We start from the raw sequence: 144179 nt of genomic DNA, 5'->3' as shown, positions 1-144179 counted from the left end.
TTCAAAGCTGAAAACACATCTTTAAGTTGGCTGTTTTTATCACCACAGAGGTACTGTACACTTGTCATGCTGCAGGCGAGATAAAGGTTAGCAGAGGACAAAGAAAGCCATCGTCACGGACACAGGCAAAGCTTTTCCTCAGAAACTTACAGCACAATGACACGGCCATCACTGGAGAACAACGGCGAAATCATGAGGTCCATCGATTCAGATGTGCATGACAATGGCATGGAATGATGTCACAGAACTGGAATGGAACAACTGTGGCATAAGATGAGTAGAAACCAAGTGACAAATGGGACCATGTTATAATTTCAAGACGTCAGATATAGATGAATAATAGCATTTCTGTCATTCTTTCACAATATACTGGAAACTGAAAATGAATTTACAGGTTTAAATTTTGCCACAGTAATTTAGCATAATAATTCAATATTCTTCTTTCTATATTTCAAACCAAAAAGAGCAACTCAGTTTATTGAATGACAGAGAGATGCCCTACAAAAACACAAAATAATAAATAAAAATCACACCTGTGTGAACCGAGTGGTGCAACTCCCCTCTCTCCCCCCCTCCTCTCTCTCTCTCTCTGCTCCGTCAGATTAGCTTTATTATGGATATCAATCCGCGTCGCTGAGAACTTTTTTTTCATTATTATTTTGGGTCGGCCTTTCCTTCTTTAGCATACCTAGACCGGATCGCTCATGCGAGCTGCCGTCCACGGGGGTCGGCCTTTCCTTCTTTATCGTACCTAGACCGGATCACGCATGCGAGCTGCCGTCCACCTCCCATTATACAGGCAGACTAAAAGCTTCAATAACTCCTAATCTACGGATCTCTCCATGGTTTGGTCAATTAGCGCGATGTTCGGAGGTCTTTGCTGATTATCCGGTGGTCTAGAATAAACATTGGTGCTTTCTAGAGCAAGGATGGCTATATTTTAGCTCGCTAGCATTGACGCTATTTATTTAGCACAAGATGTGAGGCACGCATTGTGCAGGCACGCGCATTGTACACACACGCGCGGATATTGCTGGGCATTGCTGGCTTCACGCATGCGCACACCACTCGTGCTCATGATACATGATACACACGGATATTGCTGGCTGGTTGTAGGAGTGGTTGCACCACTCAAAAACAAAAAACAAATGGGAATTTCGTTGAGAAAGTATGTCGATTTGAAGATGCATGGATCGGTCGTAACATTCGGCAGAACGACACAGAAAATTAACCAGCCAAAACAAAAAAGCGAATGGATTTTTTTTAAATAATGATGGTTTTGTGCATGTAAAATACATTAAAACCCATTCTCATTTCTTGGGTGTCATATTTTGGAACCTTAGTGTCCACATACTGACAGAGCATACCCTTTCACATACCATGTTGACAGACCTTTTCCCCTTTTCTCCCAAATTAATTATTATTCTCTTATTTAATTTTTCCCCTTTTCTCTCCATGTATACATTATGGCAATTTCCAAATGTGTACTCCCTCCCTGTCACTGGATTCAAACCGCTAGTCTCCATGGTGGTGGACAGAATCTTTATCCCTGTACAAACGGGATGTTCTCAGTCAATGCATTCTCCCTCCCAAGGGGGCTGGCGGGTGACAGCTTGGGTCAGATTTGACCATATGACACAAGTTGTCTAGGGGGAACATGAGGTACGATAAGTCCCTATCAGGACATTTCTCGAACGGCACTGTGTCGATTGAAGCGGACACAATGTTCGGCATGGTGACTCGCTCGCCGATGCCTCTTGTGGCTCATGTCCACTTTAGACAGCATGCCACTGTCGTTTTAACATTTAATTTCTTTTTTGCAGAGCTGTCACCCTTTTAAGTCTTAAAGGACAACTTTAGTTTTTTTCAACCAAGGTTCATGTTTTAGGTTGTTATTAGAGAAAGTAAAAGATGCGTGTTACATTTTTTTCATTTGCTCCTTTCTTTCGTTTTAGGGATTTTAGCTGTTTTTGACAGAGGGGGCGGGGGCATTCGAGCATGGGGCTAAATATATATTCTTTTACATAATTTTATAGCGATTTATTTTTTTATTATTTACTATAGTCCTACTAGATCCCAAGAAATTACATCTGGCCACAAAAGTTCACAGGATCTACTGAATATGAAGGTAGCCTATACTGGGGGGAAGCCACACTGTAATAGGCTCAATATGTCAGTTTGACACATTAAGTAGATCCCTTGATCTTTTGTGGCCAGATGTCATTTCTTGGGGTCTAGTAGGACTATAGTAAATAATAAAATAATAAATCGCTATAACATTTTGTAAAGAAATACATATTTAGCCCCATGCTCGAATGCCCCCGCCCCCCCTGTCAAAAACAGCAAAAATCCCTAAAACAAAAGAAAGCACTCATCCGTGGTTGAAAAAAACTAATGTTGTCCTTTAAGGTTAGGTTTGAGAAAGGCACTTCCCCAGTGCGGAAGTGATCGGGACGTCAAAATATGACACGTCACGTATGTTGACATTTGGTCACATTTGTTCCAAGAGGTTTTAGGAGTGAGAGTTTGCACCTCAATGTGCATTTCTTACATGGTGTAAGGTTATGGTTTGCGGCGGTGAAAAAAAGTGAAACTTTTCTCAACTTTGCTAGCTCCACCGTTCACACAGCAGCTCGGACCAATGCTCCGTCGGACCAAACACATGAACCCGAGTTGACATGGTCTACTTTTGTTGGTGTTACAACATGGTACACGAAAGGATAACCTCATGGACTGTAAAGGTAATTCACAAAGCATAAACATACAACACCTATAGGCAATGAGAATGGACTGGCAGTTACATGCAGTAATGATTTATAGGCCTGTATAAATCCTGTCATAATTAAGCCAAACTGTTGCACGATAGTGTTGCACGACAAAAATAGTATGAATGTGGCTTAATTTAGACTGGTGCAGCAGCACTGCGCAATGGATAGACATGGTGAGATATCAATGAAGCCTGTATAGCATCGATAGGGGGAAAAAAGCATTGTTATCTATAGCAACACTTTCATTTCATTGCAACAAATATAGCCGGCCCCAAAACCACCGCAGCAGCTAGGAACGGGACATGGAAGCGCAAAGAAACCAACAAAACATAAAGGGAAAAACGTCAAAAGAAGGTGGCTCTTTTCACCAACAAGCCTGTGTTGCCTTGCAGCCTCAGCAGAGCATAGAGAGGAGATTGTTTTGCCATTCCACCTGGATTATAACGCTGATGCTACAGTTACGTGCTTATGGCTTCCTATATGACTGCAGACGTCTGATGGTGGTCTTGCTAATTACTGTATACCAGTGGTGGAATGTAGCCAAGCACATTTTCTCAATTACTGTACTTGAGTAACTATGATTTTGAGATACTTTTAGTTAAAAGAAAGTATACTTTAAACATCACTACATCTCAGAGAATTGTACATTTTACTCCACTGACTACAATTGTCTATAAGAAATATGTTCACCACATAAGCCCTATTTTATACTTGCTATGCTATTTGAATATATATAAGCTGCAAGCTTGCAGCAATGTGATTGCACGATATTGCTGCTATAAAAATAATAATGAAAGGTTTTTAAATGTTTGGATAGAAATCAGTAAATTTATTTTGATACTGCAAGCATATTTTGATGCCAATACAATTTAACTCAAGTAGAAATGGTGGTATTGCTACTTTTATCCAACCACTGCTGTATACAGGTCAGTTACATGCAGGCAGGGAGAGCAGAGGGCCGGACGCACCTTGGTCAGGGCTTTCCCCACCCTCTGCCACCTCCTCCTCCTCTGTCTCCATAGGACTTCCTGTGGCAGCACTAGCCACCTGGGCCTCCAGGTGCTCCACCACCAGAGCCTGGGCCTCGCCTAGGGACTGTGCCTGCTCTAAGGGCTCGGCCGGGGGGCTGATGTCCAACAACTCAGGCTCGTCCTCCCCACTCCACTGGGGCTCGTCAAGAGCCGTCTCGGATTCGGTGGCCTCTGCACTCTCTTCCTCCTCCTCCTCCACCTCCATCACGTAGTCGGCTGTAAGAGCCTCGATGGTCTCTTCTTCTCATAAATAAGGAGGGGAGGGGAGGGGGGATGGTAGAGGCGGACACGTCAAGACTTACAGGCAACACAGACTTGGGTTACATGGGAACACACAGTTTTTTTTTACCGTGGGACAACTTTCAGCTCAGGGGAAGAAGGGTGGTGGCGTACATGGGCGTTTCGACAGACAAGGGTATACACCACAGATGTATAGTATGCCGTGTGCGCGTAGAACGTGGTGCTTCGTCTCATCTTTGTGCCTTTTTATGTTGCTGGTTTGCTCGCTGTGTTCGTCTTTGATGTGGCTTATGATAAATGCATGGATTTGTTTATATTACACCGGACCTTGCCACACATAGAGAATGTTTTGTATTTCACTGTCACTAAAACTAACTTGAATATGAATATTAATTGCCAATAGATTTGCGCAAACAAATCACATGTAGGTAAACACAACCTCCATCTTGCTTTCCCACTCATATGCACCGTGCCTGCACAAACTGTACTGTAATCCCATCAGCTGCAGCATTCAATAACTCTATAGGAAGATTCACTGAAATCCGTTTCAAGGAAAAACGTAAACGGCTGATACACTAACACTTTTGTTTGTAAATTATACGATACATATACTACTTGTAGATAAAACGGACTTAAGTGTCAAACACAGTGTTACCACTATTTTATGGCATGATGATCCATTCGGATGTGTAAATAAATCTGCTCTGTGCCCTGCCCGTGACTGTGATGAAATGCAAATCTTTAAATCCTGCTTAGGGGTACGGTAGTTCTGCTCAGAGCTTTTGCAGTTGCCTGTTGCACTACTGAAAGATTTTGGTATGAGTGTGCAACAATGTCTGTTATCTGTAAACTGTAAGGACGTCATGAAATGGCTTTATTGCTAATGTATTTGCTACATTTAGCTCAGAAACAGGGGTGTGATTTTATTGGACCAATCATAGTGCCAGTCCAGTTCCCTCTGGGCTATGGCATCTCTGGACTCTACAGACAGAACCGATCAGCTGACCCAAAATTACAATGCCAATTTCATTGGCATCCAATGATAAATATGTCCTCATTATGACCGTGGTTATGCTCTAAAAGTGTGGAAAAACGTATTTTTCATTTCACCCCATCTTTAACAGGAATAAAGTCACCATCAGATTATTTTTGTCAGTGGTCATTTAGGTCACTTTTTGAATGTTATACGTTAAGGATCTAACAATATCATTGACGTTATCGTGATATTAGAATAACAAAAATGTCTCGATATTATTATCGCAGGCCTCTCAATATTATTATTATTATTATTATTAACAGCAGCAGAGTAATGAGAGTGAAACAGCCTGCCTCTACTTTGTAGCGGCTCTAATAGTTTGTGGTTGTTAGCTAAACCTACAACATACTGTAGTTAGCCAAACGATCATGTCTTCACATTTGAACAGTCAAACTCGGTCTAAATAAGAGGAGACAACCTGGTATTTTCTCAATTTAACACATTCCCCACGGTTCACGATCGCGGCGGTGGAATATGCCTCGATTCAAACACAAACGATCAAACTATTTTCAGGCGGATTTTCATGAAATGAAAGGTAATCGCGAGGGGGTGATTCTTCAAAGGTAAGTGAAAAACTGCGGCAGGGAAGCGATGTTCATTATCGATTCCTGTGGGAGTCAATGAGTTAATATCCTAAGGGTGGCAAGAGGGCTTTAGATGTGCAATGTTAATGATACTGTACGAGGTGTCTGTGTACACAGTACGGTGTGTGTGTGTGTGTGTGTGTGTGTGTGGAGCTGAAACTCTTCCTGTACTGCAGTGTAACAGTGAGTGTGTAAGAGGCTAGTTTAGGATGGATAGTGATAGTGACGTTAATAAGGTATGACAGGGTGGGTGTGATATGGAATGGAGCCCTCCTCCATGGTGGTCTCTGGGTTATGATGGCTCCCAAACACAACACTGGGGAGATGATAAAAGGGCACAAAGGAACATGTGCATGGATGTAATCCATGCACATCAACAGTCTCTGTGTCTACAGTGAAAGCCATTGGGACCACCACCACACGTCCCTATACGAAGATCCATCCAATTTGGGATTCTAAAGAAGTTGTTCTAAAACAAAAATCAAATCAGTTCCCGGGGGTACTGAAGTATAAAACAGGTTTAGTATATATAGTTACCCTAAAAAATAGCCAATCTACTACGTTGTAGATCGACTATTTTTGAAGAATTGCAAAAACAATCTTCAGACAAGGGTATGCCACAAACATTTCAACAATATATAGTACATTTCTTACAGGGAGCCCTAACGCAACATATTTTCAGATGGCGGTACGGCTGCCAAACACGTATGAATTTGGGGGTCCTGTTTGAGAACCACTGTTCTAAAGCATGACAGAATGTCATGTGAACATGATACTGTAATTCTAAAGACCACATTGGTAAATATCGCATTAAGATAGATTATAGAGATACTGTATGTGCAAGACTTTTAAAGGGTGGAAACTGCAGGCACTAAATGGCTTTGGTTTACAATAAAGGAGAAAATAAACGTGACCATCCGACAAACATGAAATCTCTCAGAATTCTCAGCAAAACAACATTGCATGGACACACAAACACACACAAAAAAACGGACCGACTGACAACGGAGCAACAGAGAGACGGACGGACGGACGGACGGACGAACGGACGGACGGACGGATGGATGAACGGATGGATGACCGGATGGACGGGCTGACGGACGGAGGTAAGGAGCGGGTGAAATCACAGAAAAAAAGGAGAATCGGGGCAAAAACAGAAGGAGGCAGGGTCAAAGAATAGAGGACAGGGAGGAGAGATAGAGCGAGGAGGAGAAAGAACGGCGTAAAAGGAACCATGCGTGGTTCACCTTCGATCTGTCTAAAGCCCACAACTTGCCCCGCGGGGCGCGTGCCGCCTGAGTGTGCCCACTCTGGGCTGAACAAGGGGTGGTCATAGTACTCCTCGTCGGAGTGGTAGGGGTCGTCCTCGGGCACGGACACAGATATGGAGGGGGCGAGGAACTTGCACCTCTCGCGAGAGTTTTGGAAGTGGCGCAGAGGCCCCGCCTCATCCTCGGCCCCTACATCTACAAACAAGACACACACAAAGGAAGAAGAACTGCAGGGGATATCTGACCACGCGGACGGAGATAACAGTGAACAGAGAGAGAGAGAGGGATAGAGAGAGAGAGGGATAGAGAGAGAGAGGGAGAGAGAGAGGAGGGAGAGAGAGAGCGGAGGGAGAAAGAAGATGGAGAAACAGTAATAGGACGGTGAAACGGAAGATAAAAACAATCGAATCAGAAAGGAACAAAAAGAACTACAGAGGATATCTGGACACGCGGATTGAGAGAACAGTGAACAGAGAGAGAGAGGGATAGAGAGATAGAGAGATACAGAGAGAGAGAGGGGGGGGGGGGAATAAGTTGGAGAAACAGAAATAGGAGGGAGAAACTGAAGATAAAAGGAAGGAACAAAAACAACTGCAGGGGATATCTGGACACGCGGACTGAGAGTACAGTGAACAGAGAGAGAGAGAGAGAGAGGGGGGGGGGGGGGTAGAGAGAGAGAGAGAGAGAGAGAGAGGGGGGGGGGTAGAGAGAGAGAGCGAGAGAGAGAGATGACAAGGAAAGGGGACAAGATCGAGGAAGGAGACAGAAGGTGTTGGAGAAATATATACAGGCAACAAGACATTTACAAAGACACAGTGACAAGCAAATGACAGACAACCAAGGCCTGGGGGCCAGCCATGAATACGTAGCCTATATGGAATCCGGGAGAGCTATTCAAAGAAATGTACACATACTGACATATAAAGTCCAAAATTCCCTTTTTTTCATCTTAATTCTCAGTGTGAAGTAATTACGTATGTAGAAATATAATAATTTGGAACATGGCTGCCCTGCCACCCGTCAACCACCACCCCCACTAGGCCTGTCACATTGACATAATTGCCTTTAATTTCATTTCATTATTTGAGATTATCGCAAAAACATTGCGTAATTGTTTCCACATTCTCATACATTTAAAAAATGTCAGATCAGCTATATAGTATCTATCGGGTGGAAACCTCATACCTCTAAATTCCAAATCCATTACTTTTCAGGATTCAAATTCAAACGTTGCAGATCTACAAGTTCAACATGCCATCTTGTGGATCTGCTACTTTTGATGCTTTTGTGTGACACTGTAGTGTGATCCAAGTAGAGCATGAAAATAAAACACACAAAACGTTAGAATATGGAGATAGTTGGTTAGAATATGGAGATAGTTGGTTTCTTCCCGACTACAGCGATATTGGTATCAGTCATAGTTATTTATTTGTACAGCATATTTTAAGTATAAGATCATATCTAGCCAAGCCTCTACAATTTGTATTTACAAAGCCAAAAGGGCACAAAGATAAATTCTATTTAAATTAATATGTTCCAATGTGCAATGCCAAAAAAAACACAATGAATCTTTAGTCGCAATATTTGTATGACAAATTTGACAATTAATCGTTATGTCAAATTCTATGATCGTGACAGCCCCACTCTCCACCCCACCCATAGGCCTGAGACCATAGATTCTCTCTTCACCTCAGCCAATCACAGACAAGACGGAACAGACAGACAGACAGACAGACACCGGGGGCAGGGGAAATGCAAAAAAAATTGACGATTAAAAAACAAAAAACAGCGAGGAAGACAGAAATTTCAAGATGCAGGAAGGAAAAAAAGTGGTAAATTTATGTGACGTGGAGAAGAAGACAGGGTGGACTGACTTGGTGTCTTGTTCAGCTCATTTGTGTTGTGTGTGTGTGTGTGTGTGGGGGGGGATGGGGGGGGGGGGGGGGTTAGAAGCGGGTTTGTTGTTGAAACATACATCAAGCCATAGGCTATTTTTTTGCACCACAGTAGCTGTCTGTCAGTGTCAGCTCTTAGTTGAGTTCAGCAAATTTTTGTTCTCACCTTCTGACTGATCTCCCGACTTTATTCAACTGCCAGTCTGTAGTAAGCTGTAGTAGTCCGTTTGGTGGACATGATGACTTCACCGTTTTTCAACCTACCAGTATCTTCATATTAATAATATATGTATTCATTATAATATAGTACAATGTTGGTCTACTCGGTCTGTGTCTCAGAGGAGGGCTGTGGACAGTTCAGAAACCCACCTACGGCTACCAGTGATATCATTGATTGGGAATCCAAATAATAGAAACTGTATGTTTTCTATTCCTGGACACTTGGCCTGCTATAATAGCAGCCATTGTTCTCGCTATAATAAACATAAAAAGATTTATCTTGTTTGAAAAACAAAACAAAAAACAAAACCTGCCTACAATTGATCAGTCACTGGTAGTATTTTTGTTTAGTATTTATTTATTCAGCACAGTATAAAAACAATACAGTGAAGGGTAAAGTGCTAGGCTGAGGCAAAAAGCGGGGATTATACGAGGCCTCTACCTATGTAAAACATAATGAAACATTGTACAAGAAATATAGAATATCCAGAATACATGATTGCAGTATAAAAAACAAGAACACCACAAGAAACAAAACAAAAAAACGACAAAAACATGATTGTCGTAGGTGTGTAGGCGTGTTTCTGACATGTCCACAGTCCTCCTATATGAGACACAGACCGAGTAGGATAAAATAGCACCGTTTTATCGTGAGCATTAGTGACGACCAATTATATGAAGATATGTTGAAAATGGGCGAAGTCGTCCTTCAACGGTCAATTTGAGCGCCTGGCGGGGCCCCCGAACCAGACATTGTGTAACGGTGATATAGATAAGAGGGATGAAAGAGGAGGAGGGTGTGGTGTCGTTTGCTTGGTTGGTTGGTTATTCCGGGGTCGGGGGTCATGCGGGAAGTGTGTGTGTGGGGAAGGGGGGGGGGGGGGGGGGGGTTCTGCTTTGGCTACTAGAGAGTGAAGACTGACATCATCATGAGGATGAAGGTGACGTGCATATACATGTGTGTGTGTGTGTGTGTGTGTGTGTGTGTGTGTGTGTGTGTGGGTGTGCGCGTGGGTGCGTACTGTACGTGCGTGTGTGTTCGTGCATGGGTGGGTGTGATGATGACTGAGGAGGAGGAGGAGGTGAAAGGGAGAGGAGGAGAAAGCAGTGGATTCTCAACAGAAATAAGATGGTGATGTGTGATGAATGGAAGGGAGCCATGTTCCTGTTCTCGGTCGAAACCGCACAACGCTTCCTGTTCTCAGAGGCCTCGATCAACCTCAACATGTTTGGTTTGTGCTCCGCCAGAAGATGGACTTACTTCTGGAAGGGGTGGGTGGGTGGGACGGACGCCAACGCAACCACCCACACCCCAGATCCCCCAATCACTAGATTCACTACCAGCATCAAGCAGGTGTTAGCCAATGTACGACATTCCGGATACCAACATTTACAATACGACACACCTGGTTACACACTCACAAACACCTGCGCACACATGAACGTGCACACGCGCGCACACACACACACACACGAGTGCTCATGAGAGGGGTCCTACCTTGTTCCAGGGGTCCAATTAATTGTCCTGCAGCCGGCGAGGGTGGAGGGGACGGGGGCAAGTTGGCGGTGTCTTCAACTATACAGAGAGAGAGGAGGGAGGGACAGCTGTGAGCATTTCTGTCCCGGGCCCACCAGGGCTCCAAATGGACCCTTGCAATTATGTGTACGGGTCCATTTGGTTCCATTTGCACACATACCCGTCAACCTTTTCAGGCCGATCCCCGAAAATAATCATAATTTGAACCTCCCAAAATAATCATCATTGTGTGTTTGTGTGTACTCCACAGCGATGATTTGATTGGCTGAGCGCGGAATGTGAGGACGCCAAAAGTGATCGGCCGGAATGTGATGATGTATGATGATAAGATCGCCCCTCACTTCACACGAGTGTGATTTTGTGTATTCTTTGACATTTTGGCCAATGTTACCACATAATCTGATGGGTTGATGATTAGTATTACGTAGTCTTATGTATTTTTTTAAAGGTATTAAAAAGGTATCAACAGTCCTTAAATTGTATCTTTAATGTAATCTGGGGACCCCCCAAAATCATGTGGGGAGGAGACCCCCCCAAAATCATGCGTCCCAACCCACAGAGGTGGAGAACCACTGCGGTATGGCATGAGCGTTCTCCTTCTGCCATGGCCAGCTCCACCCGGTTCTAATCCGCTGAGCTGCTCTGACAGGCTGTGTGAAGTGGCGTGCTGTGAATACAATAATAAGGCTTTTTCTGCTGACTAACTGCACCAGCGAGGAGTTTGATTCTGAGGAGAATGGCCTAAACCCTAAATGAACCGTTAGTCTGCTAAAAAGCAAAGATTAAAATAAAAAAAAGATGCTGCTTCTGTTTTTTCTTACGTAATGCAGCGAATGCAGTGGTGGACAGTAACTAAATACATTTACCTAAGTACTGAATCTAAGAGTGAACTTGTTTTTATGCCCATATATGGAGTTCTGTGTCAGGCATGGCCAAATATGGAGTCTATATGCAGATGTCAGAATATCATTGTGATGTTCGAACAGGCCAGCTCCATATATGGGGATCTAGGGGTAATCAGGTGTGATCAATTAGAAAATTTGGGTCCTGTCTAGCGCCTGAGCAGGGCCCTGTAAAGTGCCTGGACAACCGTGGGTCCGTCCGACTCAAGGCCGGGCACTGCACTCCATGTGGCGGTGTGGAACGTGTGTGTCAAATTTGTACAGAAACGTACAGAGACATGGTGCATTTATAGTGCTGATGACTTGGTTTACCTATGATCCTAGATTACTGAGGCCCTACACTGTACACTGCATTTCATTTATTACCTTGTGTAACTTTGCTTACTGTAAGTCGCTCTCGATTCAGAGCGCCTGCATGACTACATTGGATTGGTACAAACAAACCAGGACATCCCAACGTGAAATATTCAAGTTAATTTAATTAAAACACTAATTCAAAGCGTTTGAATTAAATGGATGAATCACATGGATGTGCGCGCATGCGTGCGTGTGTGTGTGTGTGTCTACCTGAGGGCAGCCTTTTAGCCGTGTCAGCGTGAGTCTCTTGTTCTCCCTTCAGCACTGCCACCGCCTCTGCTGTCACTTCCTGAACGATCCGCGCTGACACTTGCTCTACACACACACACACACACACACACACACACACACACACACACACACACACACACACACACACACACACACACACACACACACACACAGAGTTGTTAATCCTTTGCGAACACAAACTACTACAGGGAGGGGGAAAAATAAGTCACACAGATGACACAGTTTGATCTTGTATTTCGTCAACCAGATCAAGATGAAAGCTGCACCGCAGCATGTATCGTTCCATCGCATGCAAGACATACCTGCCAACACTACCGCCTAGCGTCACCATAGAAACCGGTAGCTTCGCTGAAGGAAGCCGCTACAGGAAGTCAATTAAAAAGCCATCGGGAGCCAAGTAACTGGTGGCCTGAGTCAACAACAGGCCAGGACAGAGCTCATCAACCCAGGCTAAACACACACCTCACTGGGTCCAGTGTAGAGCTCACAACCCAGGCTAAACACATACCTCACTGGGTCCAAGGCAGAGCTCATCAACCCAGGCTAAACACACACCTCACTGGGTCCAGTGTAGAGGTCACAACCCAGACTAAACACATACCTCACTGGGTCCAGTGTAGAGCTCACAACCCAGGCTAAATAAACACACACCTCACTGGGTCCAGTGTAGAGCTCACAACCCAGGCTAAACACACACCTCACTGGGTCCAGTGTAGAGCTCACAACCCAGGCTAAACACACACCTCACTGGGTCCAGTGTAGAGCTCACAATCCAGACTAAACACACACCTCACTGGGTCCAAGGCAGAGCTCATCAACCCAGGCTATTCCCACACTGGCTCAGCAAGGGAGCCAGGGTCATGGCCAAAAAATAGGAATTCACAAATGATCGATAACATATATCAGTATCTGCATAATGTACATATCTGCCTTACAAATGCAGTGTTTGGATTGAACCGATAAACATAATATATCGGTTTAATTTGATATTTAATTTTACTGGGTAAACTGACCTAAAGACAGACCCATTTAGAAGCTCAAAGTGTTTGATTGATTGATTGATTGATGGAATAGTTTATTATACAAACAATAGTTTATTAAAAAAACAGCAACAGAGTGCAAGGGATAGCACCTTGCGTTCTTGTTTCCATTTAGGCTCTTACGTGTCGCTTTGGGCTGTGTTTGGAGCTTGTAGATCTGCACCTTTTGATGCTTTTTGTGACGCTGCACTATCATCAAGTAAATGCGTTAATTTACAAAAAAAACTATATGGAGGTAAGAGGTGTGCGTGTGCGCACACACACACACACACACACACACACACACACACACACACACACACACACACACACACACACACACACACACACACACAAGATGACACTCTTAGTTAACCTATGATACACCCTTCGAGTTCCAGTGAAGCCAAGAAAAAGAAAAACACATGGTCGCTAAAACTTGCCTCCCAGCCCCATGTTTGAGAATCTTCTAGAACGTCTCTCAATCGTTCCACTTGAGCACCAACCACCATTGCATTTTCAATGGGCTCTAACTATGGAACAGATGGATGTATTTACAAGCGTTTGTTGGTGTGATCGTGCAGCGAATGGCTCTCTCATTGCCAATGGTTGTCGATCGCAGTGAAGCTGAGTATTCTGTGACTATACTTAAAAAGTAAGTGAATATGAAAAAAGACCGGCACTGAGGTTTATCTTGGCATTGAATGCGTTAACTTATTTAGGACTGGCACCAAATTCTACAAATGTATTCAAAATCATGACAGTTGTCAGTGGTTTTCAAACTATTTCATGTCAATGACCCCAAAAATTAAATTGGCTGCAGACCCCCATCTGAAAATATGTTGTTCCAGGGACCCCCCCAGAAGCAAAGATTTGAGTTAAAAACGTTCGCTCTGAAAGAACATATATTCAAAGATTTGCACCACATTTTAAAGCTTGTTCAAAAATAGCAGATCTACAAGCTTAAAACACCCAAAAAGGGTTCCCGTCCTGAATGGGTTAATGCCACTCTTCATCCTCTTCATCTCAGAGCCATAACCCTGGTGGTGGTCGCCCCCTCTCATCCAGCTGTCCTTTCTGTCCCTGAGTCACTCCCACTCCCTCTTCCCCAACCCCCTCCTCTCAGTCCCTGAGCCGCAGCCACCATGCAGTTAAAATAATAAGCAACCACGTCTATGGAAACAAGCCCAAAAGAAGCAACTATATATAGGCCACATGAGCACTTCAAACCTATATGCATTGGATATTTGAAGCAGCAACACTTTAGAAAAATGCCAAAAAGAAGGACAAAGTCGCTTATAATAAGCAGGCCTGGCAACACATCATGTCACTCCCATCTCCATCGCTCCTTCCAGCCGTGTGCCTGACTGGAAAACGTGCCCTGAATCCTGATGAGTTGTCTGTCTCTCTCACTCACACACACACACACACACACACACACACACACACACACACACACACACACACACACACACACACACACACACACACACACACACACACACACACACACACACACACACACACACACACACACACACACACACACACACACACACACACACACACACACACACACACACACACACACACACACACAAGAAGCATGCACGGCACGCACATACTATCCACACACACACATACTGTAGTGCCCATGCACACACACAGACACTTGTGTCATGTGTGACATACATGCCGGCCAGCACATAGACACACTCTTATGAAGGCAGTCACATGCATGAGAACACACACCTAGAGGCACACACAGGCTGTCTCGCTGGCACACGCCACAGAGTAGCTTCTACAAGGGCAATGGGTTCAATGAGACAGCAATTTCTCTGTCTAACAGAAATGCGCACACACACACACACACACACACACACACACACACACACACACACACACACACACACACACACACACACACACACACACACACACACACACACACACACACACACACACACACACACACACACACACACACACACACACACACTCACACACACACACACACACACACACACACACACACGATCTTTTAAGTAAAAAAATATTTAGGTTTTGTCATATTTTAGTCATCTGAAATGTTTTAGATTTAGTCTCTCATATTTTTTAAAGATTTCAGTCAACCTTGATGGTGCCGTAATGGTTGATTTTATACTTGGTTGCATGCTGAAAATAGCACGATAGTTATGATAGTCATCATTTGACTTAGCTTTTATTTAGACTTTGTCAATGAAAACAATATAATCAATGAAAAAAAATTGTCATAGTTTTAGTCGATGAAATTAACACTGACACACCAACACCCACATCCACACCCCACACCCATACCCACACTCACACACCCACACCCCACACCAAACACACCCCACACCAAACACACCCACACCCCACACACCAACACCCACAATCAATTCACAACACATTCTCCAGGTAAACAATGGCATTCTGGCACAATAGGAAGGCAAACCCAAATGGCACAACAGAGGTAAAGAAAATGAAATAAAATAAAAAAGTCCCTCTGTCTGTCTCTGTCCTTGTGACAGCTAGTCACGTCACGTCTGGTCTGGTGGTCGCCTCAGCACTTCCTCTGACACCATCAAGACAAGTCTCCGACAGCCCCTCTGTCGTGACTGTTGACAAGGGAGTTAAGTCGCATAACATTAAATAGGCCATGCTGTACCGTATAGGAAAAAACTGCATTCACAGCCCTGTTTGAGCCCCATGCCAGCCTGATTCACATTATACTTACCTTTCAGGATTCAAATTCAGAAGCTTGCAGATCTGCTATTTTTTATGCTTTTGTGTGACGATGTAGCATGATCAAGTAGGGTGTTCATTTATGGAGAAAACCCCCCACAAAAAGTTTAAATATGGAGATAAGAGGATTCTGCCCGACAACAACGAGGCTATTTTCACTGCGCAACCGTGCATAAATCAGGCACACACACACACACACACACGCGCACGCGCACACACACGCACACGCACAGCACACACACACACACACACACACACACACACACACACACACACACACACACACACACACACACACACACACACACACACACACACACACACACACACACACACACACACAAGTATCATAATCTGAAACAGTAAAACCTTTGCATTACCTGTGAAGCTGAGAATGCTCCCTTGTCTGAGATGAGACTAGCACTGGAGCCCTGAGTCAAAAGCCCCAACACAGTCGCACACCGTCAGACAGGCACACACACGCACGCACGCACGCACACATGCACGCACGCATGCACAAAGCCAGTAGGGCTTCGTTTGAGGGCACAAAGCGATACAGATATAGTGGCAGAGAGCAAAGCAGGAGGGAGAGAGAGACAGAGAGAGAGAGAGCTAGAGAGAGAGAGAGCTAGAGAGAGAGAGCTATAGAGAGAGAGACAGAGAGAGAGAGAGAGAGAGAGAGAGAGAGAGAGAGAGAAGAGAGATACACCACTGCTTGGTTTGATACCAGCCGGTGCCAAAAATGTGTGGAGGGATGGGTTACTATAGCAACAAAGCGGTGGGCCCCGGTGGTGGGCTGGATGCGACTCTGGGCCGTATAATTGCAGATACCGACAAACTGGCTGTTCGATTCTACAGTATGTCTCTCTACCCCTCTCTCTCTCTGTTCCTTGATGTCTCTCTCTACCCCTCTCTCTCTGTTCCATGATGTCTCCTCTCTCTCTTCCATGATGTCTCTCTCTTCTCTCTCTCTGTTTCATCCCATGTCTCTCTTCCCTCTCTGTGTTTTCATCTTACGTCTCTCGACGTAAGGGATTCTTGCCTCATATAGCGTTTAACAATCAAGGCACTTTGTCGCGCCCGCCACCATAACTTAAAGACAGCATGCCGTTATGTCCAGGCCTCACCTGCAAACTTGGGAAGAAAGCACTTGACATTCACAGATAATGGCAGAGGGACACTTAGGCCTAATGGACCACTTACTGCACTCTTCCTGCTGTGCCACATTGTTCTAAAGTATCATGGAAGCATTGAATCAACACAGAACGCTACATGGCTGTAGGTTTATGAACATTAACACCTACCTACAACTGATAGCATAGAACAGGACGGCATAGCGTGCTGCTCACACACACACGGTACTTAAAAATGAGACCCGTCTGAGCTGAGTGGTGCTGTACTGTACCCGTGCTGTACGTAGGCCTACTGTACAAGCCCTCCTCCCTGCCCTCTGTGCGTGTGCGTGTGTGTGTGAGGGTGCGCAACAGTGACACTTGGTGGTCAACAAACGCTATTTCCGTACTTGTACGTTTCCGTACTCAGACACAGGGACACACATAGCGGTCTATAGCTTCATGCCTGAGTGTCCAAGTTGCTCCTTTACACCTGACAGGGGGTACACCTGACGCGTGGAAGCAAATCGTTATTCCAACCAGTTCCTTTCCCCTCCATCAGGCGCCCCGGCTGGCCAGGGGGAGGCAGTTTAGAGACCAGGATTACTGCATGTTTTTTGTGAGGGTACCTACCCTAGGGGACACGGGGAGAACATGCAAACTCCACACAGAAAGGCCCTTTTGCCAACCCCGCCTCGGGTATGGGCACCGATGACACGGAGGAGGAGACACGCCGCCATTGCCCACAGCGTCCCGAGCGGGAATCGAACCCAGGACCTTCTAGCCTTGAGGCGACAGCACTACCAACTGTGCCACCGTGCCCCCCCACTGTTCGCTTTTGATAACTTATGAGACATCATAGGTTTTCCAGGGGTTCTCTGTGACACGTCACACGTTTGGATCACGTGACCAGAAAAAAAACGAGTCTCCCCTTGCTGGTGGGAGCCGATGGAACATCCACACTAGGACATTTGTGCACACTGTGTTAAGGCATGGAATGGAACAACGTACAATATTGGGTGATTCTTCAAAGGTTAGTGAAAAACACCAGCAGTCAAAGTTGAATTAATTAAGCAGTTAAAGTGTTAAGGATCAAGTGTGATTGTGAGTAAAAGTTCATATTATAAAAATAAAAAAAAAGGAGATAAGAGATTTCTGCCCGACAGCATGCGACCATGAAAACGCCAACTCACTCATCGTGACCCTACCCACACAGACACGACCACCCACCCACCGGACCACTTACAGAACAGACAATGACAGCCAGTGCTCGGATGATGCGGATGATGAGAGGTTAATGTGGCTATTGTGGCACAATGCTAAACGGCCCCCGCAGTTCTTTTCATTAAAAGCCTGGTGCGTTGGTGGAAGAAGTACTCAGGTTAGTTTTACTTTACTAAGTAATCTCTCAAGACATATAATAGCAGAATCCGTCAGCACCACTGCCTTACACCGTTGTTAGTAGGAATAAACACAGAAGCCCCTGGGAGGAAGTGGACTAAGAAAGGGGAAGAGTCCTGCTACACAGAAAAGGAGGCATGAGTCCCCTGATTATGCTTTAAGTAAAATGTGTAATATAGCACAATATAAAAAATACTACAAGTAAAAGGCCTGTATTCAAAAATGTACTTGAGAATGACAAAGAACTGGCCTGGACGCCATATTCTAACACAGAACTCCATATATGGGCATAAAAGGAACACAGACAGACCGATACAGAGTCAAGCTCTCAGCGCGTATACCAGCTATTTTTATATAGCTGTAAAGTAATGTAAAGTTGTGTGATAATAATTGTAGCTAGCAACTAACGTTTCCAAATAATTGCAATGGAGTAAAGATTACAAGCATTTGCCTCTGAGATGTACCGTAGTGGATTATTTAAACATATTGAAAAATGAACTCAAGTAAAGTAAAAGTACGTTAAAATTGGACGAGTACAGTACTCGAGTGCTCATAGACATTCCACCACCCGTTAATGTGGCGATGACAGTGGCAGAATGCTAAACGGTCCCCCACCACGTTTCCTTTAGTTTCTTCCATGCAGCCCGGTGGGTGCAGGCAGCAGACAGTGCACTCCCTCTCTCTGTGTGTGTCGGCACAAAGCACACACCTAAAGAGATGGTGCCCTCCCAACAAAAGCCGGGTGAAATTGCAGGGGTAACCGTTTCCGTGGTAACAGTACGCTGTCACAGAGCATTGTTCCTGCTGTGTGCTCTAAGGAGGGGAAGGAAGGGCAGAGAGTGGGAGAACAGAGAGATTTTAGGCCTGTAATTAACGTGCACTAATAACTGTGTGATTGTAGCGAAGGCTTGTTGCGAGAGCTCTCTCCTCCAGCGCGAAAGAAAGAAAGAAAGGGACAACTTGGGAAAGACACGGGACAAGTTTAATGGCACACGTGGAGTGAATACTGCACCTCTTTGACTAACATGCAAGCACGTATACGTATATTTGCAAAAGCGTGAACGAACGCGCACCAAAGGGAATTTTTACATTCCATTGGTTATTGCTTCAAACATAGCTGTGAATGAACTTCTATTGTTCAGTAGGGCACAGTGGCAGTCGGTGGCGCTATCGCCTCACAGCTAGAAGGTCCCGTGTTCAATTCCCGCTGGGGACGCTGTGCGTGTGTTGTCTCCCCGAGTCATCAGCGCCCTATTTACCCTCACAAAAAACATGCAGTAACCCTGGTCTCTATACTGCCTCCCCTGGTCAGCCGGGGCACCTGATGGAGGGAAATGGACCTTCATGTATGACCTTCATGTAATCTCGCCATCCTCCACGTCTCTCAGGTCTAAAATATTTTCTTTTTGCCAAAAATATGTTTTTTTACTTTTATGGATACGATCAAGCCTTGAATCTAAACGCAGCTGTGCGACATGAGACAGAGAGAGAGAGGAGTGTGTGTGTGTGTACGTGTGTGCGTGTGTGCATCAATTTAACAAAGGTGCAGACGATCAGAAATCAGCAGAGAGTGATCGACGTTTGCGCTACTCTATGCCGAATTGAAGTGGTCTCAGACCCAGACTTTTTTTTTCTCTCCCTGCAAATAAAAACGTCTAGGTTTCCGAGGCTATGTTAGTAGTTACTTTGACCTGAAATGATCAATCTTAACCACAGAGCCACAGAGCTTGTGGATCTGCTGCTTCTGATTCTTTTGTGTAGTCTTGCGTAGCCAGACAACTATTCCACAATCTCCGATGTTGTATGACCGGAAGCAGGCACGGGACTGAAAATATTCAGCCTTTCTTCCCCTTCGTAAAATATCCCCTTCTTTCCTCTCAACTGCAGAACACAGCTGTGTGTGTGACTGCGTGTGTGTGTGTGTGTGTGTGTGTGTGTGTGGGGGGGGGGGGGTCCGTACGTAATATGATCTTAATATTAATTTATTTATTTATTTATTACCTGGCCTGCAAGCATTATGTGCAGTGTGTCAGACTGTCCATGTGTATTATTAGACTTCAAAGCATGATCAGCATACAGCACTTTCAGACTGGCTGAAAGATGTGAACACACAAAAACTTGTTGTGCCTTTACACATTCTATATTACAGTAGGAACAGACAGCTTGGTGTAATGTCTCATAAAGGAGGTGAAAAGCGTCAAATGGAGTCTGTACGGCCGAAGATAAATGACCACCAGGAGAGGATATCTCCTCCTCTCCCACGGTCCTCCTCTCCCACCGACGTCAGCTGTTCATTTATCTTCTTATTCATATTCTGTTGATACAAGCTTTGAGCTGAGAGAAGCTATACAGCGCTTTTAAATATGACAATCTGTGTATCAGCTGCACAGTTCAGGAAAGTGTCTGTGGCATATTTAACTTTAACAAAATAGTTTTGACAGCTTAAATCCACGCGGCAGGCATTACTCCAAGTCTCGACACGCAGCAACAACAGCACCTGCATCCTCTGCCCCTTCACAATAATAAGTGCCTTACCTTTGCCTCCCAATTCTGCACATTTTACCCACGTTATTAAAAGGAAATAGGTGTAAGTTGTAACTTAACAGCATGAGAGAGAGGGCGTGTCAACTGTCACCGTAGTGTAAATAAGATGGACAGAAGGACAAACCATCCATCCGTCTGTAGTTGGCGCCCCCCAGTGGTTGGCACCCTGGGCAATTGCCCACTCTGACCAGCGCATTCCGCCGGGCCTGACCGGAAGCATTGTGGGAGTCGACAGTCTGGCCACGTAGTGTGATCAAGTAGGGCGTTCATTTACGGAAAATAAATATGGAGATAAGAGGTCTCTGCCCGACAGCAAACGCTAATCAAGCAGCCTTACCTGCTGTAATGGCATGGTCCGCAGCCAAGTCCCCGTTGAAGCCGTTCTCCCTGGCTGTGGAGTAGGGTGGCGCGGCCCCTGCAGGCTGGCACGCCCTGTAGGTCGAGGCGGAGGAGGACGAGTAGCCGTTGGCCCCGTGGGGGCCTGAGGAGGGCTCCTGCGCCCCTGACGGGTCCCACCGAGGGGCGCCGTCCTCTGGCTGCCGGCCGTCTGCCATGCTGGGTGGAGCTAGCGGCAGGTGGTTGGAGGGACGGTGGTCGCAAGCTGCTGTCTCTCCTTCCTGGGAGAGGAGAGAAGGAGAGAGGTAGAGGTCAGTTCATGATTCTGTACTATTGTATTTGTTCGCAAACATTCTGAAGTGATGAACATTCAATGCACTCTTTTGAGCTGCCCAACAGACAAATAATAAATAAATAAAAAATATAGAACAAAGAAATATTCTTAGTTCGATGTCGACAACCGAAAATAGATCTTAGGTCAGTGGTTCTCAAAAGGACCTTGAGGGGGTTCCAGGGGTCCCTGGCAAAATGTGTTAGTACAGCATCATAATAATTTTAATACAATCTCACAGTACGCCACTTTGTGCCACACTGTGAGATTGTACATCTTCTAGCATTAAAAAAAAAAATCTTACAGGTGATATTTTCCTTTTTACAAAATCGTCTCTTCTGGGGGTCCCTGGCACAAAGCATTTTCAGATGGAGGTCTGCGGCCAAATATATACAATTTGGGGGACCTTGACATGAAAACATTTGAGAACCCCATTGATTTAGGTGACCGACACCAGTGTGCAACAGGGGTGTTAAAAATAATGAATATGTGCATGCGCGTGTGTGTGTGTGGCTGACACAATAGTCCTTTGGTGCACGCTGGCTAGACAAAGGTTGACAGCAGATGGGTGAATCCTATGATTTGTGCGTGAGGTGCTGCCACTGCCAGAGGCAAAATTACTTCAAAATGCAGAGAGAGAGAGAGAGAGAGAGAGAGAGAGACACACACACACACACACACACACACACACACACACACACACACACACACACACACACACACACACACACAGACAGATACAGAGAGAGAGGTTGGAGAGGAAATAAGACAGAGATGAAGAATGAAGTAGAAAAGGAACAGACAGTGGAAAATAGTAGTAGTAGTACCTGTGTTTACATACTGTAAATATACAGTAGAGTGTTGTAAATCTAATTAACTGTAACATTGATTTCTACAGTGAAATGTTTTTACTGTATATGTGAATATGCGAGCCACTGTTAGCCCAGTTATCAGCAACAACACAGCTACTGTACATAGCAAGTTATTAGTTTCTCCCTCTTCTAGCTCTGCAGGATTTGACAGCAGATTAAATGCAATGCGTATTTAGATTAATGTTATTGTATTCTAACACAGGTCCATTTTGGGTACAATCATCTAACTATCAGAGTTAAATAAACATTGTGTAGCAGTGGTTGTCAGCATGGGGTTCGCTGACCCCCAGAGGTCGTTGAGGGTGTTCCCAGCTAAATGGCCAAATCCACCCATTACAGGTAGATTTGCCAGCTCAGGCAAGTGAACGTCTAGGTAATAGTTAGCAACATCTCTAGTTAAAAGGTTAAACAAACGGGACACATCGGCTGCTGACATTGTCCTTCCCAATGTCATCAGAAAAGTCAATGTCTGGCTCTAAATCACATCCCACACAGCAAGGACGACGGAGGGAAGGAGCGAGCTGGAGACAAAGGACAAGAAAGCGCAATAGAAGTAAAATCATACTTGTTTGAAGTGAGGGGCGCCCACCGGCCACCTGACGTCATTTAGTGCCCTAAACAAACATTAGAGTCCATAGACTGGGAAACAATTTAAGTGCTCTAAACAAACATTGTAATATCCTCAAAGTTCATAGACTTGGCTGGAAAACGATTTACATATTAAGTGCTCTAAACAAACTTCCCATAGACTTGGCTGCCATATGACATAATATTCAAAAGCCATGCATTGTAGGGGCTAGCGCCCCCCAAAAAGACAGAAAGGGCACAGGGGAATTGATGGCTTTCAGGGGAGGGTTTGTGATTGTGCCGCAGTTGAGGCATTTGCCAGGAGAACCATGTGGACCGCCGCGCTGCATAATGGAATGTGTGCGGAGAGGCAATTTGTCACGGCAGGCCTCCTCTCTGGTCCGTGGAGACCATGAGGGTTCAGAGTAGTCTATTGGTGAAGCAGCAGTCAATAATGAGAGCCCGAGACTCTGACTCTGGCTGTGCTCCACAATGGTCAACACAACACAGCACAGATACATTCACAACCAATTCATCATTATTACTCATCTCTACTCATATCTCTCCTATCTAAGTAACCACGTACATTTACATAAGTAGGCTACTGTACTGTACGTTTTTCACAACCTAACGGCATTCTCAAAACTGCACACAAAACTTAAAACCTCACACACAAAATGCTAAACCCTGACAATACTTTTCCATGTTGACTCTTTGCCATCAAATCTCTTAACTGTTCCCAAAATGGAACTCGTGCTTGATTTGGTACACACAGCCATATTTTCAAATGACACACACACACATACCATTCATTGAGTACACACAACTAAGCATTTGCTGCACACTACCAAGCATTTACAGCACAATGAAGTGAAAAATGTAAAACACAATCATAGAAATGGAACACACATGATTGGCAATGACTCTGGAGAATGAGCCATTTCTCCTTCTGCAAAATGACCCTGTGTAGGCCTACTTTTTCATGGTCAGTTTTTTTTTTACTGTAAACCAGCCTGCTTTGACATTTTCTGTGAGAAGTGTGTGCAACAACTGAACATTGTGTGTAGTGTTTGGAACTTTGGACAGCAAGGTGTGTTGTAGGTAGATGCTTTGAGATTTTGTGAGAAGTGTGTGCAACAACATTGTGTGTCGTGTTTGGACAACAAGGTAATGTTCTTTTTTTACAGTTCCTGTAAAAAAAGAAAGAAAAAGGAATCCTGCTTGGGAAACAAGGCTTACCCTGACAGCAATGAAATGCAAGCGGAGCCATTACTCTGCAAAGGAGGAGGTCAAAATGATACCGCACGCACAGTGTCAAAAAATAAAAAAGCACAGGACAGGCAGTAATGCACTGAAGCAACGTACGGCCAGCTCCTTGTCACAAGACAACAGCTCTGCCCCTCCCAGCCGACTCTCACGATCCCACCTCTGTCTCCCACCACTCCAGCCTCCATCATCAGCCAGCACTTCTGATATTAAAGTCTGATTTATACAAGCTGTGAGCTTGTAGATCGGCTATTCCCAGCACACGACACTGGCAGTATAAATCGTGCATAACAGAGTCGTAAAACACAGACTCAGACTGCAAGACTCATCACCATTCCCATCCTCATTTCTCCCTCTCTCTCTCTCTCTGTGCCATCTCTGCTGTCTGTGAAGGTCACTTTGAGATGTGCTGTTATCCAGCCACGGTGGTAAGTTACAAGGCCAGCTGGTTGCCAGGCTAGGGGACATAAAGGGAGGCATGAGGAGGGAAGGAAGCATCCTCACCTCACCGAGGGAGCCATGTTCCTGGAACCACGCCAGAGGCTGCACGGTACGGTTATGACTGGGGGCTGGGGTGTTTCATGAAACAGTGTTTCCTAATCGTTTTTCGTTTCGTTTCGTTTTTTCAACCACTTATCCGTAGTCGGGTCGCGGGGGCAACAGCTCCACCAGAGTGTTCCAGACTTCCCTCTCCAGAGCAACATTAGGGACTTCCTCCTGGGGGAACCCGAGACGTTCCAAGGCCAGTGAGTCGATGCGTTTCCTCCAACTGCGCCTTGGTCTACCCCGGGGTCTCCTCCCAGTGGGACGTGCCTCGAGGACCTCCCTAGGGAGACGCCCGTGAGGCATCCTAACCAGATGCCCGAACCACCTAAGCTGGCTCCTTTCCAGGTGAAGGAGCAGCGGTTCTACTCCGAGACTGTTGGTATATTGCTCGCAAAACACTGCCCAACAGGTAAGATAGACACTGGAGAGCAAGTGAGACAGAGAGCCAGAAGACAACGACACGTTGAGTGATTGACAACACGTACTGTATGTTCCAACATACCTCCCTACCTGCTTGATCAGATAGAATACGCGTCAACTGTGTGGGAACACCTAATGAGAGCCACCTGTATAAAAGCCAGTGCTCTCTGACTGTCTCACAACTAGACGGCTCTCCAGCAGGCAGGAACGCGAGCAGTTGGGCGGTAAGACGATTAACCTTTACCACTTTTATTCACAAACTCATTCTATGTGTTATTATCTGTGAATTGAACTGATGGCTGGTATTCTCTCTCTCTTTACAAACTCAGGCAACCGGCGGGCACACAGCTAGCTGGCAACCTAGCGTGTGTAGCAAACACATGGAAATGGAAAGAGAAGGATGACCAAACAAATGAGACCATACACGTATGGAAAAGGAGTGAAATACCTCGCTTAGTACACAGCCCCCAGATGATGGGAATTGTGACCCTACCAGGGCTTTAGGTTAAGTAGAAATATTTGCTTTGTGATTCACTATACCTACTGAACCTCTTTTTGCCTAACATGAAACTTGGTTGAAAAAAATAATAATTGTCCTTTAAAGATGAGGTCACCTAAGTTGAATCCGTTTAAAGACCATTTAAGTTGCCCCCTTGTTCAAAGACTCTTCTAAGTTGAAGCTCTTTAACCCTGTGGAAGAAAGATATGATTTAACCCTTTACTTACCTCTTGGAACCCTCTGCAGTGACATACTCACCTAACTAAAAACCTACCTGGTAATCCAGCAACGATCCTCAGCGACGACAACGACCCCTTCCTGTGGAAAAAGAGAACTGTTTATGTTGACCTTACCTCATCTTTAATGTTCTGAACCTGCAAGAGGAAGATTTTTTTTTCCGTAATTTCACAATTGTGTGAATGAAACACCAATTGTTTTGGCATACTTTGACACTGACACCTGAGTTTGGTGTACAGTCCTCACAGTATGTATGCATGTATGTATGAGTACGGCATAAATGAGCTGTAAGTGATTAGAGCAGAAAGTTGCAACTAATTTAACACAAACAGGATGCAGGTCTCACACATGCACCAATTAAAGACAATAGGGGGGCACAAGGCAGTAAGAATACATAAGTCAAGGAGTCGCTAATAAGGCAAGAATAAATCAGATCTGCCATTGTCGGTTTGCGACACCTGCACACTACTAATTATAAATCACCCTTCATTGCATCACATCTGCTTATTGCAGCAGCACCCACACTCACAGCTCTGCCAGTCGGTCTACAGTCTCGTGCCTTTCAGCAGCATCTGGGACTATCAGCCATCGTGCACTGCTGCCACTGTACGTGGCACACTGCCACCGGCCCAGCGCCAAGAATCACCTCACCTAGCGTGTAGCAAGTCACCTGGGCTTTTAAGTCCCATCTTATCACCATAGCAGACACACTCCGTCCCCAGCAGACACAATGCTGTGTGGACAATGGATGGATGCTCTCATGTTCTCTGGTAACCTCTCTGCTCCCCCTACTTATCCTGATAACACTCCACTCCACTCCTGTGTTCTGCTGTCTGCACCGTTATTTTCCTTTCGTTTCATTGTCTCCACCAGGCCGAAGGCATGGGGAGAGAGTATGTTTTGCACTCCGTCCGTCCGTCCGTGTGTGTGTGTGTGTGTGTGTGTGTGTGTGTGTGTGTGTGTGTGTGTGTGTCCGTCCGTTACCAGCTAATCTCGGCCACCGTTAACCCGGTCGATGCCAAATTTTGCACACACACTCCCTGGATGCCAACGATGAACCTCTGCCCCAAACCTTCCAGAACGGCCTGTTATAGCGCCACCAGGAGGCCGCTTTGTGCAAAACAAGTTTTTGCACAGCACACCTACAGATTTTGTCCAAACATCACGCAAATTGGTACACAGTCTCTCTAGAGCCATTCAACCAAACAGGTCTTTCAGATTTCTCACACTCCATCCTGATTGGTTAAGATTGGCTTCCAAAGTTCACAGGAGTGCTCAGTTTCAAACAAAATGCTGCAAATCATGAACACATCGCGTGATTTCCGTGAAATTGTGCACCCACATTCCCACTAGGCCGAGGACAAAATGCCACATGAACAATTTCAACTCAACCTCAAGGTGGTGCTATAACTGGCCGAAAAGTGTTTTTACCTCTAACTGCACGGATCTGTGGATAACCTGGTGGAGACCTGTGCCCAGAAGGGCACTTTTTCTAGTTTCTTTTGCTCTCTTCTCTTTTACTCACTTTCATACTATTAATGTTAACACACACACAACACAAACAGACACATACAGATATACACACACATGAATACACATTAGCTTATCGTTGCTGTCGTTTGCCGTTTTTTTTTTCTTTCGTAAATGAATGCCCTACTTGACCGTACTACAGCCTCACGCAAAAGCATCAAAAGTAGCAGCAAGCTTTGAGATCTTACTTACTTTTGAATTGTGGAATCCTGAAAAGTAACAATTTTGGACATACTGTATGAGGTTTCCACAATATCGGCATGGTTTATCGCTGTGATTTCTTAAGTTTGACAATTATATAGTTGTGAATCAATTGGCAATTCATTCCTACAGTATATCAGTGCTTCCCCACTCTTAGCTAATTGTGTTTATAATCCAAAGGTAAATTGTAAAATGTACGCTTTGTAAAGAGTTCCAAGCATTGTTTACTACTGTATGTGTTCAATTTGTGCCTTGTTTACTGTTAACAAAGAACTTCACAGTTCCTATTTCCCTTTTATATTTTGTTAGATAAGTCATAGGTTTGGATATGGACGTCGGATGAAGTGGCGTGGCTGAAAATATCTGTGTGTGTGCGTGTGTGCAACTGTGCATGTGTGGTTACAATTTACAAGAACACAGAAATCTTTTCAACTCTTCTTTCCAAGAGCAGAGAAATATTTTCCCCACGGTGCATCAGCATTGACATGCAGACCGGCGGACAAAAACGACGAGAGTGGAAGAAACTACTCCTAACATGCAGCTGTTCTGTCTCATCTCCCTTGGTGTGTGTGCAGAGACAGTGAGACACTGGGGTGGTAAATGAGATGAAGGGTGCATTACTGAGGAACATACTGTGGCAAGTTGTGGCCAGTTCTCTTAATAGTCCTGCACACTGTTTGCTAGACAGTTCAGGCAGGCCTACAGTAGGCACAGAGTGCTGAAGGAGATCTGTCAAAGGAGGTCCCTTCTCCAAGGCCCACAGCAAACGTGCTTTTATAGCGAGAATCACACCGCATACCTCAAAAGCAAGCCTAATCCAAAACATTTTTTTATTTTTTTATTTGACCATTCCATTCTGGAGATATTGACCTTTATGTAACACCTGCTTTTGTAGGAAAGTGCTGTTTTTGAACAGAAAGCTGAGCTATGGACCGTTTTATGTCACAGACATTGACAGGCAGATATAAAAATGAACACGAAAAAAATCCTATACATACTATACACCGAATGAAAGCCTTGAATGTCTACTTTCACGAGGAAAAAAGTACACATTGATCCCATCTACCCTTCATCAGTAATTGGCTTTTTAATTCAGCTTTCGCCCACCAAACATGGTGAGAGAGAAGACATAATGTATGAGTTGTTCAGGTCCATAAAAATAAAAATAAAGATTGATGAAGATGATGGTGATGATATAGTACTACTTTATTGTCAGTTCACACTGAAATTTGTCTTGTGACTTAGCATGCAGAACACATCCGACATGTGTCCCGCATGTCGGACTAATGCTCCGTCGGAATTACATGCGGACCCCCACTGTGCTCTGTGCTGGTGTTGCTAGTAAAAACTACTGGTGTTACACTAAAAACTCAGCTTCCCATCATGTACCTGTGCACAGTGTGAAGCTTTGCCACCTGTTGGTACTCTAAACAAAGGGACATCCATTGCTGTGCATTGGAGTGGCTGCACTCAAGAGAAATCCAAGCAATGTTGAACCAATGAAAAGTATTAAAAAGCTCTTCTGACAAACCCAGCTAAATCCATTTGATCCTCACTGTCTGCTAAACCAGTTAACTCCGCCAGAGGGAGTGGAGTTAGGGTAGAGAGACAGATACGGAGATCTCCATATGGGCACAAAAGAGACACAGACACACGGGTACAACTGGTATCCGGACAAAGCCCTGACACTATGACTCAGACATGTTGGTATAAACAGCGGTGCGACGAATGGTTGAGGGTCGCATAGTGGCCCGAATCTCTAGTTGGATACAGTAAAACTGCTGAAAAATACATGTGTTTTGTGCAAATTTATACTGTGGATGAATTGTATAGGAGCCAACATGTAACATATTTTGACAGTGCAGATTAATGGTAAATGGTGCATTTATATAGCACCTTTATCCAAGGCGCTTTACATAGATTGTGCATTACATTCACCCATTCACACACACATTCATACACCGATGACAGAGGAAACCATGGAGGGCCCCAACCTGCACATCGGGAGCAGTGTCTTGCTCAGGGACACTTCGACACAAACTATGGGGGAGTCCGGGTTCGAACTGGCCACTCTACCCCTGAGCCACTGCTGCCCCTATGATAAAATGATGAATGCTGTTAAACTGCAAAGAAGCTAAGGTCCCGAATATTGTTTAAAACTAACTTTTAAATTAGCAGTGTAAATGTGAAATGAATGAGATTATTATTTTTTGTTTGTACTGTATGGTACAATATAGATCACTTCCAGACAAGCTGCCATGGCGCTTCAACACTCCACTTCCTCAAAACGACATAAGCAACGCCCCCAAGCTGACTGCAGCAGCAGGGAACTCGAGCATATAGGCAACAGAAACACAATGACTTGGCAACAAAGTCAGAGGTATTCCAGAAAATACTAGCAGGTGGCAAAAAAGTTGTTAGAATAAGTACTGTAGATAAGAGGTTTTTGGACTACAACAGCGATATCTGACGAACAGCGTAAGGTTTAAACACTACTTGTCACTGAGTGGGGAGTGTTGGCTGATGAATGAATATCAACATCCTAATACATCTTAATACTGGGGTGTCAAATTATGACAGGCAATTCCTGCTTTCAAAATATGACCCAACAGTCAAAAAATACTTTGTTTGAAATATGCTTTCCAAGGTGTGATTTGGGGTCCTAAGGATAATATAAAAATGAATATCAACATCTTAAAACCAAAATGTTGAATTGTGGGTTTGAGATCACATGCCTTTTTGGGGGGGTAACTACCTGTCAGTGGTTGGCTGGGAGGAGGAGTAGGACTAAGGCCCTATACGTCCTCTCTGGTTCAAATGTCTGTTATTGTATTTGTTTTTTTCATTATATGTATTGTGTTTTATATGCCGTGATCAGGGCGTCTTTGAAAAAGAGAGCTTGCTTGTCAATTTACAGTAATCCAATTTATTTTGCCATGTCTAACCCTAAAGCCAATTAAAGCTCAACGCAGTGTGAGCTTGAAGATCTGCTATATTCTGTATGAGACCAGAGCACAACTACGGGAATTATAAATCAGGCACAAACTCAACCCCCAACCACTAAACCTAACTTCTAAATATCCATACCTGACCACGCGCACACGCGCACGCACACACGCACACACACACACACACACACACACACACACACACACACACACACACACACACACACACACACACACACACACACACACACACAGTCTAGCCCACATTTCCAGACAGCAGGTAAAGGCTGTCTGCCAGAGAGCTGAATACAGTCCATTAGCAGAGGGTTGTGTGAGACATGTTACATAGTGATGTAACATGTGCCTGGGGAAATGGAAATCTGTGTGTTCTTTTAGTTTATTAGTCTAGTAGCCAGATCATATAGCCCCATTGTGAACCCGGACATGTTGAGTACACCAACGTTTTATGTTAGAAATGTTTAGTATGGGTCCCCAGCATGTAGAAACTGCCGGATAACTTCCATATGTTGAGCAATTTTCATAATTGGCATAATATGTGACCATTCCATTAACAACCTATAGAAGGCAAAATATTCAACATTTTATCAGGCTTTATGCAGCATGTGACGTGTCAAACTAGGGGGTTTTCATGATGCTGAATCCATTCCAAGCTCATTGGGCTAAAAACGGCCATGCCCACTTGCCCAATTGTGCTGACATCATCACATTTGTGATGACGGCAATGGCCGTTTTTAGCCCAATGAGAGATTTTTTGCAAAACTAATGCTTGAAATGGATTCAGCATCATGAAAACCCCCTAGTTTGACATGTCACATGCTACATAAAGCATGATGACATTTTGAATATTTTGCCTTCTATAGGTTGTTAATGGTATGGTTACATTATGCCAATTATGAAAATTGCCCAACATATGCAAGTTAGCATCCAGCAGTTTCTACATGCTGGGGACCAATACTAAACATTTTTTTTTTTTTTTTTAAGATTTATTTATTGATAATGCAGATATTAACAACGAGTTACAGAATCATGATTTATTTTCTTTTTTTTTAAACAAGACAAGACAAACTCAAAAAAGAAAAGACAAAAAACAGTAAAAACAACCCCCCCCCCCCACCCCAACCCCAGAAAGGAAAACTACACAGCTCTCATTACTCTGTATTGTACACAACACTTCTTGACAGCAACAACTTGGATAAATACATGAAAATAACAATATAAATAAATAAAACTCAAACTAAATCAACCCAGAGGAGATATTGAAGGTAGAACCTCAAAGAACCTGCCCCATATCTTTTCAAAAGTAGCAGGCCTTCTTCTTACATTGTACAGTATCTTTTCAGGGGTACAGTATGATGAAAGCTCATTCAGCCAGTGTCTCTGTGAAGGTGATTTTTCAGATTTCCAATTAACCAAGATGATTTTCTTCGCAGCTATACTGGCGAGTAACACAACGTATGCTTTGTTGAAATTTGTGTTGATCAATGTAACGTCACCCAGTAACCAAATTCTTGGATCATGTGGTATTTCAACCTCTATGATATCAGAGACCGTAGACAAGATGAACTTCCAATAATCAATTAAAAGTGGGCAGTTCCATAACATATGTAATAGGCAGCCTTCTGTTATCTTACATCTTTGGCACATAGGGGAAATGCTTCTATCAATCTTGTGTAACCTGAGCGGAGTAAAGTAAGTTCTGTGAAAAATGTTAAATTGCATCTGTCTATGTTTGGTGGAAACTAGAACCCTCTGATCTCCCAATCCACATCATCATAGGTGCATCCCAAGTCTGTCTCCCATTTATGTTTAATGTTCAATGTATTGTAAATTGGTAAATTATTGTTTAGAATACCATATATGGAGGAAGTTAATCCTTTAGTTGAGGTGATAAGGGTACAAAACATGTGATCCTCCAGGGGGGATTTTACCGGGATATTCGGGAAATCTATAGATTTTGCTTGAATCCAATGTCTAATTTGAAGATATTTAAAGAGGTCATGGTTACGTAAATTAAACTTGGCTGATAATTGTTGAAAGTTTGATACTACATTATTGCTGTATAAATCACCCACAGTCCTGATTCCATTATTAACCCATCTCTGCAATACACCATCAGCTATGGGGTAAGGAATATTAGGGTTTTCCCATAATGGGGTCTTTCTCATTAGAGATGTATCTATCCCCAATAATTTATGAGATTCCTGCCATGCTTCAAAAGCGCTCAAGATAATAGGATTTTTAGTAAGCAAAGAGAGGTTCTTCTTCGTACCCAAAAAAGGTACGATTTTCAGGGGAGTTAGGCCCAGGTCTAGTTGTTCTATACGTAGCCACCTAACCTCACCAATCTCAGGGTGCAACCATATCCATAAAGGACGGAATTGCGAGGCCAAATAGTAACATCTAAAATTACGGAGATTAAGGCCACCCTTATTGTAAGGGGCTTGGAGCGTACTTAATTAGACCCGCGGCGTTTTGCTCTGCCATAAAAAGGAGGAAATAATTGTGTTAAGATCTTTAAAAAACCTTTTAGTTATAGAGAATGGGATGCATTGAAATAGATAAATATATTTTGGTAACACTATCATCTTAACTGTATTCACTCTTCCAATTAGAGACAAAGGCAAACCAGACCACCTTAAAGTGTCGGACTTAGTCTTCTCCAAATACTAAACATTTCTAACATAAAACGTTGGTGTACTCAACATGTCCGGGTTCACATTCTGGCTACTAGACTATATTAGTTTAAGTAGTTTATTAATTACAAGGAGGACTCCCTTGTAAAAGAGATTGTAAATCTCAATGGGACAATTCAAGGTAAAATAAACAGGGAGAATGCAGTGCTCATACATCCTTTGAATTGTACCTAGCCTCCTTTCTGTATTCCCCATGTGTTTCCTACCACCCTGCTAGCAAACCCTGACTCGTCAGGTCAAAATTGGGACAGTATACATCACAAACTACTGCTTCAACAATTCCAGTATAAGCGCACCAGAAAACAGCTCAGAATGTGGCACTGCGGGAGGTTTATCCCAGGCCTCTCCCAGTAGAATTACTACTAGAATATGCACCTCCTATAGCCTTCAGACATTCCTATAGTATCTTCCCAGGGTCCGATTGGGTTAGGGTGGACCCTGGGAACATACTAGGACTCTGGAAACGACTGACTGATTGTCAGCAAGTCCTCCACGAAAATGCTAACGCATTCTGCGCGTTTTTTTATACTTTCCATGTAGACTTGCGAGACAGACTGTTGCCTCCCATAATTTTCTAATGCTTCCGGCATACTATACAGTCTGCAGCACGGAAGGTCTGAAAATGATCAGAGGATGAATGAATGAATGAAAATGAATGAATGAATGAATGAATGAATGAATGAATGAATGAATGCAAAATGTTATTCCGAACATGATAAAAGTGCAATATAGAACAAATAAAACAATATTCACAAAACAAAAACAAACAATCAAAAATAAGCCTCACTGCATGGCCGCAAGTATTATAATTCGTATTTTCTTTACATATTCGAAAAGGGAGAAGTAAAAAACTTATATAACCCCATTATTTATTTATTTTAAATTTTTATCCCACGATTTTGTAACCCAGTTTTCTTTTCACCCAGTGCCAATTATCTAATGTAATCCTGGGCGTTACACTTCCTCTGCCAACCTGGGACACGTTATTCCGACCAGTTCCTTTCCCCTCCATCAAGCGCACCGGCTGGCCAGGGGGAGGTAGTTTTAGAGACCAGGATTACGGCATGTTTTTGTGAGGGTATCTACTCTAGGGGACACGGGGAGAACATGCAAACTCCACACAGAAAGGCTCCATCGCCAACCCCCGCCTCGGGTATGGGCACTGATGACGCGGAGGAGGGAACACGCCGCCAGTGCCCACAGCGTCCCCAGCGGGAATCGAACCCAGGACCTTCTAGCTGTGAGGCGACAGCACTACCAACTGTGCCACCGTGCCCCTATATAACCCCATTATTACTAGTCTTTCAGCATTTGACGTCAGTACATACCAACATGGTTGGTAGAATTATAATGATAATTAAAGGTTAATTAAATGATGGATAAAATGGATGTGACGCCTCCTCCCTCTCCCCACTTCCGTTTCGTCTTTACAGTCACGCAAATTTGTCCTAATACAAATCAAAATAATCAAGGCGCCTATAGCTTGCTGCTTATCAGAAATGGAAATTCTAAAATAAAATGTAAAGGGGAACGGAAATTAGGAACGGGGGACAGCTTCCGTTCTCAGCTTTCGGGAGGTGTACAGCCTATAGCTGGCCTTCACATCACTTAATACCGCCTACGACAAAGCTCCTTTGGGGAAACTGAAATAAAAGTGTCACACTGAACACTGAAAAGTGTGTGTGACTGAAAAGTCACACACACACACACACACACACACACACACACACACACACACACACACACACACACACACACACACACACACACACACAAAGTATATTATTGCTGTCAGGCAGAAACCTATCTCTCCGTGTTTTAACTTTTCTATTTTATATATTTGTGTGTAAATGAACACTCTACTTGTTTACAGCGTCACACAACAGTATCAAAAGTACCAGATTTACAAGCTAGAAATGCATTCGCTTGTCGATCTACTACTTTGTGTGCTTTTGATTTGAACAGGGTTTTCCACCCGACAGAGGTATAAGTATTGGACAGCATCCACGTGTAGTATTATGGGACACAGCAAACAGCTGAGCTAAACACATTATCAAGCATCCATTGTATTATGTGCACACTGCACACAGATAATTGTCTCCACCAGGCCTAAGGCATGGGGAGAGAGTATGTTTTGCACTCCGTCCGTGTGTCTGTCCGTCTGTCCGTGTGTCTGTCCGTCCTTCCATGTGTGTGTGTGTGTACACGTGTGTGTGTGAGTCCGTCCTTCCGTCTGTTACCAGCTAATCTCCGGCACCGTTAACCCGGTCGATGCCAAATTTTGCACACACACTCCCTGGATGCCAACGATGAATCTCTTCCCCAAAGGTTCAGCCTGTTATAGCGCCACCAGGAGGCAGACTTTTGATATTACTCAACAGATTTTGTCCAAAAATCGTTACACACTATCTCTATAGTCATGTGTTCAAGACAGATCTGTCCGATATTTCAGATTCCATCCTAATTGGCTAACATTGGCTTTCAAAGTTTGCAGGATTGGCCTGTTTTGAACAATAACCCTCAAATCATGAACGCATAATGCAATTTACTTTTCTACTAGGCTGAGGAATATATCCCACCCTTCACATTGGCCTGTTATAGCGCCACCAACAGGTGGATTTTTGGAACAAAATGCCTCAAATCATCCAATTGCCATCCAAGGCGTAAGAAGAAATGGCACCCTTTTCACATTGGCCTATTATAGCGCCACCAGGAAGCCACAACCTGACCTGCCCTGATGGAGACCTGTGCCCCGAGGGGCACTTTATCTAGTTAGAACTTCCGGCTTCCCTTGTTTTCACCCACATTTGCTATAAAAATACCAATATCAGAACCTTCTTCTGAATGTACCTTGTGCTGTTTACATTTCTGTCTAATAAAGTATTCATTCATTCAATCAATCAATCCATCCTTCCATCCATCCATCCATCAGGATTCAAATAAAAAAACAAACAGCAAAAGAAGGAGATCTACAAGCGCAAAACGTACAAATGCTTTAGTAGGATCAAGTAGAGCTTTGATTTACCAAAAAAGTAAACATGTAGAATATGGAGATAAGGCAGCAAGGATATCCTGCTATTGAGCACACTTCCAAAGGGGTTTAGCTTCTAAAAATCATTGACAGGTGGATGGAAGTCAATGTGATTGTCAGTGGCTAACACTACTTGACAGATTCAGTATTCACGCAACAACAGCTTATGTATCGATTGTGTGACGGACAGCAGTACGGTGTATACGTTTTTTTTTTTTTTTGTTATTACAGGATGCAAGATGCATGTCTTCCCTTTGCAGACTCCAGCAGATTTGAGGGATAATTAATTATGGCCTCTGGCAGTAGAAATACGTTATCCTGACGTGTAAAAGATGGCAAAGATTAAAGACTGTTCTAAACCACAGCTAATTATGACACCACACATCACACGATGAGACAAGATAGGATGAATCAAGACAAGTGTGTTGATTCTGGAGGAGGGGTGGCGGTGGTGATCGTTGGAGTAACAGAAACAACAGAATGAAGGAATCAGCTGCAGGGAAAAACAAGCACGCAAATTCAGACTAAACTAAAATATAATTTAAACTAAAATACATAATAAAAGAGTTAATTGTCTTTTCAGTTGAAACAGATGAATTTATTGTTGAAAGGTGGTCTGATTAATCATGTCAGGCACAACAGAAGCATCACTGTCACGACTAAGCCAGGATTACCTAGTATAGCTCACTACCTAATCACTACCTCCAATCCACTAGTGTACAAATGTAACCAAATCCACGCTTCTCCGTATCCATTTGGCTACATTTGTACAGTACACTCTCAGCGTATTTCGAATCGTTAATCATTTTAACCATAATGTTATACTTTGGCGATTAAATCCCCCACGATGCAAATGTATTTGTGCCCATGGAGCACGCAACTTTGTGCTTGGGTTCAGGTGATGTATCCACTTCTCTTTGGCCTCATTGTTAGGCCAAAGAGAAGTTATTGAGAAGTGTGAAGGCCTCCAATCTTTAGTTGTCCAAGAAGTGCTGTTCACACCTGTGCTTTGTAGCCATGATACAGTACGTCACTTCCTTGACCTCTGCATTTTCAACCAAGCTCTGTAGTCCTGTGACGAACAGTCAAAAAGTGCTTTAGTTTTTGAGATACCCCTACCGGGCTTAGGACCAAACACAACATAGTTTTTCCTCATCTCTACTGCAAAAGTGGTGAAATTGATATTTAAAGTTATACACCCCAAACTAAAAATACAGCCTTTCCGTCTGGGGATTAAGGCATATAAACTCATGTAGAGTCACAATGGAAGCTCTGAGAGGTTTACAACTTGGCATAATTTTTTTTTTTTTTTTTTAGATATTTTTTTGCGGCTTACGCCTTTATTGATTTTTTAAGGGATAGAAAGTAGGCTGACAGGAAACGGGAGAGAGATGGGGGGATGACATGCGGTAAAGGCCGTGTCGGGTCCGGGAGTCGAACCCGCGGCACACCGCGACTGGATCACCAGTCCGGTGCCCAGACCGTTACGCTACGGCCTGGGCCCAACTTGGCATAATTGAAGCCAGGACATCCCTCTACATTCTAAAAGAATGTAATAAAATAATGTCAATATGTGAATGTAATGAGATATAGACATTTGAACACATACCTACAATAGGCGGAAATGTAAATCTATGTAGAGTGTCTTATAACAAATTCACTTGAGTAGAAGTCCCTAAAATATATGAAATGTCACAAATGAGAAATTGTGAAAGTATATATGCAGCTTAAACAATAGTAGGCTACAGAGATAAATGCAGCCCTACAATAGAACTACCTAACTATTATTTAGCACACCTGGATGAGGGAAACCAAGCTCCATGCTCAATGTTATCCTCATACCAGCAAGTCATTAATTCATGTAGAGTTGATATAATCATTTAACATGTTTTCTTAAGGTAAAGTTGTATTTAGCTCCACCGCATCTGCATTGTATTGCCTATGGCTTTCTTCATAAACCGACAGGTAAATCATTGCAAATATTTTGGTCTTGGAATATGAAAAGATTGGAATAATGGCAAATCAAGTAGCTATCTGACCTAGCTTTAAGTTCCATTTAGTGTAACATCCTAACAGAGCATGTCCAGTAGCCATTGACTACAGTAGAACCCTGGCACTGTAGACCTGAGGGCGAGAAAAGGGCGAGGTCATGTGCACGCATCGGCCTGGGTGACAGCAGACTGCTGGGCGAGCGCTGGCGCTTTGACATGAGGAGTCAGATCAACATGGAATGAATTCTGTACTGGCCATATATGGAGCGTTTCTTGAGTATACAGGGATTAATGAGGTCAGATCAACAAACAATATGGAATGTCGGCTCAACAGGTCAGCTCCATTTATGGAGATCTAAGGGTTTGAATGTCAGCTCAACAGGTCAGCTCCATATATGGAGATCTAAGGGTTTGAATGTCAGCTCAACAGGTCAGCTCCATTTATGGAGATCTAAGCGTTTGAGGTTTGAGGTCAGATGTAGAGTCACTGGCCAATATTGATGACATCAGGGATGTCATCAATCAGGGCATTCCTATATATGAGCTTAATATTGATGAGGGATCTCCATCCCTGATGATGTCACGTGATGTCACAAGGTGACTAACTGACTGAGAGGACATTTATGTTTTCATAGTAAATGTGATGTGCGGTCGCTATTACAACATGGTTAAAAAAACATCCAAATACAAATTTAAATATAGCTGCAAGCAGCGATAAGGCGGGACCAAGGAGAGGGAGAGAGAGAGAGAGGGGGGTGGAGAGAGAGAGGGGGGGGTTGAGAGAGAGAGAGAGAGAGAGAGAGAGAGGAGGGGGGTGGAGAGAGAGAGAGAGAGGGGGGTGGAGAGAGAGAGACAATATGCACAAATAAGAATCACAGGCTGAGTTGTCGCTACCCGGATTTGAGCCAGTGACCCTGTGGTCCAAAGGTGAGAGCTCTACCGACTGAGCTAAGCAGACACTGTCAGTTGACTCATTCTATACAGTAACATCATGCAGTATAGGTATTAGCTCTACCAACCGCATTTGGTAGACGTATTAGGTGCATGAGAGGTTTCACAAAACAGAATTATTTTCACTTAAAATAAATCTGTTACGATTATTTGTTCGTATAAGTCACGTGTAGATGTTTTTGTGCATTTTGATCAAAGATCCTGGGAGAAGATACATTTTAAATGGTTTTCATATATTTCAAAATGGTGGGTGATCTAAAGGTCAGGTCAAAAGTCAGAACACGAAAGTTGTTCGGCATGAGGAGACAAATATGTGTATCAAAGTGTCATTGCCAACGGTCAAACGGTTCATGAGATATGCACGTTCGCAGGACCACCAAGTTTGCATTTTCAACTTAATTGTCAATCTTCTCGCTATAGCGCCACCATTTGGCCAATGGTCATGGGCTTCACATAGTCACCGTTTGGCATGGCCCTCTACCAGATTACAGAGTTTCACGAAAAGCGACTGCACGGTTCAGTCAGAACAGCTATTTTTGGCGGAAGAAGGAGAAGAAGGAGAAGAAAAATAAACACAAAAACAAGAAGTGACCAAAGTCACTGCATGTCTTCTTGGTCCCTTAAAAGGAAAGTGACACGGTCCATAATGTCAAAACTTCTGCAGTAGAAGACCTTCAACACTAAATGTTGCTCAACAGAGAAATGATGATGTTCATAAAACCCTGGCTCCATATACCAACACTGCTCTCATAACTTGATCGTATGAAGATAAATATCATACAGTATATAACCTCTGACTGGGAGTTATAATGACATAATGAAGACTCTGAGCTCTGAGGAAGATGTGATGATGGTCTAAATACAGATCCTGGAAACTGAAGGAAAATCTCATACATTACAATTTGAATTGTAGATTGAGCTGACAGGTCTGATGTGGTATGCTCTGAAAGTGTGCCCACGGAATATGCACTGATAGAAGCTGCACGTCCAAGAAGAAACAGAGCTGTTGAGCTTCAGATATATTGATGAAGAAAATCATGGACCATGTGTCTTCAGTATGTCATCATAACGCTTAGTTTAGTGTCATCACTTTAATTTAATTCAATTAAAATAGGTGAACATTTGGTCTGCTGTTCTGATTCTTTGTTTTGTCTGGCAGCTGCTTTATTTCCTTGAGAGGTTTGAGGTAGCTTTTATGATGTTTATATAATACAAGAGGAGCCGACGATACAATTTCATCAACCTTCCTCATTGTCTCTGTTACTATTATCAACCTTATTCAGTCTTCTTGATGAGACAAGTGCAGGCATACTCTCACTCTCAACATTTGCAACTTGTTCTGAATGGTGTAGTTTGCTCAGCAACATGATTAAAGATCAAATTAAAGATATCTTATGTATCATTGATACATGATAAGATATCTTTAATTTGAAGGAAAGTATATTTTCTGTATTTGGAGCCAGGGTTTTCATCATCATCATCTCTCTGTTGAGCACCATTGCATCTGCTTTGGGGTTTGTGACATTATGGATCTTGTTTCTTTACTTTTTCTAAACGTTTACCACAGATGATACAAATATTTGGATCCAATGTTTGTACATCACACTCCATTCTGGTAAAAAGAAAAAATACTTCAGGTTCAGAATTCATCAATCAACAATGTTTTGACCCGACCGTACACTATTGTTAGGTACTATGCACAGTAACCATGCTGTTACAAGTGATTACTAACCATTCTGGTGAAACACAGTCTGGGCTTTGCTATTAGGCTACTGGACAGGATCTGTTACACTAAATGGATCTTAAAGCTAGGTCACTCCAGCTTGCTAAATAGCTACTAGACTTCACAAGGTTCTTTTCACATTCCAAAATATTTTCTGTGTCAGTTTATGAAGAAACCCATATAGGCAACACGATGCAGATAGAGCAGATGGACCCAAATACTGTAAAAACTTGACTGTAACCAAATTATTATGGAAAATGATATCAACTCCTACAGAAATGAATGGCTTTAATTGCATTGTTCCATAAGTCTTGTCTTATTAATACTGGTAGAACTTAAGAGAGACACAGGACATGGGAGAATATGAGAATTGATTGTGTTTGTTTTGTATAAGGGATGTGATACGTTACTGTACATTGCTTTCCTAAATAAAGTAAATAATAAAAAGAGAAAATTGTGGAGGGCAGAGATCCAGGAATCCCGAGTTGGATAACATTGATCATAGTAGTATCTCTGCAGTGTTGCCTGGTCTGATTATTATAAGCCACATTGGGCTTATTTTTCTGAAGTTGCTTGTAAATAATGGTAGAACGGTTGTGAGCTTGTAGATCGTCTATTTTCAAATAGCCAACATATATAAATATGCACATTGTTTAATGGACGATATATATAGCTTTGAAGTGCTCGTGTGGCCTTTTATAGTCGCTTCTTTTGGGCTTGTTTTCATAGACCTGGTTGCTTATTTCTCTCGCAAATTGGCAACACTGCCCTGACGCAGCAGCAGCCTCCACTGTGAGGATTTTACACAGAGTCAGAGAGGTGCGCGCTGCGCTCAACTCCAATCCATTCCGTTTGGTGTTATAATAATTTATAACTTGTTTGTAAAATTAATGAGGGGAAGGGGAGAATGTAATTCTCATGTAACCCCTGTTACAACACCCCCGTTACTGTAATCCAGATTACACATTTTAAAACGTTACAGTTACGTTTTTTTTTTTTACTCTGATTACAGTAACGGATTACATGTAATCCGTTACTTCCCAACCCTGAGTCTAACTCATGTTGATTAGGTGATGTAATGGTGATGTAAAACGGTGCCAACACATTAAATGCCATTAACAATAAAGAGACAATATGACGTAATGAGGGACAATATGCAAATGTTCCCTTCATTGGCAATGGCGTTTTCAAAACAAACATTGAACAAAAAAAACATTAAACCTCCCTCAAAAAGCACCTTGTTGGCAAAAAAATATCGGACAGAGAACAATAGTGTGTTGCCTAGACTCTAGAGCAACCACACTAACTAATACTGTCGATTTCATTAGGACTGTTTTATTCCCCCCATTTGGGACACAATTTACGTTTAGTGCCATAACTCCACGAGTATGCAAGCTACAGTTACACAATTGGTATTGCTGGATACAGTAGAACCACACCATTCCTACGAGCCCTCATATGTGTTGCTATGACAATCCATGTCAGAGTCACTGCAAAGTAAAGAAGACACTATACAGATTTACATTTTCGCCTATTGTAGGTATGTGTTCAAATGACTATCTATTCTATATTGGAGAAGTTGTCACGTGGCGCAAAAGTGTGTCACTAACCAATGAAAAGATGTGCCCATGTGGCCAATGAAAAGATGTGCCCATGTGGCCTGTGGCCACTAGCCAATGAAAACTAAACCAACTCAACCAAGCCACACCCGTCACTAGCTCTCAGCCCCCCCCCCCTCCCTCTTTGGCTGCTGTAATGTGATCTCCCTCTCTCTCCGCAGAGAAACCTTACCTATAGTCGCCTCACCATTTCGCTTATTCCTTCTAAATCTCTGCATTTAAAATATAGGTCGCTCAGTGAATGTCTTAGTTACATTAACATTGTTCTTAGAAAATACTTGGTTTGTCCCTAACTACTACGATTAGACAGATCGCGTTTGTTATTTCGCTACTGCCAGTACTTCTGATTGCACGCACACACACACACACACACACACACACACACACACACACACACACACACACACACAACACTACCCCATGTCCCACACACACACAACACTGCCGCGCGGATTTAAGCTGTCAAACCATACAGCATTGTCATATTTAAAAGGCGCTTTATAGCTTCTCTCAGCTCAAAGCGTGTATGAATAAGGAGATAAATGAACAGCTGACGTCGGTGGGAGGACGACAGCTGTGTGTGTGTGTGTGTGTGTGTGTGTGTGTGTGTGTGTGTGTGTGTGTGTGTGTGTGTGTGCGCGCGCGCGCGTGTGAGAGGGAGGTACCGTAAACAGTCAGCAACACGTTACATTTCTACTTCTACTAAAGAAAGTGGCAGCGATGGAGCCATAAGTCCATATCCATAAATTTGGGGACATAAATTGCGCAAAATACTGTTAAACATGACAGCATCAGCCTGCTGCATCCTCCTAGCTGTTGTGTGCTAAGCTAGATCACATCATACAGGACCACAACAGTCAACACGGCTCTGACCAGGGTTGCCACATTGACTGAGAGGGAAACAAGCAACCAGGTCTATGAAAATGTTAACAGGCCAGATCAAGTCAGAAACTGTCAAACATCATTGTCCAATGTTGTTTTAGAGCAGTGGTTCTCAAACATTTTCATGTCATGGACCACTAATATTCTATATATATATATATATATATATATATATATATATATATTAAGGCTGTCAAAAATAACACGTTAATGGCATTAATCAATTGCGTTAATTAATTGCGTTAAAATATTTAACGCAATTAACGCATGTTAGTGTTCCCCCTAACATGCGCCCGTGCGCGCGGCTCAGGAACGTCCAGAGCATAATAAATCTGTCACTGTGTAGCACACAGTCATGATTGAACAACACCAGAGAGATAGCTTGTGTATTGTAGTTTGGTTGCAAAGTGGTTTGATTCTGTAACTCTGTTGCGTTACTTTGTCTGCCTAGCAAAGCCCCATTAGGCTACACTGCGCGCGCACACACACACACACACACACACACACACACACACACACACACACACACACACACACACACACACACACACACACACACACACACACTACTAGTGTTAGCTATCAGCGCGCTGCAAGAATCACTCGGGTCCGTCGCAACTTGTGGACATTTTGAAAATGCCATTAATGTTTGTCCGGCTGGTTTCGTTTTGTCCTACGCGATTACGTGAATCAGCATGGCTGCGCCTGCAGTAGGCTATTACAAAAACAAACACATGGTACTTTTGTGTCGCACATGGAAAGCAACTGAAAACGACCATGGATATATTAAAGACAGTTCCCCTGTGCTGCTGTGCACAGCGGAGATAATGCACAACTCCAGGTACGAACCAAAACACTGACTGAAGCTGATTCACGACTAACTATCTCCAGACTAGTCCTGCAGTCCCGCAATGAAGGAGAGACAATCTCGCCTCTCACTACAGTCCACTACAATGCCATTCTAGCCTTAAAACCTACATTTATATGTTATTCAATAATTACTTTAGCGCAAAATATAGGCTTTTCTAAACCAAGCCCTGTTTCCAAATTGATAGAAAGTAGCCTAGGCCATTTTATTATGATTTTCATCTCTGGACTGGGACCCCAGTCTCCATTCATCCATACATCCATCTTCAACCGCTTATCCGTAGTCGGGTCGCGGGGGCAACAGCTCCACCAGAGTGTTCCAGACTTCCCTCTCCAGAGCAACATTAGTGACTTCCTCCTGGGGGACCGCAGTCTACATGGCCAAAAGCCAGTGTTGATTTAACTCAAAGTGTAGGCTAGGCCTACAAATGCTCACATCACATCATGGCTATACTAAATGCATTAGAAAACAAAAAACATTCAAAAACGAATGTATATCCGCTTTCTGTCATTTATATTTTCATTTCCACAACAATAAACAGGAAAACATGGCATATTTTGGACATTATTTGGACACAATTTCCTTCTTCCCATAGTGCGCGGCAAAGTAACTCTGGGATGAGCGGCCGCAAAGCGGCCGCGAAATTCTAGTATCTCATATTTACATTCACATATTGACATTATTCTTTTTTTAGAATGTAGAGGGATGTCCTGGCTTCAATTATGCCAAGTTGTAAACCTCTCAGAGCTTCCATTGTGACTCTACGTGAGTTTATATGCCTTAATCTCCAGACGGACAGGCTGTATTTTTAGTTTGAGGTGTATAACTTTAAATATCAATTTCACCACTTTTGCAGTAAAATATTTTTATACAAGAATCCATTCCATGTATGGGAGGTCTTAGAGATGAGGAAAAACTATGTTGTGTTTGGTCCTAAGCCCAGTAGGGGTATGCCAATTTCTGGGGGCCATTGTCACAGTACTACTGTGGCTGTTCGACTACAGACCAATCACAGCGGGGCTGTCCGAGAACTGCGGTGAGCACGGAACGCTCGCTCTCCCTGTAGTTTACCTACCTCTCTCTATCCTTGCTCGATTACAGAGCGACTACAATACCTGCCCAGCACGGACAAAACATGGTCAGTTGCCAAAGACACATCGCGAGCACCCACACAACCTGCCCAGCATCGCTGTCTGCTTCGTTCAAAATGTACGCTTTGTGTGTGTGTCTTAATCGGTCATATTCACAGAGAAACAACAACAACACAGATGTGTGGCCTTAGACGTGAGCATGCCACAGGCGCGCAAGCTTCTAGTAACAAGCTCATAGCGCAGCACAAAGTGAGCTTGTAGATCTGCTATATGGGGAAAACATCGTGCATTTTCACAGTGTACTTGTTATTTACTGGTGACCCTTTCCTTTCCATCATTACTTCAGTGCGTCCACCTCCCACCTGCTACTCCCTTTGGTAACTTTCCTCCTACTCACTCCTCTTCCTCCTACGCACTGATTGCAGCCCACATCCCACCTTCTCTCTTTTGCTCTCTCTCTCTCTCTCTCTCTCTCTCTCTTCTCCCTCTCCCTCTCCCTCTCCCTCTCCCTCTCTCTCTCTCTCTCTCTGTCTCTCTCTGTGTGCGTGTGCAGACACGCATGCATGTGTGTATGTCTCCCTCCCTGTGTGTGAGTCACAGTTAGATGCTGCATTGCAGGGCTCTCAGCTCAGGGGGGGGGCAGCTCAAAGCAGTAGGGGAAAGCGACTGAGGCTGAATATGAGTGTGTCTCTATGTGTGTGTGTGTGTGTGTGTGTGTGTGTGTGTGTGTGTGTGTACACAGTATGTTTGCGCATGCGTGCGACGGTGCGAGTCTCACTAAACACTCCATTCAGTTTTAAGAACAACTGTAAAATGCTATTAAGTAATAACTAATTGAAGAATTTAGTTGTTGTCAGGTATAGAAACCCATCATCTCCATATTTTAACATTTTGTATTTGAATCCTGAAAAGGACTTTTGGACTGATGAGGTTTCCACCTGACAGATGATTTGCAGCTTTTTTTTCTGTTCTAACTTTAATGCCTTGTTTTGTTTTTAATTCCACAGCACTGTATGTAAAGATCTTACTTGAGATCTAGTAACTTAGTTACTAGAGACCTACAAGCCCACCACAGACAAAGTTTTTTCCCCTCAGCTGCCAGGCTGCTCAATGATTCTGGCTTCCCTTCCACCCCTGCCCCCTAGTGACACCGGCATTTTAAACACCGGCAACATTGATGCACTATGAACTATTCAGTATTTTAGCCGTGATGTATCCAGAGATACTTCCGGGTCCTACTTTGTGTCGCTTTTGTGTCCCCATAGAGTTATACTGTGACGCTCTGTCGGACTAAATCTGAGTGTAAAAACAGTCATTACGATGGCATCAAGGCCATGATATATTTAGTCGACTAAAACTACAAACATTCCAGGTGACTAAATGAAAACTATGACAAACTAAAATCAAAATTTGCTGCCAAAAACAACACTGCCAGGTGCGACACTATATATCCACACAATTTCCCTCTTTCCCATCATTACCAACTTTTCAACCATGGGAAAAAATACTAAAACTTAACCCCAATCAGAACTCACTCATCTCTAATATTTACACTAGCATTACATCCCTCAACAGTAATACAAATACAATTAAGAACAGAGCCGCCTGGGAGAATGAAATTAACACAACCTTCTCGGACAATTGGTGGGGTAAGGCAATTGAAAGGGTTAATTCTTCCACTTCGTGTGCACGATTGAGTCTTATACAGTTTAAAGTCCTCCACAGGATCCATTACTCCAAAGCCCGACTAGCAGAGATATATCCTAATGTGAACAACAGATGTGACCGATGTAACCACGCCCCTGCTGATCTTAGTCATATGTTCTTTTTTTGCCCTAAACTATATATATTTTGGGTCTCTTTCTTTAAAACCCTATCAGATGTCCTGGCACTGGACATCCAACCATGCCCTCGCATAGCCATCTTTGGGGTCCCCAGTGACACACTAATCCTTCAATCCACCCATGCAGATGTAATCGCATTCACCTCCCTTTTGGCACGAAGGAGGATTCTGCTCATGTGGAAATCCCCTTCCCCCCCACCTATATCCACCTGGCTGGTAGACGTGATGTTTTTCATAAAGCTCGAAAAATTAAAATTCAAAACTAGAGGCTCAATCGGGAAATTCCATGCTAGATGGCGGCCCTTCATAACATACTTCAACGGCTTGGAAACACTCCCGAGCGATCAGTTGTAATTTTATCTAACTGCCCAGCATCAATTTCAACGTCCCAAGGAGATATGCAGTAGGCTATATTATAATGTTTGTATCTTATTTTCTGTTTGTCACGTTCCTTTATTATTTTTAGTTTTTTATTTATTTTCTATTTTGTTCATTCGTTGTTCTTTTTTGTTTATCTTGCTTACTTTACTATTTGTTTTCTCCTTATTGTGTTGTATTTACATTTATTTTGGTTCTTGTGTTCTGCCTCCCCTGTGACCCATGGGAGGGTGGGAGGGTGAACGGGAGGGTGGGCTGAGCAAGCGTGACCACTCTTGGTCACTCTGCCCAGCCCAAGGGGAAGGGTTGCAAAAAAAAAAAAAAAAAGGCGGGGAATGTCACCAACAACAATGACGATGTGAAACTAACTTTGTACACCTCCCTGAATAAATAAATATAAAAAAAAAAACAAAAAAAAAACAACAACACTGCCTTACAGCCCGTCTAATTCATTTCCATAGCCTACATCCCCTTACTTGGAAATGGAAATGTAAGCTGCAGTATATTACAGTATGCACATAAAAGTACTGTGTAGTAATGTGCATTCATTAGAGCCATCTCCACCCTTGATAATACACTTCTGCCCAGTGCCCACAGGCACAGATTTCGTCTTTTATTATTATTATTATTGACAAACAGTTGCTTTATGTTATGTAGCCCATACTAGCTCTGACCCTGCATGAGATGTCTCGAGTTGGTCCCCCCACGTCAGTATTTGTGTCGGTTTATTGTCAAATTATTACCATCTGAACATCGTATGAAAAATCTGAAGGCAGTCGCGGTAATCTACATGTGTCTGTTTTTCCGGACGGGCTGAAAAAACACTTTCTACATTGATCACAACTGCTGTCAGCTGGTAGGTAATGTGTCAAAATCAAATGATTGTTTGACCGCTGTCACACAGTTTGTTAGTACAGTTGGGAGCCACCGATATTGTCTCAAATCCTTTAGATGCCCTTTTTGTTTTGCGAATATTGGAAAAGTAGTTCCGAAATCAACCAGCAGGTGGAGCAGTTGAGTATGTTTTTATAATAGGCCTAAACCCTGCACTCTAATAAGCTGTGGTCCAGCCCTATGGAATATATGGAATGCATGTGCTAATAAAAAGTATTTATGCTCAAATTATTATTATTATTATTATTAAGTATAGAGCACCCTGCCCTGCATGCTCAAAATTCTCACGTGTGTATCATGTGGCAGCTCCGCCCACAGGTTGTAGTATTTAAAAATATATATAATGAGGGGGAGGTGCGTGTGTGTGCGTCCAATAGTTATACGTCACACTATCAGTGTTTATATCATTGGCCCGTTTGACTCACCTCATAAACACATGCAAAACTGGAAAAATACAGAAATTGTGGCACTCCATCTTTAAGAAGAGCACGTCACATGACAACAACATCTTCACTTACACCTCATTAACTAAGCCCCATGGTTCAATAGTAAGACATTGATGTGAAAGAAGCAATAAAACGTCTCAATTATTTGATTAACCTACATGAGGACTATTAAGTCAGTTATCGGTGTGGATATATTTTCTGATAATTGCCCAGCCCTAGTTTGTTTTATTTGGGTCACATAGAGATGGACATGTTGTCTTTCAGTAGAACAGCTCTCTTCTTCCCACTCTGTGTCCTATGAGCACCCAGCGCTCACATACATCCACCCACGCTGCCATTTAGTGCGCACAGACAAAAGGCAATTTTCTCTTTTTCCCCCCTCATTCTCTTTCTTTTACTCTGAGCTACACTGTAGTTGGGGTCGAGTGTTGATTTTATTAAGTGTCAAGAAGGATGGAACGTACTGTAATGGCACATACTGATGGAAAGAGACATACAGTATGACAGACAGACAGACAGACAGACAGACAGACAGACAGAGCTGTCACCAGTCACAATCTGTCACCAGTAATGATCATACAGACTAGGCTACTGACAGTGGATATGTTGTGAGGCTTAATAGTAGGCCTACAGTGTCCGACGGCTACAGCTCCAGATTGTCCAATTTAGCTACAAAAATATGTTTTTCACACTCCTCGAGCATTTCCATGGCCACAATCAGGCGCGCAGAGGAACATTTTTAACTGGAGAGTGGAGAGGTCCGAAATTGAGCCTCCAGCAACACCGCGACAAAAATCCCTAAAAGTCTAATATTAATGACTTCCTGTCAAACGAAAACTTAATGCATGATAACAAGTCACGAAAAAATATCACGAATCATGATATATGATATATCTGTAGCTCAACGTTCCTCGACACACAGCTGATGTTCATTATGCATCTAATTGCATTACAAGTGTTACTCATTTTAAGGACGACTTCACTCATTCTCAATCTATCTTCATAAAGTATGCTCATGATAAAATGGTATACCGGTAATTGTTTTTCTACTCAGTCTCGTCTCATAGGGGGGCTGTGGTCGGACACTTCAAAAACCAGTGACATCATTATCATTGTTCGGTTCTTTTGGGTTTTGGTTTAAAAATAAGTAATATTAAAGATGTTTACTTCATAATTGTCCTATTTAATAATTTCATAACCCTAATTTCATCGTTTACATTATGCTTAATACATTTGTTCTATTTAATGTGTCAGTATGATTGATATGCCTTTGATAGAAGTGGTTTGCGCATGCGCAACTGTGCGACCGCGACCGTATGAAGGGTTGGTTAGAGCGTCACTCATCGCATTCTACGATCTGTCGGCAGGAGCACACAGCCCGTTGGTGAGTTAGATTTTAAATGTAGTGTGTGAATGTATAATGTTTGCTATGAGCATTTGTGCAGTTGTATTATCACAGTACAATTATCGCGTTGTGTCTGCATTTTGATACCGCAAGTATTGAGCGAGCGGTGCATGGGCTGCAGTGATTGTTATTGTTATGTAGCAATGCCGGCGTTTAGCTGTGGCCAGCGCTGGCTGTTCAGACAAGTTGCTCTGTCGGGAAACTGAAGGCCTATTCATAGTCTGGATTTTCGGTGGTAAGGTGACCACCGCTCCGGTGGTGAGCTGACCACCGGAGCTGAAATAACTTTGAGCGGTGGTGAGTAAAAACAGAGAGAAGGGCTGGAGCGGTGGCGGTGGTTTGCTCTTCACCGCGGCTCGTGACGTCATGTTGTAGTTCGGTGGTCACCCCACCACCGTAAATCCAGACTATGTATGAGCCTTTAGCGGACTGTAGCGTGGTGGGTGGTGGAGAAGTCCTGTAGGCTGTGTTGTTGCGTGGTGGTGTTTTGAACGTCCATAAAAAAGTCACGTCAGTATAAACATACGGACTCTGAGCCATAGTAATGATTAGCATCGTGGTGGGTGGTGGAGAAGTCCTGTAGGCTGTGTTGTTGCGTGGTGGTGTTTTGAACGTCCATAAAAAAGTCACGTCAGTATAAACATACGGACTCTGAGCCATAGTAATGATTAGCATCGTGCCGGCCGGCATGGTGCGTGCGTGCGTGCGGTCTGCGCAAGGCACTTTGGTGAATTGCATTCTGGGTATTGTAGTTAATGCTAGATTTCAGCCCGTTGTAGTAACAGAGAAGTTGTGCATTGTTTACTTTATATATATTCCAATGTACATGATGTGTATATATATCTATGTGTATGTTTGATTATGTGTACTGCATAGTGTATATTCAGGGAATATATTTATGATGCCAGTTTTCTTTATAGTGCAGTGCAGTCTGTATCAGTAGTGAGAGGAGCTGTGAGAAGTTTGCATTTATATTTAGTAGTTCAGTGAGAGAGAATATATTGTGAAAGTCTTTAAAATAGTATTGTACTGTTTATTGTTAATTATTGCATTATATTCAAAAGAATATTATTGTAATGCCATTTTTTATTTCATTTTCTTCCAGGTTTATGACCTGTGGTCTTTAATAAATTGACTAACACGAGTTATGCCCGTGTGTGCTGCCTGTTATTAGCCTTTCGGAGGGCTTCATCCACAAAACTCCGAACAATCATTAGTCTTTTTTTTTATCAAGAAAAGCTGTAGGGTCATTACATTTTTGACATAATTATTGCTTATAGCAGCTTTAAGCAACATTACAGAACAGTAGTTCTAAAAAATATATATATATAATCTGGCGTAAAACATTTTCAAATCGGATCGGTGCTGCCACGTAGATGTGATGGTCGCATAGTTACGTTAGGCGCATAATAAAAACACAATTTACTTTTTGACAGACAAATTAAACTTCTACATCGCATGAGCATTGCCTATAATGACATTTAATGACATTATAATGACATGCCTACTGTATATAATTACATCATGCCCAACGTAGGGATGCCAGGTTTTTATGAGGTAAAAAATCAGGAGACATAGGGCGCCCGCTGGCCAAGTGGTCCAGGCGAATGCCACATATAGGCTTTGGCCTGACAGCGTGTTGCGTGTTCCAGCCCCGTTTGAGTCCCGTTACAAAAAGAAACAGCGGGAGACGGTCCAATCCGATACAGCTCTATGAATATGGGTGCTGCTGTAGTGTCTGTACAGTACCTGTTAGGTACTGATGTGATTGTACGACTGGTGGTGAGTGAAGCTAGGTGATGACAGAGCTCTCTCTGGCTCCGTCTCTCTCCTTCTCTCTCTCCGTGGGTCTCTAGATGTAGAAGTTGTCTCTTCCTTCTCTCTCCGTGTCTCTCGATGTAGAAGTCAGAAGTCACGGATGTGGCCGAAGCGACGCTGAAAGCCCAGATGGTTTCCGACTCCGAGTCAAACCTGCAAATCAAAAGCACTGAATCAATATTCTGTGAATAGATTTTGTGTTGATTTTCAGCGGTTGCTGTATCAACCATTCCAAGTATGCTTGTCACAATTATTACATAATCGCCTAATCGCAATTATTTAAGATAATACATTTTTTTTTACATAATTGTTAGAATTGTCATAATCCTTTCCATGTTGTAGTCGGGTTGTGGGGGCAACAGCTCCACCAGAGAGCTCCAGAGGTCCCTCTCTCGCCAGTGAGTTGATGTGATTCCTCCAACTGCGCCTTGGTCTACCCCGGGGTCTCTTCCCAGAGGGACGTGCCTCAAGGACCTCCCTAGGGAGATGCCCAAGAAGCATCCTAACCAGATGCCCGAACCACGTAAGCTGGCTCCTTTCCAAGCGAAGAAGCAGCAACTCTACTCCGAGTCTCTCTCGCATGACTGAACTTCTCACCCTATCTCTAAGGGAGATGCCAGCCACACTGCTGGGCAAGCACTGTCTGGTTGGTCAGCCAGCATGATGGTCAGATCAACATATCGAATTAATTCTGTTCTGGCCATATACTGTATTGAGTGTGTCTTGAGTGTACAGGGCTTGATGAGGTCAGATTAACATATGGAATGTCAGAACAGGTCAGCTCCATATATGGAGATCTAAGGGTGGCAGCGGGGGCAGTGTATTGAGGTCAGTCCGCTGCCCCCCCAGGTTGGCAGAGGAAGTGTAGCGCACAGGATTACATTAGATAATTGAGACTGGGTGAAAAAAGGGTTGCACAATCGTGGAATAAAAATGGGAATGTCAGAACAGATTAGCTCCATATATGGAGATCTAAGGGTTTGAGGTCAGTTGTAGAGTTGCCGGCTCCATATATGCAGATCTAGGTGATGATCCAGTCTTCTCCATGTATGGATATCCAGGGTTTGATGAGGTCAGTGCCGTGATGGAGACGGCCATATATGGAGCGTGTCACGAGGCGTGACGGACTGACAACCATATATCGTGGCATGACGTGTCACAAACCGTGACGGACTGACTGTCATATGGTAGCGTGATGGCGTCACTGACGGCGTCACTTACAGGTTTTGCAGGTTTTCATAGTAATCTGTTGTCTCTGTCTGGTGGAAACTTGGATTCAAATTCAAATATTGACAAGCTCGAAACATTTCGCTTCGTGCGTCGTTTGGGGCGCATTTGAAGCCACGTTTCGGGCTTGCAGACTGTCGATACTTTTGTGTGACACTGTAGTGTGATCAAGTATAGTCCGTTCATTTACGGGGGAAAAAGGTTAATTTCTAGAGATGGGGTTTCAGCCTGTCAGCCTGTCAGCAACGTTAAAACATTGGAGCATTTCTTCCATCACTGAATACAGTATGTACAGGTTAACAGTGCTGGCTGCTGTGTCAGCTGTTTGGATCATGACATTTTAATTAAAGCATATCAACCTGCGTGACGAACCCGGAAAATGCATGAATGAAACATCTGCAGCAGCTTGTGCTGCATGAACACATCTGGTGAGTGAGTGCCAAACAACGTGTTTGTAGCCAGTGGTAGAAAAAGTACTGAAATTCTTTACTCAACGTATAGTACCAATACTGCAATATATGAGCTTGTAGATTGGCTATTTTCAAATGGCCGAAATGTATATGGGACTCTTAAGTGGTTACTGTATGTAATAATAATCAACATCTACAAAGTAACTAGTAACTAAAGTTTTCAAATAATTGTGGTGGAGTAAAATTACAACATTTATATGCCTGATGCCTGATGACCAAAAGCCTAATATCTCCTTCAGCCAAGGGAAATTCCCCTTTGGACTAATGGTTAAGAATACAGCTTTCCACGCAGAGACCTGCGTTCGAATCCCGGGCGTTACATGCAGTAGCACGCACGCACGCACGCTACGCTACGCTACGCTACGCTACGCTACGCTACACCACAAGAAACACATCCCGGGATACTGTGCTCTGCTCTAGCATACTCTAGCAAAGATATCAAAGACAATGGTGCGATCAAATGGTACCAAAACACTGGTATTATTGTCATAGGGGGAGCCCTTTGTCTGGCCCATTGCTCTATAGAAGCTGTTTAATTACTTGTGCAATGCAAGGCTGTATTGTTCCCTAAAGGGACATTTGGAGGGGACTGCAAGCAGGGCACTAAAACACAACACATGCTTGCAGTCAACTAGATACATGAAAATATGCAACATATGCCTCGATCTCGGTTGCTAGGCGATCAATAAAACCGGAATTGAAACAGAAGTAAGATGGCCGCCTCCATCCACCTCCAGTTGTTTACATTTTTTTCAATGCTTTTATCTCTGATTCTTTTCCCAGGTTTTGTTTTTAATCAAAACAAGCTTTATTCACGGCCGATAATAAAAGTGTTTATTGTACTTCTAATGTGAGAGGAGGCTGTGTTTTGTCAATTACTTAAAAAAACAACAACTGAGGGAGCAGGAGGGGGTGTGGCGTTGGAGGAGTTCGGAAAGGTAGCGGCTCTATTCTTTCTATTATTCTGTTTAACCGTGGACTGGTGTGATGTGGTACCTGGATCAGGTTCTGGTGAGCAGTCAACTTTCAGTAATTTTGCTAGGGAGAACGACAGGTCTAAGCTCCCCCCACATACAACCTTCTATTCTATCCTCCAGATTCCAATTCAGCCATATCAGCCATCATTTCCCACACGATAGAACTGCTGACTCCAACAGATCCCCCCTCCCCTCCCCTTCACAGCAGCAGCTCTCCTCATCACATCAGCACTTAAACTCCAGGTTTAATAAAGATGTACGGTAGAGGTGGTGGAGCTGGCGTCAGGGTCCAGGAGTTAACAGTATAGTGGCAGGCGCAGAGAGGGAGGCTGTCACATGTGGTTGCACATGTATGCCAGTGATGGGAACAAGGGACAACACCGAGCGGCAGACCTAGAGCTATACAGCAGAGAGATTAGAGAGGGAGGTTTTTATGCATTGCAGGTTACTTAAGTGCTTCACTTTAGTTTCTTTTACTCATTTACCACCGATATCGCCTTTTGACGCCTCCGGGTCCAAACGCCATCTGCGCCGAGTGACGGCTATTTTAATTGATTATGGTTCACAATTGTGTTCCCTGTGCGCTTGTAAGACTCCGGTTCGGGTGCGATAAACAAATAAAATAAAATAAAAATCCGCTGGCTTATGCCGTCTTTGGGAACGCAGTTTTTAGAATCGTAATATCTCGGATTCTTCTAGTTGGCTCAAAACAAGCTTGATTTGAGCCTCATTTCTCTACAAAATCAGTGGCAACTGGAGTTTAAGCACTTAAATGGCAAGATCACTTTTTTTAGAGGTTTGGTTGTTTTCTTACCTTATTATGGGCAAACTATTACATTCCATGCGTTATTTCGCTCCGTTGTGTTGTTTATTAGTAATTTAAGAAATAGGGTCCATTGACTTCCATTGTAGCATGGAAACAGCTCTCAAAGTCACTCTTTTAGCACATAAACGAACGCAACAAAAGCTGATTCTGACAGTTCATGACATCAGGAAAACTCGTGCGGTTTTATTTTTAATAAAAAATGTCAACTTTGTCTTGTTTTGACTCATTTGTGTAGAAAGAAGATCCGGTAGGTATGCCTACGCCGACCAAATCACTTCTGTTGCAAAACGATCTGATTGGACCAAAACTATATACACCACTTCCTTATTGGAAACGATTGGGAAGTAAACAAATGGATTTTATCTCGTCCGCTTGTCACTAAAAACCATACACAATGGATGTATTTGAGGGAGAGACTTTAGAAGAAGTGTGTAAAGTGTCTGTGTCTGGGATTGCTCATATGCGAGGATGCAGCTGGGTGCATCTCAAACAGCGTGGAGACTTCTGTTTACAAACGAAACCTCGCAAGACGGCCCGTGAGAGTTGGGAACGCCGCAGTACTGCTTGAGTCTATCTCTGACTAAAATAGTAACTTTATAAATCTATCTTAAAAGACGAAAATAAAACCGCATGAGTTTTCCTGATAAACTGTCATAAACTGTCAGAATCAGCTTTTGTTGCGTTGGTTTATGTGCTAAAAGAGCTGACTTTGAGAGCTGTTTCCCCGTTACAATGGAAGTCAATGAGCGACTATTTTTATTTCTTAAATTGCTAATAAACAACACAACGGAGCGAAATAACTCATGGAATGGAATAGTTTGCCCATAATAAAGGTAAGAAAACAACCCAAACCTCTCAAAAAGTCTTACCCTAGCACTTAAAGCCTCTAGTCTCAGTGAAACCGACTTGATTTGCACCTGTACTTGGACCACTTCTTTCCATATACACCAAATCCGTTAAAAAAATTGAAAACCGACGTTTCTCTTGGCCCGCTTGATGTGGTCGCGGTCTTGTTCCGCATGTTTAGGAAGATTTTATTTTACATTGCAGCTTTGATATGCCATGAAGTACTGTATTTGTTCCCACCGAGCGACGCAGACGGATGTCCCATTGGTTTGGAAAACCGATTTCACCGAGCTGTCTCGGTTCAGGCGAGGCCCTCACAGAGTCTCCAGACCAGCTGTCTTCCCTCCATTGTGGTTTCAAGCTCTGAGCTTGTTGTCTGGCCCTGGGCCTAATGTGGCCGTGCATTAGCTGATTGCTCTGGAGCTCAGATACAGTGGGTTCCAAGTGTCAACAGAAACAAGAGACCTCAAGTAAGGATGCTGGGCTGACGAGACTCCAGAAAGTATGTGTTTAAATTAAACACTGTTCTTCTGCCCAGCCTCCATTCTCCTCAAAGTGGGGGAGGAAAATGAGATTATATCTTGAGCCAAGATGTGAGATAAATAAACCGAAGCATGATTTTTTTTCTTTTTCTTTTTTTTTACATCACTCAGGCACGGCAAAATCGCTTGACAATAGACGAGTATTTCTTTATCGCTCTGCATGCGCGCGCCTCTGTACCGATTATGCATGAAAACGGAAGTGATAAGATGCTCAAACCTCCACTGCCGTTTTGTACAGTATCTGTCATTTTAGGTTTGTATATTTACCAATGCTCTCAGCTCTCATGCAATTCAATCATGGTTGAGTTTAATAATACTTTGAACGTTCTGCATTCATCACTTTTGTTTTGAATAATTTCCTGCAGGGGCCAGGTTGTCCTTGAATACTGATTAGGAATCAGCTACTCTGTCCACTTCTCTAAACTTAAATGAGTGAGGAAATATCTCAAGGGATCCCCAATCAATAATGATTGCTCATGTATTCTGGCGTTCCAATGACGGTACTCATCATTTTAAATGATTATTAGTATTTGACACAGGGAGGAGCCAGTGTGGAACTCTACTGTAACACTTTCATGACTGTAGTAAGGCCAGGTACCACACAAGCTGACTTCAAGTCAAAAAGACCCCGAAAACGAAAAGGCACAGATCGTATAAGTGGCTAAATTCATATTAGAAAATGTTTCAGATAAAAGAAAGAAGAAAAACACACACACACACACACACACACACACACACACACACACACACACACACACACACACACACACCGAACAGATACATTTAACTATACAGTAATTATGTTTTTTTGCTGTATTATAGCCTAGGCCTATTCCCGTAAAGGATGGATGGATGTTAAGACGATGCACATACAGTAATTAAAAGTTATCTTGTCAATCTTGCGCAAGCGCAAGGGCTGTCATGGCAACAACTGGAGCAGAGGGCACAAGACCGAAGGGGATGGAGGAGACTCATCAATGGCCTATGTTCCTCAGGGAATTTAAAGGCCTAAGTAAGTAAGTAAGTTGTCAATCTACCAGCTTGTATGTTAAACTGCAAGCATCCAAAATAAACAACACGGTCATGTATTCCCGGACGACCGCAGAATTGCAAAATGCCAGGTCAACAGGGAACAAACACCTAGCCTATCGTTCGGGTGGAAACCTCATATGGCCAAAAAACTGTTACTTTTCAGGAAATGCAAAGAAGCTGTGTTCTCTACAATGGGTCCAAAGTTGTTTAGTCACAAGCTCTCGTGATACAGTACATTAAACACACTTGATACTTTATATATGCAGTAATGCATATTGGAAAACCTGTTTTGTCCAGGGACCCTACAAGATTTGTGAAGAAAAATATCTATTGTAATGTCTTCAAGATTTTGTTAAACACGTGGCAATGCATTTCAAATAGCATTTAACTATTTTATTGTGGCTAGCTGTTAGCATAAATCCCAGTTCCCAGTGCCACCATCAGCGTTCACTTTAAAGAGAAGGAGTTTGCCCGCCCCCTCGCCCCACACACACACTAAACACACACACTTTGCTATCATTAGCCCAAGCGCACACCTTTTACCTTAAACGTTTACATGTCGGGAGCGATGCGGTACAAAGTAAAAAATGACATCTGAACTTTGGATGGCCAAGGACAGCTCTCCAAAATTCTGACTTATGGAGGTTTGAAAATCCTGCTTGTAACCGAGGTAAACAGAAAGACGTTTTAACGTCCCATAGCTGGTGGTGACGGAAGTGTTGCATAGCAACCGGAACAATGTTAAAAGCTGCCGTGGGGCTCAACCATTATTTACACGGAGTTTACGTTGGGGTCCGTATATATAGTTATATACGGACCTAGCAAATAACGTCCCCTAGCAGCGGGATCCGTATATATATATATATACGGCCCCAGCCCCCCCCCCCCCCCCCCACCCCCCCCCCCCCCCCAGAGAGAACGAGAGATGTGGGAACAGAGCCTTGTCCTTTCCTTCTAATGTAATGGTCTTTTCGCTTCACGCACATGCATCCACATGCACGCACGCACACACAAGCCACTTCATACTAAGCCAATACTAAATGCACACAGCAGGATGTTTTGCGTGTGTGTGTGCGTGCGCTACTGTAAGTGATTACTTTATACATTTTGATAGCAATACTAATACTAAATGTTTAAAGAGTAACAGTGTATTCCTACATTGCATTATTGATACTTTTATATGAATAAACATGGGAGTACTTTTAGCACCAGTGTGAATTTGCATGCTACCACCTGTGGGACTGGGAGTTACAGTACACTGTACTGTACATCTGTCTGTGAGAACAGACACAGCGATTCACGGTACAGTAGTTGCCTTTGAGCTAGAGAAGAAAGCACTGCTCTTTGAACTCATGTCTCAACCACAAAAGAAGTCCCCATACTTGGTGGGTGGTTATTATGCAATGAACCAGGATTTATATACCGTATGCCTGAAAAGACGCTGCAATGTATATGAGTCCATGGATATGCACAACATCAATGCTTCTATAGCACACTGGGAAATGTCTAAATATAATATAATCCTAGTATTACACAGTGATGTATTGCAATCCTCTTTGCAACACCTTCAATGCATTCCTTCTATTCATACCACAGCTCCGGCCGTGCTCGCTGAGTCTTGTGCTAAATCGCTTATTTTGATCGCTCAAAAAGTCATTCTCATTCATAAATGGTAAATGGTGCATTTATATAGCACTTTTATCCAAAGCGCTTTACATAGATTGTGCACATTTACCAAATCACGCACATATTCATGCACCAATGGCAGAGGAAACCATGCTGTGTGTGTGCGTGCGTGTGAGTGTTTGCGCGAGTACACCCACACCTAGGCGACAAGACGCGACTAAATAAATCGCTCACGGCAGGAGTCTCTTCCTGGTTTTTAGACAGCTGGTGGATGGAAATGAAGCTCCACCCACACGGGAAAAATCTGCGTCAGCCAGAAAAACCGGTAATTTTCCCGTAGTTAAATAACGTATTTATTTTGTTTCCTAATGTTTTGGCTTGTCTTCCCAATGTTATCTGGACCCCATAAACGTTTTTGTATATATAATATTAAAAAAATATGGTAGTAAAACTTAGCCTAATTGCTTCTTTGGGGATTGTTTTCATAGACCTGGCGATGCATATAAATATCGAGTATTTTGTTGTCTTTTAGAATTTACGGACACTTGCATTAAATACTGTACTGTGCCATGAGGTAGAATTAGCATTTTAGTAACAAGTAACAATTTATCATAAGTTGATGAATCTACACTACAGTAACTGCCAAAAGAAACCGGACAGCCAACTATAGGGTCTTACCACAAGCTTTGGCATAATGGTTCAAACAGGAACTGGACAATGACAGCACAAAGAAATGCAAATTATCTACAGTCGGAACGCTAGTTCATGCAATCTCTGAACAAAGACAGCACAGAAAAATATGTGTTAGATTAGGCTACATCTGTCGCTTATAATAAGCAAATTTAGCATTCATGTGTATTGTGTACGTGTGTTCATGTGTTTAGCATTCATGTTTCATGTGTACGTCTAGTCCACACCTATTTCAGATACCAGCGCACTCCTGATTGACTGCCACTCTACCTAGGGGTGCAAGTTATTTGAGCCAATTAATTTCATATGCTATTTAAAATAAAAAGTTAAACGCACTTCTCAGAGGAATGATCACTGAGAACATAATTGATAGTCGCAGCCCAAGTGAGACACACATACTGGTCAGTCAAAATGCCAGCATTCTGGCTGGGTTTGCACAACATGGCCCAGATAGCAGGGGCTGGAGATTTAACACCCAACATCAACCCCTTTTGTCTTTAAAAACACGATTTGCCCCCCCTCAATCACGACTCATTCATCAGCATGCTAAGTGCACTGGGATGGATGCCATGCTGCAGCACAGCAAGCCTCTTCAACACTGTGCTTTCTGGCAGATCTGTGGTATGGTTGATCTGATGAATGGAGGACATGTCATGTAATTTATGTAATTATGTCATGAAAGAGTGCTTATACAGTATACAGTATACTTCGATCTGTAAAACAAAAAGTCCTTGCTGCTGATAATAATAATAAAATGTATTGCAGTTATTCCTTCTCAGTTTTCACGATTCCTCCAAAATGACTTCTTCCAAAACGTTTAGCACACAACAAGAAACGCATGAAGAATCCATCTGTGACAAGTGACAACCAATTTTGACACTTGAGTGGCAAAAAGTAGGGGTGTTGGAAGAAATAGATGAATGTAAAAATTGCGATTCTTATTATCAACGATTCCGAATTTCGAAGTAAAACGTTTTCCATTGATACTGTTACTTGCACCAGTGGCATACAGTACACCTGGAGAGAGAGAGAGAGAGAGAGAGAGAGGGAGAGAGAGAGAGAGAGAGAGAGAGAGAGAGAGAGAGAGATCACAGACAATAAAAGGACAAGGAGAGCAGATTGAAAAGTGTAGCAGAGAAAGAGAGAGACAGAGTGGGAGCAATGCATGTGACAGATAGGCATGTCACACTTACACAATCATCACCTATCATCATCATTCATGCTTTTTTAAGTATAAATGTATTCAATTATGCAAGTTATGAAAGCCAAACCGAAATGTATTTTGTATTCGTAATGTATACCAATTATGCTCAACGACACACATTAAATCGTTGTCAATCACAATTATTCAAGCAACAATTAATCATCAAGTAAAATGTCATAATCGTGACAGCCCCTAGTAGTGACAGACACAGGGAGGTATGAAATGATGAAGAAAGACATACAGGAGAGAGAGAAAGAGAGAGAGAGAGAGGGGGGGGGGGGGGGGGGGGCGTAGCGTAGGAGACATTGTCTGGACCATTACATCACCACTGCTCTTCATGCTGCTGCAGTGACTGCCTGGCAATAACAAGCTCTCCTCTTCTTCCTGTCCATTACATTACATTACAGCAGTGGTTCTCGAACTTTTTCATATCAAGCACCCCCCGAAATTATATGTACTTGTCCATACCCGTTCAGGGATATGACCAGTGGTGTAATAGTGATATATATTCTTTTCCGGTTGAACTGCAATTTAATGATGTCACGCGCACACATGGACGCACACGCATTTGCGTGTGCGCCTACAGGTGCGTATGTGGGATGTACACGCAAATCCGACGGACCAACGATCCGACATGCGGGAACAACGGTCTGACATGCGGTCAAACATGCACTGCTCCACTTATTTACCGTGCTGCAGTAGTGAAGCAAAAAGGTTTGCTTTGGACGAATCTCTTGTTCTTCGATGGAGGAGGAGGCATTCTTGTTGCGTGCAAACAGAACACCACAGAAGCTGTACATACTAGAGCCATACTGCTGTGTTACTTTCATACTGTGTATCATGAGAACGGCCAGGTAAACGGTTATACCTGTTGTTATGCAAAGTAGCCATTTTATTTGGTTACTTGACACGTTGTGACTCTAGTAGCACGCGCTCTCCGCCAGTATACCTGATATGCAAGTAACCACTGGATTTGGGTAGGCTACCTGGTGCGTCTATGATCTCCTCTTGAATCTAGGGGGGGAGCGTCCTAGCGTGCACACACGTTTACCGTGCCGTACCTGCGCATGCACCTCCATTTGTTTTGTACCACGCTGTGGTCCAGTGTGAAACGAGCATGACACCACTAGATATGACATACCAAATGACGTACCCAATCCCTCTCTCTCCCCCCCTCTATCTGCCACTTAATGGGTGTCCCCTGTGGCACGATCGTTATGCGATGCCCAGCCAATCGCAATGCAGAATGACACACCTTCCAGCCAATCACAGCGTGCAATATCCAATATCCAAAAAAAGACAATAATCCAGATGATGCGTCCACCTGGCGTGACATCTCCTTACTCCCCACCATATACAAAGTCTTTATGAAGTGCCTGCTTGCCCGCATCCTACCCTGGCTGGTAGACACAGGAACACTCTCCCCACATCAGAAAGCCTATATCAATAGACAGGGAATGCATGAACACGTATTCTGCCTAAAAACAGGAATAGATGACTTCAAACATGAATCCTCTAGATTTTATACTGTGTTCCTGGATTTCAGAGATGCGTTTGGCACACTCTCACATAAGGTGATGCTGAATGCACTGGAGGAAATCTACCTCAGCCTTTTGTGAATATTATTTCCAATGTGTACCAAGACTCGTTTCTCCAGGTCATCTGTGGGCAGCAGCTCAAAGACCCAATTTCCCTCAAGGTTGGGATAAAAACAGGCTGTCCATGGAGTGCTGTAAATTTCATTCTAGCCCTTAACCAATGGATGAAATGGATCCATCAGTGCGCTCCGCCATATGTCCGGTCCCCAAACCCCGTCCAGGGATATGCTGACGACGTGCACTGTGCAGGTGTCATCAAGAGAGGAGGACGTCATCACCAACATGCTGGCACGCACCGATGAACTGGTCCGGGCTGGAGGTGAAACACACAAAATGTGCCGTGCTCCACGAACGCCGCAGCGGCGGCAACCGTTGGTACAAGGCCAAGAAAGACAAGCCTCCCTCCTTCCTAATTATGGGACAATCCATCAGGGTGTACGCCCATACCTGGGCCATAAGTTCAACATCGCTGGTGAGTGGGGGGAGCAAGTCGAGGAGCTCACTAGAGAGTTTCAACGTCGACTCGACCTGATCGATCTGTCCCCCCTCCCTATAGTCATGAAGCTCGAGGCTGTGAGAGAAGTGGCCCTGGCAAAGATACAACACCTATTTGCCAATGTACACATCCCACAACATGCACTGAGAGACATGACAAATAGAACTGTCCAGCTGGCCAGAAAATGGGTTGGCCTAAACTCACACTCCACACGAGACATACTCTTCCTTTCATATGGCGAAGGGGGACTAGGGGTCCCAAATGTAGAGTGGACTTATGCAGCAACACGGCTAAGCCACCTACTACACATGCTCAATAATGATGATGGCACCGTCAGAGAAATGGCCAGGGCATCACTCCTACTGGACCTGCGCAGGAGGAAGGTACCCCTGGCTGCTGCAGACCAGAATAACTTCCTGGGCTTTATGAGGAAAGACTCTGGGAAACTGGACTCACAAGCCAAGGGCTTCGGTGTCTGGTCTGATTGGCCAGATCTCAACGACCTTTGCCATCGGACAGGAGTCCAGCTAAAATGGGAAAAAACTAAGAAAATGTGCCCATTAATTACAGACTCCAGCGTGGTAGTGAAGGCTACCCTCACCCACCAGGGAGCGGACACTAGACTACAGGAAGAAACGGCAAGAAGGGTTCTGCTTAGCACGAAACAGACAAAGAACATTGGCGTGGCAGGGAAAGTTGGCCTGTGTTGATTCAGCTGTTTTAAAATTCACCATCGAAGCAAGACTGCAAGTATTACCAACCAAGTACAATCTGTCAATCTGGTATCCCGACACCCACACTCCACTCTGTATAAACCATCATGATTCTGAACAACACCTAGAATCCATCACACACATAACAAATGGATGTAGTGCATACAAAACTTGTATATTGCTCGCCATGACTGGATTGTTGACCTAGTGTCTGATGCAGTTCGAAAGTATGTGCCATCTAGTGCAGCAATGTATAAACATTCAAGAGTGTTACCAGATTGGTTTAGCTGTGCATGCAATGTCTTTGCTAACATCCCCAATACACCTGATGTTGTCTTTGTTGACACCAGTCACAAGGAGGTCCTGATTCTGGAGGTGGGCTGTGTCTTTGATTTGTACATGGACCAGGCATTCCAAGATAAATATTCCAAGTATCAACCATTACTTGGAAGTATAACAAACTTGGGGTATCGCTGTAGATTTGCCATACTGATATTCGGAAGCCTGGGCCATGTGCATAAATTCTTATTCTTAGACCATGAGTGGTCTAAGAATAGCTGGCATGATAAAAAACAAAGACAAACAACTTGCCAAATACTGTTCTGTTCCGGCTGTTATAGGCAGTTTGTCTGTGTGGAGAAGGAGGTGCCATGTGTATCCTTCAGTGAACATGAACTGTCAACCCGTTATATTTGTTTCCTTGTAAAATTAATTGTAATTTGTGGATTCAAATAAAGAAATCGAAATGTGTGTGTGTGTGTGTGTGTGTGTGTGTGTGTGTGTGTGTGTGTGTGTGTGTGTGTGTGTGTGTGTGTGTGTGTGTGTGTGTGTGTGTGTCTGTGTGTGTGTGTGTGTGTGTGTGTTCTAAATGAAATATGTCTGTGTCAGGGCTACTTCTCTAAGTGATGGAGAGATGACGACACACACACACACACAGTCACACACACACACACACACACACACACACACACACACACACACACACACACAGACACAGGGGGGACCGATAAAGTGACAGGCATGTTTCTTTCAAATCATGACAGCACTATTTGACCCGTGTGATGAAGCTGGTCACTTGGTCAGTATAAGGGCAATAGTTGTAGCCGTAACACGCAGTTCTGTAAATGTCCAACACTTATCCTCTTCAATTCATGGAATCAGAAAGCTTCAACACACGATGCTACAAGCATCTGGCATGAGGCAACACACCTACACACACACACACACACACACACACACACACACACGTTTCTCAACACCAGCCGGCGACAGAGAGAGCAAGGACAGAATGATGGAAAGAACTGATGGCAGAGAGTGTTCATGTTTTCAGTGCTAAGAGTTTTCTCTGTATGCCAGATAATCTGACACAGTGACGCAGCTATTTTACAGCAAGGAAACAGAGAGAGAGAGAGAGAGAGAGAGAGAGAGAGAGAGAGAGAGAGAGAGCGAGAGAGAGCAAGAGCGAGTGGTATGAATGAAAAGAACAGGAAAAGAGAGGAAAATAACTTGGGGACTTACCTGGAAAATATTGACCGTTCAGGCGACGGTAGTGTTCAGCGACTCAGCATACGATGGGAGAGAGAAAAACAGCAACAACCTGATGAAGAGACACAGGGAGTAGAGAGAGAGAGAGAGAGAGAGAGAGAGAGAGAGAGAGAGAGAGAGAGAAGATTTGGCTTGCTTTACTTTAAATAGCATGTGACACCTCAGTAATGGTGATGTACAAATATACAAAATACAAACTATCACTCTATGGGCTATACAGGGAACAGCAGCTCAGGGGAGGGAACATAATGATCACACAGTATATATTGGGGGGGGAGAGAGAGAGAGAGAGAGAGAGAGACTGATTGTTTTGTGGTAAGAAATCAATAGTGGATCTAATGTATACCCCGTTGTTAGCCTGCAAGCTGCAAATTATGCAACACAATGCAGGACAAAACCCAGAAACTATGTCTAACCCGTGTACCAAAATTCTAACCTCACAAGAATCTCTATGTCTAATCCTACTTTTAATGGGACCCTATGGGGTGTGCGCACACGCGTCCTGGTGCTGGGGTGACGGAGGCGTTGCCTACACTTTTTTCGTTTCCGATCCGATCCGATAGGGCAGGCCTAGTGTTTTGTATTTGTTGATGACATGAATTATTGTGTTATTTATTTGATATGTTGATGAATTTAATAAATAGGACCACAATGAGAAACAAGTTCCCAGGACTGCACCTCAGGCTGTTTATATTTCTTACTAATATATACAAACGATCAAAACGCTCTGGGCTTTACTGTGCACAAAAAAGGAGATACACCCCCCACCCCCAGCTCACTCAGCACTATATATCATAAAACATATGGATTTTAGAATAGTTTTAGAAATGATTAAGAACACAAATCTTTTCTGATGGGGTATCCCTGGCACAAAGTAAAGTAAAATACAGTAAAATACATTTGGGGATAATTGACATGAAAATGTTTGAGAGCCACTGCTGTACACTACAGTGCAGGCAGTGTCCTCCAAACCCCACCCAGGAGCAGAGTGACTGATGTGGGCAGAGGAGATACCGCAGAGCCCTGGTCCAGAGCCCAGGTCCAGAGCCCTGGTCCCTGGGAAACCAACCCACTGCTGCTGATGGGCCTGCAGCAGGGCAGGCTGGCTCACATTTTCCACACCCCCCAACCAGACTCAAGCACATACAGTAGCACACCACTAAGTATACTGTAAATTAGGAATAACTCGAACCCTGCCCATCCCCTACTTCTCAATTCCGACTATGTCATGCTGTTGGGCAGAAATGTAGACATTTTAAAACGTTTTTGTTTTTTGGTGAATTAATGCCCTGCATAATCACACTACAGCGTCGCACTAAAAGCATCAAAAGTAGCAGATCCAAGCTCGAAATGCAGCACAAAGCGACGCGATTTGAGCTTACACTAGAATACTGTATACGACGATATATTAAATGTGTTTAGTTTGCACATAGTCGCTACATGCACAAATAAATGCACATGCCATATACAAATACATGCATACAGTTATGGTACCTGCATGCATATTACCTAGCCTGGCATGGCCAATATTACTGCGTAGATATTAGTCTGGAATCTCAACTTTCAACATTTCCAAGGGGCAGTTTAAAAAAAATGCCTCGCCCTCGTCCCATATTTGCATACTGGGCCCTGATTGGTGCCCCGCAACTTCGGGGCCAGGGAAATCCAATCACAACCGATCAGGGCCAGACTGAAATCCGCAAAGGGCTATTTTTTTTAATACATTTTGCACAGGCAGATTCGTCTGGTTTCCAGGCTGCATTACCTGCATGCATAGCATAAGCAAACACATGCTCGATAACACATATCCTCTCTCTCCTTCCCTCTCTCTCTCGCTCCCCGTCTCTCTCTCGTGTAAGTCCATGTCCACTTCCTCCCTCTATTCTATTTAGATATTTGGAGTCCATGGGCTCCATTTTCGTCACCGCTAAACCCCTTATCCCTAAACTTCTTTTCCTTTCTTTTTACTATTTTGCAAAACATTTTTGAATAGTTAAAATGGCCAGTCTACAATCTCACAATGTGTCAATGTAGATTGGCTAGTTGAACTACTAATGTTTTTCAAAATAGTAAAAAAAATCACACCTGTGTGAACCGAGTGGTGCAACTCCCCCCTCTCTCTCTCTCTCTCTCTCTCTCTATTATGGATATCAATCCACGTCGCTGACAACTATTTTTTCATTATTATTTTGGGTCGGCCTTTCCTTCTTTAACATACCTCCTAGACCGGATTGCGCATGCGAGCTGCCGTCCACGGGGGTCGGCCTTTCCTTCTTTAGCATACCTCCTAGACCGGATCGCGCATGCGAGCTGCCGTCCACCTCCCATTATACAGGCAGACTAAAAGCTTCAATAACTCCTAATCTAATGAGCTCTCCATGGTTTGGTCAATTAGCGCAATGTTCGGAGGTCTTTGCTGATTATCCGGTGGTCTAGATGGAAACATTGGTGCTTTCTAGAGCAAGGATGGCTATATTTTAGCTCGCTAGCATTGACGCTATTTATTTAGCACAAGATGTGAGGCGCGCATTGTACACACACGCACGGATATTGCTGGCCATTGCTGGTTTCACGCATGCGCACACCACTCATGCTCATGATGACTGATACATGATACATGATACAAGATACAAGATACAAGATGCATGATACATGTGGACATTCCTGGTTATAGGAGTGGTTGCACCACTCAAAAAAGGCAAAGAAGTTTAGGGATAAGGGGTTTAGCGGTGACAAAAATGGAGTCCTAAATGTGCTACTCTGGAGTGTGTGTGTGTGTGTGTGTGTGTGTGTGTGTGTGTGTGTGTGTGTGTACAGTATGTGTACAGTACAGTATGTGTGTGTACATGTGTGCGAGCGAGCACAAGCTTGTAGACTTGTGTCTCAAGTCAGTCTCACTAAACACTCACTAAACACACACGTTTTAAGAACAACCGTAAAACGCTATTAAGTAATAACTATGTACGTGTCGTGTACATCCATATGTATCCGAGCACGTGTGTGTTCCTGCACTTGGCCGATCCCCTTGATGGCCTGTGATTGAAGCCTGTCATCATAGCTATACTCCTTATCCCTAAACTTCTTTGGATGTTTTACTATGGTTTAAATGGTTCAAATAGCCAATCTACAGGCTCATAACGTGTCAATGTAGATCAGCTTTTGGATTTCAAAATAGTAAAAAAATCACACGTGTGTGAAGTGAGGGACGCTCTTATCATCATATATCATCATAATTCCCTGCTCAGCTAATCAACTCATCACTATGGGGTACACACAAAGCTGGGCATAGGAGGGGCTAGCACCCTTCAAAAAAAGGCCCTGCTGCTCCTGGAACTTTAAAGATGGAGTGCCGTGATCCCCCCCCCCCCCCCCCCCCCTACCACATGAAGCATGACTGCAGGCGAACCCTTGGATTTATGACGAGGAAACCCCGTGCATCTGGGCTTTAACATTGAGCACTTGCGCATTTTGGGCACCAGTGGAAGTAGAGCATTCTTCTGGGTGCTTCAAAACGCCACTGAGCAACTTCTATCAAAATGAATAGCAGGGGGGGGGGGGGGGGGGGCAGCGGGGCAGTCCGCCCTCTATCCTTTATAACACTATGGTGGTGATCCACCTGAACTGAGGCCCGCACCCACAGGCTGTTATTGTATGATGAAGGGGGAGTTCATTGTTTTTTTTCTTATATTTCTATTTCTTATATATACATTTTGTATAATGGACCAAATCAATTAGTCATACATAACCACATGTATTATACAGTAATACTAATTTGTTATACAATGGTGGCGTGTAACAATAGTGAATTTGTGAATAACCGACCAACAAGCTCTCAATATGTCACATGTTCTGAGCGATAATCGTTCATCACGAGCTATAATAATTGTAATCGAGGCAAAATTTTCAAATAATCGTGACATTGATTTGAAGTCATATCAACCTAACTCACCCTGGGAAAGATATTCACAGTAACATTCGGTGAGGACAGCATGGCAGCTTTGTGCCCCTGCATGCAATCATCACACCTGACACTTCTGGCAATGCAAACCAAGCACTCCCAGTCCCAACTCTAAGTGAGTGTATTTTCTGTGACACCACCGTGACCCAGAGCAAAGCCCTCCCTGTGTGAGGTTCAGAACGCCCACCCGCCGCTCTCCGTCACAGTGTGTTTCATCACATTAAAATCAGTGAAATCGTTAATAAGAGAGGTACGAGCAGACCTGCGGTTAAACACGACAGGACAGCATAGCACAGCACGGTACATCCCTGATTAGACATTGTCATAAAATTAAATCACTTCTATTTGTAATAGAGTACATCTACATTGCAGTATTTGTACTTTTATTTATTTTATTTTATTTTATTAAAACCTTTGAGTACTTTTTCACCCAGAGGAATTAATAAGCAGATTTATTCACGAGAGCGCTGACTCCACACATTAGTAGCCATACTGTACATTCATAACCATAAAAAACGGATTGGATTCAGTTTCACATCTGTGAATGAATAGACATTAAGCTACTAATGACTGACCACATAATCTGATATTAGCAGTTAATTAAACTAATCCATGTAATCTATAAATTTTAGCTTGTAGATTGGATCTGTTGAAACAGCCAATGTACATGCACGGCACGCAGGTTAAAGTGGTTAAACTGATTTAGAGACCAACAACACACCTCCACACGCAAAATTCAAAGTCAAAAGTCAAAGTCGTACAATTGTTCACACTTTACCGCAGTGAAATTTGTTCTCCGCATTTGACCCATCTCTTGGAGCGGTGAGCCACAGCCGCGCTCTGGAATCAGTTGATTTGACCCCCCAATCCAAACCAATTGATGCTGATCGAGTGCCAAGTCACGTTTTACAGTCTTTGGTATGAGCCGGCCGGGGATCGAACCTCGACCTCCCAGTTTCAGGGTGGACACATCTTCCACCACGTATCCGTAGTCGGACAGCAACAGGGGCAACAGCTCCACCAGAGTGCTCCAGACTTCCCTCTACAGAGCAACATTAGTGACTTCCTCCTGGGGGATCCCGAGAAGTTCCAAGGCCAGTGAGTCGATGTGTTTCCTCCAACTGCGCCTTGGTCTGCCCCGGGGTCTCCTCCCAGTGGGACGTGCCTCGAGGACCTCCCTAGGGAGACACCCGACTCCCGAGAGGCATCCTAACCAGACAATCTAAGCTGGCTCCTTTCCAGACGAAGAAGCAGCGACTCTACTCTGAGTCTATCTCCTGTGACTGAACTTCTCACCACCCTATATCTCGAAGGGAGATGCAAGCCACCCGTCGACGAAAACAAATTTCTCTGCCGCTTGTTTTCGCGACCTTATCATGACCCACACTTCATATGTGACCATAGTTGAGAGTAGGAAAAGATACTCCTGTGGAAGAGTCATCATATATTCATAATATTAATTTACTTATAAGGACCTTATAAACAATGTAATATAGGTATGGCTTTGCCCACTCATTTGATAATCATAGACACATTTTGGGTCTCTGGCTCTCTCTGCACATGAAAAGTGGCTGGTATTGGGGAGGCGAGGCCTGGATGCAGCAGCTTCCTGCTGTAGCGCTGTGAGCCCTTCAGTCAAGTGTTCGACTGAAACCCACCCAAATAACCACTGCTACTCAGGCAAATTGCTTCTCACACACATTGCTACATATTATCTCTATAGTCATGTGATCAAGACAGATCTGTCCGATTTTTCATATTTCATCCTATTGGGCTACGATTGGCTTCCAAAGTTTGCAGGGGTGGCCCGTTTTGTACAAAGTGCCTCAAATCATGTACTCATGATTGCCTTTAAACACACTAGGTCAGGGAAGAAATGCTACCCTACATTTATCAAATTGGGCTCATGGTGGCGCTATGAAAGGCCCATTCACATTTTGGCATATAACTCTTGAACCGTAGGTCATACAATCATAATAGATGCCAGGTCCATTACACTCCTACAGTAACCCCCAGGACCAGCTCTTTGTGCAGCACTTCCCTGCTGTGTACACACCATCCGTCTGTCTGTCTGTCTGTCTGTCTGTCTGTCTGTGTGTCTGTCTGTCTGTCTGTCTGTCTGTCTGTCTGTCTGTCTGTCTGTGTGTGTGTGTGTGTGTGTGTGTGTGTGTGTGTGTGTGTGTGTGTGTGTGTGTGTGTGTGTGTGTGTGTGTGTGTGTGTGTGTGCGTGCACACATAGTACGTGCATGTTCTTACAGGAGTACAGGCATTTCCACAGCTAGTGAGCTATTCCATTTGAGAGTTACAGACCTGTAAGGAACTAAGGATCCATTAGGAAGCCCATGGACCCCACTTTGAGAAAACCTTTTCATGTCAAGGACACTCACATTGATATGTAGTTGGCCGCGGACCCCCATCTCAAAAGGTTTTGTGCCTGGGACCACGAGAGGCAGATATACAAGCTTGTACCGCTGCACTGTGAGCTTGTACATCTGCTTTAATGGATAAAGTGGCTAAAATGACCCCACGTTGCAGAGCCACCGATCTATGCCGCTCAATTACACCCAAACACACTTAGCATGAGATAAGATAGGGGGGTGGGGATTCAGCTGTCATGTAGCAGCAGTAGTAAGAATGAGACACAGGAACAAGTAAGAGAACAAGTAAGGAAAGGAAAGGTACTATGTTTACCCAGGGTAACTGGACTAAGCTCAAGAAATTGTTTACAGCCAGGCCCTGCTCATAGAACATTTCATGGTAGGGGTTCAATGCCTTGTCCAAGGGCAATTCAGCGGTGGTAATTTTAACGTGCCGGTCCGGGGATACGAACTAGCGACCTTCCGATATCAAGAACGCTCTGCAAACCGTTCGGCCACACACACACACACACACACACACGCACACGCGCACGCACACGCACACGCACACGCACACGCACACGCACACGCACACGCACACGCACACGCACACGCACACACAGGTGAAAAAGCAGTGAGGAAGTCAGGACTTGGAGGGCTTTGTGATAAATCTAGAGTGGGATCAATCTCCGCTATAGATCAATCTTTTTAACGGTGCATTGGATTTCTCTCGGCCTAGTGGAGATATTTACGATTTCCATGGGCCAATATGAAGGTGTTAACGACATGTTCAGAGTCATTAGGCAGTGGTGTGAGGTGATGAGAGCACAGTCACAGGGCAGTGGTGTGAGGTGATGAGAGCACAGTCACAGGGCAGTGGTGTGAGGTGATGAGAGCACAGTCACAGAGCAGTGGTGTGAGGTGATGAGAGCACAGTCACAGGGCAGTGGTGTGAGGTGATGAGAGCACAGTCACAGGGCAGTGGTGTGAGGTGATGAGAGCACAGTCACAGGGCAGTGGTGTGAGGTGATGAGAGCACAGTCACAGGGCAGTGGTGTTAGGTGATGAGAGCACAGTCACAGTGCAGTGGTGTGAGGTGATGAGAGCACAGTCACAGTGCAGTGGTGTGAGGTGATGAGAGCACAGTCACAGGGCAGTGGTGTGAGGTGATGAGAGCACAGTCACAGGGCAGTGGTGTGAGGTGATGAGAGCACATTCACAGGGCAGTGGTGTTAGGTGATGAGAGCACATTCACAGGGCAGTGGTGTTAGGTGATGAGAGCACATTCACAGGGCAGTGGTGTGAGGTGATGAGAGCACAGTCACAGGGCAGTGGTGTGAGGTGATGAGAGCACAGTCACAGTGCAGTGGTGTGAGGTGATGAGAGCACAGTCACAGTGCAGTGGTGTTAGGTGATGAGAGCACATTCACAGGGCAGTGGTGTGAGGTGATGAGAGCACAGTCACAGGGCAGTGGTGTGAGGTGATGAGAGCACATTCACAGGGCAGTGGTGTGAGGTGATGAGAGCACAGTCACAGGGCAGTGGTGTGAGGTGATGAGAGCACAGTCACAGGGCAGTGGTGTTAGGTGATGAGAGCACAGTCACAGGGCAGTGGTGTGAGGTAATGAGAGCACAGTCACAGGGCAGTGGTGTGAGGTAATGAGAGATCACAGTCACAGAGCAGTGGTGTGAGGTGATGAGAGCACAGTCACAGGGCAGGGCAGCTTCCACCTCTTGGTTCTCCAGCATCACAATGTCACTTCAGACCTCCCAAAACAAACTAATTTGACTACTAACCCTCTGCCTGGGGCCCATGACCCACCTCTTTCTAAAACCATTTTGCTAGTCTAAACTGGCTCCGGGTAGAAGACAGAGTTAAGCAATTGAAAATGGTATTGACAATCAAAATGGTAAATGCAGCCTTGCCCTCAATGCCCTCAATACCCTCATACCTGACAAACTATACCTCCAAAAAAGGTGAGCGACACCCACAGTCACAATACTAGAGGGAGCAAGAACAATGATCTGGTACCACCCACTTTCAAAACAAATATGGGTAAATTCTTCTTCTACAGCATGGCCACGCAGGTGTGGAATGCCATGTCCCCCTCCCTCAAAAAATGCAGATCACTTACATATGGACTCGTAAGGGTCCATTTGGTTTCATTTTACACTCAAGAGTTAAAGATCTATAACGGTCCATTTGGTTACCAACTCTGCATCATTTAGCTGGGGACCACCTACAACCCCCTCAAGGACCACTGTTGGTCCCTGGACTACTGGTCCAAAACCACAGGACAGGTGTTTGACTGTACTGCTGTTTTTACATGTATGTCTAATTCAATCAATCTGATGACATTGATGACTAGCAGAATACTCCTGTGTGGTTATCAAACATTTTCGTGTACAGGACCCACAAATTGATGAGTATTTTGACCACTGACGCCCATCTCAAAATGTTTTGTCACAGGGACCCCCAGAAGAGAAGATTTGTGTTAGAACATTTCTAAATGATTCAAAATGTTACATATCTGCTATTTTTAACTATTTTGTACAATCTTGAAAACATTTGTAAAATGTGGAATAATTTAGAAATATCTTGCCGTCTGGGGGTCCCTGGCACAAAACATCAACATCAACAACCATCAGATGGGCCTGCAACATTTGTCCAAATATTAAGTCATATGTCATATATACTGTATCTATAAATTGCCGCTTTTGGGCATGGAAGCTCCATATTTTTTTTGTGTTTTTTTTCATACATTAATTCCCTACTTGATCATACTGCAGCATCACACAAAAGCATCAAAAGTAGCAGATTTATTAAGCTTGAAGCGCGGCTCGAAATGCTTCTCGAAGCGACTTGTTTTGAGCTTGTCAATTTGCTACTTTTGCTCTTTTTGAATTTGAATTGTTTGGGATTTTCTTCCCCCATCTGACAGAGACGAAATAGTACAATATCATTTCATGGATAGAAATGAGTGCATTCAGAACATCTGTGTATGGCTGACTTTACCATCTGTCCTAACCCAGAAATGACATCAAAACCTACCCTACATGTACGTACATTCACTGTGTCTCCTGACCTCAAAGCCTAGTTCTTAAAACCTATACCCAACAGCGCTGCTGGCTACAAACCCCTCAGTGTTAATTAGTGGGCTCCATCTCTTAGGACTGCAGAGCCCAGTTCGCCTGTTTAGTCAAGTTCTGAAAGAAGTACTCTGAAAAAGTAAAAGTAACGATAACACTGTGCAGTGCATCCCATGTCTATAATGCATTATAAACATACTTAGAATAATGCATTACAATATGCTTATAACACTGCATAAGTACAACTATCACAACACATACAAAAGGACCCCAATGGAAATGAGGCTTTCTTGGGATTCAAATCGTTTTAGCAGACCTTGTATTGAACTGTACTTTCCAGTTTGTTTGTTTTGTGTTTGTTTGTTTTTTCAAACTGCTAATAAAGTATTTAATCAATCAATCAACAAAAGCATTATATAATGACTTATACGGTCAATCATTATAATAGGCCTATACTTCATAACTGGTGGACGGACTGCAAGGAACAAAAGTATGGTAAAGTAAAACATAGCTTCTTCTCAAACTGGGGGACCACCAAGGGTCCTTGGGGGGGGGGGGTGTTCCCAGGGGGTCCACAGCAAAAGTAGTTAATGTAGTATCACAGTCATTTAACAACTTTATCCATTTATACTTTATGGTGGCTATAGAGAACAGCAGATCTGCAAGATCAGTGGATCTGCTATTTTTGAACAGTTTTGAAAAATATTGAAAGAGAGAGAGGAAATAAAGACTATCAAGTACGTTAGTTACAGGTCTGTTTTTCAAATTATAGGAGATTGAAGTGGTACTGGATATGCAGCTGTTCCAGAGACAAATGTATTCATAGCGCTATTAGCGCTTAGGAAACATATACAATTGAATCAAAACCATAAAAAAGGCAAAAAGCAATGGCCCTTCAGAAGAAGATACTGGGGTTGTCAATGTATGCTTTACATCTCTGTTAAGTCAGGATAAATCACATTACAGATCAGTGCCATCTCCATGGATACGAACAAGGGGCATTGATCTGAAGCTAAGCTATAGAAGTGACCAGTCGACCAGGACACCAGGGACTGGCTCTATGCATGTAATGGACTGAATGATGATCTTAGCAGTTAGCACTACAACACAGTCTGCGCGCCTGTGCGTGCGTGCGTTTTTCCGAACACATCACTTCGCCCCAGAGCCTTGGGGTACTCCTTTAGAAATATGGAGGAACTCAGATTTTACAGCTCCAACTTTAACACATTGATGTCTCTCAAAGAGATATTTTTTTTAAACCATGTAAAAAAACCAAGGATCAAAACCAATATGACATAAATACCCATCGTCAGGGTATACCTGTTGTACCTCTCTATCTGTCTGTCTGTCTTGTCTTGTCTTGTCTATCTGTCCATGTCCTTTTCATGGCCCTTCATCACAACGAAAACAAAGTTTTACTCCCTCCACTCTCTCAGTCTGTGGGACATTAAGAGGCATGTGCGGTGGAGTGCATATTGTGTGTGTGTGAGTGTGTGTGTGTGTGTGTGTGTGTGTGTGTGTGTGTGTGTGTGTGTGTGTGTGTGTGTGTGTGTGTGTGTGTGTGTGTGTGTGTGTGTGTGTGTGTGTGTGTGTGTGTGTGTGTGTGTGTGTGTGTGTGTGTGTGTGTAGGTGGTGAATCCAGCAGCAGCAGCTCTCAACTCAACTGTTTCCACGGCAACAACCCGACTCGGTCAGTCAGTCTCCATAGCAACGAATAACAGCACTACTTGCATCAGCTCCAGCGAGGGTTGCTGTGGGGAGATGGAAATGCTTTCCAAACAGTATGGCTGCTGCCGATTACCTCGTTCTGTAATCAGAACGAACGGGGTGATTCTTCTTGAAGAATGTTCCCAAAATGTCCATAAATGTCTTTAGACATCGGTCCTCAAAGTGGGCTTCAGGGACTTACCGCCTGGGGTGCAAAGATGGTTTTAGGTGAAAATGAGTGCGGTCTATCCTAATAATAATAGAGCGAATGTCTGAATGTCTGTCTGTCTGTCTGTCTGTCTGTCAGAAACAAACACTTATCTCCTCATTGCCTGCACCAATCGCTCCCACTTTTCACACAGGCATTGACCATAATAATATGGAGGTCTTAACGAAGCCATTTTTCCAATAAGATTAATAATGAATTTATTAGTGAATAAAAACCAGTTTATTTGTCCGTGCTCTATCTCCGACCGAGCCACACTATTAGCACACATCTCTCCATGCCAAAATAAATCTGCACGCTCCCACAATCCAGCTAGGCTACTTTTTTACCGACGCAACTGTCATATTTACTGTACAGATATTGTTTTTACATCACCACACGATCATGGAGAATTGTAACTTCAAGAATTGTGTGCCTGTGGAGGGGGTGTGGGACGCATAATTCGATAGGTCACCGTTTGTAGTGTGACGTAGGAAGCGAAACCCAGCCCCGTCGGAGCATCTGTTCTGTGTCCGTGTTGGATGTGAATGACCAGCGACACACAGCCAGGACTGCAGCCGCTCCGAGGACACTGTTTCTGGGCTTATGATCAGTGACACACAGCCAGGACTGCAGCCGCTCCGAGGACACTGTTTCTGGGCTTATGATCAGCGACACACAGCCTGGACTGCAGCCGCTCCGCCGCTATATATAAATGCACCATTTACACTGTCCGCCCCCTCCTCAACCACCTCCTTCGCCGTGCATTACACATGGGCTACATGCACGCTCAAAGCCTGGACACTGACAACGACAGCTTACAGCCCTGCGCGCACCCAGCGTGGCTGCGTGACACACTGAACAGCACGATCACAACGGAATGCTTATCTGTCGGGGTCTCGGGGTGGCCAAATGGAGACGTTTGGAGAAGACAGATCCCGTGCCGTCGGAACAACACAATGACAAAATACATACAGACAGATGCAATGACAACGACACGTTCCTAAATCACACAAAACATCTAATTCTTATCCTGATTATATAAAGAACAAACTACAACTTGCTTTGAAGCCCAAAAAGCCAACCTCCGCGTTCACCGTTTAATAGCTTATATCTCCACGGGCAGCAGACGGTGAGCGGTTAGGGACCGTCTACAAAGTGCAACACCGACCTTGAAAATATTCAATAACTTCCATTTATAGGCAGAATATCACCACCATATTTACATCACACATCAATGGTGTACTTATGATTGTACTACAGCATTTAATTAGCCTATACTTTAGTGCCCAACCCAACTTCCCAAGACCATCTGTAAACAATTCCCCCCCCTATCAGTAATGTGATCTATTACATCACACACTGAACATGATTTGCTGTTTGCATATATTCAGAACGGGTAAGGACTAGTTTCTATAATGGGCTGAGAGTGTTCCCACCCTGGAGAGAAGTCAAACACCGTAAAACCGCCTTTGTTTTGGTGAGTAGCAAAAGTGTATTCTTTATTTTCACTAAAATCGAGAGACTGTGCTGATATGAAACAAATGCTCGAAGAGTTACCTACCTAGCTTTAAGGAGAACTCCTAAGGCTATGGTCCAGAGCTATGCAAGGCTCTAGAGCCTCGCAGTCCCGCCCCCGACGAGAGGCCTGGAAAATAATTCCCCGTTCATTTTCCCCATAGACTTTTCAAAAAGTATTTATTTAAAGACGTTTTTGGGCCGATCAAATAATTTGAAAGAAGAAGAAAAAGGCAGGGTACAACACTTTGTTTTGTTTTTCTTCTTACTACTTATTTGATCGGCACAAAACATTGAGTTTATTGTCATGATTTGTCACGAGCCGAGTTGGCTTTGTCCGCGGCGTAAACGTCTTTAAATAAAATACATTTTAAAAGTCTAGGGGAAAATGAACGGGGAATTCTCTTCCGGGGCTCTCGTCATCATGAAAGGGGGCGGGACTGCGACACTCTATAGGCCCACATGGCACTGTATCATGATTATCCAGTAACAATCAATTCTGTGTTGGAAGTTGGAACATAAATGAAAATGACATATAAAGTACGGAGCACAAGACACTAGACAGGAACCCAATCTCTTTACGACATCCGCCACTGTGGCAATGACGGACGCTGAAGCAAAGCGTCTCTGTCACCATGCAACAGCAACAGCCTTATACTGTATATACCAGTCATGCACAGTAACAGCCTTATACTGTATATACCAGTCATGCACAGTAACAGCCTTATACTGTATATACCAGTCATGTACAGTAACAGCCTTATACTGTATATACCAGTCATGCACAGTAACAGCCTTATACTGTATATACCAGTCATGTACAGTAACAGCCTTATACTGTATATACCAGTCATGCACAGTAACAGCCTTATACTGTATATACCAGTCATGCACAGTAACAGCCTTATACTGTATATACCAGTCATGCACAGTAACAGCCTTATACTGTATATACCAGTCATGTACAGTAACAGCCTTATACTGTATATACCAGTCATGTACAGTAACAGCCTTATACTGTATATACCAGTCATGCACAGTAACAGCCTTATACTGTATATACCAGTCATGTACAGTAACAGCCTTATACTGTATATATACCAGTCATGCACAGTAACAGCCTTATACTGTATATACCAGTCATGCACAGTAACAGCCTTATACTGTATATATACCAGTCATGCACAGTAACAGCCTTATACTGTATATACCAGTCATGCACAGTAACAGCCTTATACTGTATATACCAGTCATGTACAGTAACAGCCTTATACTGTATATACCAGTCATGTACAGTAACAGCCTTATACTGTATATACCAGTCATGCACAGTAACAGCCTTATACTGTATATATACCAGTCATGCACAGTAACAGCCTTATACTGTATATACCAGTCATGTACAGTAACAGCCTTATACTGTATATACCAGTCATGTACAGTAACAGCCTTATACTGTATATACCAGTCATGTACAGTAACAGCCTTATACTGTATATACCAGTCATGCACAGTAACAGCCTTATACTGTATATACCAGTCATGCACAGTAACAGCCTTATACTGTATATATACCAGTCATGCACAGTAACAGCCTTATACTGTATATACCAGTCATGTACAGTAACAGCCTTATACTGTATATACCAGTCATGCACAGTAACAGCCTTATACTGTATATACCAGTCATGCACAGTAACAGCCTTATACTGTATATACCAGTCATGCACAGTAACAGCCTTATACTGTATATATACCAGTCATGCACAGTAACAGCCTTATACTGTATATACCAGTCATGTACAGTAACAGCCTTATACTGTATATACCAGTCATGCACAGTAACAGCCTTATACTGTATATACCAGTCATGCACAGTAACAGCCTTATACTGTATATACCAGTCATGTACAGTAACAGCCTTATACTGTATATACCAGTCATGCACAGGGTGAAATGGAACACCATTAACACGTTTTGGGCGGGAACCCCTTTTGGTGTGAGCATTATGTTATGCTTTAGCTATTTTTTGAAAAATCAAAGAACGACTGACATAGAAACATAGCTTTTTCAGAAAACTGTCAGGATTTAGAAGACATTTTTTTAATCTGATCTCAGGTCAAAATGGGTTAATACAAACACAACCAGCCTAGGCTGCTAGGCTGGTTGTGTTTGTATTAACGGCGTTCAGGTTGCATGGAGACACCATATCACAATACCTTGATTTGCCTTTCCATTCCCACCACATTCATCACTGTGAGTAGGAGGGCAGCTACTACGCATTTGCATTGAATACGGAAAGACATGATGAGGGAAAGAGTACTGTATGAATAGGCTCTATGCACAGCAGCCATATTGTTGGTGTTACCAATGATACTAAAGATGAAGGCTCTGTTCCATTCTGGTCAAACAGAATCAGGGCATGTTGGCTCACTGGAAACACTAACACCAGTGGGTCTCAAAGTGTGGTTCAGAGTGACCCTCATGGTTCCTTGAGGGAGTTCCAAATGACCCCTCACGTCACGGGTGTGTGTAACTCTGAGAGTGTACAAATGGACCCTTACAGGTCCATTTGGTTCCATTTGACTACCATTTGACAGTTATGATGGTCCTTTGAGAAGTACAGTACTACACTAAATGGAACAGAGCCTTATTAATCATCATCACTTAAACCTGAAGAAACTAAAGAAGAGGCCCAATTCCTTTCCAATATGGCTGCTGTGCACAGAGCCTATTGAAGGGGACTTGTGTGGCAGTGGTGGAAAAAGTACAGATTGTTTTACTCAAGTAAAAGTAGCAATACCACAACAATATACTGACTAATAAGACTGTCAGAAGTAAAAGGTGGGCGCTGATGTTTAAATCTTTTCATGGACATGCATCCCAGTGATCCCACCCAGCACACACACAAGCCTTCATCCAAATACGTTTATGCATTCATTCATCAATCACTCCATAAACGTTGATTATGACTGCCTTGCCAGGTTAACTTTCATGAACGTGGCACTCACTCACAGCAGTCAGGGATCGCCTACCCTACATATAATAATGAATTGCATTTTTATAGCGCTTTTACAAGTGCTCAAAGCGCTTTACAGCCAGCGTCCTCACTTCCCACATTCACACACCAATGGTGGCAAGCTCACACTGACCAACTGATTTTACTGGCAATGTAGGGTTCAGTGTCTTGCCCAAGGACACTTCGACATGTGGACAGGAGGAGCCGGGATTCGAACCGCCGACCCAGGGATCATTGGACGACCTGCTCTACCTCCTGAGCAACAGCCGCCCTATGACTTCTTTAACGTGCACTGCGCACAAATAAGGTAAAATTAATATACGGTAGCTGGTAGCCTACAAACGTATTCCATTCATGGCGATGTATAATGTAACTGTAAACGGAAAAATCCTACTGGCGTTTCTTTCCAGGCAATGTGCCAAAATGTTTGTTTGGTCGGATTCCGGTTGTTCATGTCGTAAAATCGGGGTGTTTCAAGAACATTTAAATGGCGGTCGGTTTCAACCGTGACATTTATCAAAGCTGCTCCAAAATTTACGCCAGGATCAGCTATTTACGATCACTTCATAAATGCCGTGCCGACATGAGCGCACTCCAAAACCCACACTCGAATTTAGGGCAGAATTTACACTCCATTGATACAGTAAATGAGGGCCTTAGAGTACCAAAGTAAAAGTAGCCCAGTACTTCTTTCAAAAATAGCACAAGCTTATGAGCTTGCCTTGTAGGTCAGGAATAGAATAATGCTTGAGTGGTTAAAGAATGTTTTGTTGTCGCATATTACTATGAAAACCTGCAAAACCATCAGTCACACCTACATATATGGCCGTCAGTCCCTCACGCCTCGTGACACGTCACTCCACCATATATGGCCGTCAGCTGTTCCTCACTCCTCGTGACATGTCACGCCACCATATATGGTCGTCAGTCCATTATGCCTTGTGACACGCTTCATATATGGCCGTCTCCATAATGAAGATCATGACACTGACCTCATCAAACCCTGGATAGCCATACATGGAGAAGACTGGATCATCACCTAGATCTGCATATATGGAGCTGGCCAGCAACTCTAGGCCTTCATCTAACCTCAAACCTCACACCCTTAGATCTCCATACATGAAGCTGACCTAGTCTGACATTCCATATGTTGATCCTTCCCCACCCGTTCTTCCTCTTCGGTGTCTCCCTTTTGACAGATACCTGTCCATTCAAACTCTACATGGGCCCGCCCCAAATGTATTAGTGCAACCGTGCCCGGCAGCCGGAGAAAACTAGTGTTCTCAACAGGCCCGAAAATTAAGGCCCGGCCCTACCCTGTACACTCAAGACACTGCCCCCGCTGCCACCCTTCGATATCCATATATGGAGCTGAACTGTTCTGACATTCCATATGTTGATCTGACCTCAGCAAACCCTGTACACTCAAGACACGCTCCATATATGGCCAGTACAGAATTCATTCCATAGGTTGATCTGACCCTGTCGTGGAAATTTAGAGATAAACATATAATAATACTCCAAGTTACAGTTGGTGCTGTTCCCTGTGCTGCTTGTTTTATGACGTCACTGTTCCATTTGGTGAATGCCTTGAGGCTATATGTTGGGGGGTTGTCTGTGGGAGCAAGCTATATAAGCTGTCGTTTCTTGTCACTCTGGGAGCCAGACTGGGTTTCCATACATGAACAGGTTCGTGTAAGTCTGTCTTCTTACTCGAGTAAAATCCTTATACTCTATAACTCTGAATTCTTGTGTCGCCTCATTATTCATTATTATGATTTGTCTTTTGAGCATATGTCCCACAGATTCCTTTACAACCCCCCATCCCAAAGCGCCAGCGCTCGCCCAGCAGTCTGCCGTCACCCAGGCGGATGCATGCTTCTCGCCCTCAGGGTGTCTTACTGGTATTAATAATATAAATCTGCAAAGTAGCAAGTAACTATAGTTAAAACTATCAAATAATTGTAACGTAGTAAAAGAAAAAAGTACAATATCTACCTCTAAGTAAAATGTATAGTGGAGTAGAGGTATATAAAGTATCAAGAAATGGAAATACCAAGTTAAAGTATGCTACCTAAAAACTGTACACTAGATGGAGACATGGGGGGCAAGAGGAAACACAATTGACAATTGAGAGAGCGAGAGAGAGAGAGAGAGAGAGAGAGGGGACGGACAGACAGACAGACAGACAGACAGACAGACAGACAGACAGACAGACAGACAGACAGACAGACAGACAGACAGACAGACAGACAGACAGACAGACAGACAGACAGACAGACAGACAGACACTGCTGGGATGACCAAGGCTAACTCCCCCCAGCTTACAATGTACGCACTGACAATAGTGGCCAGGGGTCTTCAATGTTTTTCAGCCCCCAAGGCACCCTGTATTATTCAACAATCAAGGTAGCCACGATTTTAACGTTCTGTTCAAATTCCTCAATCTGAGGCTCAATTCAGAGAAGAAATGTGTATTTTCACTTTCAGACATTTATCCACTTAAACCCTGAATACTTTGTAAACTACACCTTTCACTCTGCACTCGGTCTGCTCAATTTCCCTCTACCCCAAACATATTTGCTGAAAATAGCAGATATACAAGCTCACAATAGGGATGCTAGGGTTCAACTGGTTATTGCAACAAACAAAAAAATGTGTGTGCCGCTTATGAGCATTTATACAATGTTGTGACCTCACAGTGTTCTCCTGCAGTAATCCTGTCATTTCCGTTTGTGGAGAGGTTCCTATACTCACATTTAATAACGTATAAGCTGTCTCCTAATCCTCCTAATCTAATAACACACTGGTGTAACGTTCACCAGGGTCTGGGTGAGTGCGTGCGTGCGCGTGCAATATTGTTGCTGTCGGAAAGAAACATGCCATAAGTGTTTAAGGGTCCAGTTAGTTTGTGGGCCAGTGACTTATGTTTCATGTGCGAGTATAGTACAGTATGTGCGGGCATTCATGTATTGTCGATCGTCGCTGTCGGCCAGAATCTTTGTATCCGTTTGTTTTTGTAAATTAATGCCCTACAGTATTAATTTACAAAAAACAACAAAAACTAAACGCAGTAACTATTAAGATTTACTGAAAATGGGTTTAAAAGTGTGGTCAGCCAAAGATGTCAGCATATAAGTGATATTACACTGTATATCTGTTCTCGAGGGAATTGTTTATTCCCCAAAATCACAATCCCAAATTTGACATTTGGGATGCACAAATAAGCTGGTGTGTCCAAAAACAGAGTTGCTGCATGTTTGTAGGGCAGTACAGCATTACACAAAAGCATCAAAAGTATAGCAGATCCTCTTATTGTGTAAGAACTAAATGAACAGTCTGGATTGGACTGTGTGTGTGTGTGTGTGTGTGTGTGTGTGTGTGTGTGTGTGTGTGTGTGTGTGTGTGTGTGTGTGTGTGTGTGTGTGTGTGTGTGTGTGTGTTCGTTCGTTACTCTGGGCTTACTGTCTAGTTCTAGCCTCCAACCCACACACACACCCACACCAACGAACATACGCAAACAAAGTGGGTGCCGGGAACTGTGCCCACACTGAAGTGCCACAGCCCACCCGTCCACCCACTGTCCATTTTCTTCTTGCAAAACGAACAGAAAACATGCACGCAGTTGACATTATAACTGGAACAACGTGTGGGGAGGGGGAGACACACACACACACACACACGAGAGAGAGAGGGGGGGGGAGGCAGTAAGATAATTAGAGAGGGAGGGGGGAGAGAGAGAGAGTGTGTGTGTGTGTGTGTGTGTGTGTGTGTGTGTGTGTGTGTGTGTGTGTGTGTGTGTGTGTGTGTGTGTGTGTGTGTGTGTGTGTGTGTGTGTGTGTGTGTGTGTGTGTGTGTGTGTGTGTGTATGTGTGTGTGTGTGTGTGTGTGTGTGTGTGTGTGTGTGTGTGAGTGAGTGAGTGAGTAGAGAGAGAGTTGCGGCGTGCGATGTGAGATTATAATAACAGTGAGTGAGTCATGTTGGCTCCTTATGTTCCTCCAGGCTGAGCCCACACACTTACCACAACACCACCAGCTCCTTCATTCTAACACACAGTACACCTCCACAACAACACCTATATTCTAACTGCAGCACATATCTAGGACCTGATAATATTCTAACTCCAACACACATCTACAGTAGGACCTGATAGCATGTTCATTCATAAATCCAACATCTACATTAGGACATGATAGCATGTTAATTCATAACTCCAACATCTACAGTAGGACATGATAGCATGTTCATTCATAACTCCAAAACCCATCTACAGTAGGACCTGATAGCATGTTCATTCATAACTCCAACACACATCTACAGTAGGACCTGATAGCATGTTCATTCATAACTCCAACATCTACATTAGGACATGATAGCATGTTCATTCATAACTCCAACACACATCTACAGTAGGACATGATAGCATGTTCATTCATAACTCCAAAACCCATCTACAGTAGGACCTGATAGCATGTTCATTCATAACTCCAACACACATCTACAGTAGGACCTGATAGCATGTTCATTCATAACTCCAACACACATCTACAGTAGGACCTGATAGCATGTTCATTCATAACTCCAACACACATCTACAGTAGGACCTGATAGCATGTTCATTCATAACTCCAACATCTACAGTAGGACATGATAGCATGTTCATTCATAACTCCAACAAACATCTACAGTAGGACCTGAAAGGGGAACAGGCAGGACTGTAACTACCATCAAGGCATTGCCCTGCTGTCTGTAGCAGGGAAGATCCTGGCTAGTAGAATTATGCTGAACCTCCTACCGGAGAGTCAGTGAGGATTCAGGAAAGGTTGCGGTACAGTGGACATGAGCTTTGCTGCTCGCCAACTCCAAGAGAAGTGCCGAGAACAGAACGTCAGTCTATACTCTATACTTGTAGATCTGTCGAAGGCTTTCGACACTGTAAGTCGTGAGGGCCTTTCAAATCAAATCAAACTTTATTTGTATAGCACCTTTACAACAGCCAAAGCTGACCAAAGTGCTGAACAGAGTAAAACAAGACAGTAGAGCATAGCAATATAAAACAATGAAAAGAGACAATAAAATATAAAACAGAGCATACAATAGCACAGAGTAGGAAATAATATACAGGTAAATCAGGTGCAGTTAAAGGCGAGGGAGAACAGATGAGTTTTGAGGAGGGATTTAAAAGCCCCAATTGACTCGGCAGATCTAATATGGAGGGGCAGCATGTTCCAGAGTTTGGGGCCCGCAGCCGCAAAAGCACGATCACCCCTGCTCCTCTTACTAGTCGTGAACTCAACCAGCAGCAACTTGTCCGCAGACCTTAATGCTCTAGATGGGGCGTAGGGCACAATTAGGTCAGAGAGGTACTGTAGGAGGGGGAGAGACCGTTGGAAGATCATGTCAGAGTGTGGCAGCCAAGGTGATTGGTGACCACAAGACACTTACACAAATGTGACACACATCTGAACGTAGTGGCTTAGAAACCTCAACCACTGAGACTAGAGTGGGGAGTTTTTCTTTTTTTATATATATTTTTTATCCCACGATTTTGTAACCCATTTTTCACCCCTGTGTCAATCATCTAATGTGATCATGGGCTCTACACACCCTCCGCCAACCTAGGGAGAGCAACGGACTTAACTCATGCTTCCTTCATGCTTGAGTTGCTCCTTTACACCTGACAGGGGGGAGTTTCCCTGGTTGGACATAGCGCGTGGAAGGAACACGTTATTCCAACCAGTTCCTTTCCCCTCCATCAGGCGCCCCGGCTGGCCAGGGGGAGGCAGTTTAGAGACCAGGATTACTGCATGTTTTTGTGAGGGTACCTACCCTAGGGGACACGGGGAGAACATGCAAACTCCACACAGAAAGGCCCTTTCGCCAACCCTGCCTTCGGGTATGGGCACTGATGACGCGGAGGAGGAAACACGCCGCCAGCACCCACAGCGCCCCGAGCGGGAATCGAACCCAGGACCTTCTAGCTGTTAGGCGACAGCACTACCAACTGTGCCACCGTGCCCTAGAGTGGGGAATTTAAGGACATGAGTGAAATTATTTAAAGAATAATTTTGAATTGTGTGAACATAAATCTTCTGGGGGTTCGTGGCACAAAACTGAGAGTTGACAAAGTTGTGCTCTATCGCTTTGGTTGCAACAGCTCCTGCAGTAGTACTCCCCCCCCCCCCCCCCCCCCCCACACACACACACACACACACACACACAGACACCCACCCTCCCTCCCTCTCTGGTACAGTTTTAGGACGTGCGCGAGCGAGCGCACGTTGACACACTGCGTATTACGTCAAGTTTTGGCTGAAGAAAGCAAGCAGTGCAGAGTCTGTTGGCATCATGCACGTGGGAGTGCATGCAGATGCCTGTGTCTCCCTCTCGTGAGTGTGTGTGTGTGTGTGTGTGTGTGTGTGTGTGTGTGTGTGTGTGTGTGTGTGTGTGTGTGTGTGTGTGTGTGTGTTCGGATCAGTATTATAGGCTAGCCACATACTCACTGCCACATACACACGCAGCTTATGTAAAGGTGACCCAGATCACCCTGCATTAGCTACATGATGTGTGAACCTGTCCCTGGCTTTCCATTACTGCTGGGGCTGTTAGGAGGCAAGTCAAGCAACCATGGTTCCATTTAGTACACCATCAGGGTTATGGGGCTCCGTACGACCGTACCGTACCATTCCCAAACTGGTGGCACATGATTTTTTATTTTATTTCTTTTTCGTTGGGGGGGGAATTAAAAAACTTCAGTGCACTGTGCCTACACATGTTGCGACCGCAAGTCGCAACATGTGTAGGCACAATGCAAGGAATAAATGCATTCGCCATGTATCCGAAGGAAGTCTGATCCAATCATTTTTAGATTTCTCCAGTTTAATCCTGGGTTTAAGTTTTTGTTGTGTTCAAGACCTGATTTTAGGCATGTTTGGAAAATCCGTGTTGAGGTTCTTAATCCACTGTTTTTCATTAAAACGTCTTTGTCCTACTGTCCAGTTGGGATTGTGTTGAAGTCCAGCGCATTTTAGAGCTTCAATGCCGTGAGCCATGAAATGTTGCACAAACCTTGTGGTTGTCTTTTTTCCATTGTTAATATTGTATCTGTGTTGTCCCAGCCTTGTACCTATTGTTTTACCCGTTTCTCCGACATATTGTAAACCACATTTTTCACATGTGATTAAGTAAATGCAGTTGCTGGTTCTGGTTGTTATTTGTTGTTTAATCTCTAACACGCGTTTTGTAGTTCTATTTTTGACTAATTGTTTGGGTTTGAAGTATTCTGGTCCCTGGCGTGCTGGTGTGTTGAGTTCTTTTAGCTTGCTGTGTACTAGATAATCTTTAAGGTTTTTGTTTTTTCTGTAGGCCGATATAATTTTATAATCTTTTAGAAGATCATCCGTTCGGTTCTCAAAATTCCTTTTTATTCTGTTGTTGGCTAGTGTGCTCTGTGTTGAATAACTGGTTATCAGGGCCAATTTGGGACCTGGATCCTGCACTCTTATTTCTAAGAAGGTACTTTGAGCTTTCCGGAGGAATGTCCTAGTGTATCCTCTTAGTCTGAGGGCCTTAAATAGTGTTTTACAAGCTGTTTTGAAATCACTTCTTTGCGTGCAAATCCTATGGAATCTTAGTAGTTGTGACTATCCCTGTGTAGGAGTGTGTCGGGTGGAATGACGTTTTGTGTAATAGGGCGTGGGTGTCTGTTTCTTTAAAGAATACTTTTAAGTCTAGTTTCCCATTTGTGTTAAAGTTTGGGCCCTTGAAGATTGTTACATCAAGAAAGTAAATCCTTTCAGTGTGTGTCACAAACTTTATCGTTATGGATCTTTGATGGCTATTTAGAACATCAATAAATTCCTGGAATTCTTCCTTGCTATGTTCCCATATTCCAAATATATCATCCAGAAACCTATAATAATGTGTTGGTTTAAGTCTGCATTTTTCTAGTGCTGTCTGCTCCCATATGCTCATGTAAATGTTTGCATAAGATGGTGCAAATCGCTTTCCCATGGCCGTCCCTTTGATTTGTAAATAAAACTTGTTGTTAAAGGAAAAATCATTCTGGGTTAGATTTAAGTCTAGTAATTGAAGTAATTCCTCCTCTGATCGATTTGTGTCTGGGTATTTACTAAAGACTTCTTTAACTGCTAGTAGGCCTGCTTCTGTCTCAATGTTTGTGTAGAGGCTGTCTATATCTATCGAAAACAGAAAGGTCTCCCTTCCTACTATAATAGCTTTAATTTTGTCCACAAAATCGTAAGTGTCTTTTATAAAACTGGGGTGTTTTATCGACAGTGGGTTTAGGAAGTATTCAATAAACTCTGCTGTCTGATAAGTCTCACTGCCATAGTCCGACACAATTGGTCTCCCGGGTGGAATTTCATATGGTATTGTCCATGAATCCGGGCTTTTGTGTATTTTTGGTAAAAGATAAAATATCCTAGCTCGTGGGCCGTCCTGTCCTATTAAAGGAGAATTCCATACTAAAAGGCTTTCTTACCTTTCTTTGTAGTCGTTACGTCCCCACCAAAGAGGTCCAGGTGTTATTTTGTGCAAAAGCTCCTTATTGGCTATTTCCCCTACCATAAGCCCTAAGTGAATTGCATTGAATTGAATGGGAATTGAATGGGGCTATGGGGTGTTGTGCTAATTTGCTTATTTCCATCGCTCAAAATTATAATTTCTTTGTATATAACCTCTCTTCATAATGTAAATATTATCCCAAGCGGCACACTTTACTACTTCTTTCGATGGAAATAAGCGAATTAGCATAACACCCCATAGCCCCATTCAATTCCCATTCAATGCAATGCAATTCATTGAGGGCTTATGGTAGGGAAAATAGCCAATAAGGAGTTTTTGCACAAAAAAACACCTGGACCTCTTTGATGAGGACGTAACAACTACAAAGAAAGGTAAGAAAGATAAGAAAGCATTCTAGCATGGAATTCTCCTTTAAATATTGATGTTGTTTGGCATTTATGTGCTTTTTTTCCCTCAGTTTGTTTACGATGGCTTTGGCTTTTACGGCTGTCTCTATGTAAATTGTTGGTCTAATTGCCTATAATGATCCTGATTGTTGAGCTGTCTCTCACCTTCTAACAGGTATTGGTGTCTGTCCATAATTACTATGCAGGAGCCTTTGTCTGCTGGCTTGATTACGATTTGTTTGTTGTTGATTAGTTCCCTAAGTGCCCTGGTTTGTTCTATTGTGAGATTATCTTTTTCCTTAACACATTTAGTACAGGAAGTGCCTTCAAAATAAAGGCTATAGAGTGCCAGAGTTGTCTGATCGCTTTTACTTTGAAAGCCATGAAACAGGAAACACTTGCCTAAAAAAGTTGACTTTACAAAGGGACCTCACATCCCCGATCATCTTAATATATTGTTTTACGCTCCAAAAAACGTATTTTGCGGGAGAGACGGATGAGGAGCAGAAATGAAGCGCCAGCATATCGATCCATTCATCACCGCGGAGAGCGCCTTGGATTAGGAGATACGAGTCATTCTTTCCGCCGCGCTAACATGGGAGTCAATGACAAGCTAATAGTTGCACTGAGCGTTAGCATACGGCAAGCGAAAAGCGAAATGCCAAAAAAAAAATAGGAAAAATTCTGAATATTCTTATCTCGCCCCGCGTCGCGGGGACGTCGCTAGGACGTCCTCACACGTCAATAGTACTAATATTTCGGGGTCCTTATGACGTTCTCAGACGTCCTATGTACAGAATCTGTTTTAATGTGTCCTGGTATGCGTTTTACCGTATTCATGTCCTTCTCGATTAGTTGTTTAAGGCTGGTAGGGAGCATCGTCTCTGCAGGTTCCCAGTTTGAACCTGGTCGAAACGGTTGTATTTCTCTTCCCTGGTCCCTTCCAAAGTGTGTGGCTAGTTTCAGTCTGCGGTGATACTGGGAAAGGTATTTCTTTAACCTGTTGGTTTGTTGTTTGTAGATGTCCAGAGTTGGAACAAATGAAAGTCCCTTTTCCAGTAGTTCGGTCTGGTGTTGATCTGGTTGGAAGTAATGGGACAGATTAATTATGTTTGACTTACTCCCCCTCCTTTCTTGGTTTATGGGGTCAATAAGTTTAAACTAGTAAGCCAATTTTCAAGCATTGCTTTGCCTGTCTCTTTTTTCCAATGCATGTTATCAGGACTCACTTTAAAGTCCCTTTCATCCAATTTCGGGAGGAAACTATGGCCATGGCCTTTTAGAATATTTTGCGATTTAACTCTCTTAAGTTTCCTTTATCCTTGTGTGAGAGGTCATTTGAGAAGTTGATTAAAGGGATATGGATACTTGCGGTTGGAAATGCGTTCTGTGCTGCTGCGATGGTCTCTCTCAAGGCCCTCTGTACTGTTTTTTTACTGTGGCCTCTCTCGTTTATCCCAACCGATAGGATGCAATGTGCTACAGTGGTGTTGCTTGGTAACCTCTCCAGTAGGAATGTTGGAATGACATTCCTGGGTAGCCATCCACTTGCAGATCCGGTCGGCTGAGAGATGGGATGAGAGATGGGATGTTGCCCATGTTTGAGTCTCCTACGATGACGATGCTTTTCTCTGGGTATAGTCTCCAACGTATATTTTTCTTCCCTGTGGAGATGTGTTTGTAGACTACCCCTGGGGTCCTTGGTTCATCTATCTCTGGTTTGTCTGTTTCCTGTCCCCGGTTCTCTCCTGGGTCTGTCGTGGTCCTATTCGGGGCTGCTTCTGTGTCCTGGGTCTGGTTCTGTGTGGTCCTCTCCTTTATTGGTTCCGTCCTGCTGCGGACAGCCCTCTGGGGTTGTGGCGTGTCATTTGGATTGGCTCCCTTGGTTTTGTCTTTTTGACTTCGTGTTTGCCTCTGTGGTGGGCTCTTCTGTATTGGTGTGGTCAGGGGAGGGAAGTCTACTTGCGACAGATCCCTTCTGAGGGGGACCTGCACTAGGGTTGGTGGTGGTCCCTTGGTGATATGTATGTTGGGGAATATACATGGGGTGGAGGGGGTGGGGGTCAGAGAAGGTGGGGAGAGGGGGACAGTGGATACACAAGGGTGGGGTAATGGTGGAGAACAATGGGGTTTTCTACAAGTAGATGGGGTAGGAGGAGGGGGAGTGGAGACATGCATAACAGGAATAGGGGAATGAGGGGGTGAATTGGGGACATGCGGAGATGGGGTAGGAGGAGGGGGAGTGGAGACATGCATAACAGGAATAGGGAAAGGAGGGTGTGAATTGGGGACATGCAAAGAGACAACAGTAGGAGGGGATGGGGCAGATATGACCGTTCTATTTGTTCTTAGCTGTGTGATTATGAGTTGGGCTTTGTTTATCTCCAATTGTTTTAGCCTTTTCCCTACGTTTTTTCTAGACCATCTGATTGCTATGGTAAAGGCTTTTTTCTCTTCATCCTCTGTTAGGTTATCTGTTAATTCTTGTTTGGTTGTGTTTAAGAGTGTAGTGTAGTGTTCTTCTAGGGCTAAGATTGTTGTGTGGCACCAGTGTCTGGATATCCCTTCGAGTAATAGGGTGGTTTTATCCGTTGGTTGAGCTGGTTTTATAAAATGTATGAGTTCAAGGGTTTTCCTTGCTATACTCGCTGGTGGTCTGCTAGAAGAATTTACATTCTGCAGATGATGTGTACTTATGATCAATTTGTTCATGGTCCTGATGGCTTTTAAGAAGTCACCTCTTTCTGTGTGGTGTGTGTGTGTTGTATCTTACTGGACCCGTTCGGGTCTGGTGGTGAGGTCTCTCTCCGGCTCTTGGCTGATGTACTGACTGCTGGTTCTGCTGTCTGTTGTTCAACCAAGGTTTGTTCTGTCTCCGGCGGACCTGTGGTCTGTAGTCAGGCCGTTGATTGTTTGGAATTCCCTGTGGCTGGTGGGGAGATCTCTCTCTGGGTCTGTTCCTCATCCAGGGCTCCTCCAGCCTAGGGTTGAATTCTCGCCTGTCTTCAGGCGGTTGGGTGTTGATTCTCTCCTGGTGATATGGCTTGTTTCCAGGCCATCGTCCCGGTGGAGGTTCTTGTAAGTATGGCCCGTCCTCAGGCCATGTATCTTCAGTAGTTCTGCGGTAGTCTCTCCAGTGGTTCTTCTGATGCATGGGGGGGGGGGGGTGTCCCAGATGCCAGTGAAGTGTCAAATTTAATTTGAAGACCTTTTTAAGAGTAATCAACACTATAAAAACAGGTCAAACGTTAGCCAAATTGTCAAATAATAAGAAAGCGTCAAACATTATGAAAGTAGTTTCACAAATGTATCTGTGGAACTGAGCCAAACAAAATGCCCTAATTCTGAAACATTCCAAGTGCTTGTCAGGGTAGGGGCCCTAGGGGTTATTTTGATTATTTTGGGGGGCGATGGCCTGAAAAGTTCTGGTACCGTGGTCCTTGAAATGTATGTATTTGAAATTAATTTGCCAGCTATGCCAAGTGCCAACTGCCCTGGATTGAATTGTACACCCTTTAAAGCCAAGTTGGCCATTGGGGATCATTCATGAAGTGAATGCTGCCTTTGAGGTGAGGTAGCTGGATGGGACCTGTGCTATACACTGGTCTCCTGCAGCTGCTTTGGTTTGAGATAAAAAATCCTGGCACTGGACTAGAGAACACAGCAATGTCCAGACCGGAGTGTTAAATGAACACTTTGCTGCATAGAAGGTTGCAGCTCACTCCACCTGCGTGGTGGAGTGAGTTAGCTGCTAGAGTATACTCACATTTTGTTGCTTAATTATTAGTAGCTATCACAGCAGGCTATTATAAATACTAAAATAGGCCTACTCAAATAAAAGGCCCATACTCACATTTGAGTAAAAGTACAAACCGTGTCAAACTTTATATTACAATAGCAGATCTACAAGCTCACAACGTTCCGTGACACATTGTGAATATCCAAAGTATAAAATAGAGCTTAAAGGGGTTAATGTATGTTTTGTAACTTGTAAAGATAATAATTGAAATGATTGAGTAAAGTAAGTATACCTCACTAGACTTAGTTACTTTATACACTGGCTAACACCATGGCACTGATCTCTCTCCCTCTCTCAACATATCTGGTTGGCAAACTTTACGCTCTGCTGACTTTAAATATTAAACAGTAGGAAGAAAAGGACGCCATTGTGTGCTCACTGTCCAGTGATCAAGGGGCTCAGCTCTGGAACTGGGTAAACCACGCCACTGCTCGTCCGAACCCAATCATGCCCTGACTGAGTATAGAGCCTACTGTGCATTTATTGTCATCGCATAAAGCGGCCCACAATCTTTAGCTCTGGAATGACGTCTCGTGATCTCGTCTCTGTCGGGTGGAAACTTAAAAAATGCATTCAAAAATAGCAAAAGTAGCAGATCTACTCGTCCGAACCCAATCATGCCCTGACTGAGTATAGAGCCTACTGTGCATTTATTGTCATCGCATAAAGCGGCCCACAATCTTTAGCTCTGGAATGACGTCTCGTGATCTCGTCTCTGTCGGGTGGAAACTTAAAAAATGCATTCAAAAATAGCAAAAGTAGCAGATCTACAAGCGCAAAATGCTGTGGACCTGCTACTTTTGTGTGATGGTGTAGCTTGATCAAGTAGGGCATTCATTTACGAGAAACACAAAAAAAAAATTGGTAAACATAAAATTAAGAGGAGCCAGTGGCCAGGAGGCTCTTCAAATGGAACCTGATACTTGTCACCTGGGCTTAACTTGTATTTGATGCTCTTACTCCTTTTATCAACAAATACAAAATAATGTGAATATGGTACATACTTCCACAACATAAAGGCTGACCTCCTCTTATCTGCTTTCTCTGCCATGTCGTTGGCTGAATGAGCTGCACATTGTGAAAGTGCACACTGATTAAATATGCACACCTGGAAACTTCTGTGCCATGTCAAGTTGTAAATAAACATAAATAAACAACTAAAATGTGTCGGATTGAAATAACAGATCTACAAGCTCACGACGCGTTGCAATGTGTCATGTTCTGTGCTTGTAGATCGGCCATTTCTCTGAGTTAAAACAAACAAAGTATACTTTTAGTGTTTTTTGCCAAAACCACAATTAAATCGCTCATCGTAATTATTTGTATCACAATTAATCGTCAGGTAAAATATCATGAGGCAGCCCTATAGCCATGATGTGTTGCAAAACAAACGTGTTGTGGAATCAGAAGGTCAGGTTGTCCTCCTAGCTCGCTGGGAGAGCAAAGCCATCAGGCTGGTCCCCTCCCCTCCCCTCAGCTGGGACACCAGAGAACAGCCAGGTCATTGTGTTGACACTCAGCCCTGTGTTGACAGCCCTGTTGCAGAGGCCAGCAGCCCTGCACTTCAGGGGTCCCGTTCCCCTCACAAGTTCCCTGTGTGTGTGTGTGTGTGTGTGTGTGTGTGTGTGTGTGTGTGTGTGTGTGTGTAAAATAAATAAAATAACATCAATGTACAAACTATAGCTATAATAATCATGGATCAGAAACCAATGAGATGGCATCATTGTGGTATTTTAAGACAACACAACCTTTTTATTAAAGGACCACTTCACTACTTTTTTTCATATAATTGGTCCTCACTAATTTATGACAAAATACCACAATTCTACTCAGTCTGTGTCTCACAGGAGGGCTGTGGGCAGTTCAGTAACCTGTCCACCAGTGACATCATCCTTAGGCCGATTTGTTTTAAAACAAGATAAAAAAAAATCACACCCGTGTGAAGTGAGTGGTGCAACTTCGTGTGGGGGTTCCTGGGGGGCGGGGGGGGAGTTTCAGACCCACAGGAATGCACCCAGGGTGCCGGGCCGATTCCGGCGAGCCACCTCGCGTCCGAAACGGTTGAGAAATGACAGTTACTGTGTGCCGGTACCTCTACTGTACCCTCTACTGCACTGTACTGTCACTGTACTGTACTGGCACACCCAAAATCATCATATATACAGTTAATATGTGCGTGTGTGTTTCTGTGTGCGCGTTAGGTTGCGCACAGGTGGTGAAAAACACACACACAGTGCCGGATTGGTGCTATGCATCCCATTTGCCCTGCCATTTGGTGCCCCCCGAGGTTGGTTCCCAGTGCTGCAGCACCTGAAGTCCATGCATTAAGCCGGCACTGCTCCAACGTCAAACTTTGATTCCTTTGTCCCTAGATCAGTATGTTTCAGGGAGCAGAAAGTGAGTGGAGCAATGGAAGCCAACAAGGAGCAATGGATAGAAAGCGACGCTTGAAATTCAAGGCCAGTCCTCGGGTTACATGAGCGCTGCACAGTGAGCCAGCAGCCTCCGGTGCGGTACTGCGGGGGCTGCTGTACAAGACTCCTGCATGAGCCGGCCATGACTTACTCTATCACAGTAAATGGTGCATTTATATAGCGCTTTTATCGAAAGCACTTTACATAGTTTGTTCATACCCATTCACACACAGTGTGTGTGTGTGTGTGTGTGTGTGTGTGTGTGTGTGTGTGTGTGTGTGTGTGTGTGTGTGTGTGTGTGTGTGTGTGTGTGTGTGTGTGTTTAGTATCATCGGTAACACCACTGAAGGAAGTAGGGAAGCGGCCCGGAAGTAAGAATTGTTAGTCTGTGTGCATATTGCTTCCAATGTGCAGGTTGGTGCCTTGCATGGTTTCCTCTGCCATCGGGGTCTCTCTCTCTCTCTCAAATTAAGGTTTGAGAACTACAGTGCTATCTCTCGCATCCATAGCCTCATCAGGAATGCACCAGACATCTACTGTATGGATGGATGCTCACAGCAGGTGAGTGGGGCCATGACACACAAAGGAAATCAATACCATGCACTTCATGTAAATGAGAACGCAGCTCTCCGTTCAATATTGATTCATCAGTACCGGGAGAGAAAGACTTCTAAAGGCTCTACTGTCAGAGACTCCTGTATGTCTTCTACATCGATGGTTCTCAATGTTGAGTCTGAGGACCAAATGGCATCTGGGCGAAGATACAGAACTTAGGAAAAAGTTTGTTTTGAAGCCGTTGAGGGTTGATTTCACCCAACACCGAGTTGCGTTCCTTCAGCCATTGCTGCACTAAACAAACTGCCTTGCTGATATGATGGTTCTGTGTATGCTGGGGACTTCACGTAACTTGAAAACCCTGTTACTGAACAAACTATATAGCAATGATTACTATCAGAATAGAGCCACCTGCGGCTACACAGGACTCTTGATCCTGATTGTGACATTCGGTTACGTACGTGGTTTGAAGACACCACTTTTGGTGTAACACCATAAAATGGCAGAATAAACATTTTTTCTCCTCCTTTCTCCAAATGTACAAAATTGACGAGCCGTCACTGATCGATTGTCAATGATGCTATCTTTCTGCAAAAAGCTTTCCCCAATACGAATGATGTAGTTTAAGTATAGTTAAAATAAACATGCTCTGAAAAAAAAAAGAGAGAAAAAAAAAAATCTTCCGAGATGGTCAAGGTGGGACCTGATTCACAGAAGGTGTTACGCAATCAATCCATATAACAACATTCCACTGTATGTCTTCCCATCCAGTATGGCCTTTCTGCTGCACAGTGACGATGCCGTCGCCATGGTGACACACTGGTAATCATTTTAGATCACCTATCACAGGCTACGATTTCTCTGATCGACTAGAGACGAGCTGTGTGAGTGACTCAGCAACACCTGTTATCTTTCTGTTATCCCTACTACCCCTCTCTTTCTCCCTCCTCTCCACTCTTCAGTCCACCCACCCTCCTCTCTCTCCCTCAGTGTATCTTTCTCTCCCCCTATCTCTCTACCCTGCCATCTCTCTTTCTCTCCCTCGCTCTTTCATTCTCCTCTCTTTCCATGTTATTGTGCAAAATAGCAGAGACATGCCATTTTGTCCCAGAAGCATGCCTTTGCTTCACAATCACAATGAATCACATTCCATTACTAATCAATATAACTACCTATTATACACAAAGAAAGGCATATGCAGGATGCTGTTACACACAGTGACATCACGAGAACCTCCTGGAAGGAGTCATCAAAAGAGAAAAGTGTCGCAATGTGGTGGCAAGCACAGCATATACTGCCAGGAGAAAGGCTGCATAGCTTCTGCTTTCTGCCCGGTGACATTTCAACAACACCTCGTAAAGCTAGACCTCAAACACAAGCCGCTCCGCACTGTGTCTCTGCAGCGAGGCAAGTTTCCCGCAGTGACCGCAATAGATGATGGAATGGAACATTCATGCTCATATAAAACCACCGATCAATTGGATTTAACAATGAACTACGCAAATCAATATGGACTGAGTCTGTCTAAGCATGATATCGGTTTCCTGTTGCTCGATGCTTGGTTTTGCCATTCTTTCATCAATCCCCCCCCCCCCCCCCCCCCCCCCAACACACACACACGATCCCGATTCCCACCACAGATTTTAGTTGCGCACAGTCAGACCTGTGTCGCGCACCGATAAATCAGCTTTTTCGGTGCGCCACTATACCTGAGCGCAAACAAGTAGCCTATAAAAAATCGACCAAGCCACCAGCAAAACGGACAATGCGTCCTTTCTCCATCGATGGAGAGGAGAGAGAGACAGGGAGATCGAGGAGAGGAGAGGAGAGGGTAGACAGGGAGAGGAGAGGAGAAACACGGAGGAGAGGAGAGACAGGGAGAGGAGAGGAGAGGAGAAGGGAGACAGCCTGGGAGAGGAGTCAGGAGTCAGGACAGAGGAGAGCAGAAACATGGTGAGGAGAGGGGAGGAGAGGCAGGGAGAGGAGAGGATAGACACCTGGGAGAGGAGTAGAGGACAGAGGACAGCAGAAACAGGGGGAGGAGAGGAGACTGAGATGAGAGAAGAGACAGGGAGGGAGAGGAGACTGAGGAGAGGAGAGGAGCAGCTCATCATTTCAGCTGTGCTGATGAGTAGATTTTTAGGTGTGGGGGGGAAAACTCCCCATAACATAGCATGACAGTGTATGTAATCGATGCATAAACGTTCACATTGTACGGCTATAGCCCACTTAGCGTCACGTTGTCAGAGAAAATAATGAGAAGTTGTTGTTTTTACCTGTTCTGTTGAGAGTAGTAGCGTCTTCGTCTTGTTCCTGGAGCTGTGTACTGTGTAGCGGAGGAGTGTGTCACAGCGGGCATCAGAGAACCCTCACCACCACTACCGTAATGCTTAGAGCACAAGCACGGTCCTCCTCTCGAGCCATTACGGTAGCCTAACAGCCTGTCCACGTTTTTGTTTTGTTTTTTTGTAACTTGTTTTGTGGAGCCATTCACTATTTTCTGTCAAATTAACAAAAACTACTAAACAAAAAAAAAACATTACATTACACATAGGCTAAACTGAAAACTTCTTGATATTAAAACACAAACACAGTTTATCTCATTGACTCCTTTTGTTGCGTGTTACGTCACGCCCCCTTTAGGGCGTGACGTGACACCAGTCATGTTGAACGCAGACATAATATTCACGTCTGGTATTTATGTACTGTATCAATTCAAAATCATCCTAGTATAGTGTCCATTCTCTGTGCAGTTTCCTGGAAAGCCTGGTGACGCGAGGGAGTAACACTAACACCATCTTGTGGCCGTTTCGTTTCATTGCTACTGAAATAAACTGTTGACAGATTGACATTATCGCTAACCAATGAAACTGCTGCGAGTGTGCGAGAGGCGTTTAAGACTGAGCAGGAAGCAGTTATTTATTCGCGGCCAAATATAATGAGAAGCGTTTAAAGGGCGGGTACAAATCAGACTGGGATTAGTGAGTGTCGCGTTACCAGACTGTTCCAGTTAGCTGAATCAGGTCTAGAACGGATACGGAAACGACCAGGGTGCTCGCCTTAGAGTATATATATTTACTCTATGTTGCTCGCATGTATGTGTGTGCAGAAATGACCGGATACAGTAGGCGGGCTGTAGACCGGATCTGAACACTGAACAAATTGAAAACCAGGAAAAGCCGACGCGAGTGTAGCTGTCACAAAACAAAACATGGCTTCTCTGGACAGAGTAAAGGTGTTAGTTTTAGGGGATTCAGGTCAGTAGCTACTAGCTACATCGTTTGTTAAATGATTTACTGATTGTTTCAAAGGTGTATGTTGTGTACCACTACCGCAGGCCTTTGTTTTTGTATTGATGCTATGATGAAGATGAATGCCACACAGACAGACAGTAAATGGCAAGCTACAGTAATGCTACATTTACCATAACAAACATACGTGTAGGCAAAATATTCCATCACCAGTCCGTTTTCCTCACGGAGGTATTTAATTTCGAGTTTCTACGATTTTGAGAATGATGTGCTAAAAGTTATAACCCTATCCTTGCCAGGTGTAGGGAAATCTTCACTGGTCCATTTGCTGTGTCAGAACCAAGTTTTAGGAAATCCATCGTGGACTGTTGGCTGTTCTGTGGATGTGCGGGTAAGCATCTGACCTACGTATTTATCGATTCTGTTTTCTGACGTCAGAATGACGTCTATAATTTACTATGGCTGTGCCAATTTGGTTCCATTTGTACACAGAGTGTAATGGATGACCCTTGTGTAAACCTGCAGTCTTTAAATTTGTGCCTTTTCTGGATCTATCCTCAAGTAACAGTTTTTGTATTGAGTTGACCTGTACTTTCGTTTGAATTGTACATTCTGCATACTGTGAAATGTAATCAATCATTGATACATCAGTACTAGACAACATGGCTCCATTGTCAAATCCCGCTCGGAGCCGGATGCATCTGGACATACTGATACTGACTGCAATGAAAGCCCAAAAAAAAGCAAAACATGCTCTGAATTTCTAAAATGCAAGTCAAAGTGTAAATGTACCCATTCGGCATACTGTGAAATAAAAACTTCAATCAATCAAAATGATTGAAGTATAATAACAATAATAATAATAGGTATTTTCACTAGCGTTCCTGGGCAAATGTCAAATCTCTCTGGGTCTCGACCTGAAAAGTTTGGGAACCTCTGCTCCAAGTCTCATCCAATGTTCATGTTTTAAATTGATTGACTGGATTCCAGATACACGACTATAAGGAGGGGACCCCAGAGGAGAAGACCTTCTACATTGAACTCTGGGATGTGGGAGGGTCTCTCGGCAGTGCAAGCAGTGTCAAAAGCACCAGAGCCGTCTTCTACAATTCCGTTAATGGTAAAGTAAAGTTACACTTTTATCATTTGGTCATTTTCAGCGAAGCGTGGATTAAAGTTCCCGGCAGCTATTTCAGTAATTTGGATTCCATAGAAGTCTTCAATGGAAGCATGTTGTGCACCGAAAATGGCCGATCTACAAGCTCACAATGCGTCACAATGGCTCACCCCTGCCAGTGATCAGCTATGTTTGGTTAGTAGTTATTTGAAGTGGTCAAACTAGCAACAGAATAGTGTTTGAATTAGTCAAAATTATAGTACATGTTGCTACTTTTGTGTGCCGCTGTAGTACGATCAAATTCATACACGAAAAGTCAGAATACCGTATGTAGATAAGAGGTTTCTGGCCGCATGACAATGACTTAGGGGGCAGCGGTGGCCGAACGGTTTCGGAGCGGTCTTGATATCGGAAGGTCGCTAGTTCGTATCCCCGGACGGCACGTTAAAATTACCACCGTTGAAGTGCCCTTGAGCAAGGCATTGAACCCCTACCATGAAATGTTCTATGAGCAGGGCCTGGCTGTAAACAAATTCTTGAGCTTAGTCCAGTTACCCTGGGTAAACATGGTAACTTTGCTTTGCTTACTTAATGCTATGTGACGCCCTATGAAGGGTGCAGTCATACTGTAGATGGGGCCAAGAGAATGTATGGATTGATAATGGTTGTTTGTTTTCCCTCTCTCAGGTATTGTCTTAGTACATGACTTGACGAACAAGAAATCTTCCCAGAATCTCTATCGCTGGTCATTAGAGGCCTTGAACAAAGACTCCTCGCCAACAGGAGTTATAGTCTCCAATGGGTACGTACAAATAGTGTAAATGTGTTGTAATGTACAATAGGTAAATGGGAAGTAAGTTATATCGTCTGTCTGGTGGAAAGCTCATACAGTATGTCAAACTGTTACTTTTCACTATTCAAATTAAAAAACAGCTAAATAGTAGATCTACAAGCTTAAACTGCGTCTTTTCGAGTCTTGTCCTCCTAGCACATAAGGTGTTTGAAGGTATACTGTGTGCAAGGCCCTAGGTTGTAAACATCTATTATAGCATTTGAAATAAAGCATTTACCATGCTTCATTTTCTTTACTCTGGCCAGATTGTTTTAAAGACCAAACCACTCTAATGGGTCGAGACGCAACAAAGCGGTTTTAGAGTCTGTCCCAGCGGTGTGATATGTTGCACGTTGGTGCATGGTGATGCAAGTCGACCCAAGTGATTCAATTAATTCAATTCAATGGTTGGTTGCATCTACATGGGTCTACTGTACATGCACCTACTCGCAACCATTTGGTTTCAAGGAGTTGCATGGCAACCATTGGTGTGGTTGGGGCTTAAGAGTGTTTTATATTTCCATTAGAAATATCTTCAGTGGAAATGGCCAGGGCATGTCATTAAGCTGAGACACCCCCATGTCCCTGTACCCCCTTCCAGGGACTATGACAGGGAACAGTTTGCAGAGAACCCAGTGCCTCTGCTGCTGATTGGCACGAAGTTTGACCAAATCCCAGAGAACAAGCGCAGTGACGTACTCACCCGAACAGCCTTCCTGTCAGAAGACTTCAATGCAGAGGAAATCAATCTGGTAAGCTGAAGGTTTTACAATGTAGTATCTGAAATCTTTTTTTTTAGCTTAAAGGGATATTTTACTTTCAAAAAAACTTTTGGTCATTTTATCGTCTACTCAGGCTTATGTGAACACCCCAGACAGTTTTTATGTGGCTCGATTCAGTATTGTGTGTGTGTGTGTGTGTGTGTGTGTGGCTCGATTCAGTATTGTGTGTGTGTGTGTGTGTGTGTGTGTGTGTGTGGCTCGATTCAGTTGTGTGTGTGTGTGTGTGTGTGTGTGTGTGTGTGTGTGTGTGTGTGTGTGTGTGTGTGTGTGTGTGTGTGTGTGTGTGTGTGTGTGTGTGTGTGTGTGTGTGTGTGTGTGTGTGTGTGTGTGTGTGTGTGTGTGTGTGTGTGTGTGTGTGTGTGTGTGTGTGTCATTGATGTTAACCTCAGTTTGACTACAGCCATCATGTTTGAGGTTTGTGACTAAGGTATTATGTTGTTTCCAAGGACTCCACCAACCCACGATACCTCGCTGCAGGCACATCTAATGCAGTGAAGCTGAGCAGGTTCTTTGACAAGGTGAGAAATGCATGGTGCAGGCAGCCTTCCATATTTATTGTTTTTGAACATATAACTTATTGTTTTCTTCATAATAGGTCGTAGAGAAGAGATACTTCACCAGAGATCCCAGTCAGGTATGTTTCATTTACAAGATTCAGAATACAATTTACACATTTAGCTGGCACTTTTATCCAGAGTGTGAGTGTAAGCATGAACCATAGTCAACAAACAACAAGGTACTTAGTCACATAAGTAGAGTGCAAAGAGAACAATGTAGTGCCTCAAAGAAACTAGGTTACCAGGTAAATATGTATCATTCTTCTCTCTTTCTGTGCAGATGACAGGTTTCACAGAACGGAAACGGTTCAACTTCAAAAGCTTGCACTATGACTGAGGAGCTGCTCTGCGGTCTGGTCTCCAAGTCAACCGCGATTCTTACCTATAGAGGACTGAGGACTCTATATTGTCTGTCGGGTGGAAACCTTATGTACTGTCCGAAACTGTTACTTCAAAAGTAGCACATCTACAGTACAAGCTCAAAACGTGTTGCTTCTACTACTATTTGTTTGACGCTGTAGTATGATCAAGTAGTGTGTTAATTTACGAACACAAAAAGTTAAAATATGGAAATAAGAGGTTTCTGCCCGACAGCAACGATATGGCCACCTCACCCACTCTCTCGTGACCTCCTGGTCTGAACGTTATATTACTCACACACACACACACCTAGATTTAATGTGGCCTAATTATGAACTGACTATACATTTAAACATCTGGTCTTTTCATGAAAATAGATGTCAATTAAAAAATACCATGGCCAGCTATTATCTATTATTAATTGCAGTTAAATCCATTTTATTCACAATAAGGAGCAGATGGTATAAAAAAAAAGTATTTAATCCATGACACAGGGAGTGTGTAAAGTGGGACACAAACTACTCATATTTTCTACAGTAAATAAAGGACCATGCCACCCTCAGCACATGTATTATATACTCTTCACAGCTTTGGTCATATATTGTACAAACAGACGAGACCATTTCAGTTTAAGGCTATCAGAAGTGTCCAGTGTATGGTGAGTCATATTCATAATGCATACCAGACTGTCAGTATCCTTCTAAGAGTAAGACGGTGAAAGAGGGCGAGTTAAAATTATTACTTACAATTATTAATTATATAAAGTACAAAACAAATCAATCTACAATGAATGTACACAATGTATTCCTTAGTTTTGCTATATTAGCAAATGGATTGTTTATTTTGTGATTGTATAATTTTCACATGGAAAAGATTTACAAAAGAATGTCTTGATGATTTAAAATTTAAATAAAAGTTGCAGTTTACGGTGTGATGTATTGCTCTGTGATGTTTTGGAATGACAAAAGGATGGAACATTCTGCAAACCTATTCCATGGCCTTGTATGTAACCTCATTTCATCACCTTTTCAATCCAGTGGATAAAGAAAGGGACTTTAATGAACACATTCGGGCAGTACAAGTGGGTATTCCATTCGTGAGTAAGATCCATAAAGGCAGATATACCATGTACTTTGTCGCCACAGATGAGTGGACCACCTGAATCACCCTGAAGGGAAACAATAAAGTGACAATGGCTACGTTTACATGAAGGGTGATCATTCCGAATAAATACTTCCGAATAAAATACATCCGATGTAATGTTTTTTGCCGCGAGTTTACATGGGAAATGGTCATTCCGAACGAATGTTTACATGGACGTTGCCGTCGGTGTGATATAAGCCATGACACATGTTATTTCACGTGAAACTACACCATCTGTTGGACACATAAAATATAGGCAGTTCATTCAGAACACCAGTAGACCATATACTTTGAAATCCCATCATTTCATCTCTCGCTTGCTGTAAGCACTGGACCAGAGAGAGAGAGAGAGAGAACGCACACACACACACACACACACACTCACACACACACACTCACACACACACACACACACACACACACACACAGTCACACACAAAGCAGTAAAACATCGCATTTATCAACTTTTCGCTGCGCGCCTCACAAGGCTATTGGATTTATTTGTGCTTCGTCTTTGCACAATGCACGTATAGGCATACATTGTGTAAGTAAGAGCTGATCTACAGGCTGACAATGTGCCCCACATAATAGCGTATTCTTGGGACTGCGTGTGTGTGTGTGTGTGTGTGTGTGTGTGTGTGTGTGTGTGTGTGTGTGTGTGTGCGTGTGCGTGCGCGGGCTGACGGCATTGTGTCCTCTCTCCACTGTCTTTCTGTGAGTCCCCGATGCACTATATAATTTGAAAATGATCAGTGATCATGATCAACTCGGGACGGTTGGATCTTTGAACACTCACAGGGGGATCATCAATCATCACTGCATGCTGCAGCCTGCTCCACGTTTTTTGGGGGGGATTTCGGAGCTGCAAAATGCAAGAAATAACGCACTCTATCTATGTGCAAACAGAGCAAACTCCTCGGTGCGCCTTGGATATGAGCGCCTTGGAGTTGGAGCGCAATGGAAATGAGCATGCTCAGAAAGACCAGAATGAACTTACATCCGAAGCAGCGTATACATGAGTCCAATTTTCTTTCAATCGCAATGAACATCGGAGTAATCCGGCCAGTGACATCGGAATGGTTTTTAGATCGCATCGAGCGTTTTCATTCGGATGTAAGTTTTTGTAGGTGTTTACATAACAACGTTTAATAGGATTGAACTTCTATTCGGAATGAAAAGGGGATTTAACTGCTCATGTAAACGTAGCCATTGAATACTTGGAGAGGAGTGGACTGCAATGATAATGACAGTATTTCACCCAACAGGTAGGGTAAGTGATTTTCTTTAGTTGAAATAAGTGTTAATTAGCTCTATATTCTGATAGAACGCCCGTCGCCCGAGGCGACTGTGTTTTGAGGCGATCATCCTGGTATACCATTCCATATTAAGTGAATTTGGAAGTAATGACACAAAGAAATGCGCAGACAAGATTGGAACTTGAACACTATAAAAAATAAGATGAGTACTCTCTCCTGATTGGCTGAAAAAGTGAAAATGTTTCACCTATACCTGAAATTGTATTTTCTTTTTTTATCAAAGAGCTGAAGAGACAATGAGGCCCTTGTGACTCTCAACAAACACTGTAAAGTGCTGATTACTATCAGAATATAGTGCTTTAACCAACAACGTTTTTTTGTTTAAAAAAATAACACTTAGGCCTATCCTACCTTTTAAAACATATTTTTCTAATAGGCTACTTAAATAAATGTATGTTACTTCCTAATACCTGCCAAATTCCCACGTTCGTCTTCTTGTTGGCGTGGGTGCATAACATCTGGTCCCTGGCGAAGTATTGTTGCCACTTCTCTTCACATGTATCGCTGAACTCTATCTTGACTGTGGCTTCTCTCAGTACTTCAGAGGCAGGGGTCCCGGGTCCAGTTAGACCCCAGCCAATCACTAAGCAATCAGTGCAGGCAGAAATCTTTGCATCTTTCTTGGGAAGTCCAATGCTTCTCACGTATTTATTTAGTTTGGCATTTGTCTCTAACTGTGAAAGGGAACAGAGCAGTTCTCAGATTATCTTTTTCTATGTGTAAAGTTACACAAATGTCTTGATTTTCCACTCATGTGATTTATCAGTGATTTGATTAGATAATTTTAGAAGATTTATTTTATTTTATTAGAAATTTTGATTCATGTTCCAATGCTATCACATTATATTACATACAGCCTATTAGTACACATACGCTAACAGTATAAGAAGGCACATCTGGGCCATTTTAAAATAGCTTAAACATTTGATTACAGAAAAAGTAAACTATATGATGACAAGTATAGGCAATACCTCAGTATGTGTACAGTAGGCTACAGATGGAGAGAAGATGCACATCACTATACTGCACCCTTGTGGTCAAACTACAATCAAGTCTACAGAGACCTAGCTACTGTATTTAAGAGGCATATGTTGTTGTGCAAGTGAATTATGACTGCATGAGTTAATACTTTACAAATGCATGGTTCAAATGTATTTGCTGGCTTAATGACTTTGATCATGAAATAATCTTTCGGGTACAATTGGTATTGCATAAAATGGTGGGTTCCTTTTATATATAAATAAGACACAGAAGTGACAGAACTGATTTCAGTTTAGTTTAGCAAAATGTGAGATTACCTTAAGAAGCATAATGTCATATGGGTTCTCGTCATCATTGTAATCATATTTAGGATGTGGATGGTACTTGGCTACTGGGGTCTTTTGTTGGCTCTCCTCATTTTTGGTTCTGTTGTGTGCTCCAAGTACCACCATCATGTCAGACTCATCACTGAAATAATACCAAAATTCAGGTTATATAGCCTTGATGTATTATTTCATTATTTATTGTATGAATTAATACTATTTCGTTTTTACTCTAGTCTTTTGAATAACACACCATTCATTTTAGTCCTAGTCATCTCAATTTACAATTTACAATTTAGGCATTTAGCAGACGCTCTTAATCCAGAGTGACTTACATTAAGCAAGAACAAAAGCATGGGAATACATCACATAAAAGCATTTATCATGAAACATGCGTAAGATAAGAAAGTAACAGTGGAATATCTATATAATGAAACTATACATACAGTATATACTACTATGCTATACATATGTACTATGGCGTGCTATGACTATATACAATGCAATTATAGTGCTGTCTACATAACATGCTATAAGTCTGTATCAAATGCTATCTAAGTCTACGGAAGTGCTATCTAAGGGGGTAAGGTAAGTGCTATGGGCCATGACTAAGACTGGTAAGACTAAGACATTGTTTAGTCTTAGTCTAGTTTTAGTCGACAAAATATCAAAATCTTAGTCTTTTAGAAAAAAATTACTCACATGCAATCTTTTTTGCAATGTGCAGAGGTTAGAACAAAGTATTCTCGAATGAGAATGCCTCCACAAACATGACCTCCACGGCATTGAAGTTCTACCATGTAGGGCCTGGAATGAGGCTTGGATTCCTTTCCTCCCACTATGCCGCTCTCAGAAGCCCCTTACATGAAATACACAGAATAAGAATGTAAAACACATAACCTAGGACTGAATATTATATTTTTTAATTGTAGATGTGCTACTTTTGCCGTTTTTTTATTTGAATCATGAAAAGTAACAGTTTTGTAGATGTCTGGTTTCCACCCGACAGAGACGACAGATCGAGCAATACAACACACTATAAAACACAAGCAATACAGGAACTGAAAATGGGAAGTTGTTGTAGCAGATATACCAACCATGCCCCTAAGATTACATTTTTATTTAAATAAAAATTGCAATAACAGGAAAAGGTTGTGATTCAGATACCACAAAATTAGGTGGCACTTTTCACAGGTTCATGTCTAGAAAGGTTGCGGTACATGTGTGAATAATAAGGCTGTACAGTAGATACAGTAGTCTATGCCCTTCATGCCCGTGAAGGCATTTTGATTGGCCCTCAAATGAATCAACAATACAATAAATAATACAATTATAATTTGTATAGAAGATAATAAAAATATATTATATTTAATTACATACAATTATTTGTATTATTGCATCACACTAAATTACTTCATAGCCTCAGTAATAGTAGAGGGTCAATATTATGGTTGAACAATATTTGAACTGAATGAGATAATTACAAGCACTTAAGTCTGAGTGTTCTCACTGTTCTGCCTGCATGCATTTATATCATGAATGGAACTAGAAAGGCAATAAAAGTTATAATCTTACCAGTGAAGGACAGCAGCTGAAGCACAGCTATGATGTAGAGGAGCATCATTATGTATGTAAACAGGAAACCGAGGGTCCATGTTTGTTGTTCACATGACTCATGCAGAGATGAGGTGAGGGGGAATTATCACACCTTTACACTGAAGCGTGTCTGTATAGAAACGACTCCGTAGTCTGTGGTCAGCCTGTTCTTCATGCGCATGCATGGATTAAAGCTAAATAAAATCTGCCATTTGTGAAACCGTAAGAACGCCGGAGCCTCCACACACTAGCGCTGTTTCATAAACAATTATCACAATATTCAGAATTAGAATTATGTTTTTGTAGCCATACAGCCAACCAGAAAAATTGCAGATTGATGCGGCCTTACCAGCTAGCCCTGACAAAAAAGAATAGTCATTTTGTATGTTCAAAGAAATGGCAAGACGCCAGACTTTGTTTTCATGAAAGATCTGCGATCATTAGGATTTTCTGGAAGATTGAACATTTGAATTCCATTTACCACGTCAAATACTTAACAGAGTTAAATTAACTCAGGATTTTGGTTTTCCTGGAAAGCCCTCAAGGTAGGTTTTTAGCGCCGCCATATTTCAGGATATTTCTGCTTGATGGACAGAAAATTTAAAATGACAGGAATCAGAGGGAAGAGGATGTACCTGTAACATGTATGGTGTTTTTGAACCCCCGAAAAAGCAAACGGGTCTGTCATGTGTACGGTATGTGCAGTGTGCCAGATTTTGTGAGAAATCAGAAACCAGGTCAATGAAAACAACCCCAAAAGAATTGACTAGAGGCCTCATGACCATTCAAGATGTTGTCAGATATTTGCCACGCACCAAACAAATAAACCACAAGTCTTAATCTGGCAACAATATTGTATAAAAATTACTTTATTTTTTAACCAAAATCCTGCAATGATTGCCTGCAGTATGTCACCAATCAGGACAATGCAATGACGATAAGCTACTGCAGTGTCTCTCTCACACACACACACACACACACACACACACACACACACACACACACACACCAAGAGGCAGAAAGAATGCCTAGAGCAGGCGTCTCATCCAGGTTTTTAACAGCTGGTGGATGGAAATGACACTCACGCGCGACTTCAACTTGAGTGTCATTTCCATCCAGCGGAAGGAAGACACGTCTGCTCTAGGCGTTTTTCTACACGAAGATGTGCTTGCGACCGGAGATATTAAAACCTAGATGCCTCATTGGCCACTGCAGTTCATTGGAGCGACCTGTATCACACTGTAAGGCGGAAGTCAAGCGGAAGTGCGCATGGCACGCTGCGTCGCCGACACTCAAGTGACTACTGGCTAATCACATCTTTTCCGGGACTTATCAATTCAATCCAAAGGAGCTTTATTGGCATGCCTCCGATTGGCCCACCGAACGTCCCCTTCTGTGACGCACGCGTGTCCGTCACCGAAGCTTGCCTCCTATCGAGATACAGACTCCCCAGAGCCGAAGGAGGCGTCTACATTCTGTCTGTCTACACACACACACACACACACAATCAACAGTGCCGCGCTGCAAAGCGCTACTACTCCTTCTTCCTCTTTGCGGTCACCTTGGCGTAACACTTGCGGCCGCAGAACAAGCAGCATTTCAGCGTCACCAGCATAACTGTGACGGCGATGACGATGAGGAGGCCGATGACGTCCAGGCTGTGGTACTGGATCCAGTTGAGGTGATGCGCCCCCGGCTTCAGGTGCTCAGCGCCGTTATGCCTCATGACGAACTCGGTCCAGAACACAGCCAGGTCCAGGGGCTCCACGGGCCGGTCCAGATGGATCGAAGACAGCGTATTCATCCTCTCTTGATAACTGTGGGCAGTCAGAAAGAGATGTATATTGTTGTCAGGGCAGAAACCTCCTATCTCTATATTCTAACTTTCTGTGGGGTTTTTTCCCCGGTAAATTAATGCCCTTGATCATACTACAGCGTCACACAAAAAATATCAAAAGTAGAAGATCGGCACCCAGGCTAGAGCAATATACCTATAGTTGGGCCTAAAATGGCCCTAAAATGTGGAAGAATTTACCCAAACTGACCCATCCATGTCAGTTTTTTTTTTTTTTTTTAAGATATTTTTTTGCAGCTTACGCCTTTTATAGATTTTTTAAGGGACAGATAGTAGGCTGACAGGAAACGGGAGAGAGATGGGGGGATGACATGCGGTAAAGGCCGTGTCGGGCTCGGGAGTCGAACCCGCGGCACACCGCGACTGGATCACCAGTCCGGTGCCCAGACCGTTACGCTACGGCCTGGGCCATCCATGTCAGTTTTTACACTCAGATTTACGGACCTACTTTATTGTGCAATAAATAAGCCTATCTGCTAACTACAGTATATAGTTTTTTTGCACATCCTGCCAGTAAAGTGCATTTGAAGGGGCTGCGAGTTCTCATAAACACAATGCAAATGAATAGAGACCACATTTGTTACCACATGCAGCTGAGACAACTTTTCTGGAGGGTACCAAAACACAACTTACCATACGGTTAATTCATGTTGTTTTTTCATCACATTAATCACGTTAAATTAACCCTCAGGATTTCACTGAGTAGTGCTGCTTTCGTACCCTTTGTCACCGATGACCTTGTTGATCTTGGCCACCAGTTCTTCAGTGGTTACGTTGAACGGGCTGATCTTCACAGCCACGCCACGGGACACCATGCGGTCCACGTTCTCTCCCTGATCCCCGAACAGCGGCATCATCACCATGGGAACGGCGTTGCAGATGCCCTCGTAGATGCCATGTGTCCCTCCGTGTGTTATGAAGGCTTTGGCCTTGGGATGACCTGAGGAGTAGACCATGGATAGACAAAGCAGTAAGCACACACACTCAATGTCATATTGTCCATGTCTAACAACAACGAACATTTCACTATTAACCCGGTCGATGCCAAATGTTGCACACACACTCCGTTGATGCCAACGATGAACCTCTGCCCCACATTTTCCAGAACGGCCTGTTACAGCGCCACCAGGAGGCAGACTTTTGAAAAACTATTTTTTTTATATTACCCAGATTCTGTCCTAAAATAGCGCAAATCGTTTCACACCATCTCTATAGTCATGTGTTCAAGACGGATCTGTCCGATATTCATATTCCATTCTTATTGGCTAACATTGGCTTTCAAAGTTTGCAAGATTGGCCCGTTTTGAACAAAATCATGAAGGCACTTTCCTGAGGAATATATCCCACCCTTTTCACATTGGCCTGTTAAAGCGCCACCAACAGCTGGATTTTTGCAAAGCACATTTTTGGAACAAAATGCCTCAAATCATCCATCCATCATTGCCATCAAAGGCATAAGAACAAATGGCACCCTTTTCACATTGGCCTATTATAGTGGAGGAGGAGGCCACAACCTGACCTGCCCTGGTGAAGACCTGTGCCCCGAGGGGCACTTTATCTAGTTTTGGCTTGTGTCTTATTTTCTTTCTTATTTTTTTATATTATTTTAAGGACCCCCAGATATATGGACCCCCCATCTGAAAATAGTATGTGCCAGCAGGGACCAGGGGACCTCCATACAAGATTTCACTTTTTGTCAAATTTTTGGAAAGTAGCAGATCCACAAGTTCACAATGCAATTTGTTGTGAGCTTATTTTCAAATAGACGCTTCTTCTCTTGCAAAATCAGGCAACATGGCCAGGTAGTTTGTTTGGAAGGTTTCAATGAAACCTTCAAGTCATTGTGTTAGTCGCTTGTTATTGTCCCGAGTTGGAGCGGGATTGAGAGAATGCGTCGCCATGGTTAATGTGTGTCGACTGCACAAGAGGTGGAACAGGAAAAACACACATGGTTCAGTCAAAATGACCTCAGCCACAGTGTCCATGGTCTGCTTGTTGCTGTGAGTGCCACCTATAAACTTGATTTGTTGTATATTTGTAGTATGTTAATACAGTGGTTTTCAAACTTTTTTAATTTTTATTTTAAGGACCCCTATAACTGGGAGAGTAGTGTGTAAGGGTCCATTTAGAAGCCCTGCAAGGAACCATGAGGTTGCCTGGCCCTGGATCCTACTTTGAGAACCAATGCTATAAATAACACCTCTGCAGTGGCGTGCAGAGGTGGTACTGAGACATTTAGACCCTGGTGTCAGGGCATTTACTGGTTGACGATGTCAACGTTATTTGAAGCAAGCCTGACACACTGACACATGTGGGTCGCCATATTCCCTGTAGTTCAAACATTGTTGCGATTACCTCTCTTCATCAGGAGAGGGAGACAACAGACATAAAACATATGAACTTAATGGATTCAGACAGACTTGGCTAGAGAGAAAACTGGAATCTTCTCAAAAGAAAGGTCTACTCTACTCTATATGATTGTTGGGCATAAAGTTCAGCCCAAGTGAAAACAGTTCTGGTGGCACTGTCTCAAGCTAAAATGTAGAGGGTCGATTAATCATTTACTGCTCTGTGACAAGTTTCTTGATTGATACTCCTGTTCACATAGAGGCCAATGTTCGCAGGGCAGTAAAAAAAAAAAAAAGCCAGAACTAGAGTAACTTGGAATGGATCGTTTGTTAAGCATGCTTAACTGATCACGTTTTCTTTTTAGGTAACAATCCTTGATTTTTCATGTTCAAGTGTGACTTTGCCGAAGCCACTTTGACCTTGCCAGGATAATAAATCGGACTCATTCAGACTCAGTCATATCACACTAGTGTTGTGTAATCCGACGGAATTTTGACAATGGCTGATTCGCGTCTGGCTTTAGCCAGTCTAACTTTGACCAACCTTCTATCTTGGCCAACTAGCTGGTCAGGGCAAGGTTCGCCTGGTGCACGTAGTCACAACTGGAGAGATAATACTACATTATTAAATAGGCTATTTCGTTTAACATAACGGAAATTGGCGAAGAAAACTATTCCAATAGCGTAACCAATATGATATGAATAGATCGTATAATACACTGGTGACACCCATTACCCCTTATCCTTAAACTTATTTGACTTTTTACTATTTTGAAAAACATTTTAAAATAGTTCAACTAGCCGATCTACATCGGCTATATTGGGATCCCTGCAGACATAACAAATGGTATCAAATGGGGGGTCCATGGCCTAATGCATCTCGCTATCGGGCAGAAACCTCTTATCTCCATATTTAAACTTTTTCCTAAATGATCGCCCTACTTGGATCATACTACAGCATCACATGTTTGAGGTTGTAGATCTGCCACCTTTGCTATTTTCTTAATTTGAATTCTGAAAAGTAACAGTTTCCACCCGACAGAGCGATATCAAACTGAGGATTATTGGAACCAAAAGCGAAACCCTAGATTACAGTTGTCTGACCTTGACTGAACGGTAGCCTAGTTGCCAAGCTGGGTGCAGGTGCTATGGATATAGCAGCAGTTGGTGCCTAGCAGTACTAGCCTCCAGGCTATAGCGGTTACTATAAGTAATTGTGCAACCCCCCACATCCAATTTCTCACTCAAACATTCACCGCTGACACAACCACCACACCCAACGGTTTGGACGGCTCTCACGCCCAGTGGTCTTTGTTAAAGGGATTGTGACATTAAAAAAAAGGTTTTGGAATTGTTCTTGTTTTTTTTAGGTTTTCTAATCTCAATTGCACCCAAAAAACATGAACTTTTAACATTCAGTAGATTTTCTGTGATCTGGGGGTTTTCTGGCTCAAACAGGTGCTCTGATTTGCCGGCAGTAAGTGACATCACTTACTGCAAATCCCGTATATGTCAATGGGATTTGCCAGCAGATGTCACTGTTTCACTGTGTTGCCTGTTTTCATTGTAGCTCAAAAGGCCCAAAAAAACCCAAAAAAACTTCAGACCACAGAAAATCCACTGAATGTTCAAAGTTCAGGTTTTTTGGGTGTAATTGAGGTCATAAAACCTAAAAGAAAAAAGAAAAATAAATGAAAATGAATGTCATAAAACCTTTAAAGAGTTTACATTAGGCTTATAATTCAATTAATTAATTTTCTTTGGCAACACTTTGTGCCTGGCCTCCCATTCTTCTTGAACACCATCTAAATATCAATTCATCATACAGTATATTAAATACATAGGCTGATCATAATACAAAAGAAAGCTCCCATTAAACACTTTCAACCGGAGGTCCATATTCGGACCTCCTATAATTTGTGCGACAAAGTATATTGGGCTTAAGTGGTTAAAGCTCAGTCATAGAAGTTTCTGCACATGCACAGGCACTTGCACATACTGTACCTAGAAGGTCATTTTGAGGTAGCCACTTCATTAGTTTGACGTTTTTAGGTGCATCTTCAGGTACAACACCAGTGTATCTCCATAAAACCTGAAACATCAACAGCACCAGGTTACTGTAAAGCACTGTTTCTCAAACGTTTTCATGTGGGCCCACAAACTGATATACATTTGGACCCCAATTTGAGAACCACTGATGAAAGCATCTAGTGTTTTGCCTTGTACCTTTTTTCTTTCTTTCTTTTTATGGCCAACCAAGTTAAGGGTCAAAGTTCTATGTCTCAGTTTTGGAGGATTAGTGCTTAAGTCTACAGGATATGCGGACTGGACAAATCTCTCACAGCTTAAGCAGGAAAGATTTAATAAAGATTTATGAAATGATCAGCTTTGTAAAATAAACAATTTGTGTTTCTAAAATGTCCAAACTATTTCTTGTTTCAGTGTTGGCAAGCCACTTAATCCATATTTAAATGGTGCATTTACAGTATATAGCGCTTTTATCCATATCCAAAGTGCTTTACATAGATTGTTATTGCATTAGATTGCATTACACACACACACACACACACACACACACAGACACATACACACACGGCGGAGGAACCCATGCAAGGCACCAACCTGCACATTGGGTGCAATTAACATACTAATATATAGTAGATAATATACTAGAATTTAACTGATTAAATGTTCCTGGAACAATTAATCGGCACCTGTGGAACTATGTGCAGAGGTTAATTCATTTACTGTCCATATCCATATACAGTAGCCTAGTATATTGTCTTTTGAGATCGTATTTGTAGTTTGTACTGTACATCAGCTTTGTTTGCTATTTTTGCACACCATTGTAAAACAAAGTATAATAATACAGGATGAAGTGAATAATTGATTTTGTCGATTGGTTATTTTGGTTTGTCTAAATGTCATAAATATAGTTTGTAAATTCAGTATTTTGTAAACTCTTAGTTTGAAACTTTCAAAGCCGTTTTACTCGGAAACCGAGAATCAGGAAGTGAATAAAAAATATGTTTTTCACACTTTTAGACCACATCCGTGGTCATCATATGGGCATACCTAACAATGGATGCCAAAAATTTTTTACATTTTAATTTTTGTGTATTTTTATATCAAAAGTCAATAAATATCTAATTTAAATGACTTCCTGAAAACGAAAACGTACTGCGTTATGATGTGTCGAGGCCCACATCGATAAAACCCCCCAAAAATGTCTGTGACTTCCTCTCATAGTTGTAAACAAAGTGACAGAGAGACGTGGGGCAAAGCCAGGAGATTATTACTAACCTATACACAACCTATATACTGTACATATTTTAGCTTGATTATGTTTAAAACGAGTAATACACTGTCTTGATGTCATCTTGAATGAGATTAAAAACGTTCTTTAATCAAAACCAGCTGTGTTGGAGGTCAATGAAGCAATGGGAATCGAATTGGTGAGCCTCATTTTTATTGGCTTTTATTGATGTGGGCCTTGACACATCATCATGCAGCACGTTTTCGTTTTCAGGAAGTAATTAAAAATATATTTTTATGGACTTTTTGGCATCCATCCATTGTTAGGTATGTCCATATGATGACCACGGATATGGTCTAAAAGTGTTTTTCATTTCACTACACCTTTAAAATAGGCGTCCAAAGGCGGTCTCGGTGCAGAGGGCATTTGGACCGGGAGGCATCAAATTTAATTGCCCACTGCCAGCCCTAGTGTGAACGGCAACCCATCTCAACTGGATCTAGACATGAGCTGGATATCGTCTGTCGGATGGAATAGGTCCAAAACTGTTACTTTTCAGAATTCAAATTCAAAAGCATCAAAAGTAGCAGATCTACAATCTCAAAATGTGTTACTTCGCACCGCGTTTGGAGCTTTAATTTACGATAAAACAGAAAAGCTTAATTAATATGGAGATAGGTGGTTTGTTTCTGCCCGACAGCATATAACAGTAACACGATACAACATACTGCTCTTACCCTTTGAGGAATTTGTCTGAAGGCATCAAAGAACAATTTTGCCTGCTCCTCAGGCAGAGCGGATATCAAGGAGCCCAGAGTAAAGATAATAAAACCATCCTCTCCTGAGCCCTCTACAAATTCCTCAACGTCCTGCAGGGAGATAAAATTAAATTAAATGAGACCATTATTCTCGAGAGCCATACTGTACAGTGTACATTATAATACAGACGTATAAAATGATTTATAAAATTCGTTAAAAAAATATATAATGATACACACAATATATAAAGCCTAATTATAAAGACAAGTCACATGGGATACTGGTGTTGACATGACAATCAATGATGGTGTCTTTTAAGTATTTTACGATACTTACATTGTGAATAGGAGTATTTGAAGTGCATATTTGATTCAGTAAACATAGGCTGAGTATTTGAAGTGCATATTTGATTCAGTAAAACATAGGCTGAGTATTTGAAGTACGTACTTGGCTGAGTATTTGAATCCCTATTTTGGGCATGACGTTATAGGTGAAAAAAAAGGTTTTGAAAATGTTTGACAATTAATGTTAAACATGGGGCTTAAGTGTTTAATTTGTAGGATAGGCCTATGTGCAACTACTTGCAAACAGAACAAGGCTCCCAAAGTTCCTCTGTTTAACAATGGCCAGAGTCCAAGGGACTGCCTTTTCCTGGTTCAAATTTCACAGGCTGTACTGTGAGTGTTTCCAGAGGACAAGTCACAAGAGCAGTGGAAGCAACACCCACATTCACGTTGTTATCACACTGCAAGCTAACTCCCAGTATACACACATCCGTGCACACACACACACACACACACACACACACACACACACACACACACAGCTGCATCCGCCCTGATAATCATTTAAACATGGCATTTTGCCCTCGTGAAAAGTTTCCAATGCAAAGTTTGTTACGGAACATCGAGCAAGGATGCATAATGATCTCTTGACTACAATATTCAGGGTCTAGACTCTAGAGGCTCTTTTAGGGCATTATTCTCCACTAGAGCACTAAAAGAGAAGAATTGCAGAGTGCCAATGTCCTTTTTGGTGTGCTCCCTATATGAGTAGTACATATTGTAGTATCAGATATTTAGTTGTGTGTGTGCGCAGCCACGCACACACATGTTTTTAAGGCAAAACTTGGCATCTTGTTGGCATCTTGTTGTTACTGTAGCTGGTGAATATTTTTCGCCACTAGAGATTTGACAGTTTTAGGTGATTGTTTATTCCTGGATTTGTAGTATGGAGCACACACATGGTTTAGCCCTCTCTCATCGCAAGACACTGCCAAGACAGTGTTGCATGGCAAAGATCTACAAGCACACAACGAGTCAAAATGTGCCGCATTGTAAGCGTATAGATCTTTTTAATAATTGTCTTTATTATTATGATTCTTTTACAATTTCTTCATCTATAATGCCATACACAAAAACTATTGACACCAGGTTCTAAGAGCACAGGCTCTTTACACACTCACAGCAGGCAGGGGAGCCCTCCCTCCACAGTTGATGCCACCGATATGGACCATGTTTGGCATGATGGGTTTGGGCCATTCGAAGGTGAAGTCGTACCTGAGCAGCCAGATCGCACCATGACCCAATACGTCCTTGTAGGTCATGCCATTGCCCAAATACCTGCCGGTCAGCTCATCGAAACTGGCGTACATGATGCGGCACAGGATGGACTCCACCATGTACATGAAAATGTTATTGACTCTTTGCAGAAAGTTCATCTTGTCTGTGTTTCCAGAGTGAGATATGGGGATGTAGGATGGCGGAGAGGGGCACTGGGCGGCCATTCCGTCCAGGCCACAGGGGAGTCCGCGCAGGAAATAGACTGCCGGGATTTCGAATGTCTCTGCCAGGATGGGGCCGCAGGGGAGAAACGGATCGGTGAGCACTAGGTCGTAGTTTGCTCCCCGCAGTTCGTCCATGAGCGGCTGGTTGTACAGCAAGCTCTCGCAGCCTGTCACCTGAAGGCTGGTGAAGTTCACCAAAAGCTGCAAGTCGTTAATCACGTCAAATAACCCCTTTGACTTTGCGAACGGGTTCAGGTTCTTGAGGGTGTTGTCCAGGTCGGCCTTGGTGTACGGCACCGGGAAGGTCTCGGTCCTGTAGTTGGCTGAACCCCCAATAAGCAAGCTGGTCTCAGGCACCAGGACCAGCACCTCGTGGTCCCTTTCGGCCAGCTCCTTGACCAGCAGTTTCATGCTGAGCCAATGGCTCCCGTCCACAGGCATAACCAGCACCTTGCCCCCCTGAATGGGCCCCGGAGCGAAGCAGCAGCACAGCCAGGTCAGAAGGCCCAAGGCAGGAGGAAACCACAATGTTCTGCCCATTCCTTCTATTGTCTCTGCAGACTGACTCTGCACTCAGTGCACTGTATGAGCCTGAGCCTGCCCGCTCTGGTGGTTGTTGTGAGAGGGAAGATCTACTGGGAGGGTGTTGTTAAGAGGGGGCTGGACTTTGCAAGGCTGAAGTTGTACTATATGCAAGCGTGTTTTCCTCCCACAGGAAGCCTAGTCTGCCGTTAGACACAGGGAGGTAAAATTGTATAGATTCCCACCCTGTGGAGTAAAGTTTAAAGTCAGGTTAGTCAGGTTAATCATTATTAAGTGCATTTCCATTTAGTTCTTTGTGGTATTTTTTTCTATATCCAGCTTTTAGTGTGTGCACAAACATTAAATCCCATTGACAATGAATGGACAATTTAGAGTGTTTGGGTGAACACAAACATTGAAGACGAAGGTGAGGATGCACATTCTGATTGGCCGGAATGAGATGATGTATGATGATGTACGATGATAAGATCGCCCCTCACTTCACAAGGGTGTGATATTACTTTTGAAATCTTACTCACACAGGTTCGATTTGTTGTGTGCAAAATACTTTCACAAAACAAATTTTTGCATTCGTCACATTATAGTTGCTTTTGAGTCAAGCATTGTCTTTTTGCAGTCAGCCAATCATGCCAATGCAGACTTTTAGGTGTGATAAGGCTTATAAATAGCACCTAAAAGTCAGCATTGACTGACTGCTAAGAAAGTGCATTTGAACGCCATTTTTAAAGCCATTCACTACATTTTCCATGACATTTCCATTTCCACTGCTCCTTTTCTGCTGTGTGTTGCGTGAGTGGAAATATGATATGAAGTTCATTGTAAATCCTGCAAGTCATGGTGGCCTCGCATGCCATTTCATGCACAATCTGGCCCATTTATCTCTGGTCCCTCCCCTTTCAGTCAACACTCACACATACTGTAGTGTAATTGCGTGCTACCACATACATGTGCCCTCTTACCCAATAGCTCCCTCCATTTGTCTTTTACTCTCTTCTTTCTCACGCAAACACGCACACACCTACACCCTCATCAAAAGCATTCAAGTGGTGTGCGAAGACAGCCGTTTGCAGGAAGCAAACACCCACACAGACAGGCTGCCGCTGACACAGCACTTGCTGGGAGGGAGATAACATCAGATTTATGATATCCTTCACCAATCATTACATATGAAGCAAAGCCCTACACGACTGGAAAGCTTAAAAATCTCAAAACAGTATTGATACTGTAGTAGGAGGTCGGCAAGTAAGTTTGTTAAGTCACCAGATAGTTGGCCAGAGCAAAATCAAATGGTTATTGAAGCAGACCATCTAATATATACATATAATATTGATTGTTAATTAATAAACAATCACACCCGTGTGAACTGAGTGGTGCAACTCCCCTCTCCCCCCCCCCCCCCCCCCTCTCTCTCTCATTAGTAGGCAACCGTGCAACACTATCTTTCTCTCTCTGTTTTTGGCACAACAGAAACACCACTTTTGCCCCTACTGGTACTCATAGTAACAGTCACATAGGTTAAGACGGTGCAATGCAACGTTTCGACCCTTTAGTCTAGGTCTTCATCAGGCAAACTTTCCTGATGAAGAGTGAAGACCCTAAAGGGTTGAAACATTGCATTTTTGCCATAATAAAGTAAGTCTCTTGTGGAGCTGCAGATGTTTCTTCTTCCTCTTTGGCGTTTGCCTTGGTGCCTTGACATCCAGCACCTGGCCTTAATAGTACAGGCAAGAGATGTGCACACAATCTTGCCTCAGTTGCCTGTATTCCATGTCCATATCATTGTACAGCACTTGTACTTACTCCCTGCTTAGCACATTAGATAGCAGACTGACCTATTTAGACGGGTTCTCAACACAGGCACACGCGATGAAAGAACTATAGAACCATAGAAAGAAACTCATTAGGAGAATGTCAGGAGGAGACATACTGTCGGTGTGGCCTCATGCAGAAATAACACGCAGTCAGCAACCTAAACTTGTACAATTGTGGTTCCATGTTTGTTTACATAATGTGTCATGTGTATACACATTGTAAACAACTTAGCAGTGGAATGCAGCCATGCAGGTCTCCAGGGAGCAGGACCCTGCATGCAGCACAGTGGCTACACCCAAAGTGAGTTTGAGAACATGACCAACGACAAAGACCTTCCAAACCTACTGGGATAAATACAACAATGTGCAAACACAGCAGCAATATTTGTGAACTGTTGTGATAAAAGAAAAGAAGGTTAGCCAATGGAATACAACCACCCTAAGAACTATTGTTTGCTGCATCTGTACCGAGTGGACCTCTGACATAGACCTATACTATATTAACAAGCTGCTAACTTTAAACACATTTTTATACCATTTTAAATAGTTTTGTGGAAAATGTGGCTAATTGTCCCAAAAGTGACTGCAAAATCTAGAAAGATTGCTTTATATACCCTTGCTTTCAGAATTGATTCAATTGATTTTAAGATTTTATTATTTGTTTTCCCTGTATTTATCGGTCCTCATAGACCCATGCTTACACCCCAGCCAGGGCCCTGAGGTCAGCTGACCAGCTGTTCCTGACTGTGCCCAATTCCAATTACAGGTCCAGAGGCGACCTTTTTCATTGGCCGACCCCAACCTCTGGAACTGTCTGCACCTACATATCAAGTCTGCCCGCTCCTTAGAGGCCTTTAAATCTTTACTTAAAAGTTAAAACTCATCTCTTCTCCCTGGCTTTCAATGATGTTTGACCTAATAAACCTGTGTAATATTTGTGTTGATTGTATGCTTGTTTTATGATCTTTTACAGCACATTGGTTGACCTTCTGGTCTTTGTAAATGTGCTCTAAAAATAAAGTTGGATTTGATTTGATTTGATTTTGCTAACATCATACTATAATGAACCGAATGTCTGAGTGTGTGTCCGTGTGTCAGAAACAGTGCCGTAACTCCTTACTGCCTGCACCAATCACTCCCACTTTTCACACAGGCATTGACCATTATGCATATGGAGGGCGTAACGAAGCCCTTTTTTCGATTTGACACATTAATGATTATTAATTTATTTATTAGTCAATTACAAACGCACCCGGGCGCAGTACCCTTCACGGCCACAAGGGGGGGCAAATATCTCACAACGGGTAAGGACTAGTGAATATAATGTTGCAATGTGACATAGCTTTGTTTAACATGATGCTGTACCGCCCTCCAACTGTACTTAGTTTCTCAATTTTATGTTTCGACACTTGTTTTGGCAATGAATAGGAAAATATAGATAGATAGATCTCTAGTTTAGACAGTTCCAGGGCTGTTTCAATGTGTTGTTGTCTTCTCCAGTGGTGGAAGAAGTACAGATTTTTTGTAAAAGTATCAATACCAGTACCACAATGTATAAATATTCTGTTACAAGTAAAAGTTCCGTGTTCAAAATGTACAGGAGTAAGAGTACAAAATTATTGGCATCACAATATACTCAAAGTACCAAAAGCAAAAGTGCTCATTATGCAGTTCCATTTCACAAGTTTGCATGTATGAAGATCTTTTGGAAATAGCCAACCTATACAAGCTCACAATACATCACTTTACATTAAATAGCCAAAGTGTAGTTATATATAGGCCTACTGTATATTAGTTGAAGTGGTTAATCTATATATTTTTTGTAATAATATTAAATAATATTAATAATATTACTTCGTTACTTTAGAGTTTAGACCACTAATGTGGCTTTATTGCCACGGTAGGTCGCCGATTACTATGAAAACCTACAAAACCTGTCAGTACGTCTGTCTGTCCGTCACACCTCCTGACACGACGCTATGGTTGTCAGTCCGTCACACCATAGTCCATATATGGCCGTCTCCATATATGAAGATCACGACACTGACCTCATCAAACCCTAGTAAGTAAGTAGCTTTGCCGAGCCATGAGGCCCATAGGGCAGGAGCCTATCTCCTGTTTCTGTAGCGTGAGGCAGCTTGATGTACAAGTACACCCCCTGGACATGACGCTAGTATGTCGCAGGGACTTACCCCCAATCCAACCCTTGATCAAACCCTTGACCTTCATCAAACCCTGGATGGAGAAGACTGGATCATCACCTATATCTGCATATATGGAGCCGGCCAGCAACTCTACATCTTACCTCAAACCCTTAGATCTCCATATATGGAGCTGACCTGTTCTGACATTCCATTATGTTGATGCTTCCCCACTCATCCTTCTTCGATGTCTCCCTTTTGACTGATACCTGTCCATTCAAACTCTAGACATGCCCGCCCCAAAATTATTAGCGCAGCCACACCCGGCAGCCAGCGAATACTAGAGTTCTCAACATGCCCAAAAATGTAGGCCCGGCCCAACCTGGGCCCTACTGTAACTGCACTGGCCCTACCCTGCCCGATAACGTAAATAAAAAAATAATCCATATGGGCATTCCCAGACCTATTGTTTCAGAGCGACGTCACCCCCTTGTTGAATCTTATGTAAGCGTCGATAGGGGTGCAGTACTTAGTTTAGACTAGTCATTTGGTTAGACCGGTCATTAATCGTACAAATACAACCTATGCACCCCGTCGATAGAGCTCTCTCCTTTGGACATACGATGCCGGGTCCCACCAACTCAGCGTATCAGTAGCACGGGTGCGGCAAGTCGTACAGTAAGTAGTTCCCACACCCGGTGTCGTGGACGGTCCCCTAGGGTGATGGCCATGTGTTCAATGTTCATAGTGCCTTTTGTCCTGTTTCATCCTGTATTTAGGACACTATAGTCCTACCATAGACTTGTGCTATTCTTTTGTTTCATATCACTTCACATTTTCACATATCACTTTACGAAATTGCTATCCTGACTTGAAGAGACCGGGAGACCTCCGTATTGAATAATAGTCTGGGATAGTCTGCTAGAGGACAGAGGAGAGCAACTTACAATGGGCCTGGTCTTCAAAATACTCAAGGGACCAGTGCCCATGTGTGTAGACTAACCCCCAAAAGCACAACACCTTAAGGAGCTCCACTGATCTTTCCCTCCAGATTCGGCACAAACATAGGGATACATTCATTCTTCTTCAAAGAGCAATTTGCAACTTTTTCTATAGCTTGCCAAAAATCCCCCCCCCCCCCACCCCCCTTTCTCTGTAAATATACTTTTAGTATTGATGATCTCTTGTATTGTAGCCTATGTCTTATTATGGCATGTATTTACGAATTGAATACATAGAGCTAATGTGTGTCACTGTGGGATTGTGAAGCAGGGTGTTGTTGAAAAAGAGCATTCATGCTCAGCGTACCAAACCTGGATAAATAAAGGTGTAACGAAGGCTTTCACCTATAAAGCTCCATATGGGGCTCGTTCAGCCGTCAAAAACCTAGGTGTTACCTTTGATAATAACTTCACCTTCGATAAACAGATTAGCTCCGTGGTAAGAAGCCGTTTCATCAGCAACCCTAATATTCGTTCAGCCGTCAAAAACCTAGGTGTTACCTTTGATAATAACTTCACCTTCGATGAACAGATTAGCTCCGTGGTAAGAACTTAAGAAGCAGTTTCTTCCAACTCAGACTCCCATCTAAAATCAAACCATATCTCCCTCCCAAACAATTGGAAATGGCCATCCATGCATTTATTTTGTCACGGTTAGATTACTGCAATGCATTGTAATGTATGTCGGCATCGCACAGTCTTCTCTTAGGCACTTGCAGCTGGTTCAAAATGCAGCTGCTCGCCTCCTTACGTGCACCAGAAAACGTGACCACATCACCCCCATTTTAGCTAGATTTCACTGGCTCCCTGTTAAGTTTCGAATTGATTTTAAGATACTTTTATTTGTTTATTAATCTTTACATGGGCATACTTATCTGACCTCTTGGATGATTATACTCCAGCTAGACCTTTGAGGTCTGCCGGCCAGCTGCTTTTGACTGTTCCCCCATCCAATCTAACATCCAGAGGTAATCGTGCCTTCGCTGTTGCAGCACCCATTCTCTGGAATAGCCTCCCGTTTTATATTAAAAGTGCTGAGTCCATTGAACTATTTAAGTCTCTTCTTAAGACTCATCTCTTTTCTATTGCCTTTGATCATTCTTGATTTATTTTTTTGTCCATACTTGTTTGATGTTTTTGTATTTTGTTTCTAGATTTTATTGTGTAAGCACACAAGCACTTACTTGTTTTAAATGTGCTATATAAATAAAGCTTGATTTGATTTGATCAGGTCAATGGACTATGGGTATCATTGTGACACGCATCCAGTTGACTGGCATCGTTATCGTGACAAGCACCCAGTCGAACCCTAGAAGAGATTTAGAGAGAAGTGAGCAGTATTGGCTAAGCTCCTCGTGAGAGACTTTCCGTACGAGACAGGATATTTGGCTTTACAACCCAGATATTCTCAGCGATACAGTACCTGGCTTTACAACCCAGACATTGTTGTGTCAGATATTCCGGCATCCTGGTTACGTTTTCACCGGACACCACTGCAGCGGGTTCTAACCTAGACAACCAGCCTTAGTTTGAGAAGTATTTTATAAAAGGATAAAAAGAAAAAAACGATTGATATCAGGATATATAGACACATTTTGTACGTTATGCATTTCAAAACTGCAAAAATATGCTTATTCAATTTGATGACGTCATGTCATACAGAAGGCCCTGAAAACCTTGGAAGACAATCTTAGCCAATCAGGATGGAATATAGGTAAAAACACTAATCGGCCACTTATAACACCACCATGAGGCTGAGTAGAACATTTTCAAGTGGCATTTCGTCCTCGGCCTAGTGGGAATGTGCATGCAAAATTTCACGGAAATCACACATTTTGTTTGAAACGGAGCACTCCTGCGAACTTTGGAAGCCAATCTTAGCCAATCAGGATGGAGTCTGAAAAATCTGAAAGACCTGTTACGTTGAATGGCTATAGAGGGACTGTGTACCAATTTGTGTGATGTTTGGACAAAATCTGTAGGTGTACTGTCAAAATATTTTTGCAAAAAGCGGCCTCCTGGTGGTGCTATAACAGGCCAATGTGAAAACTTTGGGGCAGAGGTTCAGCTCTGGCATCCAGGGAGTGTGGCAGAGTGTGGCTGCGATCAAGCCAACGGTGCCAGAGATTAGCTGTCCACAGACGGACGGATGGACGGACGGACGGAGTGCATAACATACTCTCACCCCATGCCTTCGGCCTGGTGGAGACAATTATGATATAGAATAGATGATCAGTTTGACTGTCAGTGTTGTACCCTCCACAGGAAACTCTGAGGGTCGATGTTTGTTGTTCGAATGACTCATACAGAATACAAGGTAAAGAGAATTATCACACCTTTTCAGTGAAGTATGCTTGCAAGGAAACTGTGGCCATTGTTGCTGTGTGAAATGTTATTCTTGGCCTCAATGGCCTGTGTATTTCCTTAGGAGCGCCAGAGAACAGAATATTTTTTCCCCTCCCTCTATAGTTAACAGAGAAGAGCTATTTCACCCGAGAAGAGATCCCACCCAGTCAGCTAAGTTTTAATTGATCCTTTTTTGTCAGTACCATAGTGACAATAACACAACAGTGTTACCACAATCAAAACTCATATACATTACATCCGTTCCAAACTAGCGAGAGGTTTTAAACTTTGACTCACTGAACACTGTTGTAAACTCTAAGTACTGGACCCTCGTCTGGTTTGACAGACAGGTAGTGTGTGCCAGCTGGGTGGTGTGTGACAATCCGGTTGAAGTATACCTTGGTACGGCGGCGGCGGGCCCGGGAGAACAATAACGCGACACGAGACAGTATCAGCTAAAGGTTCACCAAGTTTATTACACATACAGGAACATATATAGAGCTGGATCCCAACTGACGTGACCACAAGATATCAGACATAATAACGTGCCTACTGCAGCAAGGCTGACCTTGCTGTCACCAAGATGTCTCTCGTAGCCTAACTATTAAAGTATGCTACAGTTCAGGCACTACACAATACATAACAAGTACACTGTGATACAATACATATCAAGTACACTGTGCTCTCACGTACACGTACACAGCCATGGGCGATCAGATTATAACAAACACTGTACTGCACCTTAATTACACCATATCTCACCTATTGTGTGGAGGTGTTGGGTAATACCTACAGAAGTAACCTTCAAGCAATTAACATAATGCAGAAAAAAGCAATAAGAACAGTAAACAATGTAGGATATCAAGAACACACCAATAAACTCTTTTTGAACTCCCATACATCAATTGATTTTAAAACTGCACAAATATTATATAAAGCTAGATATAAATTACTTCCAGACAACATCCAAAATAGGGATAGGGAATAGGTACGAGCTGAGAGGGGTACTAAACATCCAACAACCAAGTGTTAACACCACACTGAAAAGTATGTGTATTTCTGTTCGTGTGTGAAACTATGGAATGACTTGCCCCATATTATTAAAGAAAATAAAAATGTAATACAATTAAAATAAATAAAAAGCTCAAACATGCTATATTGGATAAATACAAAATCGAATGACTGAATCATTGATTGATTGGTCATTGATTGGTAATTTGTTAATAGGAACAAATGCTGGATTGTTATTAGGATCTATTTACAATACTCTATTTTTGTTTCATTGTGTTTGTTATTGTTTTTTTGTCTTTGAATGTCGTTTGAATGTGTCTATGTATGTATGTGTGTATGTACAGTACGTCTTCTTTTTTTCAAATTTCTCCTTGTTAATATAACTATGTAATAAGGATAGGATTAATAAGCTACTAGCTTCAGCGATCATGTTAAAAGATAATATATGATTTTTGTAATGTTTCAATGCTTTATTTCAAATGCTATTCGACTGCCAGAGGCTGTCTGTGTGTTAACAGTGAAAGATGGCTAGATGGATAGACTGTGTGGGGAAATATACTTATACATGTGATGAGTTCCTTCGAGTACAACTCTGTCTATACAATACACCAACTTTATTCCTTAGTTTTGCTGCTATAGGACATGGATTGCTTATTTTGTGTGTATAATATTCACATGATTTGACAAGATTTACAAAAAATAAATCCTAATCGTTTTTGTTGTTGTTGCTGTTTACAGTGTGTTGTATTGCTCTGTAGAAACTGTCAACCTCTTCCATGGCCTTATATCTTCTCTGTCGGGTGGAAACCACATTATCTCCAAAACTGTTTTCAGGATTAAAAATTCAAACACGGCAAAAGAAGCAGATCTACAAGCTCCAAACACGCCGCTTTGCCCTGCATTTCGAGCTTGCGGATCTGCTACATTTGATGCTTTTGTAGGGCGTTAAATTTACAAAAAAGTTAAAATAAATTATCGAGATAAGAGGTTTCTGCCCCGACAGCAACAATATGCAACACATCCTCACCCGTTCATCTCCGTTTTGATCCACTGGCTAAAGAAAGGGACTTTAATGAACACATGTGGGTAGAATGGGTCATCACATCTACCACCCGATGTAAAGGCAGATATACCATGTAGCTTGCCGGCACAGATGAGTGGACCACCTGAGTCTCCCTACAAGGAAAAAATAAAGAGACATCAATATTGTATCGAACTCTCTCTTTCCCAGGTATTTCGCCCCGGTGGGCGTGTATTTGAGGTTCAGTAAGCCTTGCTGATCCATGGAGATGCCTGATTTATTCTTAATGTGTTCGTGAGCACACGTTGTGGGTAGATGATCAGACACCCCCAGCATGCGGAGATGCAGGCTCTGAGAACATTCAGAAACTTGCAAGTGCCCCAAATAGTGTAGAAAACTCGCCAGAATGTGAAGATGAGTCGTCCCGCGGCGATTCTTCTTAACATTCTGGCGAGTTTTCTACACGTTTTGGCGAGTTGTCAAGATAACTCGGCAAAAAGGGTAAATGCGGCGAGTATTCTTGTTACCGATCCATGAGGCCCATAGGTGTGAGGCAGCTTGATGTACAAGTAAAGTACACCCCTTTGTCGATATGATGTACAACTACATGGTACTATAGTATGTCGCAGGGACTTACCCCCAATCCAACCCTTGATTTTGTAGGGTGGCACTGGGTTCCATTTTTCAGAGTCTGTGGTATGACCCGACCAGGAATCAAACACTCTAACAACAAGCCACCAAGCTGGTATTTGAGGTTAGGTTTAGGCATAATTTCTGTGAGGTTAGGGCTAGGCATAAATGGTCAATGGTAAATTGATATAGCGGCTTTACATATATTGTGAATTACATTCACGCATTCACACACGCATTCATACGCCGATGCCCGAGGAAACCATGCAAGGCACCACCCTGCACATCGGGAGCAATTACTGTAGGGTTCAGTCTTGCTCAAGGTTGCCATCAGGTCACTATTCCTGAGCCACTGCCGCCCCCCACAGGAGAGGAGTGAAGTGAAGTCCTTCAATGATGATGATGGCAGAATTTCTTAACACAATTTGTCTGATTCTTAACTTAACATTTCCGTTCCATTACCTGGCAGATTCCCGCCTTCTTTCCATCAGTGTGGGTACATATCATCTGGTCATTGGAGAAGTAGTCTTGCCACTTTTTCTTACATTCAGCACCGGCCTGCATCTTGACGGTGGTTTCTCTCAGTACGTCAGAGGGAGGGGCGTTAGTACTGGGGTCAGTTCGGCCCCAGCCAGCCACCAAGCACTTGGTGTTGGCGTGGATTTTCTCATTCCACTTGGGTAGTCCAATGGTCTTCACATTCTTGTTCAGTTTGGCATTTGACTTTAACTGCAAAAGAGGACAGAGCAGCTCTCAGATCAACTCTTTCTATGTGTGAAGTGAAGTCACAGAATTTATGTCACGTGATTTAGCAGAAATAAGTTGTTGTTCCGATGTTCCGCAGTATGTACAGTAAGCACAAGCAAACATCTCGCATTCTCTATTCAGAACATAATTGTACCTTACTCTATACTGCACTCTTGTGTTCAACTGCAAAAATCAGACCGAGGCTTCAAGTAGCTTATAAATAATAAATGTTCAGAACATATTGTACTATACTCTATACTGCACTTTTGTGGTAACAGCAAAATCACACTGAGGCTTAATTCAGCTTACTGTATAATAAATGTTAAGTATTGTACCTTACTCTATACTGCACTATTGTGGACAAACTGAGGCTTTAAGTAGCTTATAATAAATACCAAGATAATCTTACTTCAGTAATGCAAGTAAAAATGTGTGTGGCAGGCTGAGCAAGATTAGAGGTGCCATTGACTAACCACAAGGGGAATATGTACCAGAAATGCCAGTGTGTGTGTGGGTGGGGGATGTATAGCTACATCTGCCATTATAATAAAGGTATTCAGTTAGAACATTTGAAACCTTTTCCTCCTGAAAGACAGAGAAAGGATTACCTTCAGTAACATAATGTCATTTTTGAATTTGCCATCATATTTAGGATGTGGAAGGTACCCAGCCACTGAGATATTTTGTTGACTCTTCTCATCTTTGGTTATGTTGTGTGCTCCAAGTACTACCATCATGTCATCACTGAAATATAACCAAAATTAAGGTTAAATAGCCTTGATATACAGTATTACATTATTAATTGTATAAATGAATTATATTTAGGTTTTACCCTTAGTCTTTTGAATAACACACCATTTAGTTTTTAGTCGACTGAAATTGTTTAATCTTAGTTGACGAAATATCAAAATCTTAGTCTTTTAGTCTAGAAATTGATTAGTCTTCCGTCCAGGCGACACTGGGGACGGAACGGAACCGCACCACGGGTGGAGTGGAACGGAAGCAGATAAGTGGCTGCAGCCAGCAGAGAGTTTTTTTCCCTCTGAAGCTGCGTAACTCCCAAGGACACGGAAAAATAGAGCACTTGCCAATTCCGTCCCCAGTGTAGCCCGGCCCTTAGTCTACAGGTCATCTTAGCCAAACTAAATAGCAAAAGCTTAGTCTTTTTGTCTTAATCATAGTCAAAGTAAATTAACACTGGTTCTAAATAAGAAAAATAAACTCACATTTTGCAATCTTTTTTGCAATGTGCAGAGGTTAGAACAAAGTCTTTTCGAATGAGAATGCCTCCACAAACATGACCTCCACGGCATTGAAGTTCCACCATGTAGCGCCTGGAATGAGGCTTGGATTCCTTTCCTCCCACTATGCCGCTCTCAGAAGCCCCTTATATGAAAAACACAGAATAAGAATGTAAAACACATAACCTAGGACTGAATATTATATTTTTGTATATTTTTTATTTGAAAATCTTGTCAAATCATGCACATTATACACACAAAATAAGCAATCTGTACTATAAGAATATGATATGTAACAAACGGTATCATATCAGGGTCTGAATTTGGTTTGACCAGTACTATAGCAAAATAGGCCAGCCGATGAACAAGGTCACAATGTGCCGTGGCACGTTGGGACTGTAAATGTGCTAATCCGAATGTTAGTCACATATATATATGGACGCTAAGGTTCAAGTGGTTAACCGTTAATCAAATGCATACATGAGTCTGTCTGAACAACCTTTTGAGTCTTGACTCACTGAAACAGACAGTGAAATAGAAAATGGAACTTAAATTTGATGTTTTATCAGGCTCAGGTTTCAAGCTCATAGATCTGCTACTTTTGATGCTATGGCGCTATGATCACGTAGGGCGTTAATTTAGGGGGGGGGGGGAGACATCAAAAGTTATAATATGGAGACAATAGGTTTCTGCCCTACAACAATTAAGGTTAAATAATAGGGGGGGGGGGGTATACATGCAACAGATCTGCAGGCGGAACCGGAAATGGAAAGTTGTGGTTGTTGTAGCTGCAGATACTAACCATGGCATGCCCCTAAGATTGCAATAACAGGATAAGGTTTTGTAACAGTTGCGATTCAGTTACCACAGAAATGCCACTGCTGCCACTGCCAATAATACAAATCTTAAGTGATTCCAGAGTAAAATACAACAAGTTGCAAAAGCCTGAGTGATCATGTGGCTGTACGGTAACTAGGTGGCGTCTGTCACAGGTTCATGTCTGGAAACTTAAGGTTGCGGTACATATGTAGATAATAAGGCAGTATTAGTTATTAAGTTTTATTATTAAGTAGTCTACGCTCTTCCTGCCCGTGAAGGCATTTTGATTGGCCTCCAAATTAATCAATACAATGAAGAATACAATTATAATTTGTATAGAATATAACAAAAAAGATCTTATACCAGTATCTTTAATTACATACAATTAATTGAATCACGCTAAATTATTTCATAGCCTCAGTCATAGAGGGTCAATATCAAGGTTGAACAATATTTTCCATTATATTCAATGATTCAACTGAGATAATTGTCTTTTTACATTTGAATGAAACTTTGAAAAATAACTAGAAAGCCAATAAAAAGAATTTATCTTACCAGTGAAGGACAGCAGCTGAAGCACAGCTATGATGTAGAGGAGCATCATTGTATGTGAACAGTTTGAGCTGGTTTTGGTGATCTGCCAACAGGAGTTCTATACCCAAGAAACTGCAAGAAACTGCATCAGCTCAACATCCCCCCACTTCTCATACACTGGACTCACAGCTTCCTGAGCAATAGACCACAAACAGTTAAAGTAGGTACATCATTTTCATCAACTGCCATCACCAACACAGGGGCCCCTCAAGGCTGTGTCCTCAGCCCCTTCCTCTACACTCTGTACACAAATGACTGTATTAGCCCCTCACCCACTAACATCACATACTTTAAATACTCTGATGACACTGCCATTCTCGGACTGCTCCATGACAATAACTCTATTACGGTCTATCAGAATACCATTTCTCATTTCACACAGTGGTGCACTGACAACTATCTAGAGTTGAATGTGGTCAAAACAAAAGAACTGGTCATTGAAACAACAACCCACACTGGACTTAACCCACTCCTCATTAATGGTAAAACAATAGAACAGGTAGACAGCTTCACATATCTTGGACTCACACTGGACAATAGACTTAGGTTTGATCAACACATTACATCAATCCAGTCACGCTTTCAGCAAAGACTCCATGTAATCCGTAAATTAAGATCACTATCTGTTGCTCCTCATCTTTTGCTATTACTGTACAAAAGCATTATTCAACCCGTTCTGTTGTACTGTTCTGCATGTTTCTACACCATACTGTCCATGCCTAACAGGAACAAACTTTTCAGTATCACCCGTATTGCTTCCAAAATCATTGGACTTCCTACACCCACACTTTCTGATATGAACAATAACGCCATCACATATAGCACTCTCGATATCAAATGACACTGATCATCCTCTGTATCGTTTCTTTAACCTCATGCCATCTGGACAAAGATACAGGACCTTGCCATGGAAAAAGGTCTGTTTTAGTAGGAGTTTTGTCCCCTCAGCCATCGCGGCATTAAACAAACTGCCCCGCCGATAGGATGGTTCTGTACACAGTGGGGAACTCATGTTTTGTTTTTTGTTTTGTTTTTTGTCTTGGTGCTATGTGCTCTGTGTTGTTTTTGATGTGGGTGTTGAACTGTTGAACAGATTGTGAAGACAAATATCCTTCGGGACAATAAAGATTATTATTATTACCCATAGAGTTATATACACTCCAAACCTCCACAGGAAACCGAGGGTCCAAGTTTGTTGTTCACATGACTCATGCAGAGATGAGGTGAGGGGGAATTATCACACCTTTACACTGAAGCGCGTCTGTATAGAAACGACTCCGTAGTCTGTGGTCATCCTGTTATTCATGCGCATGCATGGATTAAAGCTAAATAAAATCTGCCATTTGTGAAACCGTAAGAACGCCTCCACACACTAGCGCTGTTTCATAAACAATTATCACAATATTTAGAATTATGTTTTTGTAGCCATACAGCCAACCAGAAAAATTGCAGATTGATGCGGCCATACCAGCCCTGACAAAAAAAGAATACTAGAATAGTCATTTTGTATTTTCAAACACAATGCCAAGGCGCCAGAGGGTTACCTTTGCTTTCATGAAATATTTGAGATGCTTAGGGTTTTCTGGAAGATTGAACATGATTCCATTCGGCACATCAAATACTCTTTATTCTTAAAAAAAAACTAATAATAACCAGAGTTAAATTAACTCAGAATTTTGGTTTTACTGGAAAACCCTCAATACCAAGGTAGGTTTTTAGCGCTGGCATATTTCAGGATATTTCTGCTTGATGGACAGAAGATTGAAAATGACAGGAATAAGAGGGAAGAGGATGCACCTTTAACATGTACCGTATGGTGTTTTTGAACCCATGACAAAGCAAGCAGGTTGGTCATGTGTACGGTATGTGCAGTATTGCCAGATTTTGTGAGAAATCAGAAACCAGGTCAATGAAAACAATTGTAAAAAAATAACTTTATTTTTCAACCAAAAGCCTTAGACGCAGTGCAAGTGATATTTTTTGGTTAAAACAAAAAGATTTTTGTTAAAAGTTTAAATCACTATGTTGCTATAGAGTGTTTGTTCAGTAACAGAGGTCTCCCCTCCCTGCACGCGGAAGCTTGGCAAGCTTCTTTGTGCGTCACTGAAGTTTGCCTCCCCAGAGCCGAAGGAGGCGCGCGTGCTCGCGCACGCACGCACACACGCACACACGCACGTTTTGCATCGTTTTCATAGCACAGTCGCTTTCTTTTTTACATCTCAGTGCGTCCAGTAATTATTCCTTCGACCTCACCATTCACCTCATTAGTGTAGTAGTTTATAAACGGCGTAATCAACAGCGCCGCGCTGCAAAGCGCTACTACTCCTTCTTCCTCTTTGCGGTCACCTTGGCGTAACACTTGCGGCCGCAGAACAAGCAGCATTTCAGCGTCACCAGCATAACTGTGACGGCGATGACGATGAGGAGGCCGATGACGTCCAGGCTGTGGTACTGGATCCAGTTGAGGTGATGCGCCCCCGGCTTCAGGTGCTCGGCGCCGTTATGCCTCATGACGAACTCGGTCCAGAACACAGCCAGGTCCAGGGGCTCCACGGGCCGGTCCAAATGGATCGAAGACAGCGTATCCATCCTCTCTTGATAACTGTGGGCAGTCAGAGACAGATGTATATTGTTATCAGGGCAGAAACCTCCTATCGCTATATTCTAACTTTCCCAGTAAATGAATGCCCTTGATCATACTACAGCGTCACACAAAAGTATCAAAAGTAGATCTGCAAGCTCGCATGTGGCAACATTTGTTACCACATGCAGCTGAGACAACTTGCCAACCGTTTGTGGAGGGTACCAAAACACAACTTACCATACGGTTAATTCATTTGTTGTTTTTTCATCACATTAATGTTGGCTACCAACATAATAAAAAAATGTCGCTCCTATGCCACCAAAATGTGGAACGCCCTACCAACAGCCATTAAGACATGCGAATCCATTGTCTCCTTCAAAACCGCTCTCAAAGGGCACCTAAGAATGGCTGCAATTCGAAACTGCCCCCGTAAAATCTGAAGTCCCCCCCCCGCCCCCTTTCCCCCTTACTGTATGTTTCTTTTCCCTTTTTATCTCCTTTCCTGTTTATAATATAGTGTATATTTGTACGTCTCTAAGGGTGCGCTCGGAAATGCGCACTGGAAATGTGGTCAGTTTGTTGAGTGTGGTGGGCGGTGACGTCACAGAGTGCGTTCAGTCAGTGTGCCTTATTTACGAACGACCACAGCTGTGAGGCATTCACACCGGACAACCCCAGCTTCAGGTTAGGGTCGCTCAGACCACAGCTGTGAGGCATTCACACCGGACAACCCCAGCTTCAGGTTAGGGTCGCTCAGTGCAGGCACACGGCACACCCGGTGCGCAGCACACTGGATTTTCGAACGACAACGCACCGAGTGCACTGACTAAACGAACGACAAGAGAGCACACCAGTGCGTTCAGGTTGCATTTCCGAACGCACCCTTTATGTTCTGATGAACTGAAAATCGTGGACCCTGTTATAAGCAAGTGTAATACTTTATCAGTGTGTCATCCACAGTAACAGTCTTTGTATAGAGTTGTGCTTTCATGTGAAATGTACCCATTCTGCAAAATGTTAATAAATACTTCAATCAATCAGACATCATAATTATGAGTGTTAAATCTGGGTTAAATTAACCCTCAGGATTTCACTGAGTAGTGCTGCTTTCGTACCCTTTGTCACCGATGACCTTGTTGATCACGGCCACCAGTTCTTCAGAGGTCACGTCGACCGGGCTGATCCTCTCGGCCACGCCATGAGACACCATGCGGTGCACGTTGTCCGGCTGATCCCCGAATAGTGGCATCATCACCATGGGAACGGCGTTGCAGATGCCCTCGTAGATGCCATGCGTCCCTCCGTGAGTTATGAAGGCTTTGGCCTTGGGATGACCTGAGGAGTAGACCATAGATACACAAACGCACACACACTCAATGTCATATTGTCCATGTCTAACAAAAACGATTAATTACCCATATTGCCTCTAAGTTGTTTGGACTTCCCACACCCACACTTTCTGATGTGATATTAACAAAACGGCCATCACATGTGACCATCCCTTACATCTTCACTTTAGACTCATGCCCATCTGGATGATACAGATATAAATTGGGAAAATTCATTTAGTAGGAGTTTTGTTCGGTCAGCCATTGTGGCATTAAACAAACTGCCTCGTTGATAGGATGGTTTGTGTGTATTTTGGAGACTTCATGTATTCTTTGTGCAAAATTTGTGCAACAATAGTACATCTAAAGATTGACTATTTTCACTATAATTTGTGCGAAAAAGTATATTGGGCTTAAGTGGTTAAAGCTCAAAATAGTAATAGAGGTTTCTACACATGCACAGGAACTTGCATACTGTACCTAGAAGGTCATTTTGAGGTAGCCACTTCATTAGTTTGACGTTTTTAGGTGCATCTTCAGGTACAACACCAGTGTATCTCCATAAAACCTGAAACATCAACAGCACCTTTTCATGTGGACCCCCAAACTGGACCCCAATTTGAGAACCTGAGATCATGTAGTGTTTGGCCTTGTATCTTTTTTCTTTCTTTCTTTTCATGGCCAAGTTAAGGATCAAAGTTCTATGTCTCAGTTAGGAAGGATTAGTGCTTAAGTCTACAGGATATGCAGAATGGACAAATCTTTCACAGCTTAGGCAGGAAAGATTGAATAAAGATTTATGAAAATGATCAGCTTTGTAAAATAAACAATTTGTGTTTCTTGTTTTAGTGTTGGCAAGACACTTAATCCATATCCAAAGCACTTTACATAGATTGTGCATTACATTCAATTTACGAAAAAACAGAAAAGATTAATTAATATGGAGATAGGTGGTTTCTGCCCGACAGCATATAACAGTATAACACAATACAAAATACCGGCCTTAGTGGGATCCTATCTTCGCTTACCCTTTGAGGAATTTGTCTGAAGGCATCAAAGAACACTTTTGCCTTCTCCGCAGGCATTGTGGATACCATGGAGCCCAGAGTAAAGACAATAAAACCATCCTCTCCTGAGCCCTCTACAAATTCCTCAACGTCCTGCAGGGAGATGAAATTAAATTAAATGAGACCATTATTCTCGAGAGCCATACTGCACATAATACATGTATAGAATGATTTATAAAATTCTATGGCAGTTTACTAGTTATGTTAAAAAATATATAACAATACACACATATATAAAGCCGAATTTTAAGGACAAGTCATATGGGATACTGGTGTTGACATGACTCTACTTCAATCTTGGTGTCTTTTTTTAGAGATACTTACATTGTGAATAGGCTGAGTAGTTGAAGTGCATATTTGATTCATTAAACATAGGCTGAGTATTTGAAGTACATACTTGATTCATTAAACATAGGCTGAGTATTTTAATCCCTATTTTGTGCATGACGTTATAGGTGAAATAATTAAATTAAAATATAACGTTTTTGAAAAGGTTTGAGAAATGTTAAACATGGGGCTTAAGTGTTTAATTTGTAGGATAGGCCTACGTGCAACTACTTGCAAACAGAACAAGGCTCCCAAAGTTCCTCTGTTTAACAATGGCCAGAGTCCAAGGGACTGCCTTTTCCTGGTTCAAATTTCACAGGCTGCACTGTGAGTGTTTCCAGAGGACAAGTCACAAGAGCAGTGGAAGCAACACCCACATTCACGTTGTTATCACACTGCAAGCTAACTCCCAGTATACACACATCCGTGCACACACACACACACACACACACACACACACACACACACACACACAGCTGCATCCGCCCTGATAATCATTTAAACATGGCATTTTGCCCTCGTGAAAAGTTTCCAATGCAAAGTTGGTTACGGAACATCGAGTAAGGATGCATAATGATCTCTTGACTACAATATTCAGGGTCTAGACTCTAGAGGCTCTTTTAGGGCATTATTCTCCACTAGAGCACTAAAAGAGAAGAATTGCAGAGTGCCAATGTCCTTTTTGGTGTGCTCCCTATATGAGTAGTACATATTGTAGTATCAGTACATATTGTACAGATAGATATTTAGTTGTGTGTGTGCGCAGCCACGCACACACATGTTTTTAAGGCAAGTCGCAAGAGCAGTGGAAGCAACACACGGAAGCAACACCCACATTCACGTTGTTATGACACTACAACAGGGTTCCCCAATTAATTTTCCTCAAGGGCCCTATTTTGACTAGGGTACCAGGCTGGGTGCCGAGTCCGCGCGCAGAAAAATGTATTAAGCTTAGATAGATTTAGAACAGTGGTTCTCAAACAGTGGTCCGGGGACAACCAGTGGTCCTTGAGGGAGTTCCAGGTGGTCCCCAGCTAAATGATGGAGAGTTGGTAACCAAATGGACCCTTATAGATCCTTAACTCTTGAGTGTAAATTTATTCATTTTCAGGGCAAGACCCCATTTGAAAAGATATGGCAGGGCTCTAGCAGTGATTCTCATCATTTTAATTTGAAGGATGACCAGTTTTGACATGGTTCCATGTACACTCTCTGAGATTACCGTACTGTCATTATGGTAATCATTCTTCCAAGGGCCACAAGGGGGTTTCACAACAAATACACCATTTGGTGAAGTTAGCTGGTGAATATTTTCCGCCACTAGAAACTTGACAGTTTTAGGGGATCGTTTATGCCTGAATTTGTAGTATGGAGCACACACATGGTTTTATCACTCAAGCCGTCTCTCATCGTAAGACAGTGTTGCATGGCAAACTCGATCTACAAGCTCACGAGTCAAAATTTGCCGCGTTGTAAGCTTATAGATCTTTTTCACAGATTTTCTTTCTTCACAATTTCTTCATCTATAATGCCATACACTACACATACACCAGGTTCTAAGAGCACAGGCTCTTTACACACTCACAGCAGGCAGGGGAGCCCTCCCTCCACAGTTGATGCCACCGATATGGACCATGTTTGGCATGATGGGTTTGGGCCATTCGAAGGTGAAGTCGTACCTGAGCAGCCAGATCGCGCCATGACCCAATACGTCCTTGTAGGTCATGCCATTGCCCAAATACCTGCCGGTCAGCTCATCGAAACTTGCGTACATGATGCGGCACAGGATGGACTCCACCATGTACATGAAAAAGTTCTTGACTCTTTGCAGAAAGTTCATCTTGTCTGTGTTTCCCGAGTGATTGATGGGGATGTAGGAAGGTGGAGAGGGGCACTGGGTGGCCATTCCGTCCAGGCCACAGGGGAGTCCGCGCAGGAAATAGACTGCCGGGATTTCGAATGTCTCTGCCAGGATGGGGCCGCAGGGGAGAAACGGATCGGTGAGCACTAGGTCGTAGTTTGCTCCCCGCAGTTCGTCCATGAGCGGCTGGTTGTACAGCAAGCTCTCGCAGCCTGTCACCTGAAGGCTGGTGAAGTTCATTAAAAGCTGCAAGTCGACAAACACGTCCACTGACTCCAGCGGGTTCAGGTTCTTGAGGGTGTTGTCCAGGTCGGCCTTGGTGAACGGCACCGGGAAGGTCTCGGTCCTGTAGTTGGTCGAACCCCCAATAAGCAAGCTGGTCTCAGGCACCAGGACCAGCACCTCGTGGTCCCTTTCGGCCAGCTCCTTCACCAGCAATTTCATGCTGAGCCAGCTGCTCCCGTCCACAGGCATAACCAGCACCTTGCCCCCCTGAACGGGCCCCGGAGCGAAGCAGCAGCACAGCCAGGCCAGAAGGCCCAAGGCAGGAGGAAACCACACTGTTCTGCCCATTCCTTCTATTGACTCTGCAGACTGACTCTGCACTCAGTGTACTGTATGAGCCTGAGCCTGCCTGCTCTGGTGGTTGTTGTGAGAGGGAAGATCTACTAGGAGGGTGTTGTTGAGAGGGGGCTGAGCAACAGCATGCGCGCGCATACCGGAAGCACAAGAACCCTGCCTCTCATAAGATGCAATGGAAAAGTTCTAACTGCATTAGGATTTTTATTGTGATCTCGTTGAGCTTGTATATCAGCTGTTCTCTGTGTGCAATACTGTTGCGCTTTGAAGTATAAATGTCTCCTCACTAGCCAACACACAAGAGGATGAATGGACTGAAACCAGTTTAAAGTTCAGCCGTTAGAGATTGGGTCCAGTTAATCATTAGTTAGTTAGTTAGTTTCTAGCCTCGGAAACCCAGACGTTTTTATTTCCAGGGAGAGAAAAAAAAAGTCTGGGTCCGAGTCCACTTAAATTCGGCATAGAGTAGTGCAAATGTCGATCACTCTCTGCTGATTTCTGATCGTCTGCACCTTTGTTAAATTGACGCACACACACACACACACACACACACACACACACACACACACACGTACACACACACTCCTCTCTCTCTCTGTCGCTCCAACAAATTAGTCTCATGTCGCACAGCTGCGTTTAGATTCTCCCGGCGGATTCTGCCGGGAGCTGTCTATGCCATAGAAAGCATAGGTGGACCCCAGGCTAGTTAGTTTCCAGCTTTTAGTGTGTGTGCACAAAATTTGTCCTACACAAACATTAAATCCCATTGACAATGAATGGATTATGGACAATTTTGAGTGTTCGTGTGAACACAAACATTGCATAACACAAACATTGAAGACTACGGTGAGGACGCAAATTCTGATTGGCCGGAATAAGAATTAAAGCCATTCACTAAATTTCCATTTCCATGACACCTGCACTGCTCCTTTTTCTCTGTGTGTTGCGTGAGTGGAAATACCGGTATGATATGAAGCTCATTGTAAATCCTGCAAGTCATGGTGGCCACGCATGCCATTTCATGCACAATCTGGCATTTATCTCTGGTCCCTCCCCTCCCAGTCGCTACCACATACACATACATGTGCCCTCTTACCCAAATGCGCACTCTATTTGTCCCTCACTCTCTTCTTTCTCACGCAAACACGCAAACACCTACACCCTCATCAAAAGCATTCAAGTGGCGTGCAAAGACAGCCTCAGATTTACGACATCCTTCGATGAAGGATTACATATGCACTTTAAGCAAAGCCCTACACCACTAATTAAATAATGAATAGGAAAGCTGAAAGCATCTCAAAACAGTATTGATACTGTAGTAGTGCAGGGGGTCGGCAAGTAAGTTTGTTAAGTCACCAGATAGTGGGCCAGAGCTCAAATGGTTATTTAAGAACTGAAACTTGCAGCAGACCATAAATAATAATAAAGATTTGTTGTATACTGTAGCTGCAAACTGTAATCAAATGATAACAGGTAATATAAATGCTTCATAATCATTTTTGTGCAGGCCACATTCTTGAATGTTGCACTTTCAAAAAAGTTTAGTTAATTGAAAACGTTGCATTTTTGCCTTAATAAAGTAAGTCTCTTGTGGAGCTATAGAAACAAGTGCAGATGTTTCTCCTTCCTCTTTGATGTTTACCTTGATGCCTTGAAATCCAGCACCTGGCCTTAATACAGGCAAGAGATGTGCACACAATCTTCTCTGTGAACAATTACATCTCCTGACATAATGTACCTGTCGGACTATAACAAAGTCACATATACAGTATACTGTAATAACTGTATGCATCACTATTCTATTTAACCATCATCATCACTATTTAATATCAATGGTCTTTTGTCAGGTGTGTGCTGTGAACAAAAAGTGTAACTCAACCTTCTTTCAGCCTTCTTCTTTTCATTACCAAATGTAACCAGACATGCAAGGTAAGAATGAAAAATCAGACCCGTCTGAAGTGCGTGGTGCAACAGTGACACTTGGTGGTCAAAAAAGGCTATTGTGTGCTAGTGTACTCTGGTAGTCTGTTTTGTACTGTTACAATAAAACTCAGCTTCCCATCATGCATCTGTGGCTAGTGTGAAGCTCAACAGTGCCACTTTGTCACCTGTTGGTACCCTAACCATACAGACATAGATAGGGACAGACATTGCTGGTCATTGTAGAGGCTGCACAAAAATACAAGGAACAAGGAGAAGGAACACTGAAAAATGATACTCTGGGAAATGCCCAGGTTCAAAAACTTTAATGTAAAAAAGTCCCATACTGCGTTGGGAGGGCAGAAATAGCAGATCCATAAGTTCAAGACGTGTTGCAACGCAACGTGTTGCAAGACCCTACCTACACCCAACTGACCATCCCTGCTCCACGCCCAACAGATTGGAAGAGCACTATACAGACGTGTGCAGAAAACAAGACCTTCGCCCCTTCGGGCTTGGCCCCTAATAATAATAGTAATAATAATAATGCCATATACATTGTATGTCTCATTCAAAATCAGTGAATGTCTTCTAAATCCTAACAGTTTTTTGTGTCTCAAACTTTTTCATGTCAAGACCCTCATTTCAAAATATGTT

General features: G+C 43.1%; 5 protein-coding genes and 1 long non-coding RNA gene across 7 annotated transcripts in view; 1 reads left to right on the top strand and 5 right to left on the bottom strand.

Moving 5' to 3' along the window:
- Positions 1–21548, bottom strand: part of map2 (microtubule-associated protein 2) — a 49627-nt gene extending 28079 nt beyond the window's left edge. The window contains 6 exon segments of the mRNA XM_083776006.1: positions 1–7; positions 3737–4039; positions 6907–7125; positions 10543–10620; positions 12051–12155; positions 21272–21548. The exon segment at positions 1–7 is cut by the window's left edge and continues 2774 nt beyond it. Coding sequence (XP_083632132.1) covers positions 1–7; positions 3737–4039; positions 6907–7125; positions 10543–10620; positions 12051–12155; positions 21272–21488 — 929 coding nt within the window. The 5' untranslated portion in view covers positions 21489–21548.
- A 30742-nt stretch (positions 21549–52290) lies between these two features.
- On the bottom strand, positions 52291–100058 carry LOC310866807. Its single transcript, XR_014569956.1, has 3 exons — positions 99966–100058; positions 66107–66185; positions 52291–52494 (listed from the first exon to the last, which is right to left on the bottom strand). It is a non-coding gene; the product is annotated as an uncharacterized lncRNA (long non-coding RNA).
- Positions 100059–100807: 749 nt separating this feature from the next.
- Positions 100808–133120, top strand: rabl3 (RAB, member of RAS oncogene family-like 3). 2 transcript variants are annotated; one of them, XR_014569931.1, is made up of 9 exons: positions 100808–100946; positions 101240–101331; positions 101931–102060; positions 102745–102859; positions 103491–103641; positions 104118–104189; positions 104267–104305; positions 104509–104685; positions 133099–133120. XR_014569931.1 is itself a non-coding variant. In XM_083776177.1 (8 exons), exons 1-8 carry the CDS (start codon positions 100901–100903, stop codon positions 104563–104565), a joined length of 702 nt encoding a protein of 233 aa, XP_083632303.1. In that variant the 5' UTR covers positions 100808–100900; the 3' UTR covers positions 104566–105519. The 2 variants fall into 2 exon arrangements, 1 of the variants encoding a protein (XP_083632303.1); XM_083776177.1 differs by lacking the exon at positions 133099–133120 and having other exon boundaries at positions 104509–105519.
- LOC310866676 (UDP-glucuronosyltransferase-like) lies at positions 110797–120553 on the bottom strand. The gene is made up of 5 exons (XM_083776378.1): positions 119631–120553; positions 118144–118275; positions 116155–116242; positions 112523–112742; positions 110797–111764 (listed from the first exon to the last, which is right to left on the bottom strand). The coding sequence occupies exons 1-5, from the start codon at positions 120489–120491 to the stop codon at positions 111482–111484; spliced, it is 1584 nt and encodes a 527-aa protein (XP_083632504.1). The 5' UTR covers positions 120492–120553; the 3' UTR covers positions 110797–111481.
- On the bottom strand, positions 129354–133893 carry LOC310866535 (granzyme B-like). The gene is made up of 6 exons (XM_083776176.1): positions 133818–133893; positions 132436–132588; positions 131811–131947; positions 130918–131184; positions 129832–129980; positions 129354–129597 (listed from the first exon to the last, which is right to left on the bottom strand). Exons 1-6 carry the CDS (start codon positions 133864–133866, stop codon positions 129537–129539), a joined length of 816 nt encoding a protein of 271 aa, XP_083632302.1. The 5' UTR covers positions 133867–133893; the 3' UTR covers positions 129354–129536.
- A 1921-nt stretch (positions 133894–135814) lies between these two features.
- LOC310867171 (UDP-glucuronosyltransferase-like) lies at positions 135815–141652 on the bottom strand. The gene is made up of 5 exons (XM_083777030.1): positions 140748–141652; positions 138797–138928; positions 138249–138336; positions 137556–137775; positions 135815–136458 (listed from the first exon to the last, which is right to left on the bottom strand). The coding sequence occupies exons 1-5, from the start codon at positions 141594–141596 to the stop codon at positions 136176–136178; spliced, it is 1572 nt and encodes a 523-aa protein (XP_083633156.1). The 5' UTR covers positions 141597–141652; the 3' UTR covers positions 135815–136175.
- Between the last annotated feature and the right edge of the window lie 2527 nt (positions 141653–144179).

The sequence above is a fragment of the Protomyctophum parallelum genome (genome assembly GCF_964188405.1).
Source record: "Protomyctophum parallelum genome assembly, chromosome: 11".
Lineage (NCBI taxonomy): Eukaryota > Metazoa > Chordata > Actinopteri > Myctophiformes > Myctophidae > Protomyctophum > Protomyctophum parallelum.
This window is presented reverse-complemented; position numbering and strand designations above follow the sequence as displayed.

What these genes read in the sequence shown, in the direction of transcription:
- rabl3 (XM_083776177.1), top strand. Translation starts at nt 100,901, where the DNA reads ATGGCTTCTCTGGACAGAGTAAAGGTGTTAGTTTTAGGGGATTCAG. An exon ending in GTTAGTTTTAGGGGATTCAG is followed by an intron (nt 100,947 to 101,239) that starts GTCAGTAGCTAC and finishes TATCCTTGCCAG; the next exon opens with GTGTAGGGAAATCTTCACTG. An exon ending in TGAGCAGGTTCTTTGACAAG is followed by an intron (nt 104,190 to 104,266) that starts GTGAGAAATGCA and finishes TCTTCATAATAG; the next exon opens with GTCGTAGAGAAGAGATACTT.
- LOC310866676 (XM_083776378.1), bottom strand. Translation starts at nt 120,491, where the DNA reads ATGGGCAGAACATTGTGGTTTCCTCCTGCCTTGGGCCTTCTGACCTGG. An exon ending in TCAGACAAATTCCTCAAAGG is followed by an intron (nt 116,243 to 118,143) that starts GTAAGAGCAGTA and finishes TTGATGTTTCAG; the next exon opens with GTTTTATGGAGATACACTGG. An exon ending in AAGGTCATCGGTGACAAAGG is followed by an intron (nt 111,765 to 112,522) that starts GTACGAAAGCAG and finishes GACTGCCCACAG; the next exon opens with TTATCAAGAGAGGATGAATA.
- LOC310866535 (XM_083776176.1), bottom strand. Translation starts at nt 133,866, where the DNA reads ATGATGCTCCTCTACATCATAGCTGTGCTTCAGCTGCTGTCCTTCACT. An exon ending in TGCACATTGCAAAAAAGATT is followed by an intron (nt 131,948 to 132,435) that starts GCAAAATGTGAG and finishes GGTTATATTTCA; the next exon opens with GTGATGACATGATGGTAGTA. An exon ending in ATCAAAACGGAGATGAACGG is followed by an intron (nt 129,598 to 129,831) that starts GTGAGGATGTGT and finishes TCCACCCGACAG; the next exon opens with AGAAGATATAAGGCCATGGA.
- LOC310867171 (XM_083777030.1), bottom strand. Translation starts at nt 141,596, where the DNA reads ATGGGCAGAACAGTGTGGTTTCCTCCTGCCTTGGGCCTTCTGGCCTGG. An exon ending in TCAGACAAATTCCTCAAAGG is followed by an intron (nt 138,337 to 138,796) that starts GTAAGCGAAGAT and finishes TTGATGTTTCAG; the next exon opens with GTTTTATGGAGATACACTGG. An exon ending in ACCTCAAAATGACCTTCTAG is followed by an intron (nt 137,776 to 138,248) that starts GTACAGTATGCA and finishes TCTACTCCTCAG; the next exon opens with GTCATCCCAAGGCCAAAGCC.